Genomic DNA, 109,210 nt, shown 5'->3' with positions numbered 1-109,210 from the left:
TAATTTTTAAAATTACGTCTTGGCCGGGCGCGGTGGCTCATGCCTGTAATCCCAGCACTTTGGGAGGCTGAGGCGGGCAGATCACCTGAGGTCGGGAGTTCAAGACCTGCCTGACCAACATGGAGAAACTCTGTCTCTACTAAAAATACAAAATTAGCTGGGCGTGGTGCCACATGCCTGTAAATCCCAGCTACTAGGGAGGCTAAGGCAGGAGAATTGCTTGAACCTGGGAGGCAGAGGTTGTGGTGGGCCGAGACTGTGCCATTGCACTCCAGCCTGGGCAACAAGAGCGAAACTCTGTCTCAAAATAAATAAATTAAATAAATAAATAAATAAATGAAATAAAATTACATCTAGAGCTCAAATCATAAACTACCTGGACTGGTGAGCAGGGTGAGTGGGCAGGAAGCCACAAAAATCTCCAAGTGCTTACTCATGAGGAGCCACCATTACAGCAGTGCTATGGAGCCAGTTTATCCTGAAGGGGCCTTCTCAGCATCTTCCCCCGCTGTAAGATGCAATCATTCTTGGTTAAGTTTCATAAAGAGTTGCAGGAGTCCAAGCCAGGTCTTTGCTACAGGCTGGATTCACCAACCTACCATGTAGCAAATTCCTCCTTGGTCTCCGTGAGGGGAACAGTGAATCACCAAAGTGGATTTGTCATAGGATGGAGGTCAGCAGTGTGCTCCTTACCACTAGGGGCTAGCTCAACACTGCCTCAGTACAGCCACCCCATGATGGGTCCAGATCAGTTAATGACATTACCTGGGACTATGAAAGTGTTCACTATAACCACAGGGATAGGTGAACTCCCAAGACAGTGACATAGAGCAGCAGGCAATGATTTGAGTACAGGGCATAACTACTCATGGAAGAGGGAACATCTGAGAAAGAAAGTTGTCAGAAGGAATGGCTTTACATTGTTTTGCAAAAGTGTCTCAAAAACTGGAGTAGTCCGTTGTATCCAATACAGCTGAGGAGCCAAGGAAACTGACATCTATTGCGCTCTCTGTATGAGGACTCCTACCAGGAACCAAACTGGGGCACCAATCAGGGGGCACTGTGATCTTTAGACTTCCCAGCCTCCAAAAACAGTGAGGAATGAGCGTGTAAAACCACCCAGTCTGTGGGTTTTTTGTTTCACAGCAGCCCGAGCTAAGATAGTAGTGAGTGCTCTTACAGGGGAGAAAAACAAAACAAAATATTGAGCCTCGAGGATACATTTGCCCAAATCAGTTAAGTGTAATACCAGGATTCAAACCAATTAGATGCAGAAGCCACTCTATCACCTCTCTTATCATAGTCATACCAGAAAATAAAGCATCCAATTCCAGAAATGAGAAATACTGATTCTATGTACCACAGAATAAGTGCTCTGAGTTATTCATCAAGGCAGACTCAACAGAAACATGAAAATGTCACATTAACAGGTCAATATTAAATTCAGCCATAAAATGCTATCACTGGTTGAAAAATTAATTTCCTATGACAAACTCTTGATTACATTACACCAACAGGACAGAGAAATTACATTTTTGTTTAAATTGGTCAAGCTGAAGGATGTACATAACAAAAGGCAAACACAGTATCTATCAAATACCAAAATATTTAATCACATGCAAATTAAAAATCATATAGGATTTTTTACTCACTTGAGCAGACTGTAGAAAAAGTTAATCAAGGCTGGGCGCAGTGGTTCACGCCTGTAATCCCAGCACTTTGGGAGGCCAAGGTGGGTGGATCACAAGGTCAGGAGTTTGAGACCAGCCTGGCCAACACAGTGAAACCCCGTCTCTTCTAAAAATACAAAAATAAGCCGGGCGTGGTGGCGCACGCCTGTAATCCCAGCTACTCAGGAGTCTGAGGCAGAATTGCTTCAATCCAGGAGGTGGAGGTTGCAGTGAGCCAAGATGGTGCCACTGCACTCCAGCCTGGGTGGCAGAGCAAGACTCTCGCAAAAAGAAAAAGAAAAAAAAGAAAAGGTTAATCAAGAGACAGTGCAGTATTTAATATACTTCCGAAGACTGGATATACCTGTATCAGCTAAACAAGCAAAAGCAGCAGTTACTTTCAAATAAGTTGTACCTCAGTTTTCGTGTATTATAACTCCACTCCCAAGGTTCCTTGATTGTATTACAAGTTATGTCTAAAACAACTTTGCTTTTAGCAGAAATGGAATTTCATTTCAACCATATATGAAAGCTACACATTTGAAGGCCATTCAATATCATAGACTTTTATACTTAATTACCTCTGAGAAAATGGAGCAAACTTTGACATTCTTCCATCTTAAAAACATTTTCTCCTACCTATATTCTAACACCCCTTACTCGTGTAATATTACCAGATATGTTGTCAGTAAAAATCAGTAGTACTGGCCAGCGTTTTAAAACAAACATCACTGACTACAAAGATACTCTACTTGAAATCAGGTCACAAAAAACAAACCCTGCTTTTCAATTAAAACTCAAAAAGGGCCAGGAGCTGTAGCTCACTCCTGCAATCCCAACACGTTGGGAAGCCAAGGCAGAAGGATCCCTTGGGGCCAGGAGTTTGAGGCCAGCCTGTGCAACATAGCAAGGCCTTGTCTCTACTAAAATTAAAATAAATGTAGCTGGGTGTGGTAGTATATGCCTATAGTCTCAGGTACTCGGAAGCCTGAAGTGGGAAGATCACTTGAGTCTAGGACTTTGAGGCTGCAGTGAGCCATTACTGCACCACTGCACTTGAGTCTAGGTGACAAAGCGAGACCCTGTCTCAATTTAAAAAAAAAAAAAAAAAAGAAAAGCCTAAGAAATAGATGACTATTTTCTTTATACTTTTCTGTATTTTAAAATATTTTGTAACAATTATAAGTCAAGAAAAAATTTTAAGTGTAGCCCTAAACTCCAGCTCCATTTTGCAAAATAAGGCATAAATTAAAAATTGTGTGCAAAATCGTAATCGATGCTTGGTCTTAAATTTGACTGTTGTGGTACTTGAAGGATAATGAGTAGAAATTCAGTGACTCAATGAAAATGACAAATGCTAAACGTACACCCAAAACAAAACAAAAAAGCTAATTAAGGAGTTACAATAAAAATCTTTATTTAGGTTTGGTCAGTACAGGTAAGATATACTGGAGTCACAGAGCAATATGCATTAACAGGATACAACAGTTCATAAAAACTGAGTAACTATGCACACAAATTTCTTAAACAGTCACCTAAAGAGAAAATGCACAGATGTATGGTGGAAAAAACTGTATCTAACACTGAAACTACTACAGGACTCCATCAATGAGTCCAACTTTTAGTGATAAAAAACTACTGTACTGGGCAAACTTGGCAGTCATAAACCCACATCTACTCTAACAAGTCTGAATGGTGCATAAGTACAGTAACAGCATGAGTACGAATGCCCTTACACAGCACAGATTCTAAACAGACATAGATTTATATAGACGTCATTGTGTTATATTTTAAGGAAAAATTTCCATTTACAATTTCACATTAACTCATATAAAAATAACTTGACCCTACACAAAATGTCCTTTTAGCAACATTCAAAGTAATTAACTGTTACAATTTCCAAAGTGGCAGAGGTATTGAAGCAAAAAAAAGAAAAAAAAAGAAAAAAAAAAGAGAAAAAAACAACAAAAAAAACAAAATGTACACCCACAAAAAGGCAAATTGTGACAAAAGTATGCATTAATTTTCTGGACAGTATCCTCTCCCAAATTAAATGACACTGTATAAAAATTTGCTGAAAAAATATTACAAAACTGAACCCTGTACATTTACACTTGAGTCCAAGCCATTCTGAACGTGGCGGGAACCCACAGTTCGGTTACCTTTCCCACTCACTGCTTTCTCCTCTTGAGGGTCATGATTGGAGTCTGTGTCATTTGATTGGTGTGTGAGAGAGTTTTCACTGCCCGTGGGAGAGTCTACACTTTCATACCCCGCACTGAGTTGATTTACGTAACCACTACCTCCTCTGCCAGTTCTCTCCTCTGAGCTGTTGGAGGACTTATTACCATTCCCTGGAGAAGAAGGAAAGTCATCTTCGGCTGTGTTGCCCTCCCTGTGAAATCCAGACCCAGACGTCCTCTGGCGGGAGGAGCTACCATTACTTGGTCCGTTTGTCAGACGACTGCAGTCTTTACTTGTGGCCTCTGACTGTTCTACAGGTTCAGAAGCTGTAGTCCTGCTGGTACTTGGGGCAGAGGCCTGAGACTGCTGCTGCTGGTACTGAGCCAACTGCTGGCGTGTCTCCTTCAGCTGCTGCTGCAGAACTAGAATGGTACTCTGCATACCCTCTACTTCTTCATCAAGCTGGATGATGAAGTCATTCAGTTCTGTGCAAAGGAGAGTCAGACCAACTTTAATATCGTTTATAACACTGAAAAATGTTTCTTTAGTGCCTGCCACAAAGAAGGGAGTCAATAAATGCTTAAGTAAACAGATACAATTCTAAAATCACACTACATTTAAAAATTTTGCTTGGAATCTTAAAATATGACTGAGTTTGCTTTGGGGGAAGTCAGATACTTAAAATAATATACAGTTGGCCCTCCACATGCAACAATGAATTCAACCAACTGTAGAAGGAAAATATTAGAAGAAGAAAGAACTGGGTCCATACTGAACATGTACAGGTTTTTTTTCCTTGTCATTATCCCCCAAACAATACAGTAAAATAACTATTTTCATAGCATTTATATTGTATTAGGTACTCTTAAGTAATCTAGAGATGGCTCAAAGGGGAAGATGTACATAGGTTTATATGTAAATATGACATCATTTTATATGAAGGGCTTACTGTGGGAGGTCCTGACACCAATCCACCATGGATACCGAGGGTGACTGTATTAAGCAACCAAGTTAAAATTGTTTTGATCCATCTTGCCATATGCCTGATTACAGCCCCAAAGTTTGACTCACGTTTACCTATGGCCCCACTATGGCCAATCCCCTTATTCCTGACCCCAGTGCCTTAGTTCCATAGCAGGTCTGATCCTTAAGGACAGTGTGGTCCTCTATAGCACTCCAAAGAGGCCCATGTTCTCAACCAAGGACTGTTACATGTATAAGGACAAAAGTCACAGGAAATAATTCCTGAAGATTTTGAAAAGGTAGGTAGTTCAGAAGAAATTGCTTGGCTACTGATGATCTTTGCAATTAACCAGAGACACTAATTTTCAATTTAAAATTTCAAAGAATTTGGATATTTTCCTTATTAATAATGCACCTTACAAAGAAGACAAACAGATGCAGCTACACTTGCACTAAAAAGGATGGAGGCTGACAAGTTTTGTTTATCTCAGCAAATTTAAAGATTAAATCTCTTATTCACTAATAAAACCTTCACAGATACAATCAACTATATTACTTTCAGATCGCTGAAAACTGCCAATGTTTCTAAGATTTACACTTAACGAGAAATGCTTAAAGATATTCTCCCTTTCAAACAATGAATACAAATTTGTCCATCTTGTTAAGTAATACAACACCCTTTTATCTTTTACCAAATCCTACCCCCAACTAAAAACAAAAACGTAAGAAATTTTGAACAATAAAGAATTAGGAGGGTGGGGATAAACAAACTAAAATTATATGGCTTTGTCTGCGGACTCAACTAAAAATGCTTCATTCACAATAATACACAATCATAGGGCAGAGGGTAACAATGTACAGAATCTAACCTATAATATTCATGACTGGCAGTTTTAAAAAGCCAATGCAAAGTTAAGAGAACTTCTCAAAAAACAAAAACAAACAAAAACAAACAAACAAACAAAGCCCTTACCATCCTGACTGCTTTTAAGCTCCTCACTATATTTCTTCTGTAAAGCCAACTCTGCTTCAAGTTGTGCAATACGTCCCTGGGACAGCTGCCTTCCAAGCTCTTGATTCTCCTGGATAAGCATTCGACACTTCGCCATTAACTTTTTCCCTGTTTGGCTGCAAAGGAAAGAGCCATCCATCACAAAATGAAGACAAAACTCTCTGTCTTTGCTTACGATTATTACAGTGATAGATGTAACACATACAAACGTAACTATATCACAGCAGATGCTTCCCCATAATTACCATCTTCTTTTCTGGGACACATCCATCTTCTGCATTTCAGTATTTTGCCAACACAGCAGCAAAAATAAACCCTAAACAAAAAGTGCCCAAACAGCTACACCTTGTTTCTATTACATCAATAATCAATTCTGAAATCCATCTATTTTCATCTCAAATTATCATTTGAAATGGAAACAGAGCCAGTTAATTAACATACACCTTGGCTATACCAATATTATTACACTAAGGAATCTAGCGCTTTATCAGAAAAGTTCTTGAAAAGGTACATGCAACATCAATCACAAATACTTCTCTATGAAAATCAGTACCTACAAATAAAAATGAATGAGAGTATTTATTCTTGCTAGAAAAACATTTAATAAGGATTTTCCTTAACAGGAAGTCCTCCAGCATGGGCAACATAGTGAGACCCCAACTCTACAAAAACTTTTTTAAAAAGTAGCCAGGCACACATGCTTGTAGTGCCAGCCTCTGGAAAGGCTGAGGTGAGAGGGCTGTTTAAGCCCAAGTGGCTGACGCTGTGACCATGCCACTGCATTCCAGCTTCGGAAACAGGGACCCTGTCTCAAAAAAGAGGAGGAGAGAGGGAAGTTTTCTGGTACACCCATCTTCCATAACTCTCAAGAATATTATCTATTATATTAATTGAGGCACATTCAGCAGTTAAGGTTTTTCTTTTTTTTTTTTTAAAGACTTAAGACTTTAACAGAAAAGATCATCCTTTTGACACAAAAATAAGACCAGTGGTTATGTATCACAATTCAAACACGCAGATATCTGCCAATCTAGGAGTGTCACACTTTCCACAAATTAGTTTCCAAATGCTAGTGCAACATACTATAAAACTTATGTGCACATACATAGCAATTGCAAATATGTAATGAAAAGCTCAAATGTTTCCCAATAAAATTTTACTAGTTTTCTTTAGCCTCAGCAATAAAAGGAGAAATTATTTGCTTGTTCTTGTAATTATTTATGAAGACAAAAAAGAAAAAAAAAAGAAATGATCACTTTTAAAGGGATCTAAGTAAATAATTGTGATATTTACCTTTGAGACTTGGATAAAGACAGTGTGACATTCTTGTCCTTGGGATAAGTCCAGGATGACCTTATTGGTTAAAACATTTTTTAAATTCTAGTCTTTCCTTCTTCTAGTGAGGCTTTCACTTGCCTGATACACTACTACAGGATGCCTTATAACTTTAAAAATGAGAGCATTTTGTAAATATTTTATCGGTCTTTGAAGTGTTGCATGGTTCTTTCACCTACAGCATTTTTTTTTTTTTTTGAGATGGGGGTCTCACTGTGTTGCCCAGGCTGGAGTGCAGTGGCGTGATCTCAGCTCACTGGAGCCTTGACGTCCCCAGGCTCAGGTGATCCTCCCACCTCAGCCTCCGGAGTAGCTGGGACTATAGGTGTGCACGAGCACCCCCAGCTAATTTTGGATTTTTAGTAGAGATGGGGTTTCGCCTTGTTGCCCAGGCTGGTCTCAAACTCCTAAGCTCAAGTGATCTGCGTACCTCAGCCTTCCAAAGTGTTGGGATTACAGGCATGAGCCACCGTGCCTGGCTGCATGTTTTCTAACCTAATGTAATTCAAGGAAATGTTTGTAATTAAGCTTTCTTCCAGAAAATAGGTGAAGAGTTCAACCTGGGTTACTACTGCTCAGAGGAGCCCTAAGGTGAAAGCCACCAGTGAGCATATGGTAAAGGCTTTATTCTTTGATATGATAACTTTATTAGCTGGTGTTCTTGTTCACTGCTACTGTAGCTCCAGATTTCCACCATTTCCCATCAGCACTCTCAGGCGTTAGCCTCCACTGAACATCCACTTAGAAATTAAACAGTGGGAAAATGAGAGATATGAAAGATTGTCAATAACAATGGAATTCCTTCCACTTTACTGCCTATGCTCTCAAAACTGTCTTCTTGCAAAGTATATATATTTCATTGGTGTTTACAACTAACCTTCTTACTCTTATGAATTTTAAAGAGTAGAAAAAGACAACTTGTAAGATACATTAATTTGTGACCTGACTTAACCCTATATAAAAATGTCACAAATTCTAATGCAAAAAAGGTTTCGTTTAAAAAGTCATACCTTTTAATAAATGTCTAAGATAGCCATATCACGTTTAAAACTAGTGATTAGTAAAATAAATTTTAACAAAACCACAGTTTTGAAAAAAATAATTTAATTACAAGTAATTGTTTTTGAAATAATTTTTTTAAATTACAAACAAAAAAATCAACCCATTCCTAAAATCGATTAACCCACAAACATAATAGAAAGCACTTTGAAAGATATACCTCTAAACACTCTAAAATGTGTGCATTCTCACATGAATGAAATATTTTAACTGAACTGGACAGGTTACTTCTGGAAATCTTTCTTCCTCAAAATTAAAACAGAAAAACAGTAAAGCGAAGACACACATGCACGTGCGTGCGCACGCAACCCAAAGCAAAACCCATTCCACTACTGGAAATATTCCAGACAGGGAATTGCCTGAGCCATTATTTGTTTCAAATTAGTGATGTATTTATAGTACCTGATATACTCTGGCTTACAGCCAATTTTATTTAAAAAAAATCCATTTATAAGTGATTCAAATAAATTATGATTCCTTAATATAACGGAAATATACTATGTAACCATTAAAAATGTAGTTGTCTAGATACACTAAAAAATGGAAAAATGCCAAAGAGACCAAGTAAAAAAAAACAAGGTGCAACTCATCTGTGTTTATGGTATGATCACATTTGTTTAAAACAATATACATAAAATGACTGTATATGCACAGAAATTATCTTGATGATACCCAAGAAAAAGTAATCGCAGTTACTGCTCTTGGAGAACAGAATGAGGATGTCAAGGTCACATCCAGGAGTGACACTCACTTTTCATCTCCCCCTTTCTCTACAGTATTTCAATTTTATACACAAGCATGTATTATCTTATTAAAAGAGAAAACTTTAACAATGACAAGAAAAAAACCATAGAATTCATGACTGTTATCTAAGTGGCAAAGAAAGATGCTTGCTGAATTTGAGTACATGTTAATAATACATTTTATGGATTACTTTTCTACTAAAATCTACTAAAAAGATATTTAGGCCATTTCTGTGAACTTAAATGGCATAAAATATTTACAAAAGCCTTAATGCAAGCACATAAGCTAATTTCAAACAGATCTGGTTACTTACCCTCCAACCCTCACAAATAGTGAGAATTTTAGAAGCAGATTTCTTGCTGAAGTCACACAAACCACTTCTTCAACCCACCCTCTGCCCCACAATCAGTTCCCTAAAGCACAAACATATGATACTTACAATTGATTTGAATGATTAAGAGAGAACTTAAGTCACCCTTGTTAAAACTGCACTTAAACGTTGGGACAAGCTGGAACATTTATCTTCCACTCATCTTAGACTCCATTATCACCAAGCGAAAATTTGAATTGGTGACTTATAGAATGATCTGACGGAAAAAATTCACCTCCAGGATTGGATGGAAGCATGAAGAAAATAATGCCTCATTTATCTAAATGATTAAATGAATTTGCTAGAAATGATCACTATACCTTTTTTCAATTCACAAAATGTCTTACTTAGGCCAGCCCACAGTTCCAACACATTATCTTCTGGCAGACACCCTGTGAAGCTGTCCCGCATTACTTTCTACTGCAATACCCTGGGACAAAGTGTCATAAAAGTAACAAGTGTCAAGTCTCCTTGTCTTTTATGTAGGTCTTTTAAAAATGAGGCACAACGCCTTTTCCTTCACTTTGAAGAGCACAGCAACAGTATTTCCAAAATGAATCTGCTCTCAACAGGCCCTCCCCGCCCCAAATTAAAATGTTAAAGAGTACAACAAAATCATCATAATATTCTTTGAACTTAAAAAAAAAAAAACCAACTATTTCAAGGCACATTTAATTTAATATCAAGAGTGCAATACAAAAGGCCCAAATACAATGAAGGAACACATTCCCCCATTAACACCAACGACAAAGCTCTTTTAAACATGTGCCTGTTGAATGGAATGGGGATTTCATAAAATTCACTAAAAAAAAAATAATGCAGTGAGTCTCATCACAGCTAATATCCTTATACAATCTAGTTGTGAAATGAATGTTTATAATGCTTCAAACAGTTTCAACCTGAAGTTTGATACCACACCTTCATGTTTGTACAGTCCTCAGTAAGATTATCTACAGTTTTTGCAACCATTCAAAGAACAAACCATTGAATAAAACCACATTGATTAAGGCTCAAGCAAGTAATATAGAGCCCCAAACTAAATGGTTAAATATATGCGCTACTTGTACGGACATCTATTATTTGATTCTCTCGTGACTATTGAAAGTTGGTTCTCAGCAAATAAACCCTTTAAAGGCAAAATTCACCTCATTTGAGTTTTGACCCAGAAGTTCAACAACAATCATGAAGTCCACAGTCTTATTGGCAAAACTGATACACAGTGTCTCTAAGTCACTATGCTCAAGGTTAAGAGCGATGCATATTCCGTTTTTACATTTTACTGGAATTTTACATGTTCAATTCATGATTTAAAATCTCTAGGTTTTCATTCCTTCAAACTGTCTGAAGACACAGTGTGCCACAGACTTAAGACTTCTGTTTCTCTCTCTATTTTCTTCAAACAGAAACATTTCTCAAGTGTCTACATTTTCTAGAAGGGGAATTTTTCGGAGGTGGCCACTTCTTCGGAATAGTCCGACGCCATCAGGCCTCTGAAGCAAGGGGAAGGGGAAAAGAAAAAAGCTGAAACACAAGGTTCATCTGGTAAGTTTTACATTAACCTTTACAAGCTGGACAGTGTAAGAATGTGGCTTTTTTTTGGCTCAAAAAGTCTGAGTCTTGGTGTGGAAACGAGTACTTGGCTGTCCCACCACAGCTTTCTCGTAGTGGGACTGTCAGGGAAGTCTTGACTGGGGAGTATGATTTGTTTACCTATCAGGCGTAAACTTCCAGGCACTCAGTTCATTTTGGGCTTGTTCCAGTTTGTCTTTAGTCTGTTCCAGTTCACCTTTCATTTTTAGGAAAAACAAGTTGATCGCTGGGTCTACCATTGTTGATCTCAGTTGAGCAACGCTCGGCTGCTGGACTTGCTTGAGGTACTGGATTTGAGTCTGTGCAAAGCAAAAGAAACAATTACAACCAAATCAAAGGAAACATACATAAGAAGGTGGGGAAAACTTCCTCCATTCACTTGATTTACCAACTCTTTGATTAAGCTCCTCCCCTCTTTGATCCTGAAATTCTCTAGAAAAATCTTAAAACTTTCTAGAAAAAGTACAGACTAAAAACTATTTGATGAATATGCTAATTACCCCAATCTGATCACTATACATTATATGTATTGAAACATCACTATGTAGTAGTCCTTGAATATGTACAAAACTTACTTGTCAATTAAAAAAATAACTATTTATTTAAGGTTACTCATTTAGGAATTGAGGCCATTTGATTACATCTCCAAATCTGGGACTTAACTTTAAAGTGGCTACATACATTTTACTTTACAATCCAAACATTACCAAAAAAACAAAAATCAACGTTATATTTACTAAAAATGCTGACAACCCACTGGAAAAAAGCAAAGTTTAAAATATTAATTACCTAAAAATTAATGAAGTCTTTTGGTTTGCTTAATTTTTTGCCTATGGAAATTATTCTATGTAAAGTCCCCTAAAAATACATCAGGTGCAAGATTATAACTTAAAATACACATTTGAATTTCTAAAGGAAAAAATATACAGTACTTATAGCTACAAGAGTTGCTGTTACAGCTTTATAAAAGCAAAACTCTATAGGACCTTAAGCCAAAATAAAGTATAATTCATATTTTTCCCCTTCTGAATAGATCCGAATCATAGAATTGTAAAGCTGGGAAGTAACTAACCTAATCCAAACTGCTTATTTTGAGATTAAATAACCCAACTGTTTAGTTCAGTGCCATAGCGGGACTACAACTCTAGTTCTCTGGCCTTCTGATTCCCAGTCTAGAGCTTTTTCCACCATACCAGAACCCTTCTACTTACATATGAAACCTTCAATTTCGACTTCAGTTGTGCTATTTACTAGCACACTAAAAATACATTTCTAAAATATGAAATATAGTTATTAGCATTAAATTCATCATTTTCTTCATACTCAAAGTAGATCTGGCCCAAGATCTAACTCCATACTAAGGTTTAAATAGGATTACAGTTAAAATTTTCTAATATATATTTAGTAAAAGGAACAAATATACTAAGTGGTTTGGGAATATATTTGTTTCATTGAGCAAAAATCTAGTACAACTGCATAGTCAATGTGAAGCCAGCTGCTAAGATAACTTAACAGAGCGAGAATAAACCATGACTTACAGTGCACTCCATGTACTGACAGGACTGATTAAAACAGTCTACAGCACTGACTGAGACTCAGTTACTATAGCTTTACAAAGACTCAATAGTCAACACTTTCAATCATGAAAAGAGAGGTGAATCTAACTAGAATAAATTCCATGTTCTAGGGAAGAGAACACTGAGTAAAGTGTTTTCAAAGTTAGTTTTATTCCTAAATCTATTTTGAGTTGATTGGCAAAAGACTAAATGAAAAACAGAAATACCACCGAGGTGAACAAAAATGACAGATTTTACTTACCAACAAAATAGAATATAGTTACGAATATAGTATATAGTTAGGAATATAGTAACCACGTGGCTAACTTATGCCTTATGCTCAAAACTAACTAAATTGACTACTGATGTACTTGGCAAAGACTGCATGTAGACAAAGAAATAAAGCATTATTATTAAAAGATCAAATGGATGAGTTAGTATGCTGGACAAACAAAAGATCTACACAAATAGATTCCTAAGGATGTATATTTTATTTTTTCTAAGTTTAGCTTAATTTGAAACACCAAGGGTAAATGCAGCAGCTCTGTTTAAAGGGCAGGTACCTAACACAAACCTTTCCACTATTTTTCACTCTCAAGAGGGTAAGAAACCCTCCTTCTCAGGGCCAATCCTTTCAACCATTTGCTTAACCTATTCCCTCCGAATTCCTATAGTATCTAACTCCCATTCTTTCTACTCTTTAAATTCAGTTTCTCTCACTTCCCACTTGACAGTTCCCCTAGAGCAGGGGTATCCAATCTTTTGGCTTCCTTGGCCAACAACCTCTTAACTGCCAAATCTAACGAACAATTTTAAATTCGTATTGTACAGAACTTTATGTATGCCTTTGTTTTAATCACTTTATATTCTGGGGAAGGAGGAGGGAACGCTGGATTTCCTGTTTTCCTAACACCACACTCTACTCTTCTTTTAAAATTTGATCTTTGTAGGCTCTATCCTAGCAGCAGTTACTCAAACAAGACAAACCTGAAGCTGTGATTCCTCCCTAGATTTTTTTTCATTCCTTCCACAACAGCATCCAAACTAAACAAGTCCTATTGACTGTGCCTCCAAGACACCTATTCTGTCCTGTCTGCTATCACCAGTGGCTTCATGTATTTCATCTGAACTATTTTAACAGCCTCACAATTGGTTTTCTTGCTTAAAGTCCTGTTCCTCTCAAATCTATCTTTCATACTTAAGCCAGAGTGATCTACCTAAAATGTAAATCTGAATCTGATCCATCACATACATCTCTTGCTGAAAAATTCTTCAGTGATCCCCTCTCTTCTAGATTACCCAAGATTCCAGGCCTGACCTCATCTTTTTTCACTCTCTGCCATATCTAATCTTGCCCTTTCCTTGTGATTTTGCTCCTGCTGCCCTGCCCTGTCTGCAAAATCTCACTTGTATTATAATTGGAAGAACAGCAAGTTGTTCAGCTGGCGTGTGCAAGTGACAGCTTTTAAAAAAAAAAAAGCTGGAAAAGGTTAGGTTCCATTATAGTTGAAATAACCTTAAAATCCAGGTCGAGGAGACAAGAGTGATGAGGTATCACCGAAGGCCTTGGTTGACCAGGCATAATATGATCAAAACTGCCAGCACATACAGGACAGATGGAGAATCAGAGGTGCATGAATAGCACACACATTGTGATGTGCACACATCAACTATGATGTCAAGAGTAGGAATCCAGAAGAGAAAAGGAATTCAAGACATTCTGATCCTATGAGATAATACCATCAACACCATCTATTCACACTCTATTCACACTCTAGCAGTCTAAAGGTAAGATCCATTTTTCGTATAAAGGGAAATTTGTTAAAACATTCATTAGTAACTATGGAGAAAGAAGTTATCAGTGGTGGTGAGAATTACAACAAAACTGATAGAAACAAAAGGACAAAATGCGGTAAGAAGGTAGAGAAAATGATAATAGGCCAGGTGCGATGGCTCACACCTATAATCCCAACAGTTTTGGGAGACCAAGGAGTAAGGATTGCCAAAGTACAGGAGTTCAAGACCGGCCTGGGCAACATACGGACGACCTCATCTCTACAAAAATTAAGAAATTAGCTGCGCTTGGTGGCGCATGCCTGAAGTCCCAATTACTCGGGAAGCTGAAGTGAGGTGTGATTACACCACTGCACTCCAGCCTGGATGAGAGAGAGGCCCTGTCTCAAGAAAGGGGGGGGGGGGGGAGGGGCGGGGGGGGTTAGTGGAAAAAAAAAGTAAAGAAAATGATAAAAGCCAGCCTTTAGCAAAGTAAAATGTGAAGAAGTCATTTAGTAACAAGTGAAAGAAGAGTAAATATGTGCTTTTGTGGAAATTTAAACAATCTCTGTAAGGGAAGTAAAAGGACTGTGACTGAGCCTTAAGGAACATTCTATTGGCAAAAGAAACAGGAACAGGACTGTGCCCATAGATTTTTGGTGTCTCCAATGACCAGAATACTACCTTAGATGATTTTAATAACACATTAGAAGACTTCTATAAGTATCAAATGAATGGAGAGTACACAAAGAATTGAAGAAACATTCAGATTTTAAAATCAGAAACAAGGATACAGCTGCCTCTAATTATTTTGTATAATTACACCAGAAGATTGAGCCTAAACTACCAGAGCTGGATGATCAATTATGCCACTAGATTTCAGATCTACGTAGACATAGTAAATACTACACAGTACACATCAAAGTTCTAACAATTAAAAAGGAGACACTGAAGAAGTTGCTGACACTAGGAAAAACAGTTGTATACAGAGAGGGAACAAGAGAGCAGCGATAAGGTCATCAGATGGCTTTCCTAATCAGTGAAAGTAAAGCAATAAAGAGCAAATGCTCTTTTATTGATTACACACTCAGACACCAAGGTATCTGAAAAATGTCTGGAATTGATGAACTAATATTTATAAGGCATGAAAATTTCAAAAAAAAAAAAAAACTTAAAACTTTGCCTTCTTGGCCACAAAAAAATGTCTAAATGAGACATTATCAAAATTTTTCATCTAGTATTCTCAAAGCTCAAATCGTAAGTATCTATAAAAGATAAGCTCTTATATTTAGCATTAAGTGTTTAAAATTAACATGTAATAATGTAGACTAAAAACCAATTCCTCAACTAAAGACATTTATATAACTTGAAATACTTACAGTACACTCTTGCATCTCTTGTTCCTTGGTTGCTAGTCGCATTACAAGGATGTTTTCTCTGCGTGCAGACTCCTGCTGTTGTTGCTTTAGTTTTTCTTCAGACTCTCTTAGGCCAGTTACATCATTAGCTGATGATTAAAAAAAAATTATAAATGCAATTTTAAGATCAAGTTCTAAATACCTCTGTCAAGAACAATAAAAACTAGGGTCAAAAAATTAATCAAGTCTTTAGTTTCCATCCTAACTACTTTTATAACAAGTGAATTTTTTCCTGGTCATGAGAGCTCCTTTAGGAGGCAAAAGTGTCACAGTGCTCCATGACTACTAACTGAATTATGTTTTTATAGTTTCATCTATTCCCAACAGAAGACAGGAAACATCTGTGTTATACAGTATTCACAAAATCCTGATTAGTATGTTTTAACCTATTTAATATAAAAATGCTGTCTGGACACAGTGACTCATGCCTGTAATCCCAGCACTTTGGGAGGCCGAGGCAGGTAGATTACCTGAGGTCAGGGGTTTGAGACCAGCCTAACCAACATGGTGAAACACCATCTATACTAAAAATACAAAATTAGCCAGTCGTGGTGATGCATGTCTGTAATCCCAGCTACTTGGGAGGCTGAGGCAGGCGAGTGACTTGAACCTGGGAGGCGGAGGTTGCACTAAGCTCAGATTGTGCCACTGCACTCCAGCCTGGGCGACAGTGCGAGACCCTGTCTCAAACAAACAAATAAATAAATAAAATAGTAATAACTGCTGGACAATTCATATTTTAAACTTGAGGCAGGATCTTATTCTGTTACCTAGGCAGGAGTCCAGTGGCACAATCAGGGCTCACTGCAGCCTTGACCTCCTGGGCTCAAATGATCCTCCTGACTTTTTTTTTTTTTTTTTTTTGTAGAGACAAGGTCTCCCTATGTTGCCTATGCTGGTCTCAAGTGATCTTCCCACCTTGGCCTCCCAAAGTGCTGGGATTATAGGTGTGAGCCACTGTGCCTAGCCTTAAACTTTCATAATGTTCATGACTTCTATGGGTAACATGGTCATGTAAAATTAGCATTTCAGGGTATTAACCCTTCTGAAGTTAGAAAACAATATATATTGGTTTTTATACTCAACAAATAGTATGTGATTCAAACAATAAAAAGTCAGACTAAAATGGCTTCAAATGATAACTTTGTTATTTTCAGCAAATTTAAAAAAATCTGTATATATTAAATATAATTAAGTTATATATATTGATTTAAGCTGTCATAAATCTTACTGGTTGCTTCTATTTATTTCTCTTCTAGACTAGTAACTCATGCTTCAAGTCAAATTCCTATGCAGAAAGGGTTAGGGACAAGTAAGAAAAGTTTCAAGTAGTTCTGAGTTACTGTATCTATACTCAGAACCTTGCATATAATTTTGCTAAGTCATGCCATTACATGAGTATTACACGTCTGTCTTCTCCAATGACTGAGACTGTGTCTCATTCATCTTTATATTTTCTTGCACCCAACACAATGCCTATGTATAGTTCTTATAATAAAACATGAGAAAAATTACATTTGCTTTAATAAAACCAATTTTGATTGTAACAACAATCAAAGAGATTATTCAGTCTTTAGGAAGCTAAAACTCAAACTTACAGTTAAGATCTGTGTACTTGCCCTCCAAAGCTTGTACATATGCTTCATATTGTTTCCATCTAATAAAAAAAATCCATACATTAGTTGTTACGATAAAATAGTTTTTATTAAATAAACTAGAAGATATCTATAAACTCACAGATTTTAGTAACACTGAGCATTCTTCTGGATTTTTCATTTTAAATCTAGTTTTTTTTAGACAGAGTCTTGCTCTGTCCCCCAGGCTGGACTGCAGTGTGGCGCAAACAGGGTCTGGGCTCAAACGATATCCCTGCCTCAGCTTCCTGTATAGCTGGGACCAAAGGCACATGGCTAATTTTTTTGTAGAGATGAGGTCTCACTATGTTGCCCAGGCTGGTCTTGAACTCCTGAGCTCAAATGATCCTCACACCCTGGCCTCCCAAACGGCTGAAATTACAGGACTGAGTCACCACACCCGGCCTAAATCTAGTTTAACTGATAATAAAGTAGTCCCTCATTATTCCTTCCCATTTTACAGGAAACAGGTAAAAGGAGATATATAGAGAAGGTGTTTTCTGCTGAGAACATGCCAAGCATGCTCTGGGTGAGATCAAACCCCAGATTCACTTTGGTATCGCTGATGATGTTCAGGATAATCCTGGATTATAGAAGCTGAAAAAAAAAATCCTACTGCTGCTTTCATATGTTGTCCACTTAGAACAAAAGGCATATTAGAAATGCGCCTCATTATGTAGAATTGAAGGTTCTTTATCTTGGCTCTTTTGTGAAAATACCATGTGACTCTTCTCAAGGTAATATCAATTTCTGCCTGTAAACACAGGGGGAGAATATAACATTTTTCAAGACTGTAATTTAACAATCACATCTAACTGTCAGAAACCTGCATAAATCCCATATGCTATCAGAATACAACGGGACCGTTTTTCTTCATTATACTTCTCTGCCCTGAATATATACACTGCTAGGTCCTCTTAGCAATAAAGATTTTTCCTGGTCTTATTAGGCAGTTCCTAATGGAAAGTACCCTGCCCTGAATGTCTGCTATCCTGCATACTTAAGAGCCATGTTTTCAAGCTGCTCTTCAGGTACAGTTAATTAAAATTTGGCTTTAGAAAACCATTTTATAATCTTAAAAACAGGCTTGTCATGAGTTATTAATATTACAACATTATGAACAAAAAGGCTCATGCCTGTAATTCCAGCACTTTGGGAGGCCGAGGCAGGCAGATCATGAGGTCAAGAAATCGAGACCATCCTAGCCAACACAGTGAAATCCCATCTCTACTGAAAATACAAAAAAATTAGCAGGGCATGGTGGCGCATGCCCGTAGTCCCAGCTACTTGGGAGGCTGAGGCAGGAGAATCGCTTTACCGGGAGGCGGCGGTTGCAGTGAGCCGAGATCACGCAACTGCATTCCAGCCTGGTGACAGAGCAAGACTCTGTCTTAAAAAAAAAAAAAAAAAAGAAAGAAAAAGAAAAACCTTCCTAATACCAAACTAATCCACTTTCTATATGAACACTAATGTTCAGCCAAGGCTATGCTTTATTTTTATGGCACTTACAACCTAGGACACATACAGTTTACCAAATATTTGGGGATGTATAGAGAAAGGTCTTCAGTGGAGGCTATAAAAGAACAATTTATTTTAGAAGAACAGAAAAATATAAAAACTGAAGCAAGAACATGTATAGCACAAGGATAGAAGGCACAGACTACTTAAATAAGTAGCAGCTGGTTTAAAATCTCCAAGGGAATTAAAGAGAAAAAAACTCACCTAAAAGTCTTACATGAATTCCCTAAAGAAAGATGTTAAACTGACCGCAAGGAAATACACTGCATATGATTTAGAAACCTTAAAAGTATCTTAAAATAAAACATTTCTATGATTCTTTATTAAGATTACTGATTTTTCCCCTCCTACAGTTAAATCAAGAAAATGACTGCACAGACTAACCAGAGCAATTATGTAAGAAGGCATAAAAAAAAGTGTACAATGCCAGAGATAGGGGAAAAAAAAAAAATCATGGCCGGGCATGGTGGCCCATGCCTGTAATCCCAGCACTTTGGGAGGCCAAGGAGAGAGAATCACTTCAGGCCAGGCATTCAAGACCAGCCTGAGCAACACCTCACCTCTATTATAATTTATACGCACATTAAAACAAACAAAAAAAACCCAGCATTGAGTAGTAGTATATCTTAAGTATATACTTCAGCGTAAGACAGAAGTGTTTTAGAATACCAAAAATTTAAATTTTATGTGCAGAAAGACAAAGGTATGCAATGGAAACTCTCCTATGTATGAGATTATGGCAAAAAAAAAAAAAAAAAAAAAGATAAAAAGTGTGTTCATAATACAGTAGCTGTCCAAAGGTGAAATTAGGAAATTGTCACTCTAGGAAACAACAAAATCTGTGTTAGCCTATCTCACAAAACATCTTTTCTCTCCTCCACTTTCAGCCTGTTAAAACACTCATTTTATTTTTATCTAAAAGTTATCAAGAAACTTACTAACCATAGCAATAAAATACAGAAAGAATATATTTAAGTTATAAAACACAGAACATCCTACTTCCTGATTTCTTACACGACCTAAAAAGATTATACGCTGTACTTGACAATCTGCTTTTGTAAGACATTTACAAGATAACCACAGAAATTCAGAACTGGAAGTCACCTTTAACAATAACTTAACCCAACCTCTTCAACTTACAGATGAGAAAATGAAGAGTATTAAGTTATATGAGCTGGTGAAGGTCACGCTAGTAAGAAAAAGTAACCTCACTTCATTAGTAAATTATGTATTTCTTCCATAAATGTAAGTGCATCTTTTAGGATTACATTTATTTTTCAAATGTTAAACACGAAAGGAAAAACTACACAAAACAAGCCATATATTTGTTAAACTTATAGCTTCCTAGTAGTTCTTTAAAGTGTTACGTTTTCCTCAGTGTTAATATAAGAAATAGGTCATAGTATGCTCAAAAAGTACATTGAATTATTTGAGGATATAACAACATTAAAAACAATATCTGGCACAAAGACAATTACAGTGTAGAGTCACAATATAATGTTCTATAGAAAGACTTTGTTTTTGAACAAAGAACATTTTACCTTAGAATTAACTCATCTCTTGCCATAACTTTGAAGTCTGTTTCACTCAATCGAACCTATAAAGAGAATTACAATATGAATTTAGTGATCTTCCTGAAGACACAAAGTTCTATAATGAGACCTATGAAACAACCCCCGAGTGTGAGATTTAAATGGCTCAGTACATATTATGATTTAAAAAAAAAAGTATTTTATTACAAAAGTTTTTTTTTTTTAAGGTAAACTATTTGGTATCTTAACAATCGGCATCATCATTAGGAAAATGCACATTAAAACCCCAGGTATCACCACACACTGATTAGAATGGCTAAAATAAAAATTAGTGGCAACAGAAATGCTGGTGAGGATTCAGAGAAACTAGTTTCCCACACTGCAGGTGAGGATGTAAAAATGGTATTTGAAGAAGTATGGCGGTTCCTTTTATTAATACAACTAAAAATGAATGTGCCATACAACCCAGCAGTTGCACTCTTAAACATGTATCTCAAAGAAATGAAAACTAACATGCAAGCGGCTTCACTTGTAAAAGCTAAAAAACTGAAAACTATCCAAATGTCCTTTAACAGGCAAATGATTAAACTATCATAGAGCCACACCATGGAACACTTTAAGCAATAAAAAGAAACAGGACTACTCATACATGAAACAATTTGTATAAGCCTTAAGGAAACTGTGCTAAGTGGAAGGAAAAAAAACAGTCTCAAAAAGATGCATACTACATGATTACATTTATATAACACTCTGAAGTAACAATTATACAAATGGAGATAAATTAGTGGTTGCCAGGGGTCAGGCATGGAGACGGAGGGGGTAGATGTGGCTATAAAAGAATAACTGGATGAAGCTTTATGGTGATAGTTCAGATATGTATCTTGATTAATGATGGTTACACAAAGCTAGACATGATAATAGTGCATATAGCTCTTCCCCACTTCCCCCACTAACAGTGCAAGTATAATGTGAAATGTGAATAAGCTCTGTGGATTGTACCAATGTCAATTCCCTGATTTTCATAGTTATTAGAGATGTCTGCTAGTCACGCAAGATGTTAACAATGAAGCAGGCTCAGTGAAAGTTGCACAGAACCTCTCTGTACATTTATTTGCAACTTCCTATGAATCTATAATAATTTCAAAACAAAAAGTTGAAATAAGGGCATAAGCTAACATTCTTCAAAAATTGAGAAACAGTATATTCACTACACCAAATAAAGGCTGTAAAGGTGAGATACCTCTCCTACCTCAGTATAAAATTAAGGCTTTGGCTGGGCATTGCGGCTCACGCCTCCTGCACTTTGGGAGACAGAGGCAGGAGAATATCTTGAACTCGGGAGTTCAAGATCAGCCTGGGTAACATGGCAAAACCCCATCTCTATCAAAAAATACAAAAATTAGCCAGGCATAGTAGCACACCTGTAGTCTGAGCTACTTTCGGGGGCAGAGGTGGGAGAATCGCATAAGCTGGGGTATGAGGCCACAATGAGCCAAGACTGTACCACTGCACTCCAGCATGGGTGACAGAGTGAGACCCTATCTCAGAAAATAAAAAATAAAAATAAAATAAAGGCTTTATTAGTATTCCCTTACAAGACACTTAAATTTTTTTCCTTAAAAATGTTTCAAATTATAATACTAACCAGTAAAATAGTATTACCATAAAATGGAATGAGGGAACTATTATAGGGTAATATACTGAAAGGCTGCCAGAGGCAGCTCACGCCTATTATCCCAGCACTTTGGAAGGCAGAGGCAGGTGGCTATCTCTTGAGCCCAGGAGTTCGAGACCAGCCTGGGCAACATGGTAAAACCCCATCACTACAAGAAATACAAAAATTAGCTGGGCGTGGTGGCACGTACTTGTAGCCCCCAAATACTCAGGAGGCTGAGGTGGGATGATCGCTTGAGCCCAGGAGGCGGAGACTGCAGTAAGCCAAGATTGCACCACTGCACTCCAACCTGGGCGAGAGAGCAAGACCCTATTCCAAGGGAGGAAAATCAAAGGGTACCAGAGGGAGCACACAGTAATTCTCAGATTATGAAAGCATAGTACAATCCCTTATTCATTTTATGAGTAATTTGACTCCACAATAGGAAACTTCTGTAATATCTAAATTATTCACTTAAATATTAAGTTTAGTAAGCTTTCCCAATTGAATCACAAATTCCTCCTAGAGACGATGTTACCTCTTTTATAACAGCCACTGTGTGTGTGTGTGTATGTAAGAGTAACTAAACTAGAGGTAGGAATGCACAACGGGGAGATTTGAGACTAGACAACAAAACTTCAGAGAAAAAGGTAGAATTTGAAAATTAGCTATAACCATTTTTTTAAATAAAGTAGTTTTTAATGACAATCAAAGGGATTTACACTAGGAAAAGAAGAATAATATACTCATAATGTCTACTTGTGACATTATTTGTATACATGCACCTGGAAATATTCACATAATGAACATTCAGAGTAGACCATGGGAATACTATTATAACTAAAGTTTTCCAAAATCTGAAAATATTCTAAAAATATACTGGATATAAGATACAAAATCTGGCACACTGTACAACTCCAATGCTATTATTGTTATAAAGGCAAAGAAATGAAAAATAAGCAAACAATGATAATCCCTTCAAGTCTATATTTTTAAAAGTGCTTAAAACTGCTTAAAAAAAAAAAACCCAAAACAAAACAAAAAAACCCAAAACCAAAACCCATACCTTCTTGGGAAGAGGTTCTTCGTTGGTCATCTTGAATCCTAAAAAAAAATTTGCGGAAAACAAGTTCAATTGATTTTCTTCCAGTGAAAGTAGGAATAAAAAATACTGACTCTTTCAAATCAATTTATTAGTGAACTAAATTACTCTCGAATAATTAGAATTTAAATAAACAATTTTAAAATAGTTTTAGATTTACAAAAAAGTGGCAAAGATATTACAGAGTTCCTATACACTCTGTACCCAGATCCTCCTTTGTTAACATCTTCCATTATTATAGTTATTGGGTAGTTTTTACAAATTCCCTCGTAAAAAAGCTGATCAGTCATTCAAATCATTTGATGTCGCCATAAAGGGTTAAGAGAAATATAATGACCTCAAATAGTATCCTAGGCATGTTGCTAAGGGGCTATAAAAGGGTAATACCAGTTTAAGTCTTTCCTTTTATAGCATTATGTTGTTAAAGTAAGGTAGTACCTACCACAGCCATAATTTCCTACTGCCCAATAGTTTTTTAGACATATTATATATTTTATTTTTATTTTTTTTGAGACACAGTCTCGCTCTGTCGCCCAGGATGGAGTGCAGTGGCGCGATCTCAGCTCACTGCAACCTCTGCCTCCAGGGTTCAAGCAATTCTCCTGCCTCAGCCCCCTAAATAGCTGGGACCACAGGTACGTGCCACCACACCTGGCTAATTTTTGTATTTTTAGTAGAGACGGGGTTTCACCGCGTTGGTCAGGCTGGTCTCAAACTCCTGACATTGCAACCTGTCCGCCTTGGCCTCCCAAAGTGCTGGGATTACAGGCATGAACCACCACGCCCATCCTATTATATATTTTAAAATATACGTTACACTGGCTGGGCATGATGGCTTACAACTGTAATCCCGCATTTTGGGAGGCTGGTGGGTGGATCACTTGAGGTCACAAGTTCAAGACAAGTCTGGCCAACATGGTGAAACCCGGTCTCTACCAAAAAATAAAAAACATTAGCCTGGCGTAGTGGCACACGCCTGTAATCCCAGCTACTAGGGAGACTGAGGCAGGAATCGCCTGAACCCAGGAGGTGGAGGTTGCAGTGAGCCAAGATGGCGCCCCACTGCATTCCAGCCTGGGCAACAGAGACTCCATCTCAAACAAACAAACAACAAAAACTCACATACACATGTACGTCACAACTTAATAAAAATATTCCTACAGTATTTAATTTTATGCCAAATATTTTGTATCTCAAAATTAGCTTATTATACAAAATTCACTTAACCCTGTTTCAAAGATAGGTTAATGAATACAAGTAGGGAACACTTTATTATGCTGTTTTTTAGAACGAATGCTAATAGCAGCTATTATTCATTAAACTACAAATCCACACGCTAAAAAAAAAAAGACAAAGAAAAAATGTGTAATAAACATACCTTAAACACCACATTAAAATACAAGGTTGGAAAAAAAGTATACAACATGAAGAGCTAACCTGACAAACATAAAATCTTTATATAAAAATTCTATGAGGATTAAAAAATTGAATCAGGGTTCTGAGTACCAGTGCTCTTTTAAAAAAGCATCTAAATTGCATTTGGCATATTAATAACTTACACAAATTAAGTAATTAGTTCTTATACTAATTTAGTTATTCCTATTCTTTCTTTCTTAAGAGATGGGGACCCACCATAGTGCCCAGGCTAGTCTTGAACTCTTGGGCTCAAGTCATCTTCTTACCTCAGCCTCCCAAGTAGCTAGGACTACCTGTGGAAGGATCACGCCCAGCCCTAGGTATTATTTCTAATAGCATACTCATGAATGTTCCCTTACTTTAAAGTGTTAATGGTTTATTTTAATTACCCATACTTTTTATAAATTCTAAACTACTAGAAATTTGACCAAAAGCTTGGTATGTTAAATTGAATTTTTTTTTTTTTTGAGATGGGGTCTCACTCTGTTGCCAGGCTGGAGTGCTGTGGCGTCATCTCGAAAGCTACTTGAGGCTGGTGTGGTGGCTCACATTTGTAATCCCAGCACTTTGGGAGGCTGAGGCAGGAGAGTTGCTTGAGCCTAGGAGTTTGAACCCAGCCTGGGCAATGTGGTAAGACCCTGTCTCTCATTAAAACAAACAAAACACACACACACCAAGACTACTTGATTTCTCCCACTTGATTTTGAGATTCCTCAAAAGGAGATAATCTTCCAACGGCATTTTTTATACTACGTACAATCTCAACTCCACTTTATAAATGAAACATTCTAATCATACTGTTATTAAACCCTGGTTTTCAGATTAAGTAAACTGTGTTGAATTTAGAGGAAAAACCATAAATTGATCTTAGATTACTGGCTTGCTTCTTTTTCTCTTTAATCTTTTTTTTTGGGAGATGGAGTTTCGCTCTTGTTGCCCGGGCTGGAGTGCAATGGCGTGATCTCGGCTCACCACAAACAAGCAATTCTCCTGCCTCAGCCTCCCAAGTAGCTGGGATTACAGGCATGCACCAATACGCCCGGCTAACTTCCTTGTATTTTTAGTAGAGACAGGGTTTCTCCATGTTGGTCAGGGTGGTCTCGAAATCCCGACCTCAGGTGATCTGCCCACCTCAGGTGATCTGCCCACCTCAGCCTCCCAAGTGCTGGGACTACAGGCGTGAGCCAGCGTGCTGGGCTTTTTTTTTTTTTTTGAGACAGAGTCTCGCTCTGTCACCTAGACCAGAGTACAGTGGTGCAATCATGGCTCACTGCAACCTTGACCTCCCAGGCTCAAGTGATCCTCCCACCTCAGCCTCCTGAGTACCTGGGACTACAGGCATGTGCCACCACACCCAGCTAATTTTTGTCCTTTTTTTTGGTAGAGACGGGGTTTCACCATGCTGCCCAGGCGGGTCTCGAACTCCTGGGCTCAAGCAATCCAACTGCCTCGGCCTCCTGAAGTGCTGGCATTACAGGTGTGAGCCACTGCACCCTGCCTTCCCTCTTTAATCTTTCTCAAGGGATACAGCAAACAGATAAAAACCTCAGTATTTGTTTCTGAGCTAATTGTATACAGTCTGTTTCACTGAGCAAGTCACTCTGTCCTATGAAGACATAAACTATATTACTATGATATAAAATGTATATTATTCTTTTTTTCTTTAATTTGGTTCCTGCCTACTTTATGACCCTTGTTGCCCAGTTTATCATCTCTGCTGCCATTATAGAAAGCTGCTTTGTAACCACCTTAACCTGGTGGCAGTCATTTTAATCATTTGAGAAACCATCACCGTATTTAACTCCACATGTATAACTACTTCTATTTCAGCATGACACATGCATTAGGCTGCAAAGTCTTAGAACCCAGATATCAAATCTGGCATTTCCTTGTAATTTCCCATTTATCTAGAGCTAAATATCAATTTTACACACACACACACACACACACACACACACTATATATATATATAGAGAGAGAGAGAGACAGACAGACAGAGACCCCCCCCCCCCCGCCCCCGCCGCCCAGGCTGGAGTGCAATGGCGCAATCTCGGCTCACTGCAACCTCCACCGCCTGGATTCAAGCGATTCTCCTGCCTCAGCCTCCAGAGGAGCTGAGATTACAGGTGCCCACCACCACGCCCGGCTAATTTTTGTATTTTTAGTTTCACCATGTTGACCAGGCTGGTCTCGAACTCCTCACCTCAGGTGATCCGCCTGCCTTGGCCTCCCAAAGTGTTGGGATTACAAGTGTAAGCCACTGCGCCTGGCCAATAATATTTTTAATTTAAAAAATCTTAAAGACAACTTTAGCTATTTGAGCTGTACATATTTAACCAGTATATCAGTATCTGTATCTATGTATATGCGAACATAAAATTTTGAGAACCAACCAGGAACTTCATGGAACAGGTACTGTGGTAGAGATCTGTGAATGACAGTTTGAATACAGCTATATTTATCACTATGGCTAGGTGGTATACCTTTTATCTAGTTACTGGGCATCCTACCTATTCAGTATGTACAATTTTAGTTGTAATATTAAAGTATCATGGATGCTATTCAATATAAATTCCAGTTTATGAAAGTTATTATAGTTGGTCCTTGAACAACCCAGGTTTTAGCTGCATGGGTCCATTTATATGTGGATTTTTTTCAATCAAACTCAGATTAAAAAATACAGTACTCGGATCAAAAATACAGCATTCACGGGATGCGAAACCTGAGTATGCAAAGGGCAGACTTTTCATACACCAGGGTTCAAATTCCTATGCCAGGATTTTGGCAAGGATCATCGGTATGTGGTTCTACAACCTGATACTTCCCCTAGGTTTACTTGCTTACTCTCTTCTTAAAGACAGGTATCCATATTCTTATTCCACTAAAATAAAATTAACTGTAAGCTTAGCAAAAAATGAGATGATAATCTGTTTTTAAAGGGCATTAAAAGGACTGAGAAACACATGAAGAAAGTTCTGATAACCTTGGTATTCTAAAACAGGCTGTCAACTTTGCAAATACAAAAGTAGCAAAATCTCTGCACCTCAGTTTCCCCATCTCAAAAAGAATTACCACACAACCAGGGCCCAAATACTGTGCTATTTCTGAAGACAGACATTAATCTTTAGCATGGTAACTGGCACAAAATGGGCATTTAATTAATAGTTTCTTCTCCCCATCAAAAACACAGACTCAGTATTTCTTGAAAAACCTGAAGAGATAATCCACAGGTTGAGGATAATAATCATACTGTCCTCCTGACTGTTTCTAACACTTACTGCAGAATTCTTTGGCATCTCCAATATTTAGAATTCTAAACAGAAGTTACTTAAATTTTCTTTTTTTTCCTCTCTTTTTTTGAGACAGAGTCTCACTGTCGCCCAGGCTGGAGTGCAGTGACTTGATCACGGCTCACTGCAGCCTCCACCTCTTGGGCTCAACTGATCCTCTTGCCTCAGCCTCCTTTGTAGCTGGGATCACAGGCATGAACCACCAAGCCCAGCTAATTTGTTTTTTTTTCTTGTTAGTAGAGATGAGGTCTTGCTATGTTGCCCAGGCTGGTCTTGAACTCCTGGGCTCAGGAATCCTCCTGCTTGGGCCTCCAAAAGTGCTGGGATTACAGTTGTGAGCCACCATGCCCAGCCTGCAATTACTGAAATTTCTTTTCTTTCTTTTTGTTTTTTTGAGACGGAGTCTCTCTCTGTTGCCCAGGCTGGAGTGCACGGGCATGATCTCGGCTCACTGCAACCTCCGCCTCCCGGGTTCAAGCGATTCTACTGCCTCAGCCTCCTGAGGAGCTGGAACTACAGGCACGCACCACCATGCCCAGCTAATTTTTGTATTTTTTTTTTTTTTTTTTCCTAGTAGAGACAGCGTTTCAATATGTTGGCCAGGCTGGTCTCCAACTCCTGATATTGGCTTATGTTCTTTTTAAAAAGTTTGATGTTGAGTAGATTTTAATTAAATGGTGCTTTTTATTGAGATTTTCTTTAAAAATAAAATTCTGTATTTGTAATGTAAGTCAGGAGTAAATGCAGATTTTGGATAAATGTCTACACTTCCTAAGTCAACTCTCAGAGTCACTTTTAAGATCACTCTAGCTGTCTGGGGTACCCAACTTGGGAAATTCAGAGCCTCAGTATTTAGAAAGAAAATCCTTCCTCAACTTTAATCTGACGAAAAGTAAATCTTTCCTTGAAAGTCGATGATATGCCACGAAGTTAAATGCACCATCTGGCAAAAGGCAAATTAGAACAGGTTCAAAATTTACAACTGTCTACAACATTCAACTATTTGGTCAAAATAGAACCTAACTGGCAATTTTGACTTTCACACCACACGAATGTACCGAGAAGTTTGGTATTCCCCAGGGCGATTTTTTTTTTTTTTTTTTTAGCGCAAATGACAAACACACTAACCATTTAAAGTCAATTCTAGATTCATAAAGGCAATGAATATTCTAGGTTCTCAGAACAATCTATTCTCGTATCAGAAAAATAGAATGACCATAACATCATTTGGAGTCAATTAAAGTTGAATCCTGAGGAAAATAATAAAGAAAATATGCTCAGTTCTTATGAATCACACATTTAATAACAGCACTTTTCAAAGTCAAAGTTAGTTCCCATTTTCCAGGATGAAAATGACTGTTAGTCATTAGATGATCAGCTATTAGGTGATTAAAACAGCTATTAATTAATAAATTGGGGGTAAGGGTCTCAAATTTGGTGCCCCTCAAAAGGGTGGTAACATGATTGACTAGTTTTAAAATTACATAAAGGTTTCAGTTATTTATGTAGATAATTCAGAGATAATATATCTCAGAAAATCAGGACCACCATCTACTCTTGATGCCTTAACATAGAAAAACAGCTTAGTATGGAGTTCAGTCTAGACTGGTTAGGTGCCTAGCATCCCAGATCCCAGTACCTTCCTGGCTCTTAGCATCATAAAGTTAGGTAACTCAGTTCCCTCTGAAAGGAGGCAAGCGCCAGCCAAAACAACTTCAGTAAGAAGACACAGTACCTTGGTGAAACAAATCATAGCTGAATATAAGACACCAATCTTCAGACACTGTAGTAGCAAGGTACTGATGAGGAACTGAAAGGCCATCTTTTCCTTATCCTCTATCTGCCATGTGTGATTCCAAGCAAGTCTTTTAACTCTTGCAGTTTCCAACTCAGCAAAAAGATAATTTTGCCTGCCTCACAAAGTGCTGCAAATACTAATGCTTTCAGCACAATAAAAATGCTATACAGATTTTTCAAATAAAATATGAACATAATATGAACATAAAAGGCAACTTCAATGTGCACTTAGAAAAGATTAAATTCTATTAACTACATCTTCAAAGGCAGAAAATATTTATAGCAATATATTTTAGTCAGATGGAACACCTTGTTATACACAATACACAATGAAGTATACTACTGTGGAGATACTGAAAAGTTTTTCTGTGTTGAGCTTAGTAACTACAAGAAACGAAATATTTAGAGGCAGAAAAGTTGGAGACAACTAAAAAAATTAAAAACAAGAATAAAACCAAAATACTATCTTCAGTCTTGTTTTGCTGAAGGACCTACTAACTAACATACAATTTTGAGGAGCAAGAAGCAAATACATAATGATCAAAACTGCTTAACAATATATTAAAGGGGATTCAATACTACATACAAGACCATAAGAGACCTTGAACGCTTTAATGTACTGTACAAATTGTGACAATGCTCATCTCCACATCACAGGGCTTTTTACACATTTTCTGTTTCATCTCTACCAGCTTATTTCTGACAAACGATACACAAAAATATTTTCAGCAAACATGACTCAACGTTGAATTGGAAAAGCTAGACATAAAAGAGCCATGTAAAAATAAGCAGTGCCTGGGACACACTATTATTATTACTTTTATCCTTTAGGAGTTAGCAATTCTGGTAGCTTGTCCAAATTCTGCCAATGAAAAAGTACTAAAAATACTGAAGTTTTAAACCATGTGTCTGCTTAAGATACCTTAATATATAAGAGCACTGTAAGAAACACACCTACCCAAACCCTTAAAATGTAACCTCAACCTTATCACACAAGCCAACTTGCGGACTGCAATAATCTTTCCCCGACTTGGCTAATCAGATGCTACTTGAATGAATTAAAATGTATCCATCTTGGAAAGATTTTTCACTCATAGTTTTAAATTACGGTTTTAAATGTCCACAACATGTTTATCTACCGTAGAAAACTTAATGGTCAAAATTTTAAAATCCAAAAAACGAGAACCTGTGATGGATCTATGACGTCCACTTATCTTCCGAAGCAATGGAATTAACTAAAACTAGATAAAACAGGCACATATACAACTTCCAATTGTAACATACTCATCGAAGTATTTCCCTACCAGACTAAATAATAGTTTTTTGTTTTTGTTTTTTCATAATCACAGTTATGCTAGTCCTTGACAATGTTAAGCTAATCCTTTGGGATCAAACAACCAAGTGACTTTCTTATCAAAACAAGAACTTGGGCTTTTCCATTACGTGTACACTGACTTATGAAAACCGGTGAAAAAAAATCTAGTAACTGTCTCACAGGGATCCAAGGTAAGACTTGGATTTCACAAAAATCTGCAGTAATTCAGTTTCTTTCCTCAGAATGCTTATACTCATTTAAAAATGGAAGTCTACAAGAGAACGTAGTAACATCCTACTGCGTGACATGAAATGTAGGAAACGAATGTTTCTTTTTTTCCTTGCTGAACTCGTTAGTGCCGCCAGGTCCTCGGGAAAGGCCCAAGGGAGGTGGAGGGGGCGACACCGAGGCGAGGAAAAAACGAGCGCCGCCGCTCAGCCCGGGAAGGGCATCCTCCGGCCTCCGTGAGCGGCCGGTCTCTCCGGCCGCCGGAGCACCCCTCTCACCCCGGGCCTTGAGGACGGAGAACGGAGATAAAATGGCCTCGAAGCGGCGGAAGTGTTCCCCGCAGGCGGGAAGGTAGAGCGGATAACGAGAGACCGGTGCCGCACCAGGCCCGAGTGGCCTTTCGGGCCCTGCCCGCCCCTTACCCGCCGGGGGCGGCTGCGCGCCAGCCCTCAGGCCGCGGAGGTCCCCCGCGTCCGCTCCCGCCAGCCGGCCCGCACCTACCTCTCCAGGCAGAAGCCGGGCCGGCACCACCGGTCGCATAGGCCGAGGCCGCGCTGCTTGCCCTGCCGCCCGGGCCCCCCGGGCCACCGCGCAGCCGGACAGCTCTGCCGCCGGCCCCGCCGCGCTCCTAGTCCCGCCGCAACCCCAGCGCTCCCCTTTATTTGTGGGTCTCGCTGCCACAAAATGGCGCTGAGGGAGGAAACCAGGCCCCGCCGCCCGGCCCCGCCCCGCCGCACGGGTCCGCTCCGCCCTGCCCCGCCCCACAGCCGATCCGAACGCGCCGCAGGCCAGCGCCACTGCCTCCCGCCTCCCGCCAGTCTCCCCGCTCCGCCATGTTCGCGTTCTGGCCCACTCACAGAAGAGTCGCCTTTCAGGCTTGGCCGCAGTCACTCGCCCGCCGCCGAGCCCCGCCAGGAGAGGAAAGGTGAAGGGAGGGAGGCCGCCGGCCTAGCCCGATCGGGGACTCGAGGCGCAATGGAGCAGCTGCTCCCCGGTAACACGCCCCGTCCTTTCCCAGTAGCCTGGCGCGAGCTCCGTGGGCCCCGGAGCTCAGCAAGCTCAGTAAGGGAAGCGGCCGAAGGGAGGGGCGGACCAGAGAGGTCGGAGGTCAGCCCCGGGGCATCACGGGAAGGGAAGGTGGAAGCACTCGCCGGGGCCACCTGCGGCTGTGGGGCTGCCTCGTGCGGAGGGATTTGGGCGAAGGCCGCGCGTGATTGGCCGCTCTGTGTTCGCGACGCTCATCCGTGATGCTTCCGCGTGTCGTAGGACCAGGTGCCACCTCAAGAGAGAGGCCGTGGGCGGCGAGCCGCGGGCGTTTACTGTTAGCAGAAGCTCACCTGTAAGTTTTGAGAACTTAGAAACCGATGCCCTCCGTCTCTTCAGTCGTGAGGCGCAGTCTCCTGGCCGCTGAGTTCGTTCCTCCTTGACATCTCCGGAGACGCATCGAGGAGCTATTGTTCTCTGGCGTCTGAGGTTGCGCTGTGTCCGCGGCGCTGAGGGCCCCTTGCTAACTGGAACGCGGGGAAGGCGGCCCTGTGAGGTTTAGTGAACCCCATCAAAGAGGTCCTGCAAGTGGAGTAGACTCCCTGAAGCAAGACTGCCATCTGGACCGCCGAGTAAGGGCGGTGTTACCTGGAGAACGTGAAACAGTCTCTAAACACTTACTAGAAGAGCATGTAATTCTTTTGATTGGTCTGTCCTTAGCCGGCTTTATCAAACCTGTTCATCCCCAAAGGAGTGTCTTGTAGTTAAGGTGATTTATTAGGATAAGATTAAAGTACACTCCAGATGGTCGTAGTGTATTCCCAGTGAATCAGATCAGTCTGGAGAAAATCTTTGCAACTTGTATCACAAGAACTCTCAAAAATTGAAAACAAAAAGTCCAAAAAACCAAAGGAGAAAATGGGGAAGGACATGAACAGATGATTCTCAGAAAAAATACCGTAATGGTCCTTAAACATAGAAAGTCGCTCCACCTCACTTACAATGGAAATACACATTGAGATTACCTTTCCTGGTGGGAGTGGAAAAATGGTTCGAGTTCTGTGGAGTACAAAATTACTTGTGTTTATTCTTATACCTTGCAGTTATACTTCTAACTCTAACCTTATTCTGAAGGTGCAGCTCCACACATGGAAACAATAGGTATACAAGGTTATTGCAGTGCTATTTATCATAGCAAAAGTTAGGGATAACCCAAATATCCATTAATAGGGAACTGATGGGGAATGGTGCATCCATACAGTAGAACACAATGCAACCATTAAAAAGATTCAGAAAATAATCATGTGTTGCTTTGGAATGAGTCTCAGGTTATATTAAGTATTCACTTAAATACTTAAGTGTAGTAAATATTCACTGTATTCAAAAGCAAAAATAAGCATATATGCTTTTATGTATTTACTTAAATATATAAAAATATATTTATATTTAATATGAATATTTATATATATATGCTTATTTTCGGGGAAGAATTGGAAGGATATCCTGGAAACTTAAAATTTTTAGTTACCTATAAAGAGTGGGGGGGAGACAAGATTTCTCTGTCTTTGAACTTTTAGTTTTACATAGCCAAAAAAGTAAATAAAAAAGGAAACAAAGTAAATCCTAAGGTTGAAAGCAAATTGAAGCAAATGAACTTAACTAATATAACTAAGATACACAGAAAAAATAATTATTCTTTGGGTTTTTTTGAGACAGTCTTGCTTTGTTGCCCAGGCTGGAGTGCAGTGGTGCAATCTCAGCTCACTGCAACATCTGCTTCCTGGGTTCAAGCGATTCTCCCACCTCAGCCTCCTGAGTAGCTGGGATTACAGGGATGCGCCACCATCCCCTGCTGATTTTTGTATTTTTAGTAGAGATGGGGTTTCACCATGTTGGCCAGGCGGGTCTTGAACTCCTGACCTCAGGTGATCTGCCTGCAGGTTGGCCTCCCAAAGTGCTGCAGGCGGATCACCTGAGGTCAGGTGTGAGGTTGGTTACAGGAGTGAATCAACACCACTGGCCCCTCCAAGCTTTTGAACACAGTACTCTAGTAGTGAATCTGTGTTGAGATAGTGTAGTCTTTCCTTATATGCAGGAGATTAGATTTAGAACCTTCTGCGAGCATATACAGAAATCTGCATACTAAAGTCCCGGAGCTGAGCATAGGGAAAGTTGGTTCTTTGTATAGGCGTGTTTTGCATCCCACTGTACTTCTGTTTTGTTTTCTTCCTTCCTTCCCTTTCTTTTCTTTTTCGTTTCTTTTTTTCTCTCTTCCCCCTCTCCCTCCCTCCTTCCTTCCCTCCCTCTTTCTCTTCCCCCCTCCCTTCCTTCCTTCCCTTCCCTTGCTTTTCTTTTTTTTTTTTCTTTTTTGAGAACAGGGTCTGACTCTGTTGTCCAGTCTGGAGTGCAGTGGTACGATCACGGCTCACTACAGCCTTGAGTTCCTGGGCTCAAGCAATCCTCCCATCTCAGCCTCCCAAGTAGCTGGGACCACAGGCATGTGCCAGCACATCTAGCTAATTTTTTTCTGTTTTTTGTAGAGAGCTATGTTGCCTAGGCTGGTCTTGAACTCCTGGGCTCAAGTGATCCTCCCACCTAGTCTCCCAAAATGCTGGGATTATAGGTGTGAGCCACCGTCCCTCGCCCCACTGTATTTTTCATCTGTGTTGGGGTGAAAAAAATCCATATATAGGTGGACCCTGGCAGTCCTAACCAGTGTTGTTCAAGAGTCAACTGTGTATTCTAAGGATGAAAAAGTGCACAGGAGCTTTCAGCTTCACTGATTTGTGATTAATGGTAACACTGTTACTGTGGTTTTGAAACTATGTACTGTATATGGTAGGATAACATAAGTATTTTAATGTTACTATATACAAAGATTTGCAGTGTATGAGAGAATGAGATACAAATGCAAGATCAAAGAAGTTCAGAAAAGGGCCGGGTGGCTGATGCCTGTAATCCCAGCACTTTGGTAGGCCAAAGTGGGAGGATCACTAGAGTCCAGGAGTTTGAGATCAGCCTGGGCAACATAGCAGGACCCCCGTCTCCATTTTTTAAAAAACTTAAAACAATTTTTAAGAAGTTCATTCATCCAGGGGTGGGGGTGGAAACTAATATAAAGAATTTTAAGAAGTTCAGAAAAAAAAAGTCTGTAACATTGAGTTTAAACTGGAGGGCTGGGTGCAGTGGCACACACCTGTAATCCCAGTGCTTTGGGAAGCCAGAGTGGCTTAGGAGTTCAAGACCAGCCTGGGCAACACAGTGAGATCTTGTCTCTACAAAATACAAAATAATAAAATAGCCAGGGGTGGTGGCCTGTGCCTATAGTCCTAGCTGCTTGGGAGGCTGAGGCGAGAGGCCCAATTGAGCCCAGGAGTTTAAAGTTACAGTGAGCTGTGATCTCACCATTGCACTCCAGCTTGGGCAATAAGACCCTATCAAAAAGAAAAAAAAAACAGAAGAAAAAGTTTAAACTGCAAAAAAAAAGTCCTAGTTCTGTGGACTGAAAGGGCCTAGAAGTGCTAGGGTAACCAGTTGTTCTAGTTTGCCACAAAGAGGGGTTTTCTCTTGATGCTGGACTTTCAGATTAAAACTGGAACAGTCCTGGCTGAACCAGGATGTACAGGCATGGTCACCCTACAGTAACAGTGAGCACATCTAGCACTGAGATCTTGGTTTCTAAATTCCATTTCCCACTAAAAAGATCCAGAGCTCCTTTGGAGAACTGGCTGATTCCAGCTCTGTGACAGGAAAGGTACAAGTTGAGCCAGGTATTTCGTTGTGCCTGAATGCAAAGGAAGTGCTTAGACCAATGAGGCTATGCCAACTGTATTTAGGAGAACAAACAACACTAATCCGTAGTGATAGACAGCAGATCAGTGGTTGGCTAGGAAGGGAAGAGAGAAGGAATTGTCTGGAAAGGAAAATGGGAGAACTTTTTGGGGGTGATGGAAATGTTCTGTGTCATGGTTAATGGGGATGTATACATTTGTCAGAATTCATCAAATTGTGTCACTATAAAGGATGCATTTTATTGCAAACCAAATGAGAAAAGCGAAGTCGATTGAGAACTTGCTGTAGCAAGGGAGTCAGCCACCATCCCTTATGTTTTAGCAGAGGTTCAAAGGCATGCAGAGAAGTGGGAAAGCTTTAAGCTTTACAGTGGACAAAAGGAAAGGTTTCACAGGTATGCCTGATTGGAAGCTGTTGGCATGGGGAAGCTGGAAGCTAACTACAAGTTGGCATCTTATGGTCTTGGTTAAAGGAGCATATTTGGCTTTCTCTGGATGGTCATAAGCTAGAAGTGGGGACAAAAATTAGGGAAGCTGTCAATTTTTAATCAAGTCCTGGCCATTTTGAGCTGATTATCATAGAAGTTATTATTTAGCTTCCTGGATTGCTACCAGAAGTAACAGTCTGACTTCCTGTAAGTCTGGTTGATAGCAGGTTTGGCTTTCAGGCTGGGAGTACACTTATGGTAGATAAGTGGTTGGTTTACTGGGCTAGTTGTTGTAGGTAATGGGTCAGAATTCTGTTTTTATGTATATTCTGGCCATTTACCATTTGTATTTTCAGTCTCTTAAAAATAAATTTTAGAGACATGGGAGCCAGCTTGAAGGATCTCCCACGGGCCAAATTTAGGGCAGTTTTAGCATCAAAAAGAAAATGAATACAATTGATTGCAAATACTGAATAAATAAAAATCTACTCTCTAGTACAGAGAAGAGAGAATGAGAAGAGGGAAACTATTTTTGCATCATTGGTAGTGTCTATTACACCAATTTGATACTCTGAAAATTAGTTATTAAAGGGAGATAGCATTTACCCTGTTTGTTTTTTGTTTCATTTGTTTTTGTTTTTAAGACACAGTCTTGCTCTGTCATCCAGGCTGGAATGCAGTGGCACAAACATGGCTTACTGCAGTCTTGACCTCCTGGGCTCAAGTGATCCTCCTGTCTCCTCAGAAGCTGGGACTACGGGTGCTCGCCACCATACCTGGCTAAGTGTTTTTGCGTTTTTTTAGAGATGGGGTCTTGCTATGTTGCCCAGGCTGGTCTTGAACTCCTGGGCTCAAGTGATGCTCCCACCTCAACCTCCCAAAGTGCTGGGAGTACAGGCATTGGCCACTGCTCCCAAACTACCCTGTTTTTTTTTTTTAATAAAGAATGTGGTTTATACCCAGTTGATGAAGAAAAACTCTTCTTTACTATAGGATGCTAGCTAATAAGTATAGAATAAAATACAGAATTAGACAATAACCATGATGCAAACCTTAATGAAATAATTGACTCAGACAAGGACTATCAATGGACTTTAAAACCTTTAGATGAAAGATTGCTGGGAAATGCCATCAAAGTATCACTCTACAGGCTTCTTACCTAATTGTAAAAGAAATTACAGGCTGGGTGCGGTGGCTCACGCCTGTAATCCCAGCACTTTGGGAGGCCGAGGCAAGGGGATCATGAGGTCAGGAGTTCAACCTGGCCAACATAGTGAAACCCCATCTCTACTAAAAATACAAAAAAAAAACCACACACACACAAAAAAAGGTCGGCCGCAGTGGCTCACGCCTGTAATCCCAGCACTTTGGGAGGCCAAGGCAGGCAGATCACCTGAGGTTGGGAGTTCGAGACCAGCCTGACCAACGTGGAGAAACCCCATCTCTACTAAAAATACAAAATTAGCCAGGCATGGTGGCACATGCCTGTAATCCCAGCTACTCAGGAGGCTGAGGCAGGAGAATTGCTTGAAGCTAGAAGGTGGAGGTTGTGGTGAGCCAAGATCGCACCATTGCACTCCAGCCTGGGCAACGAGAGCAAAACTGCGTCTCAAAAATAAATAAATACATAAAACAGCTGGGCACGGTGGCTCACGCCTGTAATCCCAGCACTTTGGGAGGCCAAGGCGGGCAGATCACGAGGTCAGGAGATTGAGACCGTCCTGGCTAACATGGTGAAACCCCGTCTCTACTAAAAATACAAAAAATTAGCCAGGCGTGGTGGTGGGCACCAGTGGTCCCAGCTACTCGGGAGGCTGAGGCAGGAGAATGGCGTGAACCCCGGAGGCGAAGCTTGCAGCGAGCTGAGATTGTGCCACTGCACTCCAGCCTGGGCGACAGAGCGAGACTCTGTCTCAAAAAAGAAAAAATTAAAAAATAAAAATAAAATAAAAATACAAAAAAAAATTAGTCGGGTGCAGTGGCATGTGCCTGTAGTCCCAGCTCCTCGGGAGGTTGAGGCAGGAGAATCGCTTGAACCCAGGAGCAGAGGTTGCACTGAGCCGAGATCACGCCATTGCACTACAGCCTGGGCAATACAGCAAGACAGTGTCTCAAAAAAAAAAAAAAAAAGATAAAGAAAATATACCTGTATAGTGGAGCCATCTGGTGGTCACCATTTGAACCAAACCATCAAATTTAGCATCAGTAATAGTGGGACAACCTCCAGTTTACAGAGAATACAAGAGAAAGGGTTGTCATGCAAATCTGATAGTACTAGCAAAGATAATTATTCTAAAAAAAAGTCATAAGACTATAAGCAATAAATAGTTATTGAGCAGCTGAGTTAGGCATACTATAGTCTCAGTTTCAGTATCTAACCAGCTTCAAGTCACCATTTCGAATGAAATATCAACGCATGATGAAAGTTAACTTACAACCATCCTTTTGGGGTTGCGCTACTGTCCGATGGGTACCTAGTGAGGGCAGTACTGCTAACTCCTGCACAACACACCGAAATCAACTAGAGCTTTGCTTTGCCTTGGTGCAATTTTTGGAATAAGAAAAACAGCTTTCCCATACACACACAGTTATTTACATATTACTGTATTAAAAAGTACATACAGGCTGGGCACAGTGGCTTATACCTGTAATCCCAGCACTCTAGGAGGCCGAGGTGGGCGGATCATTTGAGGTCAAGAGTTCATGACCAGCCTGGCCAACATGGTGAAACTCTGTCTCTGCTAAAAAATATATATATATATACACACAAAACTTAGCCGGGCATGGTGGTGGGCGCCTGTAATCCCAGCTACTCTGGAGGATGAGACAGGAGATTCACTTGAACCCGGGAGGCAAAGGTTGCAATGAGCCAAGATCGTGCCACTGCACTCCAGCCTGGGAGACGGTGTGAGACTCTGTCCCCCCTTAAAAAAAAAAAAAAAAAAAGCAAGGCTGGGCATGGTGTCTCATGCCTGTAATCCCAGGACTTTTGGAGACTGAGGCGGGCAGATCACTTGAGGTCAGGAGTTCGAGACCAGCCTAGCCAACATGGTGAAACCCTGTCTCTGCTAAAAAATACAAAAATTAGCCGGGCATGGTGGCACACACCTGTAATCCCAACTACTCGGGAGGCTGAGGCAGGAGACTCTCTTGAACCCAGGAGGCGGAGGTTGCAGTGAGCCAAGGTCGCATGACTGCACTCCAACCTGGGAGACAGAGCAAGACTGTCTCAAAAAAAAAAAAGAAAAGAAAAGAAAAAACCATAATAGTGAGTTAGATTAAGTGAATTGGCCACTTCTTTGCCATCAGCCTAATACTTAGACTGTAACTTTTTTTTTTTGAGAAAGGGTGTTCCTCTGTTGCCCAGGCTAGAGTGAGGTAGCACGATCTTGGCTCACTGCAGACTCTGCCTCCTTTGCCCAGGTGATCCTCCTGTCTCAGCCTCTCCAGTAGCTGCGACCACAGGCACAAGCCACCTCTCCCGATCTCGGCTCACTGCAACCTCCGCCTCCTTGGTTCAAGCGATTTTCCCACCTCAGCATCCTGAGTAGCTGGGATTACAGGCACATGCCACCGTGCTCGGCTAGAGACATGAGTAGAGACATAGTAGAGACAGAGTTTCACCATGTTGGCCAGGCTGGTCTTGGACTCCTGACCTCATGATCCACCTGCCTCGGCCTCCCAAAGTGCTGGGATTACAGGCATGGGCTACCGTGCCAGCCGACTTCTCTTATCTCTTATGTGGTGAAAACAGGAAAAGAGAGCTCTATGGGATCCCTTTTATAAGGGCACTGATCTCATTCATGAAGGCCCTACCTTCGTGACCTAATCACCGTCCAAGAGCCTCACCACCTACCTCCACATTAGGGGTTAAGATTTCAACATGAATTTTGGGTGGATGCAAACATTCAATCTATTGCAGAAGTACAGAGGAAAAATAAAAAAACAGTAAGTCTAGCTTTTGTTATTGGCACCCAGAAATCCAGGGATCCTGGAGAGATTATCAGAGTTGTTGGTTAAAAATGTTAATGTTAATCTACGATGCTCTCAAGAGCTCACATCTGGTGTGACTATGACCATGTCATGCTGTTTCAGCAGTTAGTACCTCGGCTGAGTCCATTCTTTCTGTCTGGAATGCTCTTTCTACTCTTCTATGCCAGGTTATCTCCTATTCACCGTTAGCAGTTAGCCTAAGAAACATTATTTATTTACCTTAGTTTGTGTCAAGCATAGAGTTTTGTGGTTTTACAGATAGGGAAGCCAAACCAAACTTCCTAGCCTACTTTTCTTTTTCTAATCTAGTGGATTTTATACTGACTTACAAGATTTTACTGTGAGCAGCAATGCAACATATCAACCCAATGTATCTAATCCTTCAGATTTAGTGAACATTTAGATTTTTAAAATTATAATTAAAGCTAATAATGTTTAGTCTTCATTTTCTCTGCAGACCACAAAGACTTCTGACATTCTAAGTTTTTTAAAAAAATAATTAAGTAGATTGTTATCATAATTTTTACTAGACTATTATTAAAATATTATTTCAGAAATTCAAATGTTGAGATATCTGCGTTCCCGTGTATATTGCAGCACCATTCACAATAACCAAGATAAAGACTCAGCCTAAGTGTCCATCAACAGATGAATGGATAAGGAAAATGTGGTATATATGACGAGGCATGGTGGCTCATACCTGTAATCCCAGCACTTTAGGAGGCTGGGAATTTAGAAGTGGGAGAACTGCTCAAGGAGGGTTTGAGACCAGCCTGGGCAACAAAGTGAGACCCCGCCTCTACAGAAAAATAAAAATCAGCCAGGCATGGTGGTGTGTGCCTATAGTCCCAGCTATTTGGAAGGCTGAGGTGAGAAGATTTCATGAGCCCAGGAGTTCAAGGCTATCGTGAGCTATGAATGCACCTCTGCATTCCAGCCTGGGTGACAGAGGGGAGAGACCCTGTCCCAGAAAGAAAGAGAAAAGGAGAGAGAAAGAAAAGAAAATGTGGTGTGTGTATATATATATGTGTATATATATATATACACATACATACATATCTATACATATATATATGTATGAATACTGTTTAGCCACAGGAGGACATTATATTAAGTGAAATAAGCCAAGCACAGAAAGAGAAATACTGCATGTTCTCACTGATACGTGAAAGCTAAAAAAGTTGATCTCATAGAAGTAGAGAGTAGTATAGTGGTTACTAGAGGCTGGAAAGGGTAGGGGTAGGGAGGGGACAGCCAGAGGTTATTAACAGATACAAGAGTCCAGCTAGATGGGAGGAATAAGTGCTAGTGTTCTACAGCACCATTGGGTAACTATAATAACCAACAATTTATTGTATATTTTCAAATAGAAGAGCAGATTTTGAATATTTTCAACACAAAGAAATAATAGATATTTGAAGTGATAGATGTGCCAGTTACCCTGATTTGATCACTACACATTGTATATATGTATGGAAATATCACAGTGTACTCCAGAATATGTACAGTTATTATGTGTCAATTAAAAATAATAATTTTATGGTTAGGCACAGTGTCTCATGCCTATAAGCCTGGAACTTTGCGATACTGAGGTGGGAGAAGTCCTTGAACCCAGGAGTTCAAGACCCTCCTGGGCAACATAGCGAGACCCTGTCTCTAATTCTAAAATAATAATTGTAAAAAAAATAAAGATAGAGTTAGGTTTTAAACATTCTGAACTCCTTGGTGGGAGTGAGGAGCATCTGTTAGTCAACAGAGGTAACAGAGGTATGGGTAACTCAGAGTCAATTATTCTCGGAAACAGGCTTGTCCAGCTACTGGAAAAAAATCCCTTCATTAGGAAAAATAAAGGCACCTTTTGCATGTAATTTCCCTGTCCTGATCCCTGTAATTCTTTCCTAGTTGCCCATTTGGTACAAATAATAGCAGCTTTCTGAAAAGGATTTAGCATGCCAGAATGACTAGGCATTGCTGTACTCCTTCCAACATCTGCTGGGATATTGTGGCACACACTACTGGGAGCCATGTTCCTCCTCTTGCACAATCTAGGAACTTCTAAATTGTGTTTGAGTCATAGTATCTTCAGGCCAGGAGATGAATTATGGCTGGCGTAAGCCAGTGTTTCTCAACAGGTGTGCTACTGGAATTTTAGACAAGACAATTTGTGTGTGTGTCTGAAAAGTATTTTGTGCATTTTAGGACATTTAGCATCCCCAGACCAACCCACTAGATGCCAATAGCACCTCTCTGTTTATGTGACAACTGAAAGTGTCCCTTTCTATATTTTCAATACTGCCCCCTCCTGTCATGCCCTTGATGAGAACCCCTGGTCTAAGGCAAGCATGGCTATCATGGTCTTTACCACATAGTGATGGTGCTCAGTCTTCTTGCAGGCAGAGTTGGCCAGTTGAGCAGTTCTGGCTGGGATCAGAGGAAATCTCTCGGGGCTTCTGAGAAAAATTTTCCTTCCTGAGAGAGGCACACGAGGTGAAATGTTTTCCCGCTCCCTTCCTTCTTGTCTCTTACTAGGCTGTGAGAGGCTGTGATGCTTGCACCTATAGAAAACATCTTGTGACGATGAGGCAAGTTGGAAAATGAAAGCAGGCTGCTGGGAATTCAGAGTCAAGAATGGAAAGTCCCTGGGTCCGGGATGACCTTGTTAATCTTCCAGACTCACCAAGGGACTGCCAGTTCTTGTACTTTTTATTAGGTAAAACAGATATGTCCTTATATTTAAAACGACTGTTCATCAGGATTCCTGTTACCCATAGCCAAACACATTCTAACTTAGTTAGAGAGGAAGGGCATTTACATGATCAACAAGTGAAATAAAATGGAGAGGTGCCAGCAAAACTAGGTTTTTCTGTGACACTTTGCTTTATTGTTGTTGTTTTTACATTATGATGTACATAGCCCTTGTTTCACAATAAAGCAAAAATTTAAAAGTCATTATTCATTTCCAGAAAACCAAACTTTTATAAGACAAAAAGCTAACTGCAATAAAAATATAAGGGTCTTGAAGGATTTTATTTTCAGAACTTTTTTTTTTTTCCTTGAGACAGGGTCTAGCTCTGTTGCCCAGGCTGGAGACTGGTGGTGTGATCTCAGTTCACTGCAGCCTACACCTCCTGGGCTCAAGCGATACTCCCACCTCAGCCCCCCAAGTAGCTGGGACTACAGGTGTGAACTACCATACCCAGCTAATTTTTGTATTTTTTATGGAGATGGAGTCTCACCATGTTGCCCAGGCTGGTCTCAAACTCCTGGGCTCAAGTGACCCTCCCACCTTGGCCTCCCAAAGTGTTAGATTACAGGCGTGAGCCGCCATGCCTGGCCTATTTTCAGAACTTTTCAAAATACTATCCTGTTTGCCTCTGTTGCTTGCTAATTGTGTTTAACCTTATGGATGCAACAGTAAGATCCTGTTTGGTCGAACCTTCAGTCAAATCTCTTGAGTTTTTAAAAGGACAGTTTTTTGTTCCCCACAAATTGAAGACCCACTAGGACAGGAGAAAGTCCATTCAAAAACTACATGACTTGACAAACTGTAAATCCGTTCTTCTGCCAGAGGAGAGCACTGGGCCTTAAGCAATGGTTCTACTGTGGACTACACTGACTTCCTGTTAGACTTGTTTTTGTTGCTCTTCCCTGTTTTTCTAAACCTCTAAATAGTTTTCTCTATCCCACTCATTTGGGTCCCAGTACCACTGGCCAATCCAGGTCTTCAGCTTTTGTTGTCGACTAACAGTGGCCCCCCAATTGGTCCTCTGCCACTCATCTTTGCTTTCCATCAAAACTGTCTCCTACACAACAAGCCTTTTCTAAACATAATTCTGGGAAATTTCCACTCCTGGGAAAATGGACTAGACATACTTTTCCATGTTCCTCTCACCAAGTACGGCTAAAAATCCTGAATATTATATGTAAAACAAGCAGAAGAAGACTGAAAGGCAAACTGGCTATGGACTTCAGGACCCAAGGACTGACACAGGAGTGACTCCCTGTGTTTCATTTTTGCCTCATACATCCCAGAAGCCAGCAATCTGTAAACATCAACAAGCACAGACAAAAATAGCTGCCAGCAAAAGCCTCTTATGTATAACTAAAGGTCCAGGAAAGGAGGCAGTCTACCAAGACAGAAAACCTTCAGACAGTAACTGCTCTACTCCAGCCAGACAACAGAGAGGAATCTGCAGCCTGCCCCCATCCACTCAAGCAAAGGCTTCTGATGAAAATGCCAATGGGCTGTGATGTGATTAATTAGGCAGGACACCAGGGTAGGCTTATCATAATCTGGGCACACAGAATTGCAGTCATTTGGCACACATTTTCAGCAAAGTGAAAAACAGGAATTGCTTTATAGTACCCTGGGAAAGAGCACCGCCTGGCGATGAAACAAGAGCAAAACATCTAGAGGCTGTGCTGCTGAGCCTGCTGGTGGAAGTCAAATCAGTGTTGGTTCTTAAAAGTTCACTACCCAGGCCCTGCCTGGAGAGTGAAGTAGGGAATGTACAGTCAGGAGAAGGGACTGATGGAATGTGCTGGTCTGTTCCCGATGGAAACTAGGCTCATCTTCCCTTGGAGGGAAGAATCCATATGTAATATGTCAACCAGTGTGGGACTCAGGGAAGTCCAAGCTCATTGGGTTTCTGGAGGGGAAAAAAATAAGAGGAAAAGGTATAGGCAGAGAAAGAGATGGGGAATGATGTTTCTTTGGTCCTCACAACCCGACATCTAGGGAAGTGAGGGCCTGTATTAGTCTCGTGTGACAGGTGGGACAGCAGAGGCACAGAGAAGTTAGATGGCAGCAGAGATAAGAGGTAAAGCCGGTGTGCTCATGTGGTCACTTGCTTATGTGAGCACAAGTAGTTCTGGTTGTCATCTTGCTATAGCCCATTTGAAGGCAGAAGGAGGATAATTGCCCACTACACCAAAATTGCATTCCGCCAAACTTGCCACCAAGAGCTCAACAGTCGCCACGATGCTGAGCACGGAAGGCAGGGAGGGGTTCGTGATGAAGGTCCAGGGCCTACCCTGGTCCTGCTCAGCTGATGAAGTGATGCACTTCTCTGATTGCAAAATACAAAATGGCACATCAGGTATTTGTTTCATCTACACCAGAGAAGGCAGACCAAGTGGTGAAGCATTTGTTGAACTTGAATCTGCAGATGAAGCGAACTGGCTTTAAAGACAGAGAAACCATGGGACACAGACACGTTGAAGTATTCAAGTCTAATAGTGTTGAAATGGATTGGGTATCAAAGCACACAGGTCTGAATAGTCCTGATACTGCCAACGATGGCTTCGTCTGGCTTAGAGGACTTCCATTTGGCTGTCCAAGGAAGAGATTGTTCATTTCTTTTCAGGGTTGGAAATTGTGCCAAATGGGATAACACTGTGAGTGGACTTTCAGGGCAGAAGCACAGGGGAAGCCTTTGTGCCGTTGGCTTCGCAGGAGATAGCTGAGACGGCGTTGAAGAAACACAGGGAAAGAATAGGGCACAGGTACATTGAAATCTAGAACAGCCAAGCTGAAGTTCATACCTACTGTGATCCCTGTCAGAAGCTCATGGCTGTGCAGTGGCCAGGTCCCAGTGATAGGCCAGGGGCTGGCCGAGGGTATAATAGCATTGGCAGAGGAGCTGGGTTTGAAAGGATGAGGCAGGGTCCCTATGGTGGAGGGTATAGAGACTATGATGACTATTGTGGCTGTAATGATGGATATGGCTTTAGGTCTGATAGATTTGGAAAAGACTGCAATTACTGTTTTTCAGGAATGTCTGATCATAGATAGGGAGATAGTGGGTCCAGTTTCCAGAGCACCACAGGGCACTGTGTACACACGAGGGGTTTACCTTACAGAGCCACTAAGAATGTTATAATTTCTATTCACCTCTTAACCACGTGAGAGTACATATTGAAATTGGACCCGATGACAGAGTTTCCTGGTAGGGCAGATGTTGAGTTTGCTGCTCACAAAGATGGCAGTGGTAGCTATGGCAAAAGACAAAGCTAATATGCAGCACAGGTACATGGAGATCTTTTTAAATGCTGCAGGAACAAGTAGGGGGGTTTATGAACACAGCTATGTAGAACTTTTCTTGACTCTACAGCAGGGGCAAGTGGTGGTGCTTATGGTAGCCAAATGATGGGAGAGATGGGCTTATCCAACCAGTCTAGTTATGCAGCTGAGTGGTGGTTATGGAGGAGGTTATGGTGGTCCGAGCAGTGTGAGTGGTGGTTATGGAGGTCAGAGCAGCTGAGTGGTGGTTATGGTGATCAGAGCAGTATGAGTGGTGGTTTTGGTGGTCAGAGCAGTGTGACTGGTGGTTATGGAGGTGGTTATGGTGGTCAGAGCAGCTGAGTGGTGGTTACGGAGGTGGTTATGGAGGTCAGAGCAGTGTGAGTGGTGGTTGTGGTGGTCAGAGCAGTGCAAGTGGTGGTTATGGAGGTGGTTAGGGTGATCAGAGCAGTATGAGTGGATATGACCACGTTCTGGAGGAAAACTCCAGTGACTGTAAGTCAAACCTTGGTTAGGTAGAGAAGGAGCACTAAAGAGGCTACTCCAGATATAAAAGCAGTGCATTTATGGGAGTTGAATAGAATGGGAGGGATGTCTAGTACATCCAGTATGATGGGTAAATGGGAAATATAATTTATTCTGATCACCCTTGGTCAGCTTCTCTGTCTTCTTTCTTTCTCTTCTTTTTTTGAGACAGAGTCTCACTCTGTCGCCAGGTTGGAGTGCAGTGGCACGATCTTGGCTCACTGCAACTTCCGCCTCCCAGGTTCAAGTGATTTCTCCTGCCTCAGCCTCCCAGTAGCTGGGACTATAGGCACGTGCCACCATGCCCAGCTAACTTTTGTATTTATATATATATGTATATGCATTTATACTTTCAGTTCTAGGGTACATATGCACAACGTGCAGGTTCGTTACATATGTATACATGTGCCATGTTGGTGTACTACACCCATTAACTCGTCATTTACATTAGGTATATCTCCTAATGCTATCCCACCCCCCTCCCCCCCACCCCACAACAGGCCCCAGTGTGTGATGTTCCTCTTCATGTGTCCAAGTTCAGTTGTTCAATTCCCACCTATGAGTGAGAACATGTGGTGTTTGGTTTTTTGTCCTTGGGATAGTTTGCTGAGAATGATGGTTTCCAGCTTCATCCATGTCCCTACAAAGGACATTAACTCATCATTTTTTATGGCTGCATAGTATTCCATGGTGTATATGTGCCACATTTTCTTAATCCAGTCTATCATTGTTGGACATTTGGGTTGGTTCCAAGTCTTTGCTATTGTGAGTAGTGCCACAATAAACATACGTGTGCATGTGTCTTTATAGCGACATGATTTATATTCCTTTGGGTATATACCTAGTAATGGGATGGCTGGGTCAAATGTTATTTCTACTTCTAGATCCCTGAGGAATCGCCACACTGTCTTCCACAATGGTTGAACTAGTTTAGAGTCCCACCACCAGTGTAAAAGTGTTCCTATTTCTCCACATCCTCTCCAGCACCTGTTGTTTCCTGACTTTTTAATGATTGCCATTCTTACTGGTGTGAAATGATATCTCATTGTGGTTTTGATTTGCATTTCTCTGATGGCCAGTGATGATGAGCATTTTTTCATGTGTCTGTTGGCTGCATAAATGTCTTCTTTGGGGAAGTGTCTGTTCATATCCTTTGCCCACTTTTTGATGGGGTTGTTTGTTTTTTTCTTGTAAATTTGTTTGAGTTCATTGTAGATTCTGGATATTAGCCCTTTTTCAGATGAGTAGATTGCAAAAATTTTCTCCCATTCTGTAGGTTGCCTGTTCACTCTGATGGTAGTTTCTTTTGCTGTGCAGAAGCTCTTTAGTTTAATTAGATCCCATTTGTCAATTTTGGCTTTTATTGCCATTGCTTTTGGTGTTTTAGACATGAAGTCCTTGCCCATGCCTATGTCCTGAATGGTATTGCTTAGGTTTTCTTCTAGGGTTTTTATGGTTTTAGGTCTAACATTTAAGTCTTTAATCCATCTTCAATTAATTTTTATATAAGGTGTAAGGAAGGGATCCAGTTTCAGCTTTCTACATATGGCTAGCCAGTTTTCCCAGCACCATTTGTTAAATAGGGAATCCTTTCCCCATTTCTTGTTTTTGTCAGGTTTGTCAAAGATCAGATAGTTGTAGATGTGCGGTGTTATTTCTGAGGGCTCTGTTCTGTTCCATTGGTCTATATCTCTGTTTTGGTATCAGTACCATGCTGTTTTGGTTACTGTAGCCTTGTAGTATAGTTTGAAGTCAGGTAGCGTGATGCCTCCAGCTTTGTTCTTTTGCCTTAGGATTGACTTGGCAATGTGGGCTTTTTTTTTGGTTCCATGTGAACTTTAAAGTAGTTTTTTCTAATTCTGTGAAGAAAGTCATTGGTAGCTTGATGGGGATGGCATTGAATCTATAAATTACCTTGCGCAGCATGGCCATTTTCACGATATTGATTCTTCCTATCCATGAGCGTGGAATGTTCTTCCATTTGTTTGTGTCCTCTTTTATTTCACTGAGCAATGATTTGTAGTTCTCCTTGAAGGGGTCGTTCACATCCCTTGTAAATTGGATTCCTAGGTATTTTATTCTTTTTGAAGCAATTGTGAATGGGAGTTCACTGATGATTTAGCTGTTTGTCTGTTATTGATGTATAAGAATGCTTGTGATTTTTGCACATTGATTTTGTATCCTGAGACTTTGCTGAAGTTGCTTATCAGCTTAAGGAGATTTTGGGCTGAGACAGTGGGGTTTTCTAGATATACAATCATGTCATCTGCAAACAGGGACAATTTGACTTCCTCTTTTTCTAATTGAATATCCTTTATTTCTTTCTCCTGCCTGATTGCCCTGGCCAGAACTTCCAACACTGTGTTGAATAAGAGAGGTGAGAGAGGGCATCCCTGTCTTGTGCCAGTTTTCAAAGGGAATGCTTCCAATTTTTGCCCATTCAGTATGATATTGGCTGTGGGTTTGTCATAAATAGCTCTTATTATTTTGAGATACGTCCCATCAATACCTAATTTATTGAGAGTTTTTAGCATGAAGGGCTGTTGAATTTTGTCCAAGGCCTTTTCTGCATCTGTTGAGATAATCATGTGGTTTTTGTCTTTGATTCTGTTTATATGCTGGATTATGTTTATTGGTTTGCGAATGTTGAACCAGCCTTGCATCCCAGGGATGACGCCCACTTGATCATGGTGGATAAACTTCTGATGTGCTGCTGGATTCGGTTTGCCATTATTTTATTGAGGATTGTTGCATCGATGTTCATCAGGGATATTGGTCTAAAATTCTCTTTTTTTGTTGTGTCTCTGCCCGGCTTTGGTATCAGGATGATGCTGGCCTCATAAAATGAGTTAGGGAGGATTCCCTCTTTTTTTGTTGATTGGAATAGTTTCAGAAGGAATGGTACCAGCTCCTCCTTGTACCTCTGGTAGAATTTGGCTGTGAATCCATCTAGTCCTGGACTTTTTTTGGTTGGTAAGCTATTAATTATTGCCTCAATTTCAGAGCCTGTTATTGGTCTACTCAGAGATTCAACTTCTTCGTGGTTTAGTCCTGGGAGGGTGTATGTGTCCAGGAATTTATCCATTTCTTCTATATTTTCTAGTTTATTTGCGTACAGGTGTTTATAGTATTCTCTGATGGTAGTTTGTATTTCTGTGGGATCGGTGGTGATATCTCCTTTATCATTTTTTATTGCGTCTATTTGATTCTTCTCTCTTTTCTTTTTTATTAGTCTTGCTAGCAGTCTATCAATTGTGATCTTTTCAGAAAACCAGCTCCTGGAGTCATTGATTTTTTTGAAAGGTTTTTTGTGTCTCTGTCTCCTTCAGTTCTGCTCTGATCTTAGTTATTTCTTCCCTTCTGCTAGTTTTTGAATATGTTTGCTCTTGCTTCTCTAGTTCTTTTAATTGTGATGTTAGGGTGTCAATTTTAGATCTTTCCTGCTTTCTCTTGTGGGCATTTAGTGCTATAAATTTCTCTCTACACACTGCTTTAAATGTGTCCCAGAGATTCTGGTATGTTGTGTCTTTGTTCTTGTTGGTTTCAAAGAACATCTTTATTTTTGTCTTCATCTCATTATGTACCCAGTAGTCATTCAGGAGCAGGTTGTTCAGTTTCCATGTAGTTGAGTGGTTTTGAGTGAGTTTCTTAATCCTGAGTTCTAGTTTGATTGCACTGTGGTCTGAGAGACAGTTTGTTATAATTTCTGTTCTTTTACATTTGCTGAGGAGTGCTTTACTTCCAACTATGTGGCCAATTTTGGAATAAGTGCAATGTGGTGCTGAGAAGAATGTATATTCTGTTGATTTGGGGTGGAGAGTTCTGTGGATGTCTATTAGGTCCGCTTGGTGCAGAGCTGAATTCCATTCCTGGATATCCTTGTTAACTTTCTGTCTCGTTGATCTGTCTAATGTTGACAGTGGGGTGTTAAAGTCTCCCATTATTATTGTGTGGGAGTTGATAAGTCTCTTTGTAGGTCTCTAAGGACTTGCTTTATGAATCTGGGTGCTCCTGTATTGGGTGCATATATATTAAGGATAGTTAGCTCTTCTTGTTGAATTGATCCCTTTACCATTATGTAATGGCCTTCTTTGTCTCTTTTGATCTTTGTTGATTTAAAGTCTGTTTTATCAGAGACTAGGATTGCAACCCCTGCCTTTTTTTGTATTCCATTTGCGTGGTAGATCTTCCTCCATCCCTTTATTTTGAGCCTATGTGTGTCTCTGCATGTGAGATGGGTTGCCTGAATACAGCAGACTGATGGGTCTTGACTCTATCCAATTTGCCAGTCTGTGTCTTTTAATTGGAGCATTTAGCCCATTTACATTTAAGGTTAATATTGTTATGTGTGAATTTGATCCTGTCATTATGATGTTTGCTGGTTATTTTGCTCATTAGTTGATGCAGTTTCTTCCTGGCATAGATGGTCTTTACAATTTGGCATGTTTTTGCAGTGGCTGGTACCAGTTGTTCCTTTCTATGTTTAGTGCTTCCTTCAGGAGCTCTTGTAGGGCAGGCCTGGTGGTGACAAAATCTCTCAGCATTTGCTTGTCTGTAATGGATTTTATTTCTCCTTCACTTATGAAGCTTAGTTTGGCTGGATATGAAATTCTGGGTTGAAAATTCTTTTCTTTAAGAACGTTGAATATTGGCCCCCACTCTCTTCTGGCTTGTAGAGTTTCTGCCGAGAGATCTGCTGTTAGTCTGATGGGCTTCCCTTTGTGGGTAACCCGACCTTTCTCTCTGGCTGCCCTTAACATTTTTTGCTTCATTTCAACTTTGGTGAATCTGACAATTATGTGTCTTGGAGTTGCTCTTCTCGAGGAGTATCTTTGTGGCGTTCTCTGTATTTCCTGCATTTGAATGTTGGCCTGCCTTGCTAGGTTGGGGAAGTTCTCCAGGATAATATCCTGCAGAGCGTTTTCCAACTTGGTTCCATTCTCCCCGTCACTTTCAGGTACACCAATCAGACATAGATTTGGTCTTGTCACATAATCCCATATTTCTTGGAGGCTTTGTTTGTTTCTTTTTACTCTTTTTTCTCTAAACTTCTCTTCTCGCTTCATTTCATTCATTTGATCTTCAATCACTGATACCCTTTCTTCCAGTTGATCAAATCGGCTACTGAAGCTTGTGCATTCGTCACGTAGTTCTCGTGCCATGGTTTTCAGCTCCATCAGGTCCTTTAAGGACTTCTCTGCATTGGTTATTCTAGTTAGCCATTCATCTAATCTTTTTTCAATGTTTTTAACTTCTTTGCGGTGGGTTCAAACTTCCTTCTTTAGCTCGGAGAAGTTTGATCGTCTGAAGCCTTCTTCTCTTACCTCGTCAAAGTCATTCTCTGTCCAGCTTTGTTCCATTGCTGGTGAGGAGCTATGTTCCTTTGGAGGAGGAGAGGCGCTCTGATTTTTAGAATTTTCAGCTTTTCTGCTCTGTTTTTTCCCCATCTTTGTGGTTTTATCTACCTTTGTTCTTTGATGATGGTGACGTACAGATGGGGTTTTGGTGTGGATGTCCTTTCTGTTTGTTAGTTTTCCTTCTAACAGGACCCTCAGCTGCAGGTCTGTTGGAGTTTGCTGGAGGTCCACTCTAAACCCTCTTTGCCTGGGAATCAGCAGTGGAGGCTGCAGAACAGCGAATATTGCTTAACAGCAAATGTTGCTGCCTGATCGTTCCTCTGGAGGTTTCCTCTCAGAGGGGTACCTGGCCGTGTGAGGTGTCAGTCTGCCCCTACTGGGGGATACCTCCCAGTTAGGCTACTCGGGGGTCAGGGACCAACTTGAGGAGGCGGTCTGTCTGTTCTCAGATCTCAAACTCCATGCTGGGAGAACCACTACTCTCTTCAAAGCTGTCAGACAGGGACATTGAAGTCTGCAGAGGTTTCTGTTGCCTTTTGTTCAGCTATGCCCTGCCCCCAGAGGTGGAGTCTACAGAGGCAGGCAGGCCTCCTTGAGCTGCAGTGGGCTCCACCCACTTTGAGCTTCCTGGCCACTTTGTTTACCTACTCAAGCCTTGGCAATGGCGGGCACCCCTCCCCCAGCCTCACTGCTGCCTTGGAGTTTGATCTCAGGCTGCTGTGCTAGCAGTGAACAAGGCTCCATGGGCGTGGGACCCTCTGAGCCAGGCACAGGATGTAATCTCCTGGTGTGCTGTTTGCTAAGACCATTGGAAAAGCGCAGTATTAGGGTGGGAGTGAACCGATTTTCCAGGTGCCGTCTGTCACAGGTTTACTTGGCTATGAAAGTGAATTCCCTGATCCCTTGCACTTCCCGGGTGAGGCAATGCCTGGCCCTGCTTCGGCTCACACTCAGTGCCCTGCACCTACTTTCCGACAAGCCCCAGTGAGATGAACCCGGTACCTCAGTTGGAAATGCAGAAATCACCCGTCTTCTGCATCGCTAACGCTGGGAGCTGTAGACTGGAGCTGTTCCTATTCGGCCATCTTGGATCCGCCTCTCCTAATTTTTGTATTTTTAGTAGAGATGGGGTTTCACCGTGTTGGCCAGGATGATCTCGATCTCTTGACCTCATGATCTGCACGCCTCAGCTTCCCAAAGTGCCGGGATTACTGTCGTGAGCCACCATGCCCAGCCTTTCCTTTTTAAAGAAAACAAAAGTTTAACAGTTTTGCATTACAGGCTTGTGTCACATGCTTACTGTAAAAGTGGAAGATTATTTTAAAACTTTGAGCTCAGTAATTTTGAACACTGAAACATTCATCTAGGACATAACAAAGTTCAGTATTGACCATAACTATTAAAAAAATTTTCAGCTTTCTTCAAGTTAGTTATGTTGTAAGAGTGTACCTAAGCAGTAAGCATATTTAGGTTGATGCAGTTTCACTTATGTTAAATGTTGCTCTTATACCCCACAAATACATTGAAAATTTTGGATGCACGTCAAATATAGGGGCTGTGTATGCGATTCAATGTGAAAACATTTGGCATGTTTGTTAATTCTAGCTTTTTGGTTTAATATCCTGTAAGGCATGTGAGTGTACACTCGAGTGTACACTTTTACTTTTTTTTTAAGATATGGGACAATTTTAAGATGTAATACTAATACTTTAGGAGTTTCGTCATCTCATTTGTATGGAATTCTGAGGTTTTGGTTTAAATCTTTCCTTGTGATTTCCATTTAGAAGTATTGTACTAAGTGAAACTTGTTAAATCTTCCTTTAAAAAAAAAAAAGAGGTAAAGCCTCAACTTGCATGTAGTAAGCTGCTTTCTTTGTCCACTCCTTGAAACACACACAACAGAATTTCCATACATACATACAAAAACAGAAGCCCTTTGCTCTTGTCGCCCAGGCTGGAGTGCAATGGTGCAATCTCGGCCCACTGCAACCTCCGCCTCCCAGGTTCAAGCTATTCTTCTGCCTCAGCCTCCCAAGTAGCTGGGATTACAGGCATGCACCACCACGCCTGGCTAATTTTGTATTTTTTGTAGAGACAGGGTTTCTCCATGTTGGTTAGGCTGGTCTCGAACTCCCAACCTCAGGTGATCCGCCCGCCTTGGCCTCCCAAAGTGCTGGGATTACCGGCGTGAGCCACCATGCCCGGCCAGAAGCCATTTTTTTAAAGATGAGGTCTCACTGTTGGCCGGACTGGAGTGCAGTGGTGCAATCAGAGCTCACTGCAGCCTCGAACCCCTGGGATTAAGCAGTCCTACCTTAGCCTCCTGAGTAGCTGGGACTATAGGCAAATACCACAACATCCGGCTTTTTTTTTTTTTTTTTGAGATAGGGTCTCGCTCTGTCGCCCAGGCTGGACTGCAGTGGTGCCATCACAACATACTGCATCCTCTGCCTTCTGGGCTCAAGTGATCCTCCCACCTCAGCCTCTCAGTAACTGGGACTACAGGCACACACCACCATGCCTGGCTTTTTTTTTCTTTCTTTCTTTCTTTTTTTTTTTTTTTTTTGAGAGATAGAGTCTCCCTGTATTGCTGCTGGCTGAGTTTTTTAAAAATTGTTTATAGGCTGGGCAGGGTGGCTCACACCTGTATTCCCAGCACTTTGGGAGGCCGCAGAGGTGGGCAGATCATCTGAGGTTGGGAGGTTGAGACCAGCCTGGCCAACATGGTGAAACCCCATCTACTTAAAATATAAAAATTAGCTGGGTGTGGCAGTGCACATCTGTAGTCCCAGCTCCTAGGGAGGCTGAGGCACAAGAATCACTTCAACCTGGGAGGCGGAGGTTACAGTGAGCCGAGATTGCACCACTGCACTCCAGCCTGGGTGACAGAGTGAGACTCAGTCTCAAGAAAAAAAAATAATTTTTTATACAGACAGGGTCTTGCTTTGCTGCCCAGGCTGGTCTTGAACTCCTGGCTTCAAGGGATCCTCCCGCCTCAGCCTCCCAAAGCACCGGGATTACAGGCATTAGCCACTACAAAGGCTTAGCAGCATAAAGGCACAACTAACTACAGAGAATGTAATCTAAAGTATGTTTAAGCTCATCAGATTTATATGATAAAAGTAAGGTCCCTTATTTGGGGCATCCTTATTTTATGCCCATAAACCATTGAACTGAATAACAAGTCTCTCTCTCAGTAGGAAAAACCTTACATACAAGGCAGGGAGATTTTGTTCTTGTTCTCCAGGAAAAAGTGAGAGAAAAGCAGCTGTGTATAGCACTTTCTAACTGTAAAGGTCACACTTGGGCTGACTGGGGGTGGGTGATCCTCCAGCAAGAGGGGGAATGAGCACAGGTTCTCTCCTAAAATCCCCACTGAAATGACTCATAGAATATGCAAATTGCTGGGGAAAAGTCCACATTCAAGCTGGAAATGTTGGGTACCATTCAAATACCAAAAATGTGGGAGATTTTGAGATTCCACCATAGCACTGATGTGTGACTATTACACAATAACAATGACTCATGGATGAGATCATGAAGTGATATTCCTTTATTGCCCAATAGGTCATTAAATTTGCTTCATGGGCTTGTTTTTTCTTCGTCCCTGGATCAAATGCTGGTCCCATGACTTTTTTTTTTTTTTTTGAAACAGGGTCTCACTCTGTCACCAGGCTGGAGTGCAGTGGCATGATCATGGCTCACTGCAGCCTCGAACTCCTGGGCTAAGTTGATCCTCGGGCCTCAGCCTCCCAAGTAGCTGGGAGTATAGGCATGTGCTATCACGCCCAGCTTGGTCCCGTGACCTTTTAAAAAATATATGTTCTTTAGTAATAAAAAGTCTTATAATCACTTTAAGTTAGAACACAGGCTCAATTCACTATCCAAAATGCTCAGTCCCATGTGAGAACCAAAACTCCGAAAGTGATTTAAAGTAAAAACTTCTTCATCACAGGCCTCTAGCAGGCCAGCAGCCTACAGAGGGAGAAAGATGTTGGCAGCTGGCAGGTGCCTTCTCTAGCGTCTTGCCTTCTGCTGCTGCTGCTCATCTTTGAGCATGCTAACCATGGTTTCTCACATCCCCAGGGATTGGCCTGGAGAGGAAGCAGGTGTGGGGTTATATTTATATTGCTCACAGTGGTGGCATGTGGGTGGAATACAGGGAAATCTTACATATTGTCTTGCCTGACAGTTGCTTTAAGTGGACCCTTTTTCATGGTTTTGGAGACCACCCCATCACTGAGAATTTGTGTCTCCTGGAGTTCAGTCTAAAAGCCGAGATCCTACCTTGTGTTCCAGGGAAGCTTAAGAAAATTAGGTCTCTGCTTGATTTGGAAAGCTTAGACTGAACCTAAATGAAAATCAGGTCAGTAAAAAGTCAGAGTTTAACAAAGATAGATGTTATGTCCCAGAGACCAGACATTTAAGCATTACTTTCAAAGTGCACTCAGAGATATTTGTTCTTCTTCATTTAGTACTTAGAGACTAAGTCTTATCTATGCCATAAAAAAAATGGGAGTTGGAAAACATGCCACACATGTTAACAATGCTTTTTTTTTTTTTTTTTTTTTTGAGACAGAGTCTCGCACTGTCACCAAGACTGGAGTGCAGTGACGCTATCTTGGCTCACTGCAAGCTCCGCCTCCTGGGTTCATGCCATTCTCCTCCCTCAGCCTCCCGAGTAGCAGGGACTACAGGCGCCTGCCACCACGCCCAGCTAATTTTTTGTATTTTTAGTAGAGACAGGGTTTCGCTGTGTTAGCCAGGATGGTCTCGATCACCTGAACTTGTGATCCACCCACCTCGGCCTCCCAAAATGCTCGGATTACAGGCGTGAGCCACCGCGCCTGGCCAACAATGCATTTTACCTTAAAACATGTAAATGAATTCAGATGAAGAACCAGAAAATTATTGGAGCTACTGCATCACCACACTAGTAATGTGTTGTCTCTAATTTCCATCAATTCTTTAAAGTGGAGTGGCATTTAAAGACACATGCAAACCAATCTGATTCCTTAAATGTTTAATAATTGTCCCACTCTTAAATATGTTTTGTCCACATCTAACTGAACAGTGATCGTTTTTAGTGGCTCACCTCTAGTGTACCAACATATAGCTAACTAGTTCCTCAAACTAAATGTCTTTAGCATGAAAATGAAGTTTTATTTTATGCGATTTTATCTAATTTCTCACCAAAGGGTCAATGCAGATGTAAGCTGGCACTAGAGGAGGGTGTTGCAGGCCAAGATGGATTGAGTCCTGGGAGTTGCCTGAGATGGGACAGGTTCCCAGAAATACTCTGATATCAGTACTGTTCTCAGTGGACCACAGTCTGGCATGGACCTGGGTGGTATGCGAGGCCACTCCTCCTGTGTACCTATTTTGGCTGCTCCGAGTAGATGTACAGTGTGGAGTGCAGCCCTTGGGTTGTGCTGGCCCAGAGATTCAGCCAGCCAAGACCCTTATGCTTGCTCACAGTCCTCAGTGGTCTGGGCTACTCTTTAGTAGCTTGAGTAGCTCTTGAGAGTCATTCTTGGAACTGTGCACCTGAAATCAGTCTTACTCCATGACAAATCCTGGGATATGAACTAGAAGTTGGCAGTTTAATAATGACAGATCCCACCCTTACATAGAATGCAGTGACCATGTGTTTTTTTTTTTTTTTTTTTTTTTTTTCTCCTCGTGGAGTAGTAATGGGGAAGAGGTGGTGTCCATTTCCATAAAGGAGGCAGGATGTTGCAGGAAGTCCTCATGAAAGGATCTTATGGAGGGCTCTGCCGGACTCTCAATATGGGACAACCCTTCTCTTTTGGCCTCCTGGGTCCCCAGCAAGTCTGAGTCTTTCACTAGACTAGGTTGGGAAGAATCAGCTGGGCCATTGTGAAGGGAAACTCCAGGAAGCTGGGTCTTCACTGAGGCTACAAAGCAAATGTGATCTAAGGGGCAGATGGACCAAGGTCAGGGCAGAGAAGCAGTATCAAGCTTTAGGTCCAAGAGTGATGACCAGAGTCATGTGTAAGAGATGGGACAGCAGGCCAATCAGGAGTTGAGACAGGGATAAGTTGGGAAGTTGTGTAGGGACACAAGGAAGAAGAAAGTTTCAAACCTTGGGCTCCAATTAGATAAGGCTGGGCCCAATTCTTTTGGGCGTGAAAAATGTGGGAGAGGGAGTGGCAGCTGTTTAAAGGCACGGAGTTACACAGGTTTAACAGCAATACACTTGACCCTTGAACAACATGGGTTTGAACTGCATGGGTCCACTTCTATGTAGATTTTCTTCTGCCTCGACCCCCGCCCCCCCACCAGACAGCAAGATCAACCTCTCCTCTTCCTCAGTCTACTCACCATAAAGATGAGGAGGATGAAGACCTTTATGATGATCCACTTCTGCTTAATGAATAGTAAATATAATTTCTCTTCCTTGATTTTCTTATTAACATTTTTCTTTTCTCTAGCTTACTTTAAGAACACAATATACATAAAAAATATGTGCTAATCAACTTTGTTATTGTCCTCTCTGTGATGTACAAACTTTATGTTATTGCCAGTCAACAGCAGGCTATTAGTGGTTAAGTTTTTGGGGAGTCAAAAGTTAAAGTCAGATTTCTTTTCTTGTTTTTTTTTTTCTAAATGTTTTATTGGATTTGTTTTTTTTTTTTGAGACAAGGTCTCACTCTGTCACCCAGGCAGGAGTGCAGTGGCGCGATTTCAGCTCACTGCAACCTTTGCCTCCCAGGCTCAAGCGATTCTCCTGCCTCAGTCTCCTGAGTAACTGGGACTGCAGGTGCTTGCCACCGTGCCTGGCTAATTTTTTGTTTGTTTTGAGATGGAGTCTTCCTCTGTTCCCCAGACCGGAGTGCAGAGTGCAGTGGCAGGATCTCGGCTGACTGCAGTCTCCACCTCCTGGGTTCAAGTGTTTTTTTTGTTTTGTTTTTTGTTTGTTTGTTTGTTTGTTTGTTTTTGACACTGAGTCTCACTCTGTCGCCCAGGCTGGAGTGCAGTGGCGAGATCTCAGCTCACTGCAGCCTCCGCCCCCCGGGTTCAAGCGATTCTTCTGCCTCAGCCTCCCAAGTAGCTGGGACTACAGGTGCGTGCCACCACGCCTGGCTAATTTTTGTATTTTTAGTAAAGACAGAGTTTCACCATATTGGCCAGGCTGGTCTCCAATTCCTGACCTCATGATCCACCTGCCTCGGCCTCCCTAAGTCCTGGGATTATAGGCATGAGCCACTGGGCCCTGCCAATTTTTGTATTTTCAGTAGAGATGGGGTTTCACCATGTTGGCTAGGCTGATCTCGATTTCCTGACCTCAGGTGATCCGCCCACCTCGGCCTCCCAAAGTGCTGGGATTACAGGGGTGAGCCATGGTGCCGGGCCTATACGCAGATTTCTGACTGTGAAGGGACCAGCACCCCTGACACTGCATCATTCAGGGGTCAACCGTACATTCATATCCCCCTTACTACCTACTAGCTCTATGTGTGACCTTGGTCAAGTCACTATCTTTGCTTACAGTAGGAATAAAGCATTTGACTTAGTAGCTAGCAACATGGAGGATCTGCTCAATGATGCCAATTCCCTTTGCCCTTTATGGATGTAATCGACTCATGATTACCTGCCACACATGCCCACATTATCCCTTTGTTCAACAGAACACTTTTGTTCTGAACCAAGCTCCGCCTTTCCTTTCCAGTAGTTAATGTGTTCTTTGAGGATGCAATCTAATCGTAATTTTGCCCGAAGTGGGGAAAAAAATTAAGCTCACACTGAAACCTTAATATAGCTCTACAATCATTTTCTCTTTTAGCCTAGATCATTTCATTTTAGCAACTTAAGTACTACTTTTGGTCCTATTAACAATACCACTCTTGCAAAGGACAGGTTGGTACAACCAATTCTCAGATTCCTGCCTGGATAAGATTTGTGACCCCAGATTTTAAAAAAGCAGAAAAAAACCCCACAAACCACAGGCAGGAAGAAAGAAAAACAAGAGAATGTAGCTAAGGTAATTCCATTAATGATCAGTTTATGTCAGAGCATGTGGAAATAATGCCTTATAGGAGGATATGTAGCAACAACGATTTTTTTAAACTCATTTTCTCCTGTAGGTACAGAATTGCAAGTTTTTTCTGACTTCAAATGTGTACAGCTGACTGCGTGTGTGTGTGTGTCAGGGTCTCCTTCTCTTGCCCAGACTGGAGTAAGGTCGCATAATCATAGCTCATTGCAGCCATGAACTCTTGGGCTCAAGTGATCCTCCTGCCTTCAGCCTCCTGGCATAGCTAGGATTGCAGGCATATGCTACCACACCCGGCTACTTTTTTTGGTAGAGACAGAGTCTTGCTATGTTGCCCAAGCTGGTCTCAAACTCCTGGCCTCAAGCAATCTTCCCACCTCAGCCTCTCAAAGAGCTGCGATTACAAGCATGAACCACTGCACCTGGCCCCATACCTGACTACATTTCTCAGCTTCCTTTGTGGCTAGGCTGTGCTAGGTAGCCTTGTACCTAAATTTTGACCAGTGAGCAGCGAGTGGAATTTGTTGGATGAATCTACCACAAAGGATCCTTACAATGGAGATAGTGGGGCCAGGCACAGTGGCTCATGCCTGCAATCCCAGCACTTTGGGAGGCTGAGGCAGGCAGATCACTTCAGGTCAGGAGTTCGAGACCAGCCTGGCCAACATGGTGAAACCCCATCTCCACTAAAAATACAAAAATTAGACAGGCGTGGTGGCACGCACCTGTAATCCCAGCTACTCAGGAGGCTAAGGCAGGAGAATCACTTGAACTTGGGAGGTGGAGGTTGCAGTGAGCTGAGATCGCACCACTGCACTCCAGCCCGGCAACAAAGCAAGACTCTTGATTTGGAAAGAAAAAATAAAAAAAGGTTGGGGGAGACAGTGGGAGCCCAGTCTTTTGTCCTTCCCCTTTCCTAGAAGGGAGATGAGGTTGCTGGTGCTGTGGAAGCTATTATGGACCATGAGGCAGCTTTGAAGACAGAAAGCCTGCATCCTTGATGACTCCATGGAATTTCATCCCAACCCAGGACTGACTGCCCCAGATCTTTGTTACATGAGGGAATACACTCTTCTGTGTTTAAGAAACTGTGGCTGGATCTGTTACTGGAATATGAATGCAGTTAATAACTGGCTCAAAATGACTTCATCTCAACCCACATTGGTTGCCTGTTCCAAACAATATATAGGTCTGCACTGTGGTGGGTCTCAGGATGGCTGTGATGTAGCCTTAGGAAGTTTATCTATGGGAAATCCATATTCATGGTGTCCTGATGTTGCAGAGGACATCCTGAGCTGGCTGGAGAAACTTGGGACACAGGTCAATCGACTGTAATCTAACTTCTGAGGCCATTCAGTACCCCCTACAGTGGCCACCTAAAAAAAAGGCAGCCAGGTGCAGTGGCTCAAGCCTATATAGATCCCAGAACTTTGGAAGGCCGAGGTGGGAGGATCACTTGAGCCGAGGAGTTTGAGGTCAGCCTGGGCAACGTGGAGAAACTCTGTTTCTACAAAAAACACAAAAAATTAGCCAGGCGTGGTAGTATGCACCTGTAGTTCCAGCTTCTTGGGAGGCTGAAGTAGAAGAATCACATGAGCCCAGCAAGTCGCTGCAATGAGCCGTGATCACGCGGCTGCACTCCAGCCTGGGCGACAAAAAGAAAAAGAAAACGGAGCCTGTTCACTGGGTGTGGTAGACAAGGTGATAAACTTTTCTTTACCTCCCATAGCCCACAACGCTGGATGTGCTCACAGTCATGGTAGTGTTTTGTAATGATGTAGCTGATGACAGGTGTAATGTTGGAGATTCTTCTGACTGCTGCTATCAGTCCTACCAGTCCCCAACGTTTGGTGCTTGTTCTAAAGGGCATGTCCTAGGAGTCGCTTTAAACTCTCAAAGTATCACTCTCTATACAAACAAGAAGTGCAAGTAAGTAGCCTGAGCTCAGCCTCCCAATAGGAATATTTCATTGTCACTAGATCAAGTCTTTCCATTACAATGACTGATCTGTCTCTGAATCCTGTGGATTAATCCTTCAAAATGCCCTTTTCTTCCAGTTCTCATAGCTAGTGCCCTAAAAGTGACCTGCAGTACCTCCTGCTGAGACAAATGTACCAGCTTCCTAACTAGCCTGCACTCCCTTCATCCCCCCAAGTCAGTGCCAGACCACCTTGCCTGAAAAACCACTTTCAGTGTGTCAGCAGAAACGTTTCTCAGCTTCCAATTAACAACCACATCGAACCCCTGCTCTTGTCTGCGTTTTAAGGGTATCTATAGGCCGGGCGCGGTGGCTCCTACCTGTAATCCCAGCACTTTGGAAGGCCGAGGTGGGCGGATCACTTGAGGTCAGGTGTTCGAGACCACCCTGACCAACATAGTGAAACCCCGTCTCTACCAAAAATGCAAAAAAAAAAAAAAAAAAAAAATGGGCGTGGAGGCGCACGCCTGTAATTCCAGCTACTCGGGAGGCTGAGGCAGAAGAATCGCTTGAACCCGGGAGGCAGAGGTTGCAGTGAGCCGACATCGTGACACTGCACTCCAGCCTGAGCGACAGAGCGAGACTGTCTCAAAAATAAATAAGTAATAAATTTAAAAAATAAGAGTATCTATAACCTGGTCCCAGCCTGAATTTCCTTTTTCACCCCAACACGTAGCCCTAGTTACATTCTTCTGACGTCTGTAAACAAGCCCAGCCTTTCCTGTTGTGAAGCCAAGTTCAGGTGGTTCCTCTTTGCCTGAATGTTTTCCCATTCCACTTACCCGAAGCCTAGTCATCCTTGGGAGGGCTGTACAGGGGTTGCAAGAAGCAACGGAAGCGGTTCAGCACCTGCTACCTTCCATCATATTCTTTTCAATAAAGGGGCAACTCCCGCCAATGGCAGTGTAGATTTCCTAACCTCTACACATGGAAGATTCACACCATTCAGGATTGTTGTTTAACTGTTGAGAGAGCACTTGATACTTAACAGCTTACTAGGCTACAAGACAGCGCAGGAAAGAATCCTCTGTTGTCCTTTTATGTTATCCTGAACAGTTGGTTCACAGAGTTACTGTAAACACACAAAACATGACTGCCAGGGCTTAGCAGTGAGGAAAGTAGGAACTAGTCCTGACTCACTTAGTAACTGTGCCCAGAAGAAGCTGCTTAACCTCAGAGGATTTCACTGTTACTAGAATCAATAATACCAACCCTAGGGGTAAAAATAAAGATAAATGTGTGCAAATCCTGCCGGCAGTCTCGGGCACGTCGTGGATGCCCAAGAACTGTTCTTAGGCAGCCGGTGGGGACAAAGTCTGTGTGCCTCCTGTCCTGGAGTAGGTCCCAAGGTCAGCTTACTTGCAAAGCAAGGGTACGGCGCAAGAGTACTGAATACGGGTTGGAAGGGCGCTGGATCTACCCTCAGCTCATAGGCCGGCTGGGCGGCGCTGACCAGCAGCTTGGCCCCGTCTTCCCTAGGAACGGCCACGGGGGCCCTGGGAGGGTACGAATATCTTTTTGCAGTGAGGCCTCTGGACCCCGCGGCCCCGCGCAGCGCAACCAAAACTCAGGGGCAGGCGCCGCAGCCGCCGCAGCCGCCTCGCGCAGCGCGATCCCCGCGGGCACCCGCAGGGGGCGGAGCCAGAGGCAGGGCCTTCGGGCCGTACCAACTCCACGGGGGTAGGGGCCGCCTCCCTTCGGCCGCGCGCCACCCAAGTACGGCAGACAGGCAGCGAGATTGCCGAGGCCGAGGCTAGCCTGCAGCCTCCTTTCTCCCGTGCCCTGGGCGCGGGATGTACGGCAAGCGCGGGCGGGTGGGACAGGCACGCAGGGCACCCCCGGGGTTGGGCGCGGCGGGCCCGGGGCGGGGCCCGCGGGGGGGGCGGGGCGGCGGTGGCCTTGCGGCGCAGCTGGGGTCGCGGCGCTGCTCCCCGCGCTTTCTTAAGGCCCGCGGGCGGCCCAGGAGCAGCAGTTGTGGCTGTGGCGGCCTCGGCAGCGGCTTCAGCAGATCGGCGGCATCAGCGGTAGCACCAGCACTAGCAGCATGTTGAGCCGGGCAGTGTGCGGGTGAGATGAAAGGGGACCCGGTCACGGCCCCAAGGGCGAAGGGGCTCGCGGCGGGCAGGGCCTCCGCGGCAATGGCGACAGTGGCCGCACCAGGCCTGGGGGCCGGGGCACCTGCGGGCGGTTCTCCCGGGAGTGCCCGGCGCGGCGGCTGGAGCGGGGATCCGCAGGGAGGGGACGCGGGGACTCGGGGGACGCCGCGCGCTGCAGTTCCTCGGCAGCCCAGCCTGCGTAGACGGTCCCGCGGCGCTGACTGACCGGGCTGTGCTTTCGCGTCTTCAGCACCAGCAGGCAGCTGGCGCCGGCTTTGGGATATCTGGGCTCCAGGCAGAAGCACAGCCTCCCCGACCTGCCCTACGACTACGGCGCCCTGGAGCCTCACATAAACGCGCAGATCATGCAGCTGCACCACAGCAAGCACCACGCGGCCTACGTGAACAACCTGAACGTCACCGAGGAGAAGTACCAGGAGGCGTTGGCCAAGGGTAGGTTCCAGGCTGAGCGGCGGGAGGCAGTCCCCGGCAGAGGCGACCCCAGGGAGCCAGGCCCCATACGGACGGGCCTCTCCGTGGAGGAGAGCTCGCTTCGTATTTGTACCGGTTCCGAGTTTTCCAGGCACGATAGTCTCTCTTTTAAACACATGGTCTACCTCATTGTAGAAGGAGTGCCTCGATGGGTTTGAACACACTTCTGTCATCTCAGGGAACTTGGCGTCCTGCGAAGGAGCTTGCCTTACTGTTGTGAGCCGCATTCCGTTACCCATATTGCCAGCACTGGTGAATTGTAGGTCCTGAAAAGAAAGCAATACTGTGTCACTCGTTTTTTTTGCAAATTGAAATTGTTCTTGTTGTATAATGCGCTTTGGGGAAATGTTTGGTCTCTCAGGTAGGTGTGCCAGCCGTTTGCAGGAGGGCTGAGCGCGCCTGTCCACTGGTGGCCAGACATCATCGGGTCCGCAGGTGTCTCTGAGTGTCAGGGTCACCTCCTGATAGAAGTGGGAGTGGCGCCTTGCTGCCAGGTCACACTGAGGGTGGGAGACAGGAGGACACTACTCCGTTCTAGGAACCATGGTCCTTGTCATCTTCCTGAGAGCAAACGGGGTCGGGAGTCCAGCCTAGGACTTGGAGACTCCCTGCATCCCCAGCTACCCTGCAGGGGAAACTTCACTGAGCCCACTTGTTGACTTCAGGTGGGAGAGGAGGAGGCACACCATTATGGTGTGCGTTACCAAAAAAGCAGTAACCTAACTGTGGAACAGTTCAGGGTCTTTAGACTTGATACTTTTCTTGATTTCACTTAGGGGTCAAAGTTCACAAGGAAAATAGCCCTTTAGTGGGAAACTGAAACAGGCTTGTTTTTATTTACTATTGACTCATATTTGTAATGCAATTAAAATATATGGTGTTAACTTTTTTTTTTCCTCAAGAGCTCGGTTGATAAAACCAGGGGTATGTGGACTTTTTGAGTCTGTGCCTTTTGGGGGTGTGTATGGGAATGTTATGTTTTCACGTCTTTTACAAAATAGTATTGTCCTTTTAATCTATTCGTTAGTGGTTTGCACAAGGAAGATAATCGACAGTCATGTTTTTTAGACTGTATTGCTTGGCAAACTACGTAGTAAAAAATGTTTACTTTTCCTTAAATGTTTTGAACTTCGGGGTTATGAAATTTGTTGAGTAATTTTTAGACAGTCACATCTTGTTGACTGGAGGCATCTAGTGGAAAAATGCAGTATTTCAGCCTGATTGTGTTTGAAGTAAATGACTGAAAGAGGAGGAAGTTACCACACTCTGGAAGATTTACTTGAGACAGATGAACCTTGAATTACGGGAAAAGGACCCGTGATTTAGGAAATAACAAATTTGGGAAACATGTAATGGGGAGAGACTGGGGAATACCCCAGTTGTGAAAGTACTTCCTGTAAGGCAACATCTGACACCCGGGAACCTTTCTCTTCAGTATTTTAAAAACAACTTAATTTCAGTCCTTTACTTGTGGAATCAGAGCCTTACTTATGTAATACAACCCACTGGAAAAAAACTTTTTATTATATTGTGCTATATTGTTTATAGGTGATTGAGTACCTGCAGAGCTTTCTTTTACTTAAACATATTTTAAAAATTATTAAAAAGTTAGATTTTCATGTTTGAAAACTTGGGGAAGAAAGGTAAAACAATGTCATAATCTCATCACATTTAACTGACTAATATGAATATTTTTCAACCAAAAGCATTTGACTTTTATTATTATTTGAGGCAAAAACTAAACTGAAACCAAATAAAATGTTGAATTTCAAAAAAGTGTTCTTAAAAGCAGATATTAAGCCCTCAATTTTTATTAATTTTAAAATGAGTAAGCAAACTGTAAGATGTTAAGATTATTAAATTATCTCTCATTAAGCATGTATCTTTCCCATTTTAAAAATTTAGTTACTATTGATTTATTAAAAAACAATAGAAAATTTACATCTATTTTTAGAGTGACTCTCAAGAAAATTTAATAAGGGAAACACAGATCTATCAAAAAACTATTTGTAAACCTAGCAAAGGAAAAAAAAAAGTTGGTGTCTTTAAAAAACCCTTTGAGATTAGCTGTGTATTCAGATATCGGTTGGTTCTCTCCTCCTTTCTGAATCGCTAAACAACTGGAGCTTGTTTCAGAAAGCAGCATTGCCTACGTATGTTCCTTTTAAAAAAAAATTTTTTTTAATTTTATCTGAAAAAATAGATGGGGTCACACTGTGTTGCCCAGGCTGCTCTTGAATTCCTGGGCTCCCCCATCCACGCACCTCGGCCTTCCAGAGTGCTGGGATTACAGGCGTGAGCCACCATGCCTAGTCAGACTTTTTTTTTTTTTTTTTTGACAGAATCTCAGTCTGTCCCCCAGGTTGGAGTGCAGTGATGTGATCTCGGCTCACTACAACCTCCGTCTCCTGGGTTCAAGCAATTCTCCTGCCTCAGCCTCCTGAGTAGCTGGGATTACAGGCGTACGCCACCACGCCTGGCTACTTTTTGTGGGTTTTTTAGTAGAGACGGGGTTTTTCCGTGTTGGCCAGGCTGGTCTGGAACTCCTGACCTCAAGTGATCCACCCACCTCGGCCTCCCAAAGTGCTGGGATTACAGGCGTGAGCCACCTCACCTGGCTTTGTATGTACCTTTTTTTCTTTTTCTTTCTTTTTTTTTTTTTTTTGGTGATGGAGTATTGCCCTGTCGCCCAGGCTGGAGTGCAGTGGCGTGATCTTGGTTCACTGCAACCTCTGCCTCCTGGGTTCAAGCCTTTCTCCTGCCTCATGCTCTGAGTAGCTGGGATTATAGGCACACGCCACCATACCTGACTAATTTCTGTATTTTTAGTGAAGACAGGTTTTCACCATGTTGGCCAGGCTGGTCTTGAAATCCTGACCTGAAGAGAGCTGCCCGCCTCGGCCTCCCAAAGTGCTGGGATTACAGGCGTGAGCCACCGCACCCGGCCCAGACATATGTTCTTAATGTACACTTTCAGAACGTTCAGCAGTTGAGAACTTTTTCCAAAATGTAAGCTCCTTGAGAGCAAAGCTCTCAGTGGGTCTGTGTCCTTTACTTTGCTTCTCTTGGTATCTTGTGGATAATATGCACAAAATATTTATTAAACAAGAGGATTTCCATTTTTTTCTAATACTAATAGTTCATTTAATCTGTAGCTTCTTGAAGGCATAGAAAAGAATATTTTATTTTGCCTACTTGTTTGGCAAGGTACCCATGCAGTATGCCAGGAGTTACAGGGCCTATTGAGAAGGAGTAAAGGGTCTGGGAGGGGTGGCAGGGAATTGCTAATTCATGTATGGTGGCTAGAGAAGGCTTCACTGATGGGGTTGATGTTTCAGTGGAGACTTGAAGGAGGAACAGGAATGCAGCATGAGACTGTCTTGGGGAAGAGTGTTCAGCAGAGGCAGCAGTGCTCAGCTAGCCTTGAGGGGAACATCCAAGTTGGTCATGTGAGTGCAAAAAGGCCAGTGTGGCTGCAGCTGGGTGAGCACGTGCTCAATGACGGGGTCAAGTGCAGCGCCTCTTGGTAGTGAGAGTAGCTGAGTGTAAACACCTAGGGTTCACTCCAGTGAGAAGGGGAGCCTTTGGAGGGAGCAAGGCCCACCCCCACCCCCCAAAACTGAGGGGATAGTGGCACCAGTGCAGTGAGAGATACTGGTCCTCTGTCCCAATGAGGTGGCAGTAGAGTTAGGGAGAAGGGATTAGGTTCTGCTTGTGTTTTATTTTTTTCTTTTATTTTTCTCTGTGTGCTTTTATGTAGACTGGATGTATTTTAAAGGTAGAGCTGGCTTTGCTAATGGATATGCTGGTGGATTGGATGTGAGGTGAAGGGAGAGGAGTCAAAAATGACATCAGGTTCCCAAGGATGTCCTGAGGGACAGAGCTGGCATTTACTGAAATGGGGAAGACAATAGGAGGAGTAAGTTTGGGGTTGAACATCAGTAGCTCAATTTTGAGTATGTTGAGTTTCTTGTTAATGTGACTTGGAGATATTTCCCAATGAATCGTTGTCTGTCTTGAAAATGAGAGTTGAAGGTTTTCTGTACAGTCTGTATGTTGAGCCATACATTTTAGCATTCTATTATTTTATTTGATTGTCCTCTTTGGTATTTCATTTCCTGAAATCTCTTCTAAGAGAACCCTGAGCCTAGCAGCCAGGAGTGAATTTTCTAGCTTTTCCACCTCTGCTAGGTCCTTCATCAGTTGTTCAGCATGTCTGGGACAAATAATTTTGGGGTGGGGGGGTGCTGAATTTTAGGACAAACAGGGATGTTATAGATAAGCTGGTCCCATTATCTAATAGCTTACAAAGAAAAAAATATAATGTATACAGTGGTTGAAAAAGTAGGAGTTATACACCAAAAGCAATGGCAACAAAAGCCAAAATTGACAAATGGGATCTAATTAAACTCAAGAGCTTCTGCACAGCAAAAGAAACTACCATCAGAGTGAACAGGCAACCTACAAAATGGGAGAAAATTTTCGCAACCTACTCATCTGACAAAGGGCTAATATCCAGAATCTACAATGAACTCCAACAAATTTACAAGAAAAAAACAAACAACCCCATCAAAAAGTGGGCGAAGGACATGAACAGACACTTCTCAAAAGAAGACATTTATGCAGCCAAAAAACACATGAAAAAATGCTCACCGTCACTGGCCATCAGAGAAATGCAAATCAAAACCACAATGAGATACCATCTCACACCAGTTAGAATGGCAATCATTAAAAAGTCAGGAAACAACAGGTGCTGGAGAGGATGTGGAGAAATAGGAACACTTTTACACTGTTGGTGGGACTGTAAACTAGTTCAACCCTTGTGGAAGTCAGTGTGGCGATTCCTCAGGGATCTAGAACTAGAAATTCCATTCGACCCAGCCATTCCATTACTGGGTATATACCCAAAGGACTATAAATCATGCTGCTATAAAGACACATGCACACGTATGTTTATTGCCGCATTATTCACAATAGCAAAGACTTGGAACCAACCCAAATGTCCAACAATGATAGACTGGATTAAGAAAATGTGGCACATATACACCATGGAATACTATGCAGCCATAAAAAATGATGAGTTCACGTCCTTTGTAGGGACATGGATGAAATTGGAAATCATCATTCTCAGTAAACTATCGCAAGAACAAAAAACCAAACACCGCATATTCTCACTCATAGGTGGGAATTGAACAATGAGAACACATGGACACAGGAAGGGGAACATCACACTCTGGGGACTGTTGTGGGGTGGGGGGAGGGGGGAGGGATAGCATTGGGAGATATACCTAATGCTAGATGACAGGTTGGTGGGTGCAGCGCACCAGCATGGCACATGTATACATATGTAACTTACCTGCACATTGCGCACATGTACCATAAAACCTAAAGTATAATAATAATAATAATAATAATAAAAAAAAAAAAAAAAAAAAAAAAAAAAAAAAAAGAAAAAGTAGGAGTTATAAAAAAAATGTGTTTGCATTTTAACTTTTCAGGAGATGTTACAGCCCAGATAGCTCTTCAGCCTGCCCTGAAGTTCAATGGTGGTGGTCATATCAATCATAGCATTTTCTGGACAAACCTCAGCCCTAACGGTGGTGGAGAACCCAAAGGTTGGTATATATTGGTGCACCCTTATCTACATTTTGTGCACAGTAGGAATCGATTGTTGATTTACTTAAGTTACCTTATACTTGTTTTTTGGGTTTTTTTTTGTTGTTTTTTTTTTTGAGATGGAGTTTTGCTCTTGTTACCCAGGCTGGAGTACAGTGGCGCAGTCTTGGCTCACTGCAACCTCCGCTTCCTGGGTTCAAGTGGTTCTCCTGCCTCAGCCTCCCGAGTAGCTGGGATTACAGGTGCCCGCTACCATGCCCGGCTAATTTTTGCATTTTTAGTAGAGATGAGGTTTCACCATGTTGGCCAGGCTGGTCTTGAACTCCTGACCTCGTGATCTGCCCGCCTTGGACTCCCAAAGTGCTGGGATTACAGGCATGAGCCACCATGCCTGGCCTAAGTTACCTTATTCTTACCAGAGGTATCATAGTGGCATATTTTTCATAACAACGAGTATGATAAAAGTTGTAACTTTCAAAAGGACCCAAGTAGAAATGGAGAATGCATTCATGGGGTTATGTTGTAAGATTTTATGTTCACGCACACATAGAATATCACATCAACTCCACCTTCTGGTTTCTGGATGGTACTTCATATTAGGGAAAGACTGAGAAACTTTGTTTTATGAACTTTCTTTTTTTTTTTTTTTTGAGACGGAGTCTTACAGTCGCCCAGGCTGGAGTGCAGTGGTGCGATCTTGGCTCACTGCAACCTCCGCCTTTCAGGTTCATGCAATTCTCATGTCTCAGCCACCCAAGTAGCTGGGATTGCAGGCATGTGGCATCACTCCTGGCTAATTTTTATATTTTTAGTAGAGACAGGGTTTCACCATGTTGGCAGGGCTGGTCTCGAACTCCTCGGCCTCCCAAAGTGCTGTGGTATGGATGTGAGCCACCGCGCCCAGCCTAGAAAGGATGAACTTTCTGTTTACTAGTTTCTGGGGCCTGGATTAGATAGTTAACCGTCTGTACCTTTTTTCATCTATGTGATACAAGGATAACAATGGTATTGTTTTGAGAATTAAATTATAGTGTCATTTGCTATTTTTCACTCTTCCTAACTGATAAAAAGTCAGTTGTTCCAGGAAATTAGGTTTTCTGGGTATTTTTTAAAAGTGTTCAGGGAATGAGGAGAGTACAGGGCTAGATGGTCTTGTTCGCTATCACTGTTTCCTTGACTTCCTGTGTAGCTTGTGGAGGCCCAGATAACTTTAATTATCTTCCTCACCCAGGGAAGGCATGAGGCGTAAATGTAGTTCTTGTCTCTTGTTTCTGGGCTCCAGATATGCACCCTAAGTTTCTGTGGTTTTATTGTTCATTTTTAATCAGTGTTATGGAAGGCAGCCTATTTTATGCACTTGAAATAAGCAATTTCATTTTAAGGTAATGATGAATGAGGAGAGTAAGCATGGGAAACTGGGCAACTTTTTCTTTATTTTTGTTTTTATTTATTATTATTTTGGAAATGGAGTTTAGCTCTTTCACCCAGGCTACAGTGAAGTGGCTTGATTTTGGCTCACTGCAGCCTCCGCCTATCCTGGGTTCAAGCGATTCTCTGCCTCAGCCTCCCGAGTAACTGGGATTATAGGTGCCCGCCACCATGCCCGGCTAATTTTTTTGTGTTTTTAGTAGAGAGGAGTTTCTCCATGTTGGTCAGGCTGGTTTCGAACTCCTGACCTCAGTTGATCCACCTGTCTCGGCCTCCCAAAGTACTGAGATTACAGGTGTGAGCCACCGTGCCCGGCCAACTTATTTTTTTTCTGAGTTCAGTCTTCTAGACTATTGGTTAATACTTTTGAAGTTTTGTCAGTTACCAGAATATCAGATATATTCATATGCAACCAATGGTTTTGGTATGCTGCCATTTTTTTTAAATCTGTACCACATTCCATCATTTGTGCTTACAAAGATGATTACTTTTAAACCCGTAGAATAAGAGAAGTGAGATTTTGACCCAGTTGATTTAGTTGATGTGACTAATCTAGAATTATATTCTGTATTGCTACAGAATAAAAGGATTATAGCTCTTAAAGTATACCCTTAGTTCAGTCGTAGAGAAAACTGCCCATCAAGACAGGAAGAGCTGGGCTGCCTTGGAGAAGAACAATAACTTTATTTTGTTTAATAACTCCATTTTAACAATGGAGGCATAGAAGAAGGAGGATAGAAGTCAAAGGAAAATTTTCTATTCAGGGAAAAGAAAAAGCTAACAGAAAGTAGTATTTCTTTCCTAACGAAAATAGTACAGTGAGTGGGGAAATCGCTCTAACACGATTCATTAAAAAATGTGAACTACGCAGCTGGAGGCCGTTATCCTAAGCGAATTAACCCAGGAACAGAAAACCAAATACCACATGTCTCTCTTCCAAGTGGAAGCTAAACATGGAGTACTTATGGATATAAAGACGGCAATAACAGACACTGGGGACAGAGCAGGGAGGGAGAAAGAAGGGGAGGGGGTGAAAAACTGTTGTATACTAAGCTCACTACCTGGGTGATGGGATCAGTTGCACCCCAGACCTCAGCATCATATGATACCCATGTAACAAACCTGTGCATATACCCTCTGAATTTAAAATAAAATTTGAACTGGGCACGGTGGTTCACGCCTGTATTCCCAGCATTTTGGGAGGCCGAGGCGGGTGGATCACTTGAGGTTGGGAGTTTGAGACCAGCCTAACCAACATGGAGAAACCCTGTTTCTACTAAAAACACAAAATTAGCTGGGCGTGGTGGCGCATGTCTGTAATCCCAGCTACTCGGGAGGCTGAGGCAGGAGAATCGCTTGAACCTGGGAGGCAGAGGTTGCAGTGACCCGAGATCATGGCATTGCACTCCAGCCTGGGCAACAAGAGTGAAACTCCGTCTCAAAAGGTAAAAAATGGAAAAAAAAAAAAAAAAAGTTGAAGTTATAAAAAACAAAAACGTGAATTAAAATTGTGAAACTTAGATCCAGGTGTCGCATTCTGATGTTGTCTAATTTCTTGGGCCCTATGACAAAAATATTTTAATACATGTAATATAACATTTTATTGTAATTGTTGAAATCTGTTCATTTGTGGGTGTTTTTGGATTTTTTTTTAATAGGGGAGTTGCTGGAAGCCATCAAACGTGACTTTGGTTCCTTTGACAAGTTTAAGGAGAAGCTGACGGCTGCATCTGTTGGTGTCCAAGGCTCAGGTTGGGGTTGGCTTGGTTTCAATAAGGAACGGGGACACTTACAAATTGCTGCTTGTCCGAATCAGGATCCACTGCAAGGAACGACAGGTTAGATTTAAAAATTGTGATTTCATTTGGGAGAGATGCTCTACTGTAAAGCATTCAACTAGAAATAAGGACAACTAACAGTGTTTTAACTTACGAACATGTAATAATTTGCAAATCTTAACAGATAACACCCAGAGTCTTGTGTAAGTAAAAATGTTTTAGAAGTCCTGATATTTCATAAAATTAGGTACACATAATTTTATAGGTACATTAACAAAAATGTTTTATTTTTATTTATTTTTTTTTGAGACAGATCTCACTGTTGCCCAGGCTGGAGTGCAGTGGTGTGATCTCAGTTCACTGCAACTTCCGCCTCCTGGGTTCAAGTGATTCTCCTGCCTCAGCCTCCCAAATAGCTGGGATTACAGGCACATACCACCATGCCCAGCTAATTTTTGTGTTTTTAGTACAGACAGGGTTTCACCATGTTGGCCAGGCTGGTCTTGAACTCCTGACCTCAGGTATCTGCCTGCCTCGGCCTCCTGAAGTGCTGGGATTACAGGCATGAGCCACCACGCCCAGCCAAATGTTTTACTTATTAACTCTGCTTCATTCTACAGAGAATTAGTATCAGCTTAGATAATTATATGTACTAAAATAAAAAAAAAATTAGCTATAGAACAAGAGTGAGGAAAAGAAATATAAGCAGAGACTGATTTCAGAGCTTGTACTGTTACCTCCTCTGCTGAGCATTTGAGGTTAAACTGGGACTAGATCTCAGGTTTCCAGACCTTCTGCCTTTCTGGGGCTCTTTGGTAGAGTATATGAAAATATTTGGCTTGGAAGTGCCAGGCTGGGCTCACCAAATACTTTTCTGCTGTTGAGCCTAATTGGATTTAAAAAATGTCACTGAAGAGTATGGGAAATAGAGCCATGAGTTGTCTGGCAGAGGGTTGGGACTTTGAACTTAAAGTGATAACTTCACATCAACAACAGTCATTCTCCGCGCCTTCTTCTACGACCCTGACATCGGAATACTCTTGATCTGCGGCTCACTTCCCAGGATAGACTCGGATTTTGGCAGAATCTGAACAGCTCTTTTGGGACAGTGAAATGGCATAACAATTGGTAAAAGCCACAAAAAATTTGTGAGCACCGATCTGTAGAGTCAGGTTATTTATAGAGCTACATGACCGGAAAGGCTGATATTTGTGAGTCCCAGCTACACTCCTTTCTCTCCCTGTGGAAAACACGTTAGAAGGAAAATAAGGGAATGTCATGGCCTTTTGTTTATAAAAATCATTAATAAATTTTGCTACTTGAAATTATTAATAATAAATTACTAGTGACCCCTCTCACAACTGATCAAGACATACTGGTTAAGAATTGTTTTCATAGAGAGAGCTATAATTTATTTTGAGTGTTTTTGTGTGTGCGTAATGGAGTCTCACTCTGTTGCCCAGGCTGGAGTGTAGTGGCGCAATCTTGGCTCACTGCAACCTCCGCCTCCCGGGTTCAAGCAATTCTCCTGTGTCAGCTTCCTGAGTAGCTGGGATTACAGGCGCCTGCCACCTTGCCAGGCTAATTTTTTATATTTTTAGTAGAGATGGGGTTTCACCATGTTGGCCAGGCTGGTCTCGAACTCCTGACCTCAAGAGATCTGCCTGCCTCGGCCTCCCAAAGTGCTGGGATTACAGGCCTGAGCCACTGCACCCAGCCCGAAAGCTTTTTTAAATGGATGTTTTACAGATAGAACTAAATTCTTAATTTACCTCACTTAATTTCTGAAAACACTGTGTCCTCCATCTGCTCTGTATTCCCAAAGATTAAAATTAGCCTTGGGGAGCAGAGCTAGTTCCTGGTAAACCCCTGTGAGTGCCCAGACCCTTTGGAGGAGGTTCTCAGTGGGCCTCTGCCCGCTCCCACAGATGTAACACACCCTTCCTGCTGCTCCTAAGACCACCATGAGGAAGGCTGGGAATTGGCTCTTGAATGAATTTGTTGGTATTTTTAAGAATAGCTATTAAAGTACTGTTATTAATTTTCCCAAGTCTATTTTATTGTTAGTATTTGTCACATTTTCTTTGTAAACAATAAATTAAAAATATTTTATAGGAATATTCATTCTTACCTAGATTTCCTACTTATATAAAGAAACAAGTGAATGAGATTGTTACAAAGGGTAATTTTGTGTGGGTAGAATAATAAAAGTTGAAATTGAGAAGATGTAATGTTTTAGACTGAAACTGATGGTTTGTTCTTTTTCCCCTTCTTTCTAACAGGCCTTATTCCACTGCTGGGGATTGATGTGTGGGAGCACGCTTACTACCTTCAGTATAAAAATGTCAGGCCTGATTATCTAAAAGCTATTTGGAATGTAATCAACTGGGAGAATGTAACAGAAAGATACATGGCTTGCAAAAAGTAAACCACGATCATTATACTGAGTATGTTAAGCTCTCTATGACTATTTTTGTAGTGGTATAGAGTACTGCAGAATACAGTAAGCTGCTCTATTGTAGCATTTCTTGATGTTGCTTAGTCACATATTTCATAAACAACTTAATGTTCTGAATAATTTCTTACTAAACATTTTGTTATTGGGCAAGTGATTGAAAATAGTAAATGCTTTGTGTGATTGAATCTGATTGGACATTTTCTTCAGAGAGCTAAATTATAATTGTCATTTATAAAACCATCAAAAATATTCCATCCGTATACTTTGGGGACTTGTAGGGATGCCTTTCTAGTCCTATTCTATTGCAGTTATAGAAAATCTAGTCTTTTGCCCCAGTTATTTAACAATAAAATATTAACACTTTCCCAAGGGAAACACTCGGCTTTCTATAGAAAATTGCACTTTTTGTCGAGTAATCCTCTGCAGTGCTACTTCTGGTAGATGTCACCCAGTGGTTTTTGTTATGGTCAAATGTTCCTGTATAGTTTTTGCAAATAGAGCTGTATACTGTTTAAATGTAGCAGGTGAACTGAACTGGGGTTTGCTCACCTGCACAAAGGCAAACTTCAAGAGCAAAACTGCAAAAAGGTGGTTTTTGCAGCAGGAGAAAGGAGGATGTTTATTTGCAGGGTGCCAAGCAAGGAGAATTGGGCAGCTCATGCTTAAGACCCAATCTCCATGATGACCTACAAGCTAGAGTTTTTAAAGGCAGTAGTACACTTCAGGAAAGCAGAAGTTAAAGGTAAAATTGTAAATCAGTCGAGATCGGGTGCCTTCAGGGTGGTATGGCTGTATACCAAAATTGTAAATCCCTACATGAAGCTTATATATTGGTTTGGCCTGAAAGGTGAAGTGGGGTAGGCAGGGGGTGGGCTTACAGGTTATGGTGTATTCAAAGACTCCCTGATTTGTGATTGGTTAAGGAAGCAAAGCTTTGTCTAAAAACTTGGGGTCCGCAGAAAGGAACATTAAGGTCTGGCCAGGCCCCTCAGGAAGAAACTGAGAACAAAGAATGGAGGTCAGAGTTTAGTCCCTGGTGTTTCCCCTTATCTGACGTCTGTGTGAATCCATTTGGTGGGGTCTGAGTTTCTGAAAAGTAGCTCAGGGGCACGTGTTAAGGATGTCTCTAGGTGACTCTAACTTCCCTGGCTGTTGTTTGAAACTGTTATGACCTTCTTGCTTATCAGGTTGCTGGTTTCCTTCTCAGGGCAAGCTGGGTGCCTGGAGTTTTCGGTGAAGGAAACTCAAGATTCTCCTTTATTTCTGTGCTTGTGGGAATCCCCCTGGCACACCCCAAAGAGAGGTCCCTGCTCCGTCTCACAGGGATCTTTTTGTATATTTGGCTTAGCATCATGCATTTCCTATGTTGTTTCATCATCTGCCTAATTTACTGTTTTTGAATATTTCATTTGTTTCTAATTGTTATTACAGATAATGCTGGGGTGAGCAACTCTGTGTACATGTGTACATAGGTTTATCTCCTATTGGAATATTTTCTTTATATAGGCGGTTTTTTTTCTTCTTCTTTTTTTTTTTTTGGAGACAGAGTCTTGCTCTGTTGCCCAGGCTGGAGTGCAGTGGTGTGATCTCAGCTCACTGCAACCTCCACTTCCCGGGTTCAAGTGATTGTCCCACCTCAGCCTCCTGAGTAGCTGGGATTACAGGTGCATGCTACCACGCCTGGCTACTTTTTGTATTTTTAGCAGAGACAGGGTTTCACCATGTTGGCCAGGGTGGTCTCGAACTCCTGACCTCAAGTGATCAGTCTGGCTCAGCCTCCCAAAGTGCTGGGATTACAGGTGTGAGCCACTGCACCTGGCCTATATAGGCTTTTTTCTTAAACCTATTTAGTAATGTTTTCCCAAGTTTATTTTTTATTTTTAATTTTTTCCCCGTTTATTTTTCTATTTTTTTTTTAATGGAAAAATGGGGTAACTTAGCAGTTTCAATATTGAAGACTGAAGTTTAAAAAAAATTTAAATTCAAGGTACGTTTAAAATTCAATTAGAAAAGTAGGTTTTAAAAATTATTAGAGACAAGGGTACCAAAGCGGTGTGTGTATGTGTGTGTGTGTATGCATGCTTGTGGATTAGAAAAACTCTGGAGACTGATTACTTTTCATTATATATGTATCACAGTGAAACAGCTTTTATGTGTCATGTAAGATTACTGCTTGCCTCTCTAAAGAAGGTCGTGACTGTTTAAATAGACGGGCAAGGTGGAACCTTTTGAAAGATGAGCTTTTGAATATAAGTTGTCTGCTAGATCATCGTTTGTATTGAACTAACAAGGTTTGCAGATCTACTGACTTATATAAAGCTTTTTGATTCCTACTAAGCTTTAAGATTTAAAAAATATTCAATGTTGAAATTTCTATGGGGCTCTATTTTTGCTTTGGCTTTCTGGTGAGAGAGTGAGGAAGCATTCTTTCCTTCACTAAGTTTGTCTTTCTTCTCTTCTGGATAGATTGATTTTAAGAGACTAAGGGAATTTACAAACTAAAGATTTTAGTCATCTGGTGGAAAAGGAGACTTTAAGATTGTTTAGGGCTGGGCGGGTGACTCACATCTGTAATCCCAGCACTTTGGGAGGCCAAGGCAGGCAGACCACTTGAAAGGAGTTCAAGACCAGCCTGGCCAACGTGGTGAAACCCTGTCTCTACTAAAAATACAAAAAAATTTTAAAAAGATTGTTTAGCTCTGTTTTTCATAATAGAAATAGAAAAGGTAAAATTGCCTTTTCTTCTGAAAAGAACAAGTATTGTTCATCCAAGAAGGGTTTTTGTGACTGAATCAGCAGTGCCTGCCCTAGTCATAGCTGTGCTTCAAAAACCTTAGCATGATTAGTGTTGGAGCAAAACAAGGAAGCAAAGCAAATACTGTTTTTGAAATTCTATCTGTTGCTTGAACTATTTTGTAATAATTAAACTTTGATGTTGAGAAATTACAACTTTATTGTACACTTCATTGCAACTTGAAATTCATGGTCTTAAAGTGAGATCTGAATTTCTATTGAGCGCCTTTAAAAAAGTAATACCAAACCATAACGTTAAAATTGATGTATATTGAGTCATATCTAAAACCAGGTATAAACATAAATTGTATTTCCTGTTTTAATTTCAGGGGAACTACTGTTTGGGAAAGCTATTATTAGGTAAATGTTTTAAAAATTACTGTTTCTCGTTTTCAGTCATACCCTAATGATCCCAGCAAGATAATGTCCTGTCTTCTAAGATGTGCATCAAGCCTGGTACATACTGAAAATCCTATAAGGTCCTGGATAATTTTTTTTTGATTATTCATTGAAGAAACATTTATTTTCCAATTGTGTGAAGTTTTTGACTGTTAATAAAAGAATCTGTCAACCATCAAAGAGGTCTGCATTATGCTTGCATGTCAAAAACATTAAAAATCCTATAATGTTCTATCATTTTCACTGAGTTTCCATGGGAAAGGAATAGTAAATAATGGGTAGTTGAAATATTACTCTTAAGACCAAGACCTGTATCTCCAGTCATATCTGTAATAACATCATCTGATAACCTAAAAGCATAGTATTAGGGATATACGACAAAACCAAAGTGTTTTTGCTGTTGTCACATACCACTGAATACTTTTACACCAGATTGTCCGGTGGACACCAGCTGGATGTCCTATGATTCAATTCTGACATTGTCCACCTGGAATTGGAGTCAGATCCCACAGGTGGAGGGCTCAGCCCACAAGACTGCCCCCACTCCAGATACCAATCGCAAGTCCCTGTACTTCTGACTGACTGGCTATAAAGTGGGATTCCCATGACCCCTTCCTTGGTTTTGATTTATTTGCTAGAGCAGCTCCCAGAACACAGAGAAACACTCTACTTATGTTTACCCATTTTTAATTTTATTACTTTATTAAAATTACATATTGGTTACAATACTAATTTATTGTAAAGGATATTTCATTTATTTATTTATTTATTTATTTAGAGATGGAGTCTCACTGTGTCACCCAGGCTGGAGTGCAGTGGCGCAGTCTCAGCTCACTGCAACCTCCACCTCCTGAGTTCAAGCGATTCTCGTGCCTCAGCCTCCCAAGTAGCTGGGATTACAAGTGTGCACCACCACGCCCAGCTAATTTTTGTATTTTTAGTAGATATGGGGTGTCACTCTGTTGGCCAGGCTGGTCTCAAACTCCTGACCTCAAGTCATCCACCCACCTCAGCCTCCCAAAGTGCTGAGATTACAGGTGTGAGCCACCGCCTCTGGCCTGTAAAGGATATTTCAAAGGATACAGATGAACAGCCAGATGGAAGAGATGCACAGGGCAAGGCATGTAGGAAGGGGTATGGAGCTTTCATGCCCTCTCCACGCCATCAGCTGCCCAGAAGCTCATCTGGACCCCGACCCTTTGGGGTTTTACGGAGGCTGCATTATGTCAGCATTACCATTGGCAATTGGCGATTAACTCAACCTTCAGCCCCTCTCCCCTTTCTGGAGGTTGGGGGCTGAGGCTGGGAGTCCAAACCTTCTAATCTTGCCTTGGTCTTTCTGGTAAGCAGCCCCCCATCCTGAAGCTACCTAGAGGCTCCCAGCCACCAGTCATTTCATTGGCAAACAAAAGACACTTCAAGGGGTTTAGGAGCCAAGAGACCAAGCAAGGATTGAGACAATATATATATTTCTTATAAATAACATGATCACAAATAGTATTTTATATATTTCTCATAATAGCTGGGTGTGGTTACTCACACCTATCATCCCAGCTACTAAGAAGCTAAGGCAGGAGGATCACAGGCCCAGGAGTTTGCGGCTGTAGTGAGCTATGATTGTGCTACTGTACTCCAGCCTGGGTGACAGTGTGAGACCTTGTCTCTTAAAGTTCTTGTAACATCTTAGAACATTAACCAACCACAGAATATTGCCTTAACTCTGAAAACTAAAGTAACCATACTTTTGCAAGATGTATTTTACATAAAGTTCTGGTGATATTTTACTCTGGTCATTGGAATATAGGAGCTTACCTCCTGGTACCACTCTTCCTAGAGTGGTATACTATTTGGTATAGTACTGGCATACTATTTGGAAAGGGACATGAAGTTGGCATGACCTGTCTAGGATGAAGTCATGCCGTCTGCTATTCATTGTGGGCTTTACAGTAATGAGAGTGCTTCTGTTGTCAAGATGCTTCTGGGACACGTTAAAAAAAATGAAGATTTCTCAGTTTGTGAAAAGGAAGGAGCACCAATGCTTTCAAGTTCCTATGACATGCTAGTCACCTTTCAGTGTGTCCCATTGTTGCACCCAGTAGTCTCGATGCCCAGCGTCATGGTGATTCCAAGTTTGCCTCTCTGCCCACTATAATATGTGCTCCATGAAGTCCCAGGACGTGAGGTTCTTGTTCATTTGTGTGTCTGGGCCCATATCCAAATATTAAACAATGTGACTTACTGTATTTATCATATTGTAAATATGGGTATCCCCAAGGCTCAGAAGTTAACACAGCATATCCACAGAGAGGTTTGACAGCATGGCTGTGGTGAGTGGGAAGGCCTTATGCTTGCTCCTCCTTCTGCTGCTTGCCTTTGTGTGGGCATGGAAAGAACACTGAATTAGGTACTGGAAGACCTGGGTCCTGGTCTTGGAGATTTTACCGAAGCACCTGTGGGATACTGGTCAAGATGCCTGGTTTTAGTCCTGCTTCTTTGCTGTGAAAGAGGATCTTAAGGTGCCAACTCTGGCATTTTATTTTTTATTTATTTATTTTTAAATTATACTTTAAGTTCTAGGGTACATGTGCACAACATGCAGGTTTGTTACATATGTATACATGTGCCATGTTGGTGTGCTGCACCTATTAACTCATCATTTACATTAGGTATATCTCGTAATGCTATCCCTCCCCACCTCCCCACCCCACGACAGGCCCTGGTGTGTGATGTTCCCCTTCCTGTGTCCAAGTGTTCTCATTGTTCAATTCCCACCTATGAGTGACAACATGCAGTGTTTGGTTTTTTGTCCTTGAGATAGTTTGCTGAGAATGATGGTTTCCAGCTTCATCCATTTCCCTACAAAGGACATGAACTCTTCCTTTTTTATGGCTGCATAGTATTCCATGGTGTATATGTGCCACATTTTCTTAATCCAGTCAATCATTTTTGGACATTTGGGTTGGTTCCAAGTCTTTGCTATTGTGAACAGTGCCGCAATAAACATACGTGTGCATGTGTCTTTATAGCAACATGATTTATAATCCTTTGGGTATATACCCAGTAATGGGATGGCTGGGTCAAACGGTATTTCTAGTTCTAGATCCTTGAGGAATTGCCACACTGTCTTCCACAATGGTTGAACTAGTCCCACCAACAGTGTAAAAGTGTTCCTATTTCTCCACATCCTCTCCAGCACCTGTTGTTTCCTGACTTTTTAATGATCGCCATTCTAACTGGTGTGAGATGATATCTCATTGTGGTTTTGATTGGCATTTCTCTGATGGCCAGTGATGATGAGCATTTTTTCATGTGTCTGTTAGCTGCATGGATGTCTTCTTTTGAGAAGTGTCTGTTCATATCCTTCGCCTACTTTTTGATGGGGTTGTTTGAGTTCTTTATAGATTCTGGATATTAGCCCTTTGTCAGATGAGTAGATTGCAAAAATTTTCTCCCATTCTGTAGGTTGCCTGTTCACTCTGATGGTAGTTTCTTTTGCTGTGCAGAAGCTCTTCAGTTTAATTAGATCCCATCTGTCAATTTTGGCTTTTGTTGCCATTGCTTTTGGTGTTTTAGACATGGAGTCCTTGCCCATGCCTATGTCCTGAATGGTATTGCCTAGGTTTTCTTCTAGGGTTTTTATGATTTTAGGTCTAACATTTAAGTCTTTAATCCATCTCGAATTAATTTTTGTATAGGGTGTAAGGAAGGGATCCAGTTTCAGCTTTCTACATATGGCTAGCCAGTTTTCCCAACACCATTTATTAAATAGGGAATCCTTTCCCCATTTCTTGTTTTTGTCAGGTTTGTCAAAGATCAGATGGTTGTAGATGTGTGGTATTTCTGAGGGCTCTGTTCTGTTCCATTGATCTATATCTCTGTTTTGGTACCAGTACCATGCTGTTTTGGTTACTGTAGCCTTGTAGTATAGTTTGAAATCAGGTAGCATGATGCCTCCAGCTTTGTTCTTTTGGCTTAGGATTGTGTTGGCAATGCAGGCTCTTTTTTGGTTCCATATGAACTTTAAAGTAGTTTTTTCCAATTCTGTGAAGAAAGTCATTGGTAGCTTGATGGGGATGGCATTGAATCTATAAATTACCTGAGGCAGTATGGCCATTTTCACGATATTGATTCTTCCTACCCATGAACATGGAATGTTCTTCCATTTGTTTGTATCCTCTTTTATTTCATTGAGCAGTGGTTTGTAGTTCTCCTTGAAGAGGTCCTTCACATCCCTTGTAAGTTGGATTCCCAGGTATTTTATTCTCTTTGAAGCAATTGTGAATGGGAGTTCACTCATGATTTGTCTGTTATCTCTGTTTATCTGTATATCTGTATATCTCTGTTTATCTGTATATCTCTGTTTGTCTGTTATTGATGTATAAGAATGCTTGTGATTTTTGCATGTTGATTTTATATCCTGAGACTTTGCTAAAGTTGCTTATCAGCTTAAGATTTTGGGCTGAGATGATGGGGTTTTCTAGATATACAATCATATCATCTGCAAACAGGGACAATTTGACTTCCTCTTTTCCTAATTGAATACCCTTTATTCCCTTCTCCTGCCTGATTGCCCTGGCCAGAACTTCCAACACTATGTTGAATAGGAGTGGTGAGAGAGGGCATCCCTGTCTTATGCCAGTTTTCAAAGGGAATGCTTCTAGTTTTTGCCCATGCAATATGATATTGGCTGTGGGTTTGTCATAAATAGTTCTTATTATTTTGAGATACATCCCATCAATACCTAATTTATTGAGAGTTTTTAGCATGAAGGGCTGTTGAATTTTGTCAAAGGCCTTTTCTGCATCTATTGAGATAATCATGTGGTTTTTGTCTTTGGTTCTGTTTATATGCTGGATTACGTTTATTGACTTGCATATGTTGAACCAGCCTTGCATCCCAGGGATGAAGCCTACTTGATCGTGGTGGATAAGCTTTTTGATGTGCTGCTGGATTCAGTTTGCCAGTATTTTATTGAGGATTTTTGCATTGATTTTCATCAGGGATATTGGTCTAAAATTCTCTTTTTTTGTTGTGTCTCTGCCCGGCTTTGGTATCAGGATGATGCTGGCCTCATAAAATGAGTTAGGGAGGATTCCCTCTTTTTCTATTGATTGGAATAGTTTCAGAAAGAATGGTACCAGCTCCTCCTTGTACCTCTGGTAGAATTTGGCTGTGAATCCATCTAGTCCTGGACTTTTTTTGGTTGGTAGGCTATTAATTATTGCCTCAATTTCAGAGCCTGTTATTGGTCTAATTCAGGGATTCAACTTCTTCCTGGTTTAGTTTTGGGAGGGTGTATGTGTCCAGGAATTTATCCATTTCTTCTAGATTTTCTAGTTTATTTGCATAGAGGTGTTTATAGTATTCTCTGTGTACTCTGTATTTCTGTGGGATCAGTGGTGATATCCCCTTTATCATTTTTTATTGCATCTATTTGATTCTTCTCTCTTTTCTTCTTCATTAGTCTTGCTAGCGGTCTATCAATTGTGTTGATCTTTTCAAAAAACCAGCTCCTGGATTCATTGATTTTTTGAAGGCTTTTTTGTGTCTCTATCTCCTTCAGTTCTGCTCTGATCTTAGTTATTTCTTCCCTTCTGCTAGCTTTTGAATGTGTTTGCTCTTGCTTCTCTAGTTCTTTTAATTGTGATGTTAGGGTGTCAATTTTAGATCTTTCCTGCTTTCTCTTGTGGGCATTTAGTGCTATAAATTTCCCTCTACACACTGCTTTGAATGCATCCCAGAGATTCTGGTATGTTGTGTCTTTGTTCTCATTGGTTTCAAAGAACATCTTTATTTCTGCCTTCATTTTGTTATGTACCCAGTAGTCATTCAGGAGCAGGTTGTTCAGTTTCCATGTAGTTGAGTGGTTTTGAGTGAGTTTCTTAATCCTGAGTTCTAGTTTGATTGCACTGTGGTCTGAGAGACAGTTTGTTATAATTTCTGTTCTTTTACATTTGCTGAGGAGTGCTTTACTTCCAACTATGTGGTCAATTTTGGAATAAGTGCAATGTGGTGCTGAGAAGAATGTACATTCTATTGATTTGGGGTGGAGGGTTCTGTAGATGTCTATTAGGTCTGCTTGGTGCAGAGCTGAATTCCATTCCTGGATATCCTTGTTAACTTTCTGTCTCGTTTATCTGTCCAATGTTGACAGTGGGGTGTTAAAGTCTCCCTTTATTATTGTGTGGGAGTCTAAGTCTCTTTGTAGGTCTCTAAGGACTTGCTTTATGAATCTGGGTGCTCCTGTATTGGGTGCATATATATTTAAGATAGTTAGCTCTTCTTGTTGAATTGATCCCTTTACCATTATGTAATGGCCTTCTTTGTCTCTTTTGATCTTTGTTGATTTAAAGTCCATTTTATCAGAGACTAGGATTGTAACCCCTGCCTTTTTTTTTTGTTTGTTTTCCATTTGCTTGGTAGACCTTCCTCCATCCCTTTATTTTGAGCCTATGTGTGTCTCTGTACGTGAGATGAGTCTCCTGAATACAGCAGACTGATGGGTCTTGACTCTTTATCTAGTTTGCCAGTCTGTGTCTTTTAATTGGAGCATTTAGTCCATTTACATTTAAGGTTAATATTGTTATGTGTGAATTTGATCCTGTCATTGTGATGTTCGCTGATTATTTTGCTTGTTAGTTGATGCTGTTTCTTCCTAGCCTCAATGGTCTTTACAGTTTGGCATGTTTTTGCAGTGGCTGGTACCAGTTGTTCCATTCCATGTTTAGTGCTTCCTTCAGGAGCTCTTGTAAGGCAGGCCTGGTGGTGACAAAATCTCTCAGCATTTGCTTGTCTGTAAAGGATTTTATTTCTCCTTCACTTATGAAGCTTAGTTTGGCTGGATATGAAATTCTGGGTTGAAAATTCTTTTCTTTAAGAACATTGAATATTGGCTCCCACTCTCTTCTGGCTTGTAGAGTTTCTGCCGAGAGACCTGCTGTTAGTATGATGGGCTTCCCTTTGTGGGTAACCCGACCTTTCTCTCTGGCTGCCCTTAACATTTTTTCCTTCATTTCAACTTTGGTGAATCTGACAATTATGTGTCTTGGAGTTGCTCTTCTCGAAGAGTATCTTTGTGGCATTCTCTGTATTTCCTGAATTTGAATGTTGGCCTGCCTTGCTAGGTTGGGGAAGTTCTCCTGGATAATATCCTGCAGAGCGTTTTCCAGCTTGATTCCATTCTCCCCATCACTTTCAGGTACACCAATCAGATGTAGGTTTGGTCTTTTCACATAGTCCCATATTTCTTGGAGGCTTTGTTTGTTTCTTTTTACTCTTTTTTCTCTAAACTTCTCTTCTCGCTTCATTTCATTCATTTGATCTTCAATCACTGATACCCTTTCTTCCAGTTGATCGAATTGGCTACTGAAGCTTGTGCATTCGTCACGTAGTTCTCGTGCCATGGTTTTCAGCTCTATCAGGTCCTTTAAGGACTTCTCTGCATTGGTTATTCTAGTTAGCCATTCGTCTAATCTTTTTTCAAGGTTTTTAGCTTCTTTGTGATGGGTTCAAACTTCCTTCTTTAGCTTGGAGAAGTTTGATCATCTGAAGCCTTCTTCTCTCAACTCATCAAAGTCATTCTCCGTCCAGCTTTGTTCTGTTGCTGGCGAGGGGCTATGTTCCTTTGGAGGGAGAGAGGCGCTCTGATTTTTAGAATTTTCAGCTTTTCTGCTCTGTTTTTTCCCCATCTTTGTGGTTTTATCTCCCTTTGGTCTTTGATGATGGTGATGTACAGATGGGGTTTTGATGTGGATGTCCTTTCTGTTTGTTAGTTTTCCTTCTAACAGTCAGGACCCCCAGCTGCAGGTCTGTTGGAGTTTGCTGGAGGTCCACTCCAGACCCTGTTTGCCTGGGTATCACAGTGGAGGCTGTAGAACAGCGAATATTGCTGAACAGCAAATGTTGCTGCCTGATCATTCCTCTGGAAGCTCCATCTCAGAGGGGTACCTGGCCATGTAGGGTGTCAGTCTGCCCCTACTGGGGGGTGCCTCCCAGTTAGACTACTTGGGGATCAGGGACCAACTTGAGGAGGCAGTCTGTCCTCAGATCTCAAACTCCGTGCTGGGAGAACCACTACTCTCTTCAAAGCTGTCAGACAGGGACATTGAAGTCTGCAGAGATTTCTGCTGCCTTTTGTTCGGCTATGCCATGCCCCCAGAGGTGGAGTCTACAGAGGCAGGCAGGCCTCCTTGAGCTGCAGTGGGCTGCACCCAGTTCGAGCTTCCCGGCTGCTTTATTTACCTACTCAAGCCTCAGCAATGGCGGGCTCCCCTCCCCTAGCCTTGCTTCCGCCTTGCAGTTTGATCTCAGACTGCTGTGCTAGCAATGAGCAAGGCTCCATGGGCATGGGACCCTCCAAGCCAGGCACAGGATATAATCTCCGGATGTGCCATTTGCTAAGACCATTAGAAAAACGCAGTATTAGGGTGGGAGTGACCCGATTTTCCAGGTGCCGTCTGTCACAGCTTCCCTTGGCTAGAAAAGGGAATTCCCTGACTCCTTGCCTTCCCTGGCGAGGCGATGCCTTGCCCTGCTTCAGCTCACGCTCAGTGAGCTGCACCCACTTTCCTGCACCCACTGTCCAACAAGCCCCAGTGAGATGAACCTGGTACCTCAGTTAGAAATGCAGAAATCACCTGTCTTCTGCATCGCTCACGCTGGGAGCTGTAGACTGGAGCTGTTCCTATTCGGCCATCTTGGAACCCAACCCAACTCTGGCATTTTTTGTTTTTCTCTGTGTATTGACTATGATTATAGAGGATAAATGGATATTGATATTATTAAATCATCATTTACAGAAGGCATACAACTTATATACTTTAAACAAAGTTCTCCAACCAGTAGGGTATACTTGCTGGTAGTGCTTACAGCTGCCACCATTCTTCACTGGGGGTCAGAGTCGATGCCCAGAGGAAAAAAACAAATGAATCTTTTAGCTCCTAGTTGCTGTTAGCATTTTTACCAGAAAACAATTTAAAAAATGACACAAGTAAGTCTTCACCTATCAAGGCTGAGTGTGATGGCCTATACTTGTAATCCCTGTACTTTGGGAGGCCAAGGCAGGAGGATCTCTTGAGTCTAGGAGTTTGAGACCAGCCTGGGCAACAAAGCAAGACCCCATCTCTACAGAAAGTTAAAATTTAGCTGGCCATGCTGGCACACCCCTATAGTCCCAGCTACTTAAGAGGCTGAGGTGGGAGGATCCCTTGAGGTCATGAGTTGGAGTCTACAGTGAGCTGTGATTACAGTGTGAGTCTACACTGCACTCCAGTCTGGGTGAAAGAGACCCTGTCTCTCAAAAAACAAGTGATTCTCCTGGGAAGATATTTTTTTTAAAAAAGTCTGCACCTCTATTGATGATAATCTTGAATGTAAATGGATTAAATTCTCTCACTTGAAAGATATAGATTGACTGAATGGATTAAAAACCACCACCATGACTCGACTATATGCTGCCTATAAGAAACCTCTCCTGTAAAGACAGGCTAAAAGTGAAGGGATGGAGAAAGATATTGCATACAAATGGAAACCAAAAAAGAGCAGAAATAACTATACTTACATGAGATGAAATAGACTTTAAGTCAAAAACTGTAAAAAGAGAGAAAGAAGGTCATTATGTAATGATACAAGGATCAATTCATGCAAGATATAATCATATTTTTTTATTAAGAAAATTTTTTTGTAGAGATGGGGTTATGTTATGTTGCCTGGCTAGTCTCAAACTCTGGGTCTCAAAGCAGTTCTCCTGCTTTGGCCTCCCAAGGTGCTGGGATTATAGCATGAGCCACTGTGCCAGGCCTGAGGATATTATAATTATAAATATATATGTACCCCACACTGGATGACCCAGGCATAAAGCAAATGTTACTAGATTTAAAGGGAGAAATAGACTCTAATACAATAGTAGTTGAGGACTTAACTCTACTCTCAGCATTGGACACATTTTCTAGACATAAAACCAATAAATATTGGATTTAAATTGCACTTTACACCAAATGGACCTGACATTTACAGAACATTCTAATAGCTGCAGAACACACGTTCTTTTCATCAGCACATGGAACATCCACCAGACTAGTTCTGGAACCCACTTCCTGCCTTAGTGTACTTTCCACCACAGTGCATGATAATTCCGACAGAATGCCTGTTATTTGTACCTTATTAGTTGTAGGGGGAAAGCTTTTTCATGTACAAAAATGCTGTAATTTTCTGATTTAATAAAGTACTTCCACTGATGTTTTTATTTACTTCTTGATATACATGTTTTAAATGTATCCTTTCATTTCCTCCTTAGTCCCAAAGTATATCATTGTTTACAAAACAGTTTTTTACCCCCTAAAAAGCTTATTTTTATTTGGTTAAGCTTTTCTGTAAGAATGCCTGGGATGAGCCCAAAGTGAATGTACCCCTGCAAAGAGGGCAGATGAAAGACAGTGTGTGGCTTTAATTTCTATTTTTGGGGAACTCAACCATCAAATGGTTAAGGAATAAGATTCCTTACATGGTTCTTGTAAACAAATTGAGATTTTGGTTGGGGGGTGTTGAAAGTGACATTTTCATTTTTTTCAGGCAAAATGAAATATTTGGGGCCAGGTTCGGGCCTGTGCATGGTGTATACTGAATGATCGATTTTCTCACTTTGAGTGTGTCAAACCTTCTGTCCCAAGAGTCACTCCTCCAGGGCTTTCCTTTTTTTTTTTTTTGAGATGGAGTTTTACTCTTGTTGCTCAGGCTGGAGTGCAAAGGCACAATCTTGGCTTACCGCAACCTCCGCCTCTCAGGTTCCAGCAATTCTCATGCCTCAGCCTCTGGAGTAGCTGGGATTACAGGCATGTGCCACCATGCCAAACTAATTTTGTATTTTTAGTAGAGATGGGGTTTCTCCATGTTGGTCAGGCTGGTCTTGAACTCCCGACCTCAGGTGATCTGCCCGCCTTGGCCTCCCAAAGTGCTGGCATTACAGGCATGAGCCACCACGCCCGGCCTTCAGGGCTTTCTCTCCCTTTCAGCATCAATGTCAAGATGTCAGGGATGGTCTTTATTTTGCAGTTTCCTTCTGAGACAAACTCCTTGAACGTGTAGCCTTCAGTCCTGCTTCTTTCTCATCTCCCATCCTCTGATCTTGCTGCCACGCCCAGTGTGTGTTTGAACACCGTGCTGAACATTTGTAGTTTTGTCTGACACATTTTTCTTTTTCTTTTTTTTTTTTTTCGCGATGGTCCCCAGTATAGTGACGGCCACCTGTCCCAAGATGGGATTCACTGGGTTTCTTCCCTCAAAATTTTAAGACTACAATTTTAAAAGACAGTTGGTTCCTCTCTTTATTACTGAGAACTATTAAATGTCCTTTTTTTCTTTTCTTTTTTTTTTCTTTTTTGAGATGGAGTTTCGCTCTTGTCGCCCGGGCTGGAGTGTAATGGCGCGATCTTGGCTTACTGCAACCTGCACCCCTCAGGTTCCAGCGATTCTCCTGCCTCAGCCTCCAGAGTAGCTGGGATTACAGGCGCCCGCCACCATGCCTGGCTAATTTTGTATTTTTAGTAGAGACAGGTTTCTCCATGTTGGTCAGGCTGGTCTTGAACTCCCAACCTCAGATGATCTGCCCACCTCGGCTCCCAAAGTGTTGGGATTACAGGCGTGAGCCACCGTGCCCAGCCAAATGTCTTTCTTTTATTTAAGCCAAATGTTTCTCATTCCTGGGTACACATTAGAGCCACTTCAAAGGAGTTTTACCCAAATAATGATGCCAGGCTCTACCCATGAAAGACTGATTCAATCAGTCTGAGCATGGATATGGGCCTTGCTCTGTCACCCACGCTGGAATGCAATGGCACAATCAGGGCTCACTGCAGCCTTAACCTCTTGGGCTCAAGTTATCCTCCCATCTCAGCCCACCCCTCCCAAGTAGGTGGGACTACAGGGATGTGCTACCACACCCAGCTGATTTTTTTTTTTTTAATGTTAGTAGAGATGAGGTTTCTCTGTGTTGCCCAGGCTGGTCTTGAACTCAGCTCAAGTGATCCTCCCACCTCAGCCTCCCAAGTGTTGGGATTACAGGCATGAACCACTACGCCTGGCAACAAGTGATTCTAATATACATCTAGGGCCAAGAATCATAAACATGGAGCTTCACTGTGAGAGAGACCAGCCCAGAAAAGCATGGAGTAAGCCCAGGCTGATCACTCTCCGTCCTGCGGAGGACTGCTGGCTGGATGCTAGAGATGGACATCTGCTCCTTGTCTGCTCAGCACCTGTGGGAGACATGGCTGCTGTCCACCAAAAGCTTAGGTTTCCCTCCCATTGTGCAGAGTGGCTGCTGGGAGTGGTTGCCCAGCCAGGTATGACTTTTGCAAGACTTCCTTTCACATAGTGGGGCCCCATGGCTAGTTCTGTATGTGACCAGAAGTGGTGAAGAAATGGGTGTGTCTTCTTAATCTTCTTCACCCGTTTCTGCTGACTTGAGAGGAGTGAGTGCTACTACTTTATTTTTTTGTTTGTTCTTAAATTTTTATTTATTTTTGTCTTATTTTTTACATACAGATGGGGTTTTGCCAAGTTTCCCAGGCTGGTCTTGAACTCCCCAGCTCAAGCAATCTGCCCACCTTAGCCTCCCAAAGTGCTGGGATTACAGGCATAAGCCACCATGCCTGGCTTAGTGTTAGAAATTTAGAAGCCGCTTGTTGAAGCTGGCACAGATACAGAAGGGAAGAAACCCGTTTCCTCAAATCACTGCTTCAAAGAAAGCTGCCCAATCAAGAACACATAGATTATGTGAGTGGTTGGGCATGATGGCTCATGCCTGTGGTCCCAACTACTCAGGAGGCTGAGGTGTGAGGGTGGCTTGAGCCAGGAAGAGCCAAGCTGCAGTGAGTTGAGATCATGTCACTGCCCTCCAGCCTGAGTGACAGAGCAAGACCCTGTCTCAAAAAAGAAAAATTATGTGAGCAGGAAATAGCATTTTAATGTGTTCAGACATAGAAATGTTGGGATTTGCTTGTTACAATAACTAATGTTACTCATCATCTAGCAGCCATCCCCACTGTCTGATAAAGTACCCTACTTCATTCTTTGGGGGAGCAACTACTTTTCCCTTCATCAGGGGTTGGTAAGGTTGTTTATCTCTGTGCTCTGTGGCTTCCTTTCCACAGTTTGACCCATTGCATTGGCTCACAACCCAGACTAGTCATGTTCTCCTTTTATTTTTCGAATGCATGATAAGTTCAGAGATGGGCTCATGACTCAAATTGTGCCAATGAGAATTGTCATGAAGCCTCAGCATATGGGCTATGGAAAGAGTTTTCCCCTTTCTCTGGACTCCTGTGTAGAGGACCTATGAGATGGTGCCACCTCATCCAGTATATCGAGAAAGGAAGAACCAAGCAATGGAGAGAGGCATAATCCATGGCATTATATGAGTCTCTGGGTCCAGCTGGGCCTGAAGCCCATCCTTGAGTTTACTGGTTATGTGAGCTGAAAGTTCACTAATATTATTGTATTCAATTTTTGTTTAGTTACTTATTTTGCTTAAGCTACTTGAGTTGAATTTTTGTCTGTTGCAGTCAGAAGAGTACTGACTTACACTCTTCCCCACTACAGTTCCAGCTCCAGCCTCCACTCTCTGGACTTCGTAGTTCATACACCCTATCTCACTGCTCCACTGGAGTGGTTAATAGGCATTCAAAACTCACTTGCTCCAAAGTGAACTCTGGATTCTGCCAGTTCCCAAATCTGCTCATCTCTGAGTCTTTCTCCTCAGTGAGTGGTAACACTTAATTGATTGAACTCAGAATTTAGGTTACTTTTTTTTTTTTTTTTTTGAGATGGAGTTTCACTTTTTGCCCAGGCTGGAGTGCAGTGGCTCAATCTCGGCTCACCGCAACCTCTGCCTCCCGAGTTCAAACAATTCTCCTGCCTCAGCCTCCCAAGTAGTTACAGGCATGTGCCACCACACCCGGCTAATTTTGTATTTTTAGTAGGGACAGGTTTTCTCCATGTTGGTCAGGCTGGTCTCGAACTCCTGACCTCAGGTGATCCACCCGCCTTGGCCTCCCAAAGTGCTGGAATTACAGGCATGAGCCACTGTGCTTGGCCTAGGTTACTCTTAAGTCTTCTCTTTCTTTCCCTTCCTTTATCCAATTTAGTAGCAAGTCTACCTCCAAAATATAACCTTCTCCTCCCTATACTCTCTCACCTGCACTTCTCCAAAGGCCCCATAAATGGTCTTCCAGCTTCCATTCCTGCCTCCCCTTAACTCATTCCTTATATAGCAACCAGGAGAATCCTACAGTTGTGCATTCTTCTGCTTGAAAAATGTCCAGTGTCATTCTTTTGCTCTTAAAGCCTAAAATCCTCTACCAAGATGTTCACGGTCTTGCATGGGCTGGCTCTTGCCTGCTTCTGCAGTCTCATCTCACATCCTCTCCCCTTTGCTCGGTATGTGCCAAGTATTCTGGATTCCATCTTTCCCAGGCCACTTGCAGCCTTTTTGCACATTTGGGCCTTGGAACCTGTTGTTCCCTCTACCTAATAAGTTACTCCTCTTTCTTCTCATGGCCTCACTTCCCCAAGAGGCCTCCCCTGACCATCTTATTTAACCTATTGTTTCCTTCATAGGAGAGTCTGTCATTATCTTGGCTATTTACTCTTTTATTTGTCTATTATCTGTCTCTCCCCATTAGAATGTAAGCTTCAAGATGACAGGAACCTTGTACCATAGCTGACTCTCCAGGCACTGTGTCTAGTACATAGTCGTTGCTCAGATATAAACTCTTCTCTGCCTGTGGCAGGCCCTGAGAGGTTCTAACAATGCAGTTTGAAATCCCCAGACCAGAAATTGTCTATGGTCCCTATTGATTCCAGGGTTTATGATTCTCCTGAACTAAAGCATATCAAATATGATATCTCAATTAATATCATGTAGGCTGGAGTGACAGATATATAGCCATGTCTTTTGGAGTTGTAGCTGTCTCCATGGAATAAGTTTTCCAACAGGAAGGCAACAGTGTTTTTCTTAGCTTAGGCTGCAATAACAAAATATCATAGACTGAGTGGCTTAAACAAGAGACAATTATTTTCTCATAGTTCTTGATGCTGGACGTCCAAGAACCTGGCAAGGACTCTCTTCCTAGTGTGCAAAAAGCTGGCTTTTTGCTGTGTTCTTCACACGACAGAGAGAGCGAGAGAGAGTGAGAGAGAGCGAGAAAGAGAGAGAGAGAGCGCTACAGTCCTATCAGATTCAAGCTCTACTCTTATGACTTCATTTAATCTTTTTTTAAACAAAATTTCCATAGATTATTGGGGTAGAGGTGGTATTTTGTTATGTGAGTTCTTTATTGGTGACTTGTGAGATTTTGGTGCACCCATCACCTGAGCAGTATACACGACACCGTATTTGTAGTCTTTTATTCCTCGCTCCCCTCCCACCCTTTCCCCCAAGTCCCCAAAGTCCATTGCATCATTCTTATGCCTTTGCATCCTTATAGCTTAGCTCTAACATATCAGTGAGAACACACAATGTTTGGTTTTCCATTCCTGAGTTACTTCACTTAGAATAATAGTCTCCAATCTCATCCAGGTCACTGCAAATGCTGTTAATTCATTCCTTTTTATGGCTGAGTAGAATTCCATCATATATATGATGGAATATATATATGATGGAATATATATATGATGGGATATATATATATGATGGAATATATATATGATGGAATATATGATGGAATATATATGATAGAATATATATATGATGGAATATATATATGATGGAATATATATTATAGAACATATATATGATGGAATATATATATATGATGGAATATATATATGATGGAATATATATATATGATGGAATATATATATATATATATCTTTATATATATATATATATCACAGTTTCTTTAGCCACTCATTGATTGATGGGCATTTGGGTTGTTTCCACAATTTTGCAATGCAAATTGTGCTGCTATAAACATGCGTGTGCTTGGGCTGGGTACGGTAGCTCACGCCTGTAACCCCAGCGCTTTGAGAGGTCTAGCCGGGTGGATGACCTGAGGTCAGGAGTACAAAATCGACCTGGCCCACATGGTGAAGCCCCGTCTCTGCTAAAACTACAAAAATTAGCTGAGTGTGATGGTGCATGCCTGTAATCCCAGCTATCTGGGAGGCTGAGGCAGGAAAATTGGTCGAACCTGGAGGCGGAGGTTGCAGTGAGCTGAGATCATGCCACTGCACTCTAGCTTGGGAAACAAGAGTGAAACTCCATCTCAAAAAAACAAACAACAAAAAAAAAACCATGTGCAAGTATCTTTTTCATATGATAACTTCTTTTCCTCTGGGTAGATACCCAGTAGTGGGATTGCCAGATCAAATGTTAGTTTTACTTTTAGTTCTTTAAGGAAACTCCACACTGTTTTCCATAGCGGCTGTGTGTCCGGAATTGGATCCTTCCAATGGGTTCTTGGTCTTGCTGACTTCAAGAATGAAGCCGCGGACCCTCGCAGTGAATGTTACAACTCTCAAAGATGGTGTGTCCGGAGTCGTTTGTTCCTCCCAGTGGGTTCGTGGTCTCGCTGACTTCAGGAGTGAAGCCGCAGACCTTCGCAGTGAGTGTTACAGCTCTTAAAGGTGGCGTGTCCAGAGTTGTTTGTTCCTCTGGTGGGTTCATGGTCTCGTTGACTTCAGCAATGAAGCCACAGACCCTTGCGATGAGTGTTACCATTGATAAAGGTAGTGCGGACCCAAAGAGTGAGCAGCAGCAAGATTTATTGTGAAGAGCATAAGAACAAAGCTTCCACAGCACCAAAAAGGACCCCAAAGAGTTGCCGCTGCTGGCTCGGGTGGCCAGCTTTTATTCCCTAATTTGGCCCCGCTCACATCCTCCTGATTGGTCCATTTTACAGAGCGCTGATTGGTCCATTTTACAGAGTGCTGATTGGTCCATTTTACAGAGTGCTGATTGGTGCATTTACAATCATTTAGCCAGACATAGAGCACTGATTGGTGCATTTACAATCCTTTAGCTAGACACAAATGTTCTCCAAGTCACCATCTCACCCAGAAGTTCAACTGGCTTCATCTCTCAGCTGTACTAATTTACATTCCCACCAGCAGTTTAGAAGTATTACCTGATCACCACATCCAGGCCAACATCTATTGTTTTTGATTTTTTGATTATGACCATTCTTGCAGGAGTAAGGTGGTATTGCATTGTGGTTTTGATTTGCATTTTCCTTGTCATTAGCGATGTTAAGCATTGTTTCATATGTTTGTTGGCCATTTGTATATCTTCTTTTGAGAATTTTCTATTCATGTCACTTTTTGATGGGATTGCTTGTTTTTATCTTACTGATTTGTTTGAGTTTGTTGCAGATTCTAGATACTAGTCCTTTGTCAGGTGTATAGATTATGAAGATTTTCTCCCACTCTGTGAGTTGTCTGTTTACTCTACTGACTGTTCCTTTTGCTGTGCAAAAGCTCTTTAGTTTAATTATGTCCCAACTATTTATCATTGTTTTCATTGCGTTTGCTTTTGGGTTCTTGGTCATGAAATTCTTGCCTAAACCAATGCTTAGAAGGAGTTTTCCAATGTTATCTTCTAGAATTTTTATAGTTTCAGGTCTTAGATTTAAGTCTTTAATCCATCTTGTGTTGATTTTTGTGTAAGGTGAGAGATGAGGATCCAGTTTCATTCTCCTTCATGTGGCTTGCCAATTATCCCAGCACCATTTGTTGAAAAGGGTGTCCTTTCCCCACTTTATGTTTTTGTTTGCTTTGTCAAATATCATTTGGCTTTAAGTATTTGGGTTTATTTCTGGGTTCTCTATTCTGTTCCATTGCTCTATGTGACTATTTTCATACCAATACCACGCTGTTTTGGTGACTATGGCCTTATAGTATAATTTGAAATCAGGTAGTGTGATGCCTCCAGATTTGTTCTTTTTGCTTAGTCTTGTTTGGCTATGCAGGCTCTTTTTTGGTTCCATATGAATTATAGAATTGTTTCTTTTAATTACGTGAAGAATGATGGTGGTATTTTGATAGGGGTTGTGTTGAATTTGTGATTGCTTTTGGCAGTATGGTCATCTTCGCAATATTGATTCTACCTATCCATGAGCATGAGCTGTGTTTCCATTTGTTTGTGTTGTCTGTGATTTCTTTCAGCAGTGTTTTGTAGTTTTCCTTGTAGAGGTCTTTCGCCTCCTTGATTAGGTATATTCCTAAGTATTTTATTTTATTTTTTTGCAGCTATTGTAAAAGGGGTGGAGTTCTTGATTTGATTCTCTGTTCGGTTGCTGTTGATAGATATAAGAGCTACTGATTTGTGTACACTAATCTTGTATCCAGAAACTTTGCTGAATTCTTTTATAAGTTCTAGGAGCTTTCTGGAGGAGTCTTCAGGGTTTTTTGAGATAAACAATCATATCGTCAGTAAACAGGGACAGTTTGATTTCCTCTTTACTGGTTTGGATGCCCTTTATTTCTTTCTCTTATTCAATTGCTCTGACTAGGGCTTCTAGAACTGTGTTGAAGAGGAGTGGTGACAGTGGGCATCCTTGCCCAGTTTCAGTTCTCAGAGGGAATGCTTTCAACTTTTCCCCATTCGGTATTATGTTGGCTGTGGGTTTGTCATAGACGGCTTTTATTGCATTAAGGTATGTCCCTTGTATGCTGATTTTACTGAGAGTTTTAATCTTAAAGGGATGCTGGGCTGGGCATGGTGGCTCACGCCTATAATCCCAGTGCTTTGGAAGGCTGAGGCAGGTGGATCACGAGGTCAGGAGTTCGAGACCAGCCTGGCCAACATAGTGAAACCCTGTCTCCACTAAAAAATACAAAAAATTAGCCAGGCTTGGTGGTGAGTGCCTGTAAGCCCAGCTACTGGGGAGGCTGAGGCAGGAGAATCACTTGAACCCAGGAGGCAGAGGTTGCAGTGAGCCAAGATCGTGCCATTGCACTCCAGCCTGGGCAGTAGTGCGAGACTCCATCTCAAAAAAAAAAAAAAAAAAAAGTGATGGTGGATTTTGTCGAATGCTTTTTCTGCATCTATTTAGATAATCTTGTGATTTTTGTTTTTCAGTCTGTTTATGTGGTGTATTACATTTATTGACTTGTGTATGTTAAACCATCCCTGCATCCCTGGTATGAAGCCCACTTGATCATGGTGGGTTATCTTTTTGATATGTTGTTGGATTCGGTTAGCTATTATTTTGTTAAGGATTTTAGCATCTATGTTCATCAGGAATATCAGTCTATAGTTTTCTTTTTTGGTTATGTCCTTTCCTGGTTTTGGTATTTGGGTGATGCTGGCTTCATAGAATAAATTAGGGAGGTTCTCTCTTTCTCTGTCTTGTGGAATAGAGTCAAAAGGATTGGTACCAATTTTTCTTTGAATGTCTGGTAGAATTCTGCTTTGAATCCGTCTGGTCCTGGACTTTTTGTTGTTGGTGGTGGTAAGCTTTTAATTATCATTTCAGTCTCACTGCTTGTTATTGGTCTGTATCTAATTATTCCTGGTTTAAGCTAGGAGGGTTGTATTTTTCCAGGAATTTATTTATCTCTTCTAGATTTTCTAGTTTATGTGCATATAGGTGTTCATAGCAGCCTTGAATCATCTTTTGGATTTCAGTGGTGTCAGTTGTAATATCTCCCATTCTGTTTCTTAATGAGGTTATTTGGATTTTCTCTCTTCTTTTCTTGGTTACTCTTGCTAATTGTCTATCAATTTTATTTATCTTTTCAGAGAAACAGCTTTTTGTTTTATTTATCTTTTGTATTTTTTGGGGGGATTTGTTTCAATTTCATTTAGTTCTGCTCTGATTTGATTATTTCCTTTCTTCTGCAGGGTTTGGGTTTGGTTTGTTCTTGTTTCTCTAGTTCCTTGAGGTGTGACCTTAGAATGTCAATCTGTGCTCTTTCGGTCTTTTTGATGTAGGCGTTTAGAGCTGTGAACTTTCCTCTTAGCACTGCCTTAGCTGTATCCCAGAGATTTTGATAGGTTGTGTCATTATTGTTGTTCAGTTTGAAGAATTTTAAAATTTTCATCTTGATTTTGTTTTTCACTCAATGCTCATTCAGGAGCAGGTTATTTAATTTCCATGTATTTGCATGGTTTTGAAGGTTCCTTCTGGAGTTGAGTTGATTTCCAGTTTTATTCCACTGTGGTCTGAAAGGGTGCTTGATATAATTTCAATTTTCTTAAATTGATTGAGGTTCATTTTATGGCCTATCATATTGTCTATCTTAGAGAAAGTTCCATGTGCTGTTGAATAGAATGTACATTCTGCAGTTGTTGAATGAAATGTTTTGTATATATCTGTTAAGTCTATTTGTTCCAAGCTATAGTTTAAATCCATTGTTTCTTTGTTGACTTTCTGTCTTGATGACCTGTCTAGTGCTGTCCATGGAGTATTGAAGTCCCCCACTATTATTATGTTTCTGTCTATCTCATTTCTTAGGTCTATTAGGTTTTATAAATTTGGGAGCTCCAGTATTAGGTGCATATATGTTTAGGATTGTGATAGTTTCTGACTGGACAAGGCCTTTTACCATTATATAATGTCCCTCTTTGTCTGTTTTAACTGCTGTTGCTTTAAAGTTTGTTTTTTTGATATAAGAATAGCTACCCCTGGTCATTTTTGGTGTCCATTTGCATGAAATGCCTTTTTCCACCCCTTTACTTTATGTGAGTCCTTACGTGTTAGGTGAGTCTCCTGAAGGCAGCGGATAGTTGGTTGGTGAGTTCTGATCTATTCTGCAGTTCTGTATCTTTTAAGTGGAGCATTTAGGCCATTTACAATGTTGGTAGTGAGATGTGAGGTACCATTGCATTCATCGTGCTATCTGTTGCCTGTATACCTTGTTTTTTGTTTGTTTGTTTGTTTTGTTTTTGCTTTTTAACTTGTATTTTTGTTTTATAGGTCCTGTGTGATTTATGCTTTAAAGAGGTTCTGTTTTGATATGTTTCCAGGATTTGTTTCAAGATTTAGAGTTCCTTTAAGCAGTTCTTGTAGTGGTGGCTTGGTAGTGGCGAATTCTCTCAGCATTTGTTTGTCTGCAAAAGACTGTATCTTTCCTTCACAAATGATGCTTAGTTTCACTGGATACAAAATTCTTGGCTGATAACTGTTTTGTTTGAGAAGGCTGAAGATTGGGCCCCAATCCCTTCTAGCTTGTAGGGTTTCTACTGAGAAATATGCTGTTCATCTGATATGTTTTCCTTTATAGGTTACCTGGTGCTTTTGTCTCACAGCAGTTAAGATTCTTTCCTTCATCTTAACTTTAGATAACCTGATGACAAAGTGCCTAGGTGATGATCTTTTTACGATAAATTTCCCAGATGTTCTTTGTGCTTCTTGTATTTGGATGTCTAGGTCTCTAGCAAGGCCAGTTTTCCTTGATTACTCCCCCAAATATATTTTCCAAACTTTCAGATTTCTCTTCTTCCTCAGGAATACCAATTAATCTTAGGTCTGGTCGTTTAACTTAATCCCAGAATTTGTTCATATTTTCTTATTCTTTTCTCTTTGTCTTTGTTGAATTGGGTTAATTCAACAACCTTGTCTTTGAGATTGGATTTTCTTTCTTCTACTTGTTCAATTCTATTGCTAAGATTTTCCAGAGCATATTGCATTTCTATAAACGTGTCCAGTGTTTACTGAATTTTTTATTGTTTTTTCTTGAAGCTATCTATTTCCTTAAATATTTCTCCCTTCACTTCTTGTATTGTTTGTTTTGGGTTTCCCTGCATTGGGCTTCACCTTTCTCTGGTGCTTCCCTGATTAGCTTAATAATTAACCTCCTGAATTCTTTTTCAGGTAAATCATGGATTTCTTCTTGGTTTGGATCCATTGCTAGTGAGCTAGTGTGATTTTTGGGGGGTGTTAAAGAGGCTTGTTTTGTCATATTACCAGAGTTGGTTTTCTGGTTCCTTCTCATTTGGGTAGGTTCTGTCAGAGGGAAGGTCTAGGGCTGAAGGCTGTTGTTCAGATTCTTTTGTCCCATGGGGTATTCCCTTAATGTAGTACTCTCCCTCTTTTCCTATGGATGTGGCTTGCTGTGAGCTGAGCTACAGTAATTGTTATCTCTCTTCTGGGTCTGGCCGGATTCCGGCTGGTATTGGGGGTTGTCTGCACAGAGTCCTGTGATGTGAACCATCTATGGGTCTCTCAGCTGTGGATACCAGCACCTGTTCCAGTGGAGGTGGCAGGGGGGTGAAATGGACTCTGTGAGGGTTCTTAGCATTGGTGGTTTAATGTTCTATTTTTGTGCTGGTTGGTCTCCTGCTGGAGGTGGCTCTTTCTAGAGAGCATCAGCGGTGGTAGTATGGAGAGGAACTGGCGGTGGGCGGAACCCTAGAACTCCCCAGAGCATATGCCCTTTGTCTTCAGTTACCAGGGTGGGTAGGGAAGGCCCATCAGGTGGGGGCAGGTCTAGGAGTGTCTGAGCTGACTCTCCTTGGGCAGGTCTTGCTGCTGCTGCTGCTGCGGGGGTTGGGAGTTAGGTTCCCAGGTCAATGGAGTTGTGTTCTTAGGAGGATTATGGCTGCCTCTGCAGAGTCATGCAGGTTGTCAGGGAAGTGGGGGAAAGCTGGGAGTCATAGGCCTCACCCAGCTCCCACACAATCCGAAGGGCTGGTTTCACTCCCACAGTGCCCCTGCCAACAGCCCCAGCAGAGCTTCAGAACTTGCCCCAGGCTACCCACCTCCCAGCTGTGAAAGAAAAGGGCTTTGGTTCTTTCCTTGCCTGTGGAGTCTGCACACCAGATTCGCACCCTCCCCCGAGTTCTGGCCAGGAGGCTTCTCACCCAGTTCAAATGGTTACTTTGTTACAGAGTTCAGCTGGAGACTTCCTTCTCCCCATGGCATCCTTTCCTCACCCCCACCATGCCTCCGGCCACCCTCCCGAAGGGTGTCTGGTGGTGCCAGGCAGGAATGGCCTGCTTGGGGGCCAGTGAGCTCCCAGCGCCTTTCCGCTGCTTCTTCTACCCCTGTAATTCACTCAGCTCTCTAAATTGACTCAGCTCCAGGTATGGTCAGAAACTTCTCCCGTGGAGCTGCACCTGCTCGGAGGAAGAGGATATTCTTCCTCTTCTGGGTCTTACAAAGTTGCCCCACAAGTTAGCTTAGGCCTTGCTAGCAGTCTTCTCCCTCCTTGAGTCCTGGCCTGGTACCCTACTCCCATTTCTTCTGTTTTCTAGGGAATTCATCTTTGCCAAGGCTGTTGAGGTTGGGGTGGGGAGTGAAAAATTATTTTGTCTTTATTATACCCTCTAGATGAACCTCTTCTTTTAAACTCCCCATTCTAGAGTATGTCCTGGGGCTCATCTGAAAATCAAAAAACCATCTGCCATCTGCTCTGAGTTTCAGATTTCCTAGGCATGCCTCAAGGTTAAAAGACCTCTGTTTCCTTTGCTCTCCAACAACTTCTAAGGTTAATGTCCCTAAAAAGCTCCATTTTCCATCGACCAAGTAAATCTCAGAATTCTTTTTTTCTATTAGCTTAAATATATTTGTTCCATAACCGGTAGGTGGCAGTATTTCTACACTTTTCTTCCTTTCATGTAATAGGATTTACCTAAAAGCAGAGTGGGTTCAGGGTGTTGGAACAGTCTTAAAGGAGTTCTCCTAAGACACATATTACCCAGAAGTTTGTTTGTTTGTTTTTTTTTTTTTTTTTTTTAGATAAAACAGAGTCTCACTGTGTTTCCCAAGCTGGTCTTGAACTCTTGGGCTAAAGAGATCCCCCTGCTTTAGCTTCCTGAGTACCTGGGATTACAGGTGTGTGCCACCAAGCAGAGCTCTACCCAGAACTTTTTTTTTTTGTTCACTGAGAACTGATAATCTTTTACTTTATTTTCATTATCAAACTTTTAAATTATTTTTATTCTGAGACAATCTAAAATTTACATAAAAGTTGCAATTATAGTACAAGAACCTTAGTTTTTCCAGAGTCACTGGGGTGTAAGTTGCTGATGTGATGTCCCATCACCGCTGAATACTTTATGTGCATTTCCAGCAAACAAGGCCATTCTCCTACATAGCCACCATATGGCCATCAAAATCAGGAAATTTACGTTGATACATTACCATCTTGTAATCCTCAGATACTATTCATCAATTGTTTCAATAGTGCTCTTTGTAGCAAAACCCAGTCCACAATCACCCAGAGTATTTACTTATCATATCTCCTACCATCCTTCAAACTAGACTGGCTCCATAGTCTTTCCTTGTCTTCCATTACCTTGATACTTTTGAGATTACATGCATTATTTTGTAGCATGTCCCTCAATTTGGGATTGTCTAAATTTTGTAATATCAGATTCAAGTTACGCATATTTGGCAGACATCTCATTGCATACTATCAGATGGCATACCATGTTGATTTGTCTCATTATCAGTGATGTTAACTTTGATCACTTGATTCTCCTCATGTCTGCCAGATTTCTCCATTGGAAACAGATTCTCTTTCCCTTTGTAGCTAATAGGACTTTTGTGAGGAGTTACTTTGAGACTATGTATCATGTTTATTATCAAACTTTCAAATTATTTATTTGTTTATAGACTGATGAATTTTTATTTCTTTCAATAGGTTATTTTGATGCTCAAATTGTTTCAGATTTAGTCAGTGGAAAGTACTTCAAGATGTCTTTTATCACCTTTTGATATGCCCATCAATAATTTCTGGCACAACATGTTCAAAGTTCAAATTGTATTTCCTCTGATCCCAAAGCAGCCATTTCTCCTCAGAGCCCTGGGTCTTTTTGTGTAGAGTGGTTTCAAGTGAGCTCATTGCTATTGGAGTATCATTGCTTGTGGGTCTTTTTGATGGGCAGAGCTAAATACCTATATAGATATATAGATATAATATATATGTATAGCTATACATATATACATATACACACATACCTACAGATATTTTTATATGTACATATACATATATAAAAATATATACATATATGTATAGATATACTTATGTATACATATATAGATATACATATATCAGACAAATACAGCTACATTTATTTCTATATTTATATATATTGAAAACCATGAATTCACACAAGAGCTGTGTACATAATTTGCAAGGCACAGTGCAAAATGAAAATGTGGTGTCCCTTGTTCAAAAAGCAGAAAAAAAGGGCCATTAAAGGTACTGAAATATAGACCTTTGCTGTATTTTCACAGCCTCTCAGCTTTTCACAGTATTTTTGTTTGCTATTTAGTGCCATTCTAAGGAAAGAATAATTTAAAATTTAAATTAGGGGGAGAAGCCAAGATGGCCGAATAGGAACAGCTCCGGTCTACAGCTCCCAGCACGAGCGACGCAGAAGACGGGTGATTTCTGCATTTCCATCTGAGGTATCGTGTTCATCTCACTAGGGAGTGCCAGACAGTGGGCGCAGGTCAGTGGGTGAGTGCACCGTGCGCCAGCCGAAGCAGGGGCGAGGCATTGCCTCACTCGGGAAGCGCATGGGGTCAGGGAGTTCCCTTTCCAGGGGTGACAGACGGCACCTGGAAAATCGGGTCACTCCCACCCGAATACTCTGCTTTTCCAACAGGCTTAGGAAACGGTGCCCCAGGAGAGTATAGCCCGCACCTGGCTCAGAGGGTCCTATGCCCACGGAGTCTCGCTGATTGCTAGCACAGCAGTCTGAGATCAAACAGCAAGTCGGCAGCGAGGCTGGGGGAGGGGTGCCCGCCATTGCCCAGGCTCGCTTAGGTAAACAAAGCAGCCTGGAAGCTTGAACTGGGTGGAGCCCACCACAGCTCAAGGAGGCCTGCCTGCCTCTGTAGGCTCCACCTCTGGGGGCAGGGCACAGACAAACAAAAAGACAGCAGTAACCTCTGCAGACTTAAATGTCCCTGTCTGACAGCTTTGAGGAGAGCAGTGGTTCTCCCAGCACGCAGCTGGAGATCTGAGAACGGGCTGACTGCCTCCTCAAGTGGGTCCCTGACCCCTGACCCCCGAGCAGCCTAACTGGGAGGCACCCCCCAGCAGGGGCAGACTGACACCTCACACGGCCAGCCAGGTACTCCAACAGACCTGCAGCTGAGGGTCCTGTCTGTTAGAAGGAAAACTAACAGAAAGGACATCCACACCAGAAACCCATCTGTACATCACCATCATCAAAGACCAAAAGTAGATAAAACCACAAAGATGGGGAAAAAACAGAGCAGAAAAACTGGAAACTCTAAAAAGCAGAGTACCTCTCCTCCTCCAAAGGAACGCAGTTCCTCACCAGCAACGGAACAAAGCTGGATGGAGAATGACTTTGACGAGCTGAGAGAAGAAGGCTTCAGACGATCAAATTACTCCGAGCTACGGGAGGATATTCAAACCAAAGGCAAAGAAGTTGAAACCTTTGAAAAAAATTTAGAAGAATGTATAACTAGAATAACCAATACAGAGAAGTGCTTAAAGGAGCTGATGGAGCTGAAAACCAAGGCTCGAGAACTACGGGAAGAATGCAGAAGCCTCAGGAGCCGATGCGATCAAATGGAAGAAAGGGTATCAGCCCTGGAAGATGAAATGAAAGAAATGAAGCGAGAAGGGAAGTTTAGAGAAAAAAGAATAAAAAGAAACGAGCAAAGCCTTCAAGAAATATGGGACTATGTGAAAAGACCAAATCTACATCTGATTGGTGTACCTGAAAGTGACGGGGAGAATGGAAACAAGTTGGAAAACACTCTGCAGGATATTATCCAGGAGAACTTCCCCAATCTAGCAAGGCAGGCCAACATTCAGATTCAGGAAATACAGAGAACGCCACAAAGATACTCCTCGAGAAGAGCAACTCCAAGACACATAATTGTCAGATTCACCAAAGTTGAAATGAAGGAAAAAATGTTAAGGGCAGCCAGAGAGAAAGGTCGGGTTACCATCAAAGGGAAGCCCATCAGACTAACAGCGGATCTCTCGGCAGAAATCCTACAAGCCAGAAGAGAGTGGGGGCCAATATTCAACATTCTTAAAGAAAAGAATTTTCAACCCAGAATTTCATATCCCGCCAAACTAAGCTTCATAAGTGAAGGAGAAATAAAATACTTTACAGACAAGCAAATGCTGAGAGATTTTGTCACCACCAGGCCTGCCCTAAAAGAGCTCCTGAAGGAAGCGCTAAACATGGAAAGGCACAACCGGTACCAGCCACTGCAAAATCATACCGAAATGTAAAGACCATCGAGACTAGGAAGAGACTGCATCAACTAACAAGCAAAATAACCAGCTAACATCATAATGACAGGATCAGATTCACACATAACAATATTAACTTTAAATGTAAATGGACTAAATGCTCCAATTAAAAGACACAGACTGGCAAATTGGATAAAGACTCAAGACCCATCAGTGTGCTGTATTCAGGAAACCCATCTCACGTGCAGAGACACACATAGGCTCAGAATAAAAGGATGGAGGAAGATCTACCAAGCAAATGGAAAACAAAAAAAGGCAGGGGTTGCAATCCTAGTCTCTGATAAAACAGACTTTAAACCAACAAAGATCAAAAGAGACAAAGAAGGCCATTACATAATGGTAAAGGGATTAATTCAACAAGAAGAGCTAACTATCCTAAATATATATGCACCCAATACAGGAGCACCCAGATTCATAAAGCAAGTCCTGAATGACCTACAAAGAGACTTAGACTCCCACACATTAATAATGGGAGACTTTAACACCCCACTGTCAACATTAGACAGATCAACGAGACAGAAAGTCAACAAGGATACCCAGGAATTGAACTCAGCTCTGCACCAAGCAGACCTAATAGACATCTACAGAACTCTCCACCCCAAATCAACAGAATATACATTTTTTTCAGCACCACACCACACCTATTCCAAAATTGACCATATACTTGGAAGTAAAGCTCTCCTCAATAAATGTAAAAGAACAGAAATTATAACAAACTATCTCTCAGATCACAGTGCAATCAAGCTAGAACTCAGGATTAAGAATCTCACTCAAAACCGCTCAACTACGTGGAAACTGAACAACCTGCTCCTGAATGACTACTGGGTACATAACGAAATGAAGGCAGAAATAAAGATGTTCTTTGAAACCAACGAGAACCAAGACACAACATACCAGAATCTCTGGGATGCATTCAAAGCAGTGTGTAGAGGGAAATTTATAGCACTAAATGCCCACAAGAGAAAGCAGGAAAGATCCAAAATTGACACCCTAACATCACAATTAAAAGAACTAGAAAAGCAAGAGCAAACACATTCAAAAGCTAGCAGAAGGCAAGAAATAACTAAAATCAGAGCAGAACTGAAGGAAATAGAGACACAAAAAACCCTTCAAAAAATAAATGAATCCAGGAGCTGGTTTTTTGAAAGGATCAACAAAATTGATAGACCGCTAGCAAGAATAATAAAGAAAAAAGAGAGAAGAATCAAATAGATGCAATAAAAAATGATAAAGAGGATATCACCACCGATCCCACAGAAATACAAACTACCATCAGAGAATATTACAAACACCTCTACGCAAATAAACTAGAAAATCTAGAAGAAATGGATAAATTCCTCAACACATACACCCTCCCAAGACTAAACCAGGAAGAAGTTGAATCTCTGAATAGACCAATAACAGGAGCTGAAATTGTGGCAATAATCAATAGCTTACCACCAAAAAAAGTCCAGGACCAGATGGGTTCACAGCCGAATTCTACCAGAGGTACAAGGAGGAGCTGGTACCATTCCTTCTGAAACTATTCCAATCAATAGAAAAAGAGGGAATCCTCCCTAACTCATTTTATGAGGCCAGCATCATCCTGATACCAAAGCCTGGCAGAGACACAACCAAAAAAGAGAATTTTAGACCAATATCCTTGATGAACATTGATGCAAAAATCCTCAATAAAATACTGGCAAACAGAATCCAGCAGCACATCAAAAAGCTTATCCACCATGATCAAGTGGGCTTCATCCCTGGGATGCAAGGCTGGTTCAATATACGCAAATCAATAAATGTAATACAGCATATAAACAGAACCAAAGACAAAAACCACATGATTATCTCCATAGATGCAGAAAAGGCCTTTGACAAAATTCAACAACCCTTCATGCTAAAAACTCTCAATAAATTAGGTATTGATGGGATGTATCTCAAAATAATAAGAGCTATTTATGACAAACCCACAGCCAATATCATACTGAATGGGCAAAAACTGGAAGCATTCCCTTTGAAAACTGGCACAAGACAGGGATGCCCTCTCTCACCACTTCTATTCAACATAGTGTTGGAAGTTCTGGCCAGGGCAATTAGGCAAGAGAAGGAAATCAAGGGTATTCAATTAGGAAAAGAGGAAGTCAAATTGTCCGTGTTTGCAGATGACATGATAGTATATCTAGAAAACCCCACTGTCTCAGCCCAAAATCTCCTTAAGCTGATAAGCAACTTCAGCAAAGTCTCAGGATACAAAATCAATGTACAAAAATCACAAGCATTCTTATACATCAATAACAGACAAACAGAGAGCCAAATCATGAGTGAACTCCCATTCACAATTGCTTCAAAGAGAATAAAATACCTAGGAAACCAACTTACAAGGGATGTGAAGGATCTCTTCAAGGAGAACTACAAACCACTGCTCAAGGAAATAAAAGAGGATACAAACAAATGGAAGAACATTCCATGCTCATGGGTAGGAAGAATCAATATCATGAAAATGGCCATCCTTCCCAAGGTAATTTACAGATTCAATGCCATCCCCATCAAGTTACCAATGACTTTCTTCACAGAATTGGAAAAAACTACTTTAAAGTTCATATGGAACTAAAAAAGAGCTCGCATCGCCAAGTCAATCCTAAGCCAAAAGAACAAAGCTGGAAGCATCACACTACCTGACTTCAAACTATACTACAAGGCTACAGTAACCAAAACAGCATG

At 41.6% G+C, this 109,210-nt stretch overlaps 2 protein-coding genes, 1 non-coding gene and 1 pseudogene across 10 annotated transcripts; 3 read left to right on the top strand and 1 right to left on the bottom strand.

The window, feature by feature from the left end:
* Window positions 1-3,062: 3,062 nt before the first annotated feature.
* On the bottom strand, window positions 3,063-32,789 carry WTAP (WT1 associated protein). Of its 6 annotated transcripts, none has more exons than XM_054558413.2 (8): window positions 32,498-32,789; window positions 23,079-23,116; window positions 20,368-20,423; window positions 17,273-17,331; window positions 15,636-15,763; window positions 11,048-11,226; window positions 5,791-5,945; window positions 3,063-4,339 (listed from the first exon to the last, which is right to left on the bottom strand). In XM_054558413.2, the coding sequence occupies exons 2-8, from the start codon at window positions 23,106-23,108 to the stop codon at window positions 3,756-3,758; spliced, it is 1,191 nt and encodes a 396-aa protein (XP_054414388.2). In that variant the 5' UTR covers window positions 23,109-23,116; window positions 32,498-32,789; the 3' UTR covers window positions 3,063-3,755. The 6 variants fall into 6 exon arrangements, with proteins under 6 accessions (XP_054414388.2, XP_024104667.2, XP_002817584.2 ...); XM_024248899.3 differs by lacking the exon at window positions 32,498-32,789 and adding an exon at window positions 32,018-32,361; XM_002817538.5 differs by lacking the exon at window positions 32,498-32,789 and adding an exon at window positions 31,662-31,874.
* Window positions 31,921-79,547, top strand: SOD2 (superoxide dismutase 2). Of its 3 annotated transcripts, NM_001133563.1 has the most exon segments (7): window positions 64,133-64,322; window positions 64,602-64,804; window positions 70,342-70,458; window positions 73,546-73,725; window positions 75,948-77,562; window positions 77,854-78,650; window positions 78,770-79,547. In NM_001133563.1, coding segments are annotated over 5 exon segments (669 nt in total). In that variant the 5' UTR covers window positions 64,133-64,299; the 3' UTR covers window positions 76,094-77,562; window positions 77,854-78,650; window positions 78,770-79,547.
* Window positions 32,823-47,349, top strand: LOC100434660 (heterogeneous nuclear ribonucleoprotein H2-like; annotated as a pseudogene).
* On the top strand, window positions 38,800-38,922 carry LOC112134067 (U4atac minor spliceosomal RNA). The gene has a single exon (XR_002915650.1). It is a non-coding gene; the product is annotated as a U4atac minor spliceosomal RNA (small nuclear RNA).
* Window positions 79,548-109,210: the final 29,663 nt, after the last annotated feature.

Source organism: Pongo abelii, chromosome 5 (assembly GCF_028885655.2).
Source record: "Pongo abelii isolate AG06213 chromosome 5, NHGRI_mPonAbe1-v2.0_pri, whole genome shotgun sequence".
Classification (NCBI taxonomy): Eukaryota; Metazoa; Chordata; class Mammalia; order Primates; family Hominidae; genus Pongo; species Pongo abelii.
This window is presented reverse-complemented; position numbering and strand designations above follow the sequence as displayed.

Coding starts and splice junctions, on each gene's coding strand:
- SOD2 (XM_024247942.3), top strand. CDS start 31,994: ATGTTCGCGTTCTGGCCCACTCACAGAAGAGTCGCCTTTCAGGCTTGG. Junction 70,459..73,545: donor CGGTGGTGGAGAACCCAAAG/GTTGGTATATAT, acceptor TTTTTTTAATAG/GGGAGTTGCTGGAAGCCATC. Junction 73,726..75,947: donor TCCACTGCAAGGAACGACAG/GTTAGATTTAAA, acceptor TCTTTCTAACAG/GCCTTATTCCACTGCTGGGG.
- WTAP (XM_054558413.2), bottom strand. CDS start 23,108: ATGACCAACGAAGAACCTCTTCCCAAGAAG. Junction 15,764..17,272: donor CAAGTACACAGATCTTAACT/GTAAGTTTGAGT, acceptor TTTAATCATCAG/CTAATGATGTAACTGGCCTA. Junction 11,227..15,635: donor AAGAGATGCAAGAGTGTACT/GTAAGTATTTCA, acceptor TGCTTTGCACAG/ACTCAAATCCAGTACCTCAA.